Here is a 113,050-nt window from a genome sequence, read left to right as displayed (position 1 = left end):
TTATTTCTCAATATCCCAAAAGGGAAGCACTGATTACAAAAAGCCACCATGGCCTCATCAAGAACAACACATGCCAGACTAGCCTCATTTCCTTTTTTGAGGGGTTTAATAAATTAGTAAGATTAGAGGAATGTTATTGATATAGTTTGCCTGAATCTTAGCAGTCCTTTGAAAAATACACTCTCATATTCTTCAATTGGAGAAGTTGGAAAGAATTAGTAAAACAGACCAATAATCACCCAGTATCAGTGTGGCAAAAGGTCTGCTGTAGAGTATCCCAGGGATCTGTGCTCGCCCCAATCCTATGTAACATTTTATTAGTGCCTTGGATAAAGGTATGGATGGTATGCTCATAAAATTTGCAGATATCACAAAGCAGTGGATGAAGAAGGGTAGGGATCACACTGGATAACAAATTAGATGATAACATCTGAAAGAAATCTTGACAGGCAAGTTCTGTGGGCTAAATCTAATATAGCGAAATTCAGTAGGGATGATTGCCCCTGGTCTTTTAAAAAAAAAAAATTAACTCCACACATATAAGGTGGGGGAGGGGCATGGATAGACAGCTGTTGTTCTGAAAGGGATCTGGGGTTTTAATGGATTATAAGGTCAGTGTGAATCAGCAGTGTGATGTGGCAGCCATAAAGGTTAATTCAATCAGGAGCTGAATTAGTAGGAGCATAGTTTCCAGGAAAAGGGAGATGATAATCCCATTGTAGTCTGCACTTGTTAGATCTCATTTTGAATCCTGTGTTCGGTTCTGGCACCATAGTTTATTTATGAAGGACATTGATAAGCTGGAGAATGTTCAAAAGAGGGCAACTATCATAGTGAAAGGCCTTGAGCTCATAACATGAGAATCATTTGAAGGAAGTGGGCATGTCTAGACTTCAGGGAAAAGCAGAAAGGTTCAGAGAGCACTTGATAACTGGCTTTGGGTGTATGAAGAGCTGGCATGGGGAAAATGGATTAGACACATATGTTTGGCCTTAGAGGGGAGAACCAGGAACAGTGGGGAGAAGTTGCAAAGAAGTCAGTCTAGACTCAATACCAGGAAAAACTGCTAACAATGAGAGCTGTTCAAAAGTAGAATGATCCCCCTCCAGAAGCAGTAGGTTCCCTCTCTTGGAGGTTTCCAAGCAGAAGCTGGGCAGTTGCTTATTGGACACGTTGTTGCGATGGAGGTTCCTGTTGTATATCAGCTGGACTGGATAGTCAGTGAGGCTCCTTCCAACTCTCACTTTCTGTGCTTCTGGCCAGAAATCCACTCATAACCCCTTTAGAATGTTTAAAAAAAAAAAAATGAACAGTCCTTGGTGCTGTATATAGTAGCATCACCTTCAAGAACTTTGTCACCTTCATACGAAATGAGGTATCAGAGGCACACTCTGTAGAGACAGCTTGTGAGAAGATCACAGACTTAGAGATGGAAGAGAACTTAGATCTCATTCAACCCTTTAATTTGTAGATGAAGCTGAGAGAAGTTAATTAACTTACTCAAGGTCACACAGGCAGGAAGTAGTCAAGCTAGGATTCAAATTCAAGTCATCTGACTAAAACTCAGCACTTCTCATTAGACCACACACTGCCTTTCTCACCTTCCTTCCTAAAATATGGTGCCCAAATTTAAGATTAGATATTTATCAGAGAATATGAATATCAATTCAGAAATAATATAAAAGTAATCAAGAGTACTTATTGAAAAAAGCTATCCAGTATATATTGGGAGGTATCCAAAATTACTAATTTGGCAGGTATGCTGGGCTGAATCAAGAGAGTTCTGTTGCACTCTTGCCTCAGATGCCATTTTCCCATTTTTTCCATTCTTTCCTCAACCCCATTCCCATACTGAACCCCTCCTTTGAACAAAGAAAAAGCAGTCAAGAAGTATTTTATCTATAAAACTATCTCATCTGACCATAAATGCAATATTTCATTTCTACAATTCCCCACTTCTATAGCAAGGTCAGGTAAAGGTGCTTTCTGTATTCTCTGGAACCAATATCTTTTATTGTAATTAATGTTTGGCCACCCATTAGTGTTTTCATTTATATTACTGTAGTCACTGTATAATACTGTTTTCCTGGTATCCCTTACTTCATTCTACATTAGTTACATTCACTCTGCATCAATTCTGTGTCAAAATCGTGTGTGTGTGACAGACTGACAGACAGACATGAACTGTTGAGGAAGCTGTAATCTCTTCCCTTCCCAAGCAGGCTCTTACTAAACTCTAACTTTTCTAAGATTATAGATTTAGAGCTAGAAGTAGCCTGCCAAGCTCATTGTACTTGTTTAATTGTTTTTATTTGTTTTGTTGCATTTTTAGTCTGAGGGTGTTGTTGGTCACGTGATATGTGTTTCACACCTCTAGAAGAAAAACAACTTTAAACACTGCAGAACAGTTGTGCCATCAGAAGAATATAAAGCATTCCTCACACCCTTTAGCAAAAGTGGCAATGGACTAGAGGTACATAGTGAGGCATATGTTTTCAGACCTAGTCAATTTATTGATCTGTTTGAATTGACTATCCTTATCCTTAAGGGAGAGCTAGGAGAATGGGAATGGGGATGAGTTTGTGGGAGGGCAAAGGCAAAGAAAGGAAAGAAGGAAAGAAGAAGCATCAGTAAAATGTTAAAAATATATGTGGTAGAAAACAAAAAATTCATAAGGGACCCAAATAGGGCAATTTTGTTAGTGCTGTGTTAAATTTAATTTATACTTTTAAAAAAACTACATGTAATAGCAGTTGATAGTTTCCTATATTTCTCTTTTTTGTTCTTTGTATGTTGGAATGTTTATATTTCTTGAATGTAAAGTTGATGAAAAAAAAAAAGAAAAACATCTTTAGAAGGAAAAAAGAAAAGTAGTATAGCCAGATTGTGAAGTTTTATTTTCTGTAAGTTTTCATTGATGTGTGTTTTTCTACATCGTCTTCATTTCCGAATACATCCCTCCCCACCTCACCCGCGGCAGCATCAAGCTGGCCTTTGTAATAAAGAATAAAACAAGAAAGGAGTGGAAAGTAGTTGAGCAAATATAACCAACATATCGATAGTCTGCCCATCTATTCAGTGTTCCACATCCATAATCACCCACCTGCGTGAACCATAAAGGAAATATTCTCATCTCAAGGGCTGATTTCATTTTGCTGTGGTATTTGTTTTTCACACCATATATATGCAGTCATTGTGTCTTATCATTTTCCTGGTTCTGCTTATTTCATTCTGCATTTCTTCATGTAAGTCTTTTCCTGCTTTTCTGCATTCTTCATATTCATGGTTTCTTAAGGTACAGTAATATTGTACCACATTTTCGCATCTCAGTGTCTTTATACATTCTGCAGTGACAGTAGTTGCTTTGTTTCCAGTTTTTCAGTACCATAAAGAGAGCTGCTGTAAGTATTTTGGTGTCTTTAAGACCATTACATTTTAGGAATATATGCCTAGCAGTAAGACCTCTAGGTCAAAAGCTGTGAACATTCTTTGCATAATTCCAAATTGCTTTTCAGAATGTTTGAACTAATTCACAGCTTCACCAGTTGCACATTAATGTCCTGAGTTTGTATGGTCTCTCCTGTGTGGGCTATTTCCATATTTTGTCATCTTTAGCAGGGTGCTAGGTACCAGGAGAAAATGTTAGAGCTGTTTTGGATCATATTCCTTTGATTATTAGCAAACTGGAGCAGTCTTTAATATGGTTGTTAGTTTGCAATAGGTTTTATGAGAGCTACTTCCCAACCATTGGGAAATAACTTTTGATCTTGTCTATTTGTGTTGGTTCCCTACATATCTCGGATATCAGAACATGAACTTTAAATGCCAAAAGGTTTGTATTTGATCCTGGAGGCAAGCGAAAGCCATTGAAGCTTTATGAGCAGGGTATCCACCTAATCAGACAAGTATTTTAGGATTATCAATGAGAATAAGGAAAATGTTTGATTGCCACGGGGAGAAAAATTAGCGGAGTGGTACAATAGTTCAGGGAGGAAGTCATGAAGACCAGAACTCAAACAGTTGCTGTTTGAGCATAGAGAAAAGGGTGAATGTGAGAGAGACTATACAAGAATTGATAAGATTTGGCAGCTGGGTAAGTATAAAAAGTGCTCTAGCAAGATTAATCAGGTTGCGGTATATGACATGTATTAAAATATTAGCAAAAACCTGGCATTTGAAACCTACGGCCAAGAGATTTGGAATCTTTATTAAGAATTCCAGGAAGCTAAGGGCTCTGAGTAGCGTATGAGTCATAGGAATGAAATTTACCCAGTTGGTATTTTTTGTTGGGGGGAAGAGGACACTTTGGCTCTTTTACGTGATATGTCATTTTTCAGTAAATGAAAAAACCTGAGGGTTTTAACTGGCCTTAAGTTTAAAATAAGCCTACAGAGTTTCACCTACTAATAAAGATGTTTTTATCTTAGATTATTGCATTGTTCTTATTGTTGTTGTTCAGCAGTAATTTTCTGAACCAGCCAAAGTATCAAAAAGATCTTGTGCACATCTCCCTGAGACTCCTCTCTAAGACTGTAACTTGCTGAACAGTTCCTGATCAGCATGGACAGAGGGAATTTCCTCATCTGGAGTTCCTTGCAACAAAGAAATCACAGATGTGGATACCCAAAAGGTTATTATTATTGATATATCTCCTGTTGTTAACCTGCACAGAAGCCTTGCTTTGGGGCTGCAGTACGGCATAGAATTGCATTCTACAAGGCCAGATTCCACAACGCTGAAAAGGTTTCAGATATAGTCCCATTGACAGACTGTCTTTACTTACCAGAGACAAGCCTGACCAAGAATCGAGAGACTTCTTCCTCCCAAAGATCAGTCCCTTGTTGCTGACCCATTTTTTTATGCAATGGCAGTTAATGGCAGCCCCACTGTGTTTATGCAGTGCTTGTGATCATAGCAACAGAAAGGGAAGCAGAAAGGGTGCTAGGAATCACGTGGGACAGTCTGTCAATAACTCTTAGTGTATAGTTTTTATTCAAAGATCCAGAAATGGATACAGTACCGGAAGAACTGAATCACATTCATATTGACTCTCATTATAATTGAAACCAGAAGACATTAAAAGGTTGTGACCAAATGGAATGATGGTTCCTAGGTTCTCCTTGGAGAGGGGAATGAAGTGACATTGTAAAAATGTGTTTTAGGAAGGTCAGTTTGGCAGCAGTATGGAGTATGATTTGGCAGGGTCAGAAAATTAAAGCAGGGACTCCAGTTAGGATGCAACTGCACTAGTTGAGGTGAGAGCCCTAAATTAAGAGCAGAGGCTGCACAAGTAGAATAAAGGGCTGTTAGTCAAGAAACAATTCATGAAGTGCCTACTAAGTGCTAGGTACTTTGCTAAGCCTGAGGAGACAAAGAAAAACTCTCCTCTCATCCCCCCTAAGAAAAATACTCCTTGCTCTCAAGGAGATCATAGCCTAATGAGGGAGATAAAGTGCAAAAAACTAGGTTCAAACAAGATATGCACAGAATAAACTGGGGATAGTCTTGGAGGGAAGGCACTCGCATGTTGAGCTGAGAAAGATTTCTTGCAGAAGGTAGGTCTTTAGCTGAGACTTGAAGGAAGCCAAGAGACAAAGATAAAGAAGGAGAGAGTTCCAAATGTGAGGTAGAGCCAATGAAAATACCCAGTCAAAAGATGGAAATAGAGTGTAATGTGAGAAGAACATCAAGGACACCCATGTCACTGCATCTCAGACTGTGGGGAGTGGGAGCAAGGAACACGGTGAGGGGGATGTAAGAAGATTGGAAAGGGAGGACATGGCCAGGTCATAAAGGGCTTTGGAAATTCAAGAAGATTTTACAGTTGATGCTGGAGAATATAGGGAGCCAGTGGTATTTGGTGAGTAGGAGGGAGGGGAAGATAAGATGTAGTCAGACCTGTGTGTGCAGAAGGAAGATCAGTTTGAGAGCTAAATAGAAGATGGACTGTCGTGGAGAAAGACTGGAGTAAAGGCAACCAATCAGGAGACTATTACAAACGGTCCAGGTGTGGGTGGTGAAGGCCTGAACCATAGAGGACAGAAGGGGACATAGGAAGCAGATAAAGTGTTGGACTTACAGTTAAGAAGACATGTCCTACCGGCCCCTAGGAGCTGTGTGGTTACTCAGAACTTTTAGTTTCCTCTTCTATAAAATGAAGACATAAATACCTTTAATTCCTGTCTACAGAATTATTACAGTTAGGCTTATATGATATACATGTGTCTGTGTATACACACATATACATATATACACATACACATACATATATGAAACACTTTGTAACCCTAACTGACTACAAATGCTATTAATGATAGCGCTAGTAGTGATGGGGTTAGTAATAATAGTAGTTGTAGATGATATGGTTTCAAATGTAAACATATTGACCAAAGCCTACAGCTGAATTAGCTCATTGGAGAGGACCCAGAGTCTAATGTGTTCTCAAGTGATGCTGTCAAACTCAAAGAGGAATGGCTCCCTAAGATCCTGCCTATTAGCTTATGTTGTATCATATCTTTATTTACTTCATTAAACATTTCCCACTTACATATTAAAATAATTGGATGCCACTAGGGAATTTTGGCTAGTGGACCAGGAGTTTGACAGGTTTATTTTAGAATATTTTCAGGCTCTTGAATAAAAGCTTTTTGTACCTCAAGAGAACAGAAGGGCTTCTCTTACTGAGTAATGAACACAACTGAATGGAAATCTCAGCCAGGACTAATCCATTTTGTGTCCTCAGTAAGACTGGAAAATTCCCACAAACCTCTCCCATGTATGAGGAAAATTACACTTCTACGTGCCCCAGAAGTTCTGTACCTCCAGTATAACAGTAGTAATTTGATGTCACAGAATACATACCCATATAGAAAGTGGAATTTCCTGGCATTAAAAATAATGTTCTCTTGTTAAAAGTAATGCTGAATTTGCAGTTTTGATAAATTTTTTAGTACAAAATATCCAAGCCAACTGAAAATATGCTACTCTAATGTTAACTTACATAGAAACTGATGCTTAACAAACCCTATATTTGCAGAGAACCCAAGGGAAAGGGAAGCTGTATTAAAGGGGCTACTTTGTTCCAAACCAACAGCACCTAAGAAGGTATTGTATTTCTATATCTGTATTTCAACTTAATTGTATTAGATTGAAAGATTAAAAATTTGACATTTAAAAAAGTAATACTGACAAATATCCCTTGTTGCATACCTACCACCAGTCACACACAGGTAGAGTGTCCCCTAGAAAACCACCTGTATTCCCTATTTTTAATCCTGGCTTATTAAAATACAATAGTTGTTGAGAAAAATCCTTTGATAACAAAATAATATATTTTCTATTTCACTTAGAATTTGATGATCTAAGTGGATTTAAAAATGATTCAGCACTTGGATCTGAGTCTCCTTTCTATTTGGCCTCTAAAAATTCATATTTGTAGATGCACTTAGCAATATTACAGGGCCTTGTAGAATCAGTAATAGCGTAACTTTCATTAAGCATTGCCGGTTCTGGAGTCTGCAAGCTGATTTGGTAGAAATGCTGCCAAGAAATTCTGTTCTAGTCTTAAGTGAATTAGTATGAACATTGCTGTGGTAGGATTTATTAACATGCCTGATGCGGCAGGTTTAAATTTTGCCAAGCAAATTAATGCATGGCAAGTTATATTTGTACCTGCAACTTCAAGAGGATTAACATTTAATATTTGAAAGATTTTTTCTTTCACTTAAAACAATGTAGATTTATCTTCGTTTTGCTATTTTTTTAATGCTCTACAAAAGGTTTCACCAATAATGAGACACTGATGTCCTAAATAAATTTTGGTTGATGAATCTTAATTGATGAGATGCAGCAGCTGCCAAATTTTACTTACTCACCATTTCTCTTTGATTAGGCAATCATTGTGTGGCCAACCAGGGTTTGGGTTGAGGTAAGAATCATGAGCATACTAGATTACAAATCTTACCCTAGGAGCATGAGCCCATAGTCTACTTTGGAGCGATTTGGAATTGCTTTTCTGGGGGGCCCAGTCATGAGGTGGTGCCCCCATTTTCTGACCTTAGAACACCCCAGCCTGAGATATGTGGGTCCCTACATATACCCATATGATTTAGGAGTGGATGCCCCAAGAATCTTTCTGGCTCAGCATGTAAGTCAATAAATCAAATCAGTTTGAGCTAGAAAGGTTAAACAGTGTTTAGCAAGGTTGGAGTTCTCTTCAGGCATGGTCCACATTCTTGTCTTTAGTAGAAAACCTACGTCAGCATCCATGTCAGATTGCTTTGGTGCTGTACTTTGGCCAACTGAAAAGTCTTTCCTTTCACCTACACAAAAGATATGCAAAGTAAACATAAGGTAAAGTGAGGATCAAAAAGAATCAAGGAGCATGTGAAGGAGAGTAATGTGTAATAAGCCTGGAAAGGTGGTTTTGGAGGCATGGTGTCAAGGCTTTTAAATACCAAGCAGAGGAGTTTTTCTTTGAATCGTAGGCAAAAGGGGACCACTGGAGCTTACTGAACAGGGAAAGGAGAAGGGAATAAGCATTTATATTGCACTTATAGAAGTGAAGTGACCTACCCAGGGTCACATAGCTAGTAAGGAAATGAGGCTGGTTTTGAACTCAGAACTTCCCAACTCCAGACCACCAGTTGCCTCTGTGTCAGGAATCAGACTCTCTCTCTCTCTCTCTCTCTCTCTCTCTCTCTCTCTCTCTCTCTCTCTCTCTCTCTCTCTCTCTCTCTCTCTCTCTCTTTCCCTCTCTCCCTCTCCCTCTCCCTCCCTCCCTCCCTCCCTCCCTCCAGAATTCCATATCGTGCTCCCTTCCCTCCCTTTTGTAAGTAGGAATTGGAGGTGGCAAGAAAACCAACTAAGAGCCTATACCAGTAATCTAGGCTGAAGAGGATGAAGTTGTATCCAATATATTTATTTTTAAAGATGATCATGCCTTTTCATACAGCTTGATTCTAGATTGGTTTATCTTAAATACAGTCTCCAATTTATTAGGTCCCCAAGATACTTTAAAATTCTCTCTAGAAAATAATACACATACAATTTTGTGAGGAGAAAGGGCCTGTCTCTGTAGCTAGATGATTATAACAAAACTGAATTTAGGATTTTTGCCTAATGGTAACTAATAAATTGAAGACATTTTACTCTGTCAGGGGTAGGGGGCCTGGCTTCTTGCCCATGTGCACTTTTGAGTTTAGAATATCAAACAGAACCATGACACAGAATCCTACAGGAAAACCTGCTGAGCTCTCATTTTTTCTCTTCAGTCTTTTCCACTGGGAGGATGAGATCTGTTTTTCTCATTCAGCCTTGTAAAGGCACAAGATTTTTAAAAAGCAATATGGTCACTGAGCCATATTGAACTACCATATTCTACCATATTCTGGTAGTTCTGGGGCCAGAGTTAACAATATGGGATTTGGTTGGGTTGGGTTCACTAGCTGTTAATAGGCTTCAAACTTCATTCAAGTGCTAGTTTTGAGTGTTCAGGAAATGAGTACCAACAGGTATGAGATCGATGTGGCTCCTGGAAGCCTGTCTTTCACACCGACAAGGTTATAATATGAGTCAGGTTTGATGAGAAGGTTTGAATGGACTGTGGACCTGGGTTTGATTTCTGATTCTGCCACTTATTACCTGTGTGATCTTGAGCAATCATTTAATCTCTCAGCCTTAGTTTCTTCAAATGTAAAATGAAAAGGTTGAACTGCCAAAGTCCCTACCAGTCTATGACTTGATGATCCTAACTTTTTTTTTTGAGATGCAATCAGGGTTAAGTGACTTCCCCAGGGTCACACCATTAAGTGTCAAGTGTCTGAGGCCTCATTTGAATTCAAGTCCTCCTGACTCCAGTACTGGTGCTGTATCCACTGCACCATCTAGCTGGCCCCATCTTAACACTCTTAAAAGAAGCATACACATCAGTGGTACAAGTATGAATTTTGTCTGTTTGATTAAAGGATATTTTGATTTATAATAGAGGACTGACTCATTGTTCTGACCCATGCCTTTTCAAATTAGAATAGTAAGGATTTCAAAAATCTGTAAGAGCATTTCTTTGATGGCGTGGTCTTCTGCAAGGAAGGACAAACACAGTTCTGTGAGTAGATGCAGCCGGCTGAATGCTAGCTGGGTAACTCATCTCCTCCTCTCCTGTCTGTCTCCTCCTCCCCTTCCTTCTTCTCTCCAAAGGAAGATAAACTTGGATGGCCAAAAGATGCCCAGTTGACATGGGTTTTACTGGCTCCTTTTCTATTTCCCTTCCTCCCCTCTCCTCCCCTCCTGCACTCTGAAACTGGAACTCCATTGGGGCCCTGCCTGAGGACTCCTCTGGACCCTCCTAGCTTAACAGTGATTATCAATAGTAACTGTTGCTGGTTCCCACCCAGCCTGAAGTCTTTCTTTTTTCTTGACCTCATTAAAGGGGCCATGCCCTGGCTATTTCTTAAACAGGCCTAGAGTGCCTGCAAAGACCTTTGCCAAAAGGGTCCCAGGTCTCCCAGTGCATCCCGGGTCATCTCCAGTCATCCTGATGAATATCTGGTCACTGGATTCAGATGGCTCTGGAGGAGAAGTGAGGCTGGTGACCTGCACAGCCCTCCCTCACTCAAAACAAAGTACAGTGCAAGTCATGTCATCATTTCTCTGATGGTTTGGCCTTCTTCAACAATGAAGGACGGATGAACACAAAGAGCAAACAATATCTCCCTCTAGCGTTGGACTAAGTAATGACAAGTAGTGTTCTATGTGTTCTAATTGAAAACTAATTTAGCCGTTGAATTCTTTGCCACTTAAAACAGTTTACTCATGGACCAGATTGCTCTCATGGATACTCTCATGACCTTTTCCCCCCAATTCTTCACATGTTGTTGTATCTTGTTGTATCTTGTTGAAATAGTCCCTTAGGAAATTGCCCAGGGTTTCATTAGGCACTTACTCACTTGGTCTGTTGCAGTAGCCTCCTAATTGGATTCCTAGAGCTTAGTCATTCTCCCTATCCAGTCTTATAAACACTTCCTAAAACACACACCTAAAAAACATACCAAAAACACACATGTCACTCTTTGATCAAAAACTCCATGGACTCCTACTACCTTGAGATAAAATACAGGCTCCTTGGGTTGCCTTTGAAAGCTCTTCACAGTTTGTCTCTGCCTACCTTTCCAGGCTTATTTCCTATGTACTCAACATTAAGAACTTTGTTATATATACAACATTCCAGCCCAAGTGGCCTACCTGTTCCCCAGACTCTGTATTCCATGTCTTTTGAGCGTTGGTAGAGGCTAGCTCCCATATCTGGAATTCATTTGCTCCTCACTTCTGTCTTGTAGAATTCCTAGCTTCCTTCAAGGCTGAACTCATATGCCTCCTCCAGTGGGAATCTTTTCTAATTGTTAGTGCTCAAACGATGATGGGTGTTTATGTATAGACACATATATGTGTATGTATGTGTGTATATGTATGTATATCTGTTTACATATAATCTTATGTTGTTTTCCCTCAAGAAAATCATAAGATTTTTTTAGGGCAAGGGATATTTTTTACTTTATCTTTATATCTTGAATGCTGAGCATGGTGCCTTACACACAGTAGGCATTTAATAAATGCTTGTTAGGTTGGTTTGGATTGGAATAGGCAATAAGGTAGAGATTCAGGAGTTAAAACTTCATTGGGGTGACCTCACAACGTTGCACTAAAGTGGGAAGAGAAGCCAGCTGGCTTGGTAATAGGAACAGAAAAGCCATAAGGTTGGAATAGAGAGAGGGATGGAAATTAGCAAGGTAGTGAAAGAAAGATTCTGCATCACTGAAGTGATTGGATAGTCAAGGCTATAAATGAAGTGAAGTAGAAACAAAAGGTAAATGAGCAGGTTGAGGAGAACTAAGGACATGGGAGAAGTGGAAAGATTATGACTGGAGGATAATTTCAGATCTTGGAGGTGAAGCAATTTGGAGTATTTGTGAGGTCCGTTGTGTAATCACTACTATGGATGACCAGATATGGATGGAGGCAGGGGTTGTGAAATGGAAGAACTGGCAGACCAGCACATTGGTGTTGTTGGCAGTGGTGGTCCTTTGTTCTTGTAGGGGATCCATGACATCACGAGGGTGATGGCTTGATTTACTTGTGAATTGGATTTAGTGAGGCAGAGCTGCACAAAATCTTCAGCCTCTCTCTCTCCTCCAGAATCATTGAAGTCCAGTGGCAAGACAAAAGTCAAGGTGATTGGCAGTGTCCCAGGATGAGAGGTTCCAGCCCTGCTGAGAAAAGCACGAGCCCACCTGGGAGAATCCCTTTAGACTCAACCCTGCCATTCTTAGCTATTGAATGGGTGTTGCCTGAGACAAACTGAGACCCGAAAAAGATCATCAGTGTAAATATTGAAGTTACAGAGGATGATAGTAGGGATTGAGATGGAGAAGAAGACTTTTAAAAAGTCTTGAAGTCATTGAAAAAGATGGGAACATTTCCTAGAAGTTGCCAAATTATGGTGAAAAGGATCTGGATAGGATTTTATAATAGGATGGAGTGCAATTCAAATGAGATATGGATAAATAATGATGGCAGAGGGTGGTCTAGAAATTTCATTAGTGAGCCCAGGGGTTGGAGACTCTCTTGGCTCTAAGTTGCTGCAAGATGGAATAGGGCTGAAATGGATAGTAATAAAAATGTGAGATAGAGAGGGATTTCACATTTTAAAGGGGAAAACATTGTTAACTTTGAGGTTTTCAGGTAACATCGCTAGTCATAGTTTATAGAACAAAGTTTGGGACCTAAATAAAGTCAATGGCAGTAAACATTATTGTTTTTGATAGCCTTAGCTGGAAAATTAGGAACTTGAAGTTGCTTGCCTAAGAAGTTTTCTTTGGAGATAATCTGAAAAAAAATATATATGTATATGTACATGTACATACATACATACATACATATATATAAATATATATAGATTTGGTTTTTTGTTGTTAAAGGCAGCATAGTGTAGTGTAAAGCATATTAGACTAGGAGTCAGAAGACTTGATTATAAGTCCTGACAAGTATGCATGAAGCTGCTTTAGTTTTCTGAGTTCTTAATTTCCCCATTTGTAAATTGAGAATAGTAATCCTGGTACTACTTACTTCACCAGGTACTTCTATATGTATATGTTGTCTACCCCCAAAAGACTGTAATCTACTTGCAAGTAGGGACTGTTTCATTTTTGTCTTTGATGGAATGGACCATGTTATGTATGACCTTGTGAGTTTCAAAAAGTCAGGAGAGATAACACAGATTCCATAACAGATTTGGCCCAGAGTCATAGTAGCTCAGGCTTGAGGTGCTGTTAGCTTATCTGTTGGTGCCACACCTAGCATGGAAGGAATCTTTGTAGCAATCACTTCAAATTTCAGCCTGTTCTTCTCAGGCTGAAGTGGCAGGTGAGTATGTATTCCCAGGTTCAGAGTTTTCAACTTTGGTCAGGTTATGCCTTTTTAGTTTAATATCCCTTATAAAAGTTAAGTGATATTAAATGGTTGTCTATGATATTGAGGGGATATCAATGGACAAATTGAAATTAGGATGCTAATCAATAGAATCAAAGAAGGGGTGGGGAAGTGGGGCAGTGAATGGGGGCTTGTAAGCTATAGCATTAGAAATCTACTACCTCAGCTCTTTAGGGTACCCTAAGGTAAGCCATTTAGCCTTTCAGTACCTCTGAGATTAAGAGAGTAAAGTCAGAGTTTAACCTCTTTCTTTTTGTCTTTTTCTTTTTTACAGTTGTTTGTTCATTTATTCTGCAAATATTTATTTGTTTTAAATACATAATTTATTTTTCAGTTCTCAACATTCACTTCCGCAAGAATTTGAATTTCAAATTTTCTCCCCATCTCTCACCACCCCAGGATAGGATGCACCCCATCCACCCCTTCCTCCAGTCTGTCCTCCCTTCTATTAATCCCTCTTCTTCCATCCTATTTTCCGTGTAGGGCAAAATAGATTTCTATACACTATTGCTGTACATATTATTTTCCTGTTGGATGCTAAAACAGTTTTTAACATTCAGTATTAAAGCTTTGAGTTCCATATTCTCTCCCTCCCCACCCACCCTCATTGAGAAAACAAGTAATTCAATATAGGTCATACATGTATAGCCATGCAAAACACTTCTCTAATAGTTATGTTGTGAAAGACTAACCACATTTCCCTCTGTCCTAATCTGCCCTCTATTCCATTCTCTCTTTTGACCTGTCCTCACGCAATAACATTTGCTTCTGATTATCCCTTTCCCCAATTTGCTGTCCCTTCTATTATCTTCCCTCTCCTATTTCCTTCCCTGCTGCCTTATTGCAGTGTAAAATAGATTTCCATATCCAATTGAGTGTATGTTATTCGCTCCTTAAGCCAAATCCCATGAGAGTAAGGCTCACTTATTTTCTTTCATCTTCCCCCTCTTCCTCTCCATTGTAAAAGCTCTTTCTTGCCTTTTTTATGTGAGATGAATTGCTGTATTCTACCTCTCCCTTTCTCTTACTCCTAGTACATTCCACTCAAAAGTAAATTTTATTTTTTAGGTATTTTCCCTTCATATTCAGCTCACCCTGTGCCCTGTTTATGTATACATATACAGACATATATACACTCATGTACATATATATACCTATACATATATAATATACACATACATATATGCCCACACACACCTACATACGTGTGTGTGTGTGTGTGTGTGTGTAGGTATATATTCTCTCTAACTATCCTGATATTGAAAAAGGTCTTATGAGTTACAAATAACATCTTTCCGTGTAGGAATGTAAACATTTCAACTTTAATGAATTCCTTAAGGCTTTTCTTTTCTGTTTACCTTTTCATGTTTCTCTTGATTCTTGTATTTGAAAGTCAAATTTTCTATTCAGCTCTGGTCTTTACAACAAGAATGCTTGGAAGTCCTCTGTTTCATTGAAATTCAATTTTTTTCCTTCAAGTATTATACTCAGTTTTGCTGGGTAGGTGATTCTTGGTTTTAATTCTGTCTCCTTTGACTTCTGGAATATTATATTCCAAGTCCTTCAATCCCTTAGTGTAGATGCTGCTAAATCCTGTGTTATCGTGATTGTATTTCCACAATACTTGAATTGTTTCTTTCTGGCTATTCATAATATTTTCTCCTTGACCTAGGAACTCTGGAATTTGGCTACTATATTCCTAGGAGTTTTCCTTTTGGGATCTCTTTCAGGAGGTGATCAATGAATTCTTTTCATTTCTATTTTAGCCTGTGGTTCTAGCATATTAGGGCAGTTTTCCTTGATAATTTCTTGGAAGATAATGTCTAGGCTCTTTTTTTATCATAGTATTTCAGGTAAATCAATAATTTTTAAATTATCTCTCCTGGATCTATTTTCCAGGTCATTTGTTTTTCCAGTGAGATATTTCACATTGTCTTCTATTTTTTCATTCTTTTGGTTTTGTTTTATAATTTCTTGGTTTCTCATAAAGTCATTAGCTTCCATCTTCCATTCTAATTTTTAAAAATTTATTTGTTTCCAGTTTTCTACAGTCACTTCCATAACACTTAGATTTTCTCCCACTTCTTTCCCACCCCTTCCCTGAGACGACATGCAATCTTATATGGTTTCTATACATACATTCTTATTAGGCACATTTTCACATTAGTCATGTTACATAGAGGAATTAAAATGAATGGGGGAATCCATGAAAACAAAATATAACACAAGAGAAAATATTCTGCTTTATTTTGCATTCCAGTTCCATAGTTCTTTCTCTGGATGTGGATAGCATTTTGCCTCAATAGTCCTTTGGGAATGTTTAAGGTCCTTGTATTGCTGTATAGGGCTGTCTATCAGAAAAATCCTTCACACACTGTGGTTGTTACTGTGTACAATGTTCTCCTGGTTCTTCTCCTTTCACTCAGTATCAGTTCATGTAAGTTCTTCCAGGTCTCTCCGTAGTTGTCCTGTTCATCGTTTCTTAGAAGCACAATAGTGTTCCATTACATTCATATACCACAACTTGTTCAACCATTTCCCAATTGATGGCCATACCCTCAGTTTCCAGTTCTTGGCCACCACAAAGAGAGCTGCTATAAATATTTTTTGTACACGTGGGACCCTTTTCCATTTTTATGATCTCTTGGGGATACAGTCCTAGAAGCAATATTGCTGGGTCAAAGGTGCACATTTTTGTAGCCCTTTGGATATAGTTCCAAATTGCTCTCTAGAATAGTTGGATTAGTTCACAGCTCCACCAACAATAAATTAGTGTTCCCACTCTCCCACATCTTCTCCAACATTTATCATATTCCTGTTTTGTAATGTTAGCCAATCTGATAGGTGTGATGTGGTACCTCAGAGTTGTTTTGATTTGCATCTCTCTAATCAAGTGATTTAGAGCATTCATCTCTCTAATCAATAGTGATTTAGAGCATTTTTTCATATGACTATAGATAGCATTAATATCTTCCTTTGAAACCTGCCTGTTTATATCCTTTGACCATTTATCAATTGGAGAATGACCTGTATTCTTGTAAATTTGACTCATTTCTCTATATATTTTAGAAATGAGGCCTTTATCACAGACACAAGTTGCAAAAATTATTTCCCAGTTTTCTGCTTGCCTCCTAATCTTGGTTGCATTGGGTTTGTTTGTGCAAAAATTTTTCAATTTAATGTAATCAAAATTATTCATTTTGCACTTCGTACTGTTCTCTATCTCTTGTTTGGGCACAAGTTTCTCCAGTCTCCATAAATCTGACAAATACACTAGTTCTTGTTCCCCTAATTTGTTTATAGTATCAGCCTTTATACCTAGATGATGTATCCATTTGGACTTCATTCTTGTGTACAGTTTCAGGCATTGGTCTACACCCAGTTTCTGCCACATGGTTATCTAGTTTTCTCAGCAGTTTTTGTCAGACAATGAGTTCTTATCTCAGAAGCTGGGATCCTTGGGTTTATCAAACAGTAGACTGCTCTATTTATTGACTACTGTGTCTTGTATATCTAACCTATTCCACTGACTTCTCTGTTTCTTAGTCAGTACCAAATGGTTTTGATGATTACTTCTTTATAATACAATTTGAGATCCAGTAGGGCTAAGCCACCTTCTCCAGCATTTCTTTTCATTAGTTCCCTTGATATTCTGGACCTTTTGTTCTTCCAGATCAATTTTGATATTATTTTTTCTAGCTGTAGAAAATAATTTTCTGGTAGTTTGATTGGTATGGCACTGAATAAGTACATTAATTTAGGTAGAATTGTCATTTTTTATTATATTAGCTTGGCCTATTCATGAGCAACTAATGTTTTTCCACTTACTTAGATCTGACTTTATTTGTGCAAAATATTTTGTAATTGTATTCATATAGTCTCTGAGTTTGTTTTGTCAGGTCTACTCCCAGATATTTTATAGTGTCTACCGTAGCTTTAAATCTCTTGTTGTTGGGTTTTGTTAGTAATATATAAAAATGCAGATGATTTCTGTGGGTTCATTTTGTAACCTACAACTTTGCCAAAGCTGTTTATTATTTTAAGTAGTTTTTTACTTGATTTTCTAAGATTCTCTAAGTATATCATCATATCATCTGCAAAGAGTGATAACTTAGTTTCTTCTTTGCCTATTCTAATTCCTTCAATTTCTTTTTCTTCTCTTATTGCTAAAGCTAACATTTCTAGTACCATATTGAATAACAATGGTGATAATGGACATCCTTGTTTCGCCCCTGATCTTATTGGAAATAAGCATCTAGCTTATCCTGATTGCATATAATGCTTGCTGATGGCTTTAGGTAGATACTGCTTATTATTTAAGGAAAGCTCCATTTATTCCTATGCTCTCCAGTGTTTTCAGTAGTAATGAGTGTTGTATTTTGTCAAAAGCTTTTTCTGCATCTATTGAGATAAACATATGGTTTCTGTTAATTTTGTAGTTGATATGATCAATAACGCTAATAGTTTTCCTAATATTGAATTATCTCTGCATTCCTGGTATAAATCTTACCTAATCATAATGTAGTATTCTCATGATAAGTTGCTGTATCCTTTTTGCTAATATCTTATTTAAAATTTTTGCATCTATATTCATTAGAGAAGTTGGTTTATAATTTTATTTTTCTGTTTTGGCTCTTCCTGGTTTAGGTATTGAAACTATATTTGTATCATAAAAAGAATTTGGTCGAACTCCTTCTTCAGCAATTTTCCCAAATAATCTATATAGTATTAGAATTAACTGTTCTTTAAATGTTTGATAGAATTCACTTGTAAATCCATCTGGTCCTGGAGATTTTTTCCTAGGGAGTCCATTGATAGTTTGTTCAATTTGTTTTTCTGAGATGGGATTATTTAAGTATGTAACTTCCTCTTCTATTAATCTGGGCAATTTATATTTTTTAAAATATTCATCCATCTCACTTAGATTGTCATATTTATGGGCATACAGTTGGGTAAAGTAATTTCCAATTATAGTTTTAATTTCCTCCTTGTTGAGGGTGAGTTCACCCTTTTCATTTTTGATATTGGTAATTTGATTTTCTTTTTTTTAAATCAAATTAACCAAAGGTTTATCAATTGTATTGGTTTTTTCATAAAATCAGCTCTTAGTTTTATTTATTAATTCAATACTTTTCTTAATTTCAGTTTTGTTCATCTCTCCTTTGTTTTTCAGTATTTCTAATTTGGTATTTATTTGGGGATTTTCAATTTGTTCTTTTTCTAGTTTTTTCAGCTGTACGTCCTTCCTCCTTTTCATATCTCCTGATACAATGCCTTCTCATGGTTAAATCATATTTTTATCATCACATCATTTACTTTATACCCACTGCCTCTATCTATGTATATCCCTTTTATATTTCATAATAGGTATATTCTCAAGATTAACAAGTATCATCTTCTCTTACAGGGAGAGTCTCAAGATTAACATTTATCATCTTCTCTCCTAGGGAGGCAAACAGTTTGCTCCAATTGAGTAACAAGTTTTTCTTTTCCCCTGTTTACTTTTTTATACCTCTCTTGAGGTCTGCGTTTGAAGATTGAATTTTCTATTGCATTCTTTTTTGTCAGGAAGGTTTGGAAATCCCTTATTTCACTGAATATCCATCTCCCTGCCTGCAATGTTATGCTGAACTTTTTTTTATGTTTGCTGGATAATTGATCCTTAGTTGTAGTTCCCAGCTCCTTTGCCTTATTGAATACCATATTCCAATTACTTCGATTTTTTAATGTGGAAGCTGCAAGGTCCTGTGTGATCCTGACTGTAGCTTCTCAATATTTGAATGGTTTCTTTCTGGCTGCCTGTAGTATTTTCTCCTTCACTTGATAGTTCTGGAATTTGGCAGCAATATTTCTTGGTGTTTTTAGTTTGGGATCCCTTTCAGGAGGTGAATATTAGATTCTTTTGATGACTGTTTTGCCCTCTGGATCTAGGGCAGTTTTCCTTGATGATTTCTTGGAAGATATTGTCCAGGCTGCTTTTTCATCATGGCTTTCTGGTATACCAATAATTCTTAGATTTTCTCTGTTGGATCTATTTACCAGGGCAGTTGTTTTACCAATAAGATATTTTACATTTTCTTCTATTTTTTCATTCTTTAGGTTCTGTTTGACTGATTTTTGATGTCTCATAGAGTCATTAGCTTCTATTTGACCAATTCTAATTTTTAATAGATTATTTTCTTCAGTTAACTTTTACATCTCCTTTCCTATTTGTCTAATTGTTTCTTTTAAGGAATTATTTTCTCCAGTTAGGTTTTATACTTTTCCATTTGCCCAGTTTTCCTTTTAAATTCTTCCGTGAATTCTTTTTTCATATGTTTAAAATCATTGGCCATTTTTTCTTCTGCTTCTCTAATTTGACTTTTAAAATCCTTCTTGAGCTCTTACAAGAATGCTTTGGGCTCAAAACCAGTTTATATTCCCTTCTAAGGTTTCAGATGGGAGTACAGTTTCAATGTTGACATCTTCTGTATGCATGTTTTGATTTTTGTCCCCATAGTAAGATTATGGTCTTTTCCGGTTTGCTTCTTGCTCATGATGATTGCCTTTTCCCTGACTTTTAAAGTGAATCTCTGCCTATGGGGTGTAGCCATAAGGGGGATCTGTCCCATGGTTCTTGTGCTGAGAACTTGTGACTTTGTGTGTTGTGGCCTCTGGTTCTTTCAGCTAGAAGCTAGAATGTTGCAGCTTACCTGGTGTTGAGCTGGCTGGTGTGCCAAGGCAGAAGCCAGCTGAAGTCTTTCTGAGTTTCCCTGAAGTTACCCTGGAGTTTGCTGCTCGAGGTGTGAGGGAGGGGTGGTCTGGCCACAGGAGGTCTCCTCTCCTGAGCTAGAGCACAAGCAAGCTCAGCAGTTGGTGAACCCCCATCTGTGCTAGTGTCTTCCTGATTTCCCTGGCTGTAATCAGACACACCTGGCTTCCTGGTGCTGGAGCTTATGGACTCCAACTCCCTGGGGCTCAGGATCTCCTCCTGATTTGCTGAGATGGGGCTGTTTGGAACAGCTCCCATCTTGCACTGGTCCCCTTCAGCCACAGCAAGAGGGTCTCTCCTTAACAATTTTTCTGATCTCTCAAGCTAAGAGACTGTTTGGCTGATCTCTCTATTCCAGGATTTTTCCTGGGGAAATATTCTCTGAGTTTTTCAAGGTCAACAAGGGGAGGGGTAGAGTACTTACAGATCACTCCACCATCTTAGCTCCCAGAAGTTCAAGTAGGTGACTTACAGACATTTATTCTGCGGCCTGATTGTCTTGGGAGCAGCTACTGCTATTACCGGGGGTCCTATGTTTCTCTCTCCCTCAGTTCTGCTGTACTCCTGTCCTGGGTTGATATGTTTGAGAATCCACACTGCTGCTTCTGCTTCAGTATGCTTCAGCAGTTCCTGCTTGGCTCCGCTGTGGCAGGGTCTGTACTGGTGCTGCTTGTGCGCTCCCAGCCCCATGTAATAGATCTTTCCTGATGACCTTCTAGGCTGTCCTGGGCTGGAATTCTGCCACACTCTGTCTCTTAATAAATTCTGCCACTCTAAAATTTGTTCAGATTCTCTTTTTAGAGGTATCTGGAGGATTTTGTGGTAGAGTTTAGATGAGTTCGTTTCCTCACTCTGCCATCTTGGCTCACCTCTCCATTCTAATTTTTTAAGAACTATTTTCTTTAGTAAGCTTTTGAACCTCCTTTTCCATTTGCCCAGTTCTGCTTTTTAAAGCATTTTTCTCATTGGCTTTTTGAACCTCTTTTGCCATTTGGGTTAGTCTATTTTTAAAGATGTTATTTTCTTCAGCGTTTTTTGGGGGTCTCCTTCAGCAAGCTGTTGACTTGCTTTTCATGATTTTCTTGTATTGCTCTTATTTCTCTTCCCATTTTTTCCTCCACGTCTCTTACTTAGTTTTCAAAATACTTTTTGAGCTCTTCCATGGCCTGAGACTATTATATATTTTTTTGGAGGCTTTGGATATAGAAACCTTGACCTTGCTGTCTTCTCTGGTGGTATACTTTGTTCTTCCTCATCTGAAAGGATGGAAGAAAATACCTTTTCACCGAGAAAGTAACCTACTATAGTCTTATTTTTTCCCCCTCTCCAGGCATTTTCCCATCCTGTTACTTGACTTTTGAGTCTTTTATCAAGTGGAAGGTCTTCAGAGGTTTTGTAAACTATTCTCTGAGATATATCTCGAGACCTGTAAGTTCTCAGTTCCTCCAAGATAGCACAATCAAGGGAGAGGAATTTACTCCTCTCCTGGCCTTTTCTCTGGTCTGTGAGCAACCACATGCACTCTTTTCTGCCCTGGAACTGGGAGTAGGATTCCCTCTCCATAGCTACCACCAGCTCTACCACACCAGCACTCCTCCTCACCCCAGGACTGCCAGTCAGGACTGAGATCCAGATCAGCTGATTCTCCCAGGGTCTTTAGGCAGGGGCTCCAAAAGTGGATGCTGCTGCCACAGTGACTGCCACTGCCTTGGGGCCAGACTGTACTCCCTCTCATCCAGCTTTCTTACTGACCTTTGAAGCTGTCTTTGGCGTTTGTGGGTTGAGAAATCTGGAAACTGCAGCAGCTACCCATAATTCCACACCCTGAAGCCTGTTCCAGTGCTCTGCTCTGAGCTGGGTCCAATTGCTTTTCCTGTTGTCCTTTCAAGCTTTCTTGGGCTGGAACTTTGTTTCATTCTGTCATTTTGTGGCTTTTGCTCCTCTAGAATTTGTTTAGAGTCATTTTTTACAGGTATTTTAAGGGCTATGGGGGGAGAGCTAAAGCAAGTTTATCCTACTCTGCCATCTTGGCTCTACCTTAACCTCTTTTTTTTTTTAAAAATTATTATTATTAAATTTAAAATTTTTTTTCAGTGTTCTACAATCACCTCCATATATCTTAGATTTTTTCCCCTCCCTCCTTCTCTGTCTCCTCTCTCTCCCCACTCCCTTCCTGAGCATACAGTCTTATATAGGTTCCTCACATACATTCCTATTAAATACATTTTCACCTTAGTCATGTTGCATAGAAGAATTAAATTGAATGGGAGAAACCATAAAACAAAACAGAACATAATACAAAAGAAAATGGGCTGCTTCATTCTGCAATTCAATTCCATAGTTCTTTCTCTGGATGTGGAAGGCATTTTGCCTCAAGAGTCCACTGGGAATTTTTGAAGTCCTTGCCTTGCAATGGTTAAGTCTACCAGAAAAATTCCTCTCACACTGTGGTTGTTGCTGTGCATAAAGTTCTCCTGGTTCTGCTCCTTTCACTCAGCATCAGATCATGTAAGTCCTTCCAGGGCTCTCTGAAGTCTTCCTGTTCCATCATTTCTTACAGCACAATAGTATTCCATTACATTCATATACCACAATTTGTTCAGCTATTCCCCAATTGATGGGCATCCCCTTGTTTTCCAGTTTTTGGTCACCACAAAGAGAGCTGCTATAAATATTTTTGTATATGTGGGGCCCTTAACCTCTTTCTTAAAGCTAATTAAATCTGGGTTTTAATTGGCATTAACTGTCAATGATGGAAGAAACAGCCTTTCTCTGGGGACCATAGGAATTTGGGGAGGAAGTCTGTCAGTAAATAAGCATTTATTAAGAATATACTCTGGGTGGGGGGAGGGGAGAGATGGGGGAAAAATTTGGAACTCAAAAGTTTGGGGAAATGAATGTTGAAAACTAAAAATAAATAAATTTAAAAAAAAAGAATAACCCTTTTTCGGACATGGTGCTAAGTGCCAAGGATACAAAGAAATGCAGAAGACAGTCCTCTAGCATCTCACAATCTAAGGAGCTTGATCTAAAGAGGCAAATGATATGCAAACAACTATGTACAAACTTGATTGTAGGCGGGATAAATTTGATATAATCAAGAGAGGGAAAGCTGCTAGTATTAAGGATTGGGAAAGATTTCCTGTAGACAGTGGGATTTTAGCTGGAGCTGATGGAGTTCAGACCCTGGGAACTTCCTTGAGTTCCCCTTGAATCTCCCCACTTAATCTGGCCTTTCATGCTTAGATCTGTGGCCATTATCTGTTACCTTTTGATTGCCCCATCTGCTTCCTACCTAGGCACTCCATAGCCTGATGTCTCCTGATTGCATCCAGCTGTTTCCAGCCTTTGATCCTCCTTGGATTCCTCTTTGAACTTCTCCTCAGGACCCTCCCTACACCCCTCCTCCCATCACTGTAGACTACCAGACCACCCCCTCCCATCCCTCCTATAGTCTTTTCTGTATTTAGTCCCATCTCGCCTCCATGAAGGCGCTCAGATGCAATCCAGCTCAGACTCTGTCTAGCTGGGATTCTATCTGGCCCGCTTGTGAATGCAAGCGTTACAAATGCTTAGGCTCCTTAAGAGCCAACCCAATTTGGTGAATCTTTAATAAGCTTTGTTTTCTTGAGCTTTAAGAAGGCTTAAGTCGAATTCATTGGAGCACAACCCAGACTGTCGGTGTTTTGGGGTCCCCAGCACCCCTAAACCTCGTCAGGGCTTGAAAGTAGGTCAGGAAAATCATGAAGCAGAGATGAGGAGAAGGTGGGAGAGTATTCAAGGCATGTGGTAGATCCAGAGAAAATGCCTGGAGTCGAGACCATTGTCATTGAATTGTAGTGCAATTGGAATGGTAAAAGAAGATTGGAAAGGGGGCATAGGAATGGAAGGCTAACTAGGTTCTAGTTTTGGTTGTGTTTTGTTTTTTTTGGCTAGCTAGGCTTTGAAGGGCTTTGAAGTACAAAAAGGATTTTGTATTTGATCCTGGAAATGGTAGGCAGTTTAGTGAATAGGGGATTATATGGTCAGACTTTCACTTCAGGAAAATCATTTTGGCAGCTGAATAGAAAATTGATTAGCACAGGGAAAGAGTAGTGGCAGGCAGAGGCCATTGCAGTAATCCCGGCATGAGAAGATGAAGACTCGCATCAAGGTGGTGGCAATGTCAGAGGAGAAAAGGGGGGATATTTGAGAGGTGTCACAAAGGTGACATCAGGAATGAGAGTAAGGAATCATGGATAGTATCAAAGTTGTAAGGCTGGGGGACTGGGAGGATGTACCTTGAAAGAGGGGAGGATTTGAGAGGAAAGATAATGAGCTCAGTTTTGAACGTGCTGAGTTTGACTCGATTATTCTGTCTAGTTGGAGATATGAGACTGGAGGTGGGCAGAGATGTTAGAGCTGGATTAAATAGATTTGACAGTCATCAGCAAGAAACCCATAAAGAGCTAATGAGACCCACTGAGTGTAGTTGTGTAGAAAGAGAAGGGAAGATGGCCCAGGACAGAGCCCTGTGGGATACCCATGATTAGGGGGTGTGACTTCGACAAAGATCAAGAAAAGGAGACTGAGAAGGAACAGAGGTAAGTAGAACAACCAGGAGACAGTAGTGTCATAAAAACCTAGAGAAAAGAGAAAGATCCACAGGGTCAAAGGCTGCAGAGAGGTCAAGGAGAATGAGGACTGAGAAAAGGTCATTGGATTGGCAACTAAGAGAAGGCTGGTAACTCAGGAGAGAGCAGTTTCAGTTGAAGGATGCAGTCAGATTTTAGGATGTTAAGAAGAGAGAGAGAGGAGAGAAGTGGAGGCAACTTTTGTAGATGCCTTCTCAAGGAGTTTACCTACAAAGGGCAGGAGAGATTAGGGGCTTCATTAATCAGAAACTGAAGAATCAAAAGAGGGCTTTTGAGGATTAGGGAGATTGGAGCATGTGTGTAGGCAGCAGAGAAGTAGCCTCAGTAGACAGTGATTGCAGGTGAGAGAAGAGGGGTGACAAGAGGAGCAGTCTTTTGGAAGAGACAGGATGGAATGGAGTCACTTGAACAAGCAAAGCAGTTTGCCTGGACAAGGGACAGAGCCACCTCTTTGTGTAAGACAGAGATGAAGGAAGCGATCATCGCAGAAGGCATCTGGCTAATAAGATGAGGAGAAGAGGGAGCTCATAGCAAAGGACCTGATTTCTCAGTAAAATATGAGGCAAGATTCTCAGCTGAGAGGCTGGAGGATTGGGGAACCATGGAATGTTTGAGGATGGATGAAAAGTTTTGGAAGAGTTGCTACAGCAAATGGCATAGTAAGTTGTTGAGGGAAGTTTTAGAAGGATTGCCTAGCAGCAGTGAAGGCCCACTTGACATTATGTAACATAAATTTGTAATGGAGCCAGTTACATGATTTTCACACAACTTCATTCAGCAGCACGTGTGGAAGTGAAGACAGTGGAGGTCATTCAAGGCTGAGGCTCAGCTGGGCGCAAAAGGGGGCAAAGGAGCTTGAGAAGAGGACAGTGTAGAACTGAACTGGTTCACCAATGACTAGTGCAGAGCTGATGGCATGAGAAGTAAGAGGCTGGAGATCATGTTGTGGATAATGAGCAAGGTTTGGTATGAAAAGGCAGAGGAAGAAGTGGTATTTCAAGAGTTCTTGAAAGTGGAAGGTGGTGTGTTTTGCTAATGTCAGGATCAGTAGCCATGAGCAATCTTTGTGTGTGGCTGGGTGAAGGTAATGGGAAAGGGAAATAGGTTGAAAAACTGTGAGCTTAAGGTGTTTGAGGGAATATCAATGTATGTGTTGCAGTCACCTATGACAAAGGAAGGAGTTGGGGAGGAGAGAAAGATTGTGAGCCAAGTACCAAACTCATTGAGAAAAGGAAGGGGAGTTTGCTGGAGATCAGACAGGCAGCAGCTACCTAATCACACAGGATTGTGATTGTGTGGAAAATGTGGACTGTGTAGACCTCAAAGGAAGAGAAGTTGAGTGTTGGTGGTAGGGGGAGAACCTAGAAGTGGGCTGTAAGAGCAAGGGATATGTTCCACCTCTCTTGCCTCAACCAGTGGGTCTAAGGGAGTGAGTGAAAGTGCAGCCAGTGCTGAAAAGGGTGGCCAGAAAGACTACGTCATCAGGGGGAAGCCAGGTCTTAGTGACAGCCAGAAGACCAGAGGGGTAGGAGAGGAAAAGATCTGAGATGAAACCAAGTTTGCCGTCTCTGGGGCAAACATTTCAGAGAGTACAGAGGGAGGGATGAGTAGAGCTTGGTTGGGACTTTTGAGTGAGTGGATTGGGAAGGGGAGGGGGAGGAGACTGGATATAGACATATGTGTGTATCCACATCTTATTGTTTCCCCCTTGAGTATGTAAGCTCTTTGTCAACAGGAATTTTTTAATTCATTGTATCTTCATCTCCAATGCTTAGGATGATGCCCACCACAGAGCATGTGCTTAATAAATTCTTGGTGACTGACTAGATGACTTCCAGGAAGCATCTCACTCTAAATATTTGATCCTGTGTCCCCAGGGGAATGAGAACCACAAGTATTTTGTTCTTATTTTGCACATAAAGAAACTGAGGCTCATAGAGATCAAATAACTTGTCTATGTGACTAGTAAGTATTAGAGATAGAATCTGAACCCAGCTTTTCCTTAATCCCAGTCCAGCCCTCTATACCCAGTTAAAAACATTGGCTTCATAGGATCATCTCCCTAGGGCTGGAAAGGAAATTTGAGGCCATTTAGTTTCAACTCCTTTTACAAATTAGGAAACTGATGCCCAGAGAGTTTGTGACCTTTAGGAAGTACCAGTGGCAATCGTAAGTTGTCTTTCCCTTTTCCTAGACCCTCTTTTGGTCTAGAAAGGTCACGTGGCGTGCTTCTTCTATTGATTGCTAGGAAATCCAAGGTCTGTATTTTATTGTCTGGTATTTCACATGTTTTCTTTTGGGTTTATACCAGATAGATGAACACAAGCAGATGTGAAATGATCCAGTGTTTTAATTAAGGTGGAAAACAGGTTGGTGATAAATTAAAGCTTTCTCATTGCTATGAGACTGTATACTAGTAACCAGTAGATGGCAGCCCTGAGCTTAAAGGATGAGGGTGAAGAGATGTAAATTAATAAAACCCTATGAATTGGTTGCCTTCCAAATCACAAGTCCCCTTTCAAAAACTGGAGATAGGAGAAACCTACTATTGATCATGCCCACTAGGATCAGCCTTTCATCTCAAAACTGACCTCCAAGAAAATTTTCCTGTGCTGTGTGTGTATAGGAAAATAAGTAGGGGAGGATGTTGGCAGATGAAAGCACATAAAATAAAGAGGGCTATCAGATGTGAACAAACTCCACTGTTAATAGGGGGTAACTGTCTGCTCTTATCTACAAAGATATTTCCATAACACTCTGGAGCTTTGTTTTTGATTATGTTACTAATGTGGTTTAATGCAAGCTAAACAGAGAGGAGGATCTTTGCATTCTTGCAGCCTTATGATCAAAAACGAATTATGTACATGTTTAAAATATTTAAATTAATCGAAATTAAATAATATTTACATTGCAGCCAACTGACAGTTACCGTGATGAATGCTATCTACTTTTATCTGGTGGCTGATGGAAATTTTAATCTTAGACACATAGATACAGTGCTGGAAGGTACCTTGGAGGTCATCTGGTCCAGCCCCTTGTACAGGGGCAGAAATGGAGACACGGAAAAGGAAATGTCCCACCTAAGGTTACACACTTATCACTGCACGGTAGAGCTGAGTCAAATCCAGGTCACCTGACCTCAACATTAAGCACCTTTTCCACAATCTTAGGTCACATTACCAGAGCTTTATGGGATATCATTTCCCAAAGTGTGCTCAAAGATTCATCCAGTGAATTTCAGAACCAAATACAATGTACATAGTATGGGGATAATTGTTTCATCCACTCCACTGTTTATACCATAAAAAATTGATTATCTGTATGGGAAGCATTCTAAGATTTAATTTTATGTTAACCAAAGTATAGCATACATATGTACACATACATGTGTATATATGTGTATATGTAACATAAATCTTCCCTTTAGTTAGAAGTATAAATGCTCCTGGATGGCTCCTTTGAGAAAATGTTTGTAAAGTATTTAACATCACTCCTTTGGCTCCTATCCTAAATCAAGAATAAGCATTTCTCTTACTGGAGTTAAAAGCAGAATAGTCCAAGTTAAGAAGGTCCTCCTAAGTACATGTTTTGAGGATTCCCCTTCCCCCATAGTAATGTAATCTTATTGAGGAAATTTCCATTTGTTTCAGAATTTGTGTTTAGAGGTAACGGTAACAGGAAATTTATCACATGCCATGCCTTTGACCTTTTTTTTTTTTAATAGTTCCATTCAAACAATTATCACAAACTTCCTCTTGTGAAGAGCCCTGTGCTAGGCACTGAGGAAAGATCTTTGGAGCTTACAGCTTCAGTATAGCTATGACAATACAAATTACTCTAAATTGCAGTAAGAACATCAAGGTTGCCTTTCTACGCTGTGGATTAGTGTTCAGTGAGGAGATTCTTGAGAAATAGCCCCGTACAAGTCTACAGCTCATCTTTTTAAATAGCCTCTCACACAATTAGCAGTTCTCTCCATTAACAGACCATCTCACTTTAAAGACCCACTAGCAGACATTTCAGTCACTAGTCACCCAAGTACCTATAGGAAGTAGCCAGTCATTAAAATAATACTTTGAAATATAGGGCAGCCCTTGAAAAGGATGACTTCACTACAGATCTGCTGAATACTACTATAACCAGGCATTATATATTAGAGCTAGCCTATAAACTGTACTATTATTGGGAAATAGTTTCACTCTTTTCCACCCCCAGTTTGTCTGGTCACACTGGCAGTTAATAAGTAACTGATTTTAACAGTAGTACTAGTTTCCAGGGCCCCCAGATATCCCTACTTGGGCTTTCTGAATGACAAAAAAAATTTTGAGCTAGGATTCACTAGAACACGTCTGTGTCAACCACATTCAAATCCAATTATTTCACTCAGTACAGTGGCTTTATAAAATCTTTTCAGGCCTACCATGGTACCCCCTCTCTCCCTCTTTGTCTCCCATCATTCCCACATCTCACCTCCCCACACTCCCATCATTCCCCTGTCTCACCTCCCCACATTCTGTCCCTCCTATATGCCATGAAGGGCTGGCCTGCCTCAGTGGCCTATTTGTCTCTTCAGTCATCAATTAGCTTCTGATACATAGGAAAACCTTTACAGAGCTATGGCTTGCTTGGTTTACAGAAAATTTTTCTCCTCCAAAAACAGCAAATAGAACAAGGAATATAAATACTATAAATTTTAACATTTTAGTTGTTTATTATGCGAACACATTTTAAAAAAAGATGTAACACAGAACTGACTGATCACCTGGCTCTTTCTCTCCTCTCCTCCCACTTCGGAGCACTTACATCTATCTCTTCATGTCCAGCTGTGCCACTGAAAACCTTCCAGCCTCAGTATAACTGTCTTTGCTGTTCTGGCCTTTTAAAAAACAAAGTTTTGTTTCTTGTCAGTAGAGGCATTGACTGCTTCAAGTCAAAGCACCTTTGGGCCTGAGCACATCATAACAATAGCAGCTAACGTGTATGTAACTGTAAAGTTTGCACAACACTTTGCAAATACCACCTCATTTGTCCCCACAACAACCTCGGGAGTCAATCGTTGTTATTCCCATTTTACAGATGAGGAAACTGAAGAGTGGAGTTAATTGACTTGCTCAGGGTCACACAGCTCGTAAGGGCTGGAGGCTGGATTTGAATTAAGGTCTTCTTGACTCCAGGTCAAGTCTCATCCACTGCTCCTACACCATGCAGTGTGGTTCTGTGCACTATGGTGCTGACAGCCCTCTTGTTTACTGCTCTTTGATATATTTTACAAAGCAGTCGGTCACTTTATGTAACTTTAATTCACTCCAGTATGTCTGTCTTACCTCTGTATTTCTGGCAGTCATTTAAGGCATCAAGACTAGATCACCAAGATCCTTGAATGCAGTCATCAGTTCTAACCTTTCTTCCAAGCGTGAACACTTTGGAGTTGTCTTGCTTTCTTAGTCATTGGGAGTAATCTCTGTGTGGAGACTGAACGCTAAACATTCTCATGACGCCAGTGTCCATGGAATACAAAGGCAACCTTGACTCTTTTGATTGGTGACTTTCTTCTGTTTTCCTTTGGTTTTTTTACCTCTATCTGCACTTTAACTTATATTTTCATTTCCTAACCTTTTTTTTTGTATAATAGGATAAACATGGGTTTTATTTTTAAAGAGAAATTTTGTTCTTGCTTGCTTTTGAATCGCTTTAACCTGCACTAAGACTCGGGGCATCCTTTATAACAACTTTGTTTTATGTGTGATATTTAATCACTTGTGCTTTCATGATTTTCGTCTTCCTAAAGCTGGCCTTTGGTGGACTAATTCTGAGCGTAGCTTGTTACTTCACCATTGCAGTCCTCCCAAAGTAGAAATCATTCTCTTTTGCCATGCGTATCCTCTCTGGGACCCCAGCGGTGACTCAGGCTAATTGAGCTTCTGCTGTGTACAATGGCTCCGATCTTGATGCTACAGAAATTTGTTAGTAGGTGGAAAACAAAGGCTTTTGGGAAGTCTGATATCTCCATTATGTAGATCTTTACTAGAAGCAACTGAAAGAGATAACACTGAATTTCTTCTCCTCTTTAGTTTAATACAGATTAGCTGTTTTCCTTACACAGTTTAATACTTCTTTGCCCTCATCACCTGAGCAGTCATGAGGGTCAAAACTCTCAGAATCAGCTCTTTCACAAGAGGAAAGCTCCTGGGAGAGAAGCACCTTCAAGAGTCCCTGGCACATAGTAGGTGTTCAGTTATTACACCAAAGCCAGTTTTTACAGTGAGTCGCCCAGCATTTATCGTCTGCTTAATAAATAAAAGGCAGCGAGGTGGGGCAGTAGATAAAGGGTTGGGTCTGGAACCAGGAAGACCTGAGCTCAAAGCTGGACTCAGATGCTTATTATGAGCTTTGTGATTCTGGGCAAGTTACTGTCTTCGGTCTGCCTCAGTTTCCTCAAATGTAAAATGGGAATAATAATAGCACCAAACCTCCCATAGTTGATTAAATATTTGTAAAATAGTTAGCATGTAGGTGCTGAGTGTTTTTTTTCCTTGTGTTTTTTTTAAATCTATACTGTTTACAATGTTATTTGCTAGCGATTTAGAACCCTATTTGCTGCAAATACTTTTTCAAATTCAGGTAAAGCGATACCATTTTTGTAAAACAGCCATAAGAATGTCAGTATTTTATAGTTTCAGAGGAGAAATGAACCCCTCAAACCCTGACCAGTGCCTAAGAGTAGTTCCATCTGAACCAAGGCAGTTGATTGTTTAAGTATTAAAAGACTTTGGAAAAAGTTTTTGTTTCCTTGTTAAAAATGCATGTTGGTCTTATCAGGGAATCCTTGTCTTACTTTGCTTCTCTAATAAATAGTAATTAAGGTGCTCCTGCCCAGTGTTCTACAAAGTTGCAGATGTGATATGTAGAGTGAAATATTGCATTTCCTTTATTTAGAATGTCCTCAAGTAAACTCACACAATAAACTGAGAAACATTCATTCAGTTCCAGAAACATTTACTGAATCCCTGTAAGGTGTGAAGCTGGTTTAGAAGTCCAGATTAGGAACAGAAACTGATTTGGGTCTTACAGAGAACTCCCATGGAGGAAATTCCCTCTACAAAATGGGTTGGCGCCCCTTTCTAACTTGAGTGTTAGCTGCCTAGAACACTGATTTTCATTTTGCTTTTCTTTGTAGCCCAAGCTTGGAAGGCATTTAATACATGCGTGATGACTGAAAGGTTAAATGACTTGCCCAGGTCACCCAGACAGTACGATTTTAAAACAAGTCATTCTAGGTTGGAGGCCAGCTCTGTCCACAACTGACCTGCCTGTAAAATTGTCAACATTGTGAATTATGTGTTGTTTGATTTACATCCTTTTCTTGATCCTTTTCAAGCTTATCACGTTTATTGGAATGGATTTCCTCTGTTCTGGAAGTCCTTGTGCTTTGTCTGCTCCTACCTTGGATTACTTCTGCCTTCAGCCTTCTCTCCTGCCACTCGGAGCTATTCTGATTGGACACACTACAAATTTATGTTACCTGATCCTACCTGAGCCCTCACTGCTGCAAGGTGTTCTTGTACTTCCCCCCAGCTGATTCTGTGACACTTACGTTTCCTCTCCTCAGGCCTTGGGTTACATCACCTCTCTTCCTCTAAGCAAGATTCACCTCCTACTTTACTAATTGTGACCATTTGCTATCAATTCCTTTTTCCCTTACTCTACATTTCTTAACTCTGTGACATTTATCCTCTGTTCTCTTGTCCTTTACTCCAATCTCTCCAACGAAAGAGAATGTCAGACTTGTACCTTCAATCCATCCTCTCCCACATCTTCCAGCAGACTTTCCCCCCAAACCATCCCCTCTCTAATCTCAATTCCTTTTCTGTCTAAAGATTCATTCTTTTCTGTCTACAAACCATGCCCACATCTCCCCCAACTCAACTTTCTCTCCTGTCACCAGTGAGATCATAATTGCCAAATCAGAGGCTTAATCCTTCTTGCCCTATGTGCAGCATGACACTGCTGACTATACCCTCTGCTCCTGGGTTTCTGCTGCACTGCACACTCCTTCTGGCTCCCTAGCCCACCTCCTGTGGTTGTGCTCTAACATACTGTCCAGAGCTCTCTTCTCTCTGTGACCTCATAGGTCCCACATGCTCAGTTTTCATCTCTATACGAATGATGTATATATTATTATATACATACATCGTAGGTATATGATCATATCCAGCCTTAATATCTTCCCTCCCTCTGGCTCTAGTTACGCACTAAATGCTGCCTGGACATAATAACTAGATGCCCTGGAAGAGCACTTGTCTGTGGGGCCACTCATCATCAGTGGCCCACCACTCTTGCACACTTGCCGCTGGCACGCTTCCTGTCACCCAGGTACAAAGCCCTGTGTTATAAACCTCTCATTCTCACCTCACATGTACAGCTAGTAGCCAGTTTTACCTCTACAGCTCTTGCATCCTTTCTACTTACCATCCAGTCGATATCAGTAGCTTCGTAACTGGTCTCCCTGCCTCAAACATCTTTCTTCTTCAAAGCATCCTCCACTAAAGGACAAGTTTGTCCACGTCACTCCCTTACTCAGTAAACACATCTAGGATCAAAAATACAAAAATACTGCACAGACTTCTCTTTGGCACTGAAAATCCCTTGTAATGTGAGCTCAGCCTACTTGTGACTGTCAAAAGACATTCTCCCTTTTCTCTCTCGCCTCTTTTTCTCTCCTCCCCTGCTTTTGCGCTGGCTGGTCCTTGTGACTGGAATGCACCGTCCTCAAGAATCCCTCAGTTTCTTCAAAGGTACAATCAGGCACTATGTGGTCTTTCCTGATCACTCCACCTGCAAACCCCTCAAAATTACCCTTGACATCCTATCTAGATATACTCATGTTGTTTTCCACAGTAACTTAAGTGCAGGGACTTTCACTTAGATCCTCCGCACAGACACCAGCTCCTAGCTTAGTAATAAATTCTTACCTTTGGAGATCCTTCAACTGAGTTTTTATGTTACGGGTCTGGTCAGAGCCTCTTAATGGGCTGTGTTTTAGTGTGCTTATCACAAATTCGTATAAGTTCACATTTGCATCTCTTGAGACATCTGTTTTTTAAATGGCCTTTTCCATTTTTTTTTTTACACTTAATAGAAAAATACAATTGGCAGAAAAATGAATTTCACAGAATTGGACATAGATGGTCAATTAGTTTTGAGTCAGTTAAGTCTGACTGAACCTGAGAGCTTCAGTCTCTAACATCAAAAAGTTTTATATACAAAATGATTTTATAGTATGACCACACTCATTCATTTCATATGTATGACAAATGTATTTATAGTAGAAATATCAAGTCACAGCTTGCCCTTCTGGTAATTTTCCCCTGGACATAAATTAACAAACCATTCCCTCAAATATTGCTTGTATACCAATATTATTAAACCCCAGTTTAGGGATCCATCTTCAATGTTTCCTAAATTCCTTTGTGATGTGAACAGTATTCATCTTTGATAAGAACTCAGTGCTAACAATATTCGTTCCTCTGAATAGCATGTTGACAAAAATTACAGGCAGCATGTCACCTTCCTCAGTTCTATCACTTAAGTCCCATGAATATATTCCATACCTAAGTTTATGGCCTGCCTAGTTTGGGAAAACTGTCCTAAACCTAAGCACATGCTCTGAGTGAACCAGAAGATGCCAAGAAGTAAGTCAAAGCACCTTCCTGGACATTCAGTGGCATCTAGGCTTAACAGCTGCCTTCCAGGCACTGATATATTGATAGTAATGTTGAAAAGTTTACTGAGATTTTTAGAAATACATAATCATTTCTTCTAAGCATCATTTTAAAATAGCTTCCTCCTACAATGATAGAACGTTCTAAGCCAAACTGTGCCTTCGTGATGTCTCTCAAGATGTCCAAAAAAATCAATTCTGCTACCTCTGCCAGAATGTAGTAAAACTGTGGGGTTTGGGGGGTGGGGTGTTTGGGAGGGAGAGAAGTTGGAATTCAAAGTATTAGCAACAAATGTTGAGATTTTTATTGCATATAATCGGGAAATAAGAAATATAGGAAATGGGGTATGGACATTTATCTTGCCCTACAAGAAAAGAGAGAAGATGGGAATAGGAGAGGGGTGGGGTGTGATAGAAGGGAGAGTACATTGAGGGAAGGAGGAATCAGAATGCAAGGTATTAGGAAGCAGGGGGAGGGGAGTGATGGGGAGGAAAATTAGACATGTTACAAAGTGAGATAAAAGCAATTAGTATTAAAACAATTGACTGAATTACTGAGAATAAATCAATGACATCTTTGGTTTGGGGAAAAGAATTTCAGTCTAAATTTCCTAGAGGCAGGTAACCACAAGTAAAATTTGGCATTGATGGAAAAGTTAAGGTTTTAATGGTAAATTTGATTTTATGATTGCCATTCAGTCAGGAACTAGAACATGTATAGAAAAGCATGTAAGCCACTTAAGACTTGCCTCAAAAGATGTTCCTTAGCCAAAGTGAAAATGTAATCATATTTGAAACCTAGTTATTGGAACTTGCCATTTTTAGATGCTATGGGAGTATTAAGGGACTGTTCTTCTAAGTCTAACTAACTCCAGGTATGGGTAGTAAGAAAGGCGATCTGAGCCTCCAACCCATGATGTCAGTAAGCTGATGAGATGCTGGTATGAACTGTATGGGTGATCTCATGGGAAGGATGGGAGAGCGGCTGTTCTGCATGGGCTGAGGTGGGATTCTCCTGACTCAATTTCCCCACTGACACCTGGCAGACTTTAAGCCTAACTGAATGCAAGTGGATAATCTAATCCTGCCTGGAATTGACATGAAGTTGGGGAGATACTGTATCCCTGCAATGTCTCTACTCTTGGTGGCAATTTCCTATAGTCAAAAGCTTTGTACGCTTAATACCACCAGATCTATTAAATTATAGATTATTGGTAAGGGAACATCTGAGGTTGTCTAAAATTAAGCTATTAGGCATAGGACTTTAGACCAACAACAGTAAGTTAGGGTCCTTTAATTCTTAGTAATACTGTGGAGACAACTAGGTCAAGAGCTTGTGAAGTTAGCAACATAAATATTATTTGTATCTCAGTTGGTTAATGTTTAAAAAAAAATTCTTTTGTGGTTCCTATTGTAAATGCTTTAAAAAGAAGTATTACCTGACCAAAAGGTTTGAATTGTTTTATCTGTTATAAACTGTGTTAAAAATGAAAAATAAAATTTAAAAAAAAAGAACGTAGTAAAACTGAATGACATTTCTTGAATTTACACCTTTGTCAAGATACAGATAACATTAAAGCTAATTTGGTTTTCTAATTCATTGTTGCGTTTCCCCTGTTAGAAGTAAGTTTTCCTTTATGTATCATTTCATTTGATAAAATAAGGTTCCCAGCTGTTAAGCAACAAGTCAAATGACAAAAGGAAATCACACAGGAACAAGCCAGGCTGATAATCCACATGTGAAAGAGCTTCTCAAGGGATTTGAGAAGATCTAGTGCAGCCCTCTTATAGCTAAGAAAATCAGGCTCAGAGAAGGAATTTGCTGCTCCACAGTAAGCGAGGTCACCCAACAAACCCAGTGGTGTGGCTAGGACTAGACCCCAAGCCTTCAGACCTCCACTACAGTGTTCTTTCCCACTCTAGTGCATCACACCAGTTGTGATACAGAAAATGACTGATAAGATTATCTATGAAGCCTACAGATTAAAATGGAGATAACTTTGATTTGTGTTCAATTCAAAAAAAGTTATGGAATCTTACCTGCTTTAAGTACTGATGAAACACTTGCAAAAATGAGTATAAATTTAACAGTAAGCATTATGGTCAGGCTGTTTATTAAGGAGACAACCACATATACAAGTTAATCTATAGAAATGACTGCAAATCAAACTTCATGTGATCTAAAAGGACCATGCATAATGTCAAAAAATGGACACCTATACAGTTAATTGGATAAAAAGTTAATTTAAACATACATAGTCTAATATCATACTACAGATACACATATCCAGGGGCCACAGACATATCCAATTAGACTTTTTGAAAACTTTTGTTATAAAAGTGATAAAATCAGTTTCGAAACTGGCTGAGTTATTAACTTTAAAAATTATCTCTGTGACAATTATGAATGGTCCCCATTTTTTTTATTTTATTTTTTTACAAAATGTGATTCCAGGGTCTGAAAACTGAAGAAAAAGTCAACCCTTAAGAGTGTTTTATATTATACAAATAGGTTTTATAGAAAAATGATCCAGCAAATGCTTAAGAATTAAGAATATTTATATTTTCTAATTTTTACACTTTTTATTAACACACTTACAAAAAATAACATCCAAACACTGGAAAAATTAAATAACTTTGGAAGCAGAGCTCAAAGCTTTCTGCTTACATATAAGTGACAATTCAGAGCTGTTGGCACAAAAAAAAATCCACATTCATAAAACCCTACAATATATCAAACATAAGTTAAGTAAATCATAGGCACTAGTTTATCAAATCCACATTTCTTCCATAAGTCTAACCACAGAGAATCCTTAGATTTCCCCAAACAGAAAAATTGGCAGTGCACAAAGGCTTCCTAGTTTAAAAAAAAAAAAAATCAATTTTTCTCTTCAGGAAACCAGAAGCCAAATGTCTGTGGTAGTAGAACAGCAGGTAAAAAGGTTGCTTTACCAAATCCAAGTTCAGAATAACTTTTTAATAAGTGATGAAGCAGTTGAATTTTAAAAATATATATATTTTCAGATGCAGCCATTTAAAAACAAAGTTAAATAACCTGAATATTCCTTTTGAAACTCATTTCCAAACTGAAAGATTAATTTTTTTCATAATAGATCAATTAAAATTCCTATTAGACTGCAGCATATTTTTTGCAATGTTGCACTGAAAACAGGCCTGTTTTTATGGCAATAGCTAGTTCTTTCACTTATATGCTATATTTAAGTGACATCACCCATGTAGATGTTATGCTACAGCTGGCCTATGTTAACAAGGTGCTCAGAGGGAAAGTCATGTGGTCGTAGTACAAGGTTGTTGAGCTACAGAAAACCTTGCTGCCACTTGTCCTTGAGTATTCAATACTGAAAAATATCTTGTGGCTATGTTCTAGGAAAAGGTAGTCACATCTACCTAAGTATTAGAAATAATTAGTGGGATGTGCAGCAGGACAAGCCCCATGAAATCAATCTACAAGGTACGAGTATCACCTGAGCTGTAGTCTAGTACTTTCTAGTTTCCTTATCTTCCTATTTTCTTTGCCTCTGACACATAATATTTCATGGCTCCTCATCTTATGGTGTTCCCAGGTTACCATGGTACTCTACCATTATGGAATTCAGTACTTCACTGCAATTAAAAGGATTAATTCATTCTTGTTTTAAGTGACTGAAGATTCCCATTGGTATTTTAGGTGTCAGGTGATATTTTAAGTATTACAAAATGGGGATTGTTAGTATGTACTTTTACCTTTTTTAAATTCATAAAACTCAAGGCTCTGTCAGAAGTTTCCCTTGCCTACCAACCCTCCCACTCCTATCTCACTTACTTTGGCCAGTTCATTTCTTTGCTTAACAGACATTAGAACTTATGTTTGGTTATCTAAATCTTTTTTAGGCTACCAAAGTCCCAGTCTTCTAAATCTACTGGGAGGAAAATAAGCTTAAAAACAAACAGAAAAGTTTCCCATAAAGCAGAGTTCTGTCTGACAACCAGATGGGTGAAACCAATGAAAGTGTAGACAAAGGTAAATTGGATAGCCATTATATGGGAAGAATTTAACATTTTGTAAACATATGCAACAGGTTTCAAAATGTTAGCAATTATGCAAAAACAGATATAAGGCAGAATACATCTTCTAAGGGACAACATCTCCAAAAAATATATGAAACATAAAGGAACAGGATTTATTCAGCAAGCTATTTTCCATACCGTGAAACATAACTATATATGTCATTTGGTATCAACAGTACAACTACCATGTCCAGAGATTTTGTGTAAGTGCATAGATTTTCCTTCGCTGTTATTGTACACAGTTTTGTTCCAGGCTATAAGCACTGAGGTGTGATAATCAAGAAAGAATAGACAGTAGAACTTGCTCGTTTTCTATCAAGGAAACCTGCTAATACAACTACCAAAATTACCTCTCAATTCTGTAATAGTGAACAGTATGTTAACAAGCTGGCTTCGATAGCAAAGGTCATCTTTCCTGAGCCAGGAATTATGAAGTTTGGAAAGATTGTACAACTGATACTAAGCCCTTGTGGCAACAAAACCAAAATTCTGATATGTCAATGCAACATGCAGGATGCAGGCTATAATACTAACTCATGTTGATGATTTATATTAGCTACATCCACAACTTAGGATCAGATAATGCCATGTCTACTAGGGTTAAACCATTAATTTAGGAATCTCCAAATTAATTGCTACAAGAGTTCTTTCAAATATGTATATTTTTTTAAAAACCAAAATGTTTCTCAATTTGTCATTTTGATTACTAGGGAAAACACCACTTTAGACAATTGTAGTCAGAATATTAGTTCTCATTAAAACACATTTATTGGAGGGAAAAAATGTTATTTTTTATACAGCTAAAGTAGGCTGAATGTTTTAGATAGCTTGAATATACCATATTTCTTGTGCACAGAAGATGCACTCTTGGATGCAAATGGGCATTTCTCTTTGGCATCTATTAAGGTTTTTGCCCAGACACTGGCCTGTCAAATACTCAGAAATTAACTGGGTTTTCTAGTAAACAAAACCAAAAGTGATTCAATGGAGAATGATTGTATGATTACCAAACATAGCTGATGTTAAATGTCATTAAAGTGCTGCTTGATCATCTCTGTCAGTTTGTGCTAATTAAGACAGAGAGGGGCTGGGATTTTACAAATCCCAAAGTCACATCTGAAGAATCTGCATATAAAGTTGTCTTTTAGTCTGGTGAAGGGATGTCCATAAAGCCGTGGACCCTGTATTCTTCTCTGCTGGTCAATAACAGCCATCTTTCCAACTATCATCTTTCATGCTACCATATGTTTTAGGAGCTGGCAACGATCTGAAATAAAACAGTCACATTACTGAAAGCTGACAGGCTATGTATTAGGTCTTTATTAAGCTACTAGCAGTAGGACCCTCTCCAACCCCCAGAGTCTTCCACATTCATAAATGCCTCAGGTTAAGGCACTGGGCATCATTTTCCTGAGGGCAGTTCTCAGAAAAGTTTCAAAGTACAAGAGACCAGATCTGCTGTATTCTTAACGGCTGCTTGATGGTGGAAGTTCAGTGGATTCTCAACCACCTTTCACAATGAAACTTCCCCAGTCCATCTATAGTAATACCTCCTAGAGTCCTAGATCAAAGGAAGACTAAAATGAAAGGCTGTTTTCCATCAGCCTAGAGATTCTACCAAATTTATTAAAGAGAGGAATGATACAAGTTAAGACATAAAAATTAGAATCAGAGAATCACTAGGTGACAGGGGTAAATAAAACCAAGCAAAACATCATGACATACTGCAAGTAAAGAATAATTCTCGATAACAATAAATTACTTTGATCTTTTTATAAATAAGGTGAAATGACTGCAAAGCACTTACTATGTGCCAGGCACTGGGCTAAGTGCTAGGAATGGATACAAAGCCAAGAGAAAAGATCTCTACTTTCCATGCTAAGGGAAGAGGGGAAATGCATGTGGGATGGGGTGGGTACATACAAAATAGAAACAAGGTAAGTAAGCTTAGTTATAAGGCACTAACAGCTGAAGAGATCAGGAATAGTCTCCTACAGAAAGGGAAAATGAAGCTGAGTCTTGAAGAAAAACCAGGGACTTTAAGGAGTGGAGTGAGAGCATTATATGCAAGAGGAATAATAGCCAACACAAAAATAGGATGACGGAAGTGTATAGAGGGGAATAATATGTCAGAGGAGTGAAGTGGTAGAAGTACCCTGTGAAAAGGTTAAAATGCTGAACACTTATATTTGGCAGAGTTTGAGGAAGAGGAGTTTCAGGAGCAAACAGTGACACCATCAGATTTGTAGTTATGGAGCTTGACTTAATTAGAGAACAGACTTCAGGCAGAGATACCAAAGTGTAGGATAAAGGTCATGAGAGCCTGTGAGTGGAAAAATGAGGGAGTGGGAGTGGCAGGGTGAATGAGATATGGAGAGAAATCAAAAAAAACTTGGCAACTGATAAAGGAAGGTGTGTGTGTGTGTGTGTGTGTGTGTGTGTGTGTGTGTGTATGTGTGTGTGTTTTGCCTATGGAACATACAGCTATTGAAGTCCTACAGTTCAGAACATGGATCAGTGTGATACATATCTATAGGTCATCTGTATGGTGTAATTAAATCCATGACAGCTGATGAGATCATAAAGACCAGTTTGAATCAGGGAGGCAAAGAGAAAACCAAGACAGATCACCAGTGTTGTAAAAACCCAAAGGAGAAAACTTGCAGAGAGGGTGAGAATTAGTAGTAAATTATTATATAATAAGCACTTATATATAGCACTTGGCATATTATCTCATTTGAGCAAAAAGGCAATTAGAATTGGCAACTTAAAAGATCATTAGCAATGATAGGGCACAAAAATTTTTCAAATAAGCACTTAACTGGGGAGATATTCAATTGCAGTTCTTTAATTGAAACATCATAAACGAAATGAAAATATCATTTGTTCTAACTTTTCCAAAACAAACAGATGTGTAACAGCATCACTTTTTCCAGACTGATGATCCAACAATACTCGTCATCTGGAGCATTTTGACAATTTATTCTGAACCACACTGGTTAAATTAACTCTCAAAAATCCTTCCCAAAGCCTTTTTTAAAGCAACAAAAAAACTTTACTAGAGCTAGACCCAGACTCATATCTTTAAGATCTTTCTTGCCTGTGGCTCTGCATTCAGTCCCAACTCTATTTTGCGTGTCATTTGAACCACTTACCTGCGAACAGGCTGTGCAAGTTTGCTGCGAGGCACTGGTATTCCCCCAGCAGAAGGGGCACTAGGTCTGGGCAAGCCACTCCTCATCCCTGTGGTCCCTGCCGGTCTAGTGAGGGTAGTGCTATTGATGCTGCTGACAGGACTTGATGAAACCACATTCTGAATTACAGGTGGTCCAGGTGAAGAAATAGTCTGAGTGAGCTGTGCTACTTCTTGCCCACCACCAACAGGGCCGGAGCCGTGATTATTAAAAGCTTTCATTGGCTGTCGGAGGGCCAAAGGAGATGGTGCTGCCGGGGAGCGGAATTTACTTGGAGAAGGTACTATAGAAGAAGAAAAAAGAAAAGAATAATTTTCCATGGAATCATCCTAACTCAACATCTTAGAGAATTTTAAATTACTCCTTTTGCTAATAATGCTATGAAGCCTTTATTTTATATTATGTAAGTAAATTATTCATCATTACAATTTGTTCCCTGATAGTCTACAACATCAAGTGTAATGTAGGGAGAGGAAAAAAAGGCATCGCAAACATTAAGCAGTGCCTTAAAATAAATATATTTATTATGAGGTAGGTAACGTAGGAACATTATCCACACCGTACATATGGTCCCATGCTCTAACGAGGGTCACAGAGCTAAAGGAGGTAGAGGCAGGATTTGTGCCCACATCTTCCTGATTCCAAGTATGCATGACACACATACGTACACACCCCTCCTCACCACATACACAACTGGTTCTGGCAATGAATGTGTTCTCCACAGGTTAAAAAAAAAAAGGAATATCCATTCCTATTATCTGAATAGCTTTTGTAAGAAACTGTGTTCACCATACCAATTCATGATGCTAGGAAAGCATACCACTACTGCCAGCACCAGCATTAAGACTGGAATCTCCATCCCTAAGCCACAACAGCTACAGTGATAAGGGCCCATGGATCCCCCCCTCCCCCCCAATGCCCATCTCTCCAGCAGGTCTGTTCCTAATTCAGTTTTCTTCGCAGAGTCAGTATTGGGACCGCCTAGACTAATTCAACTCCTCTCCTTATCATGCTCATATAATTAATACTTAAATTAAGTCTTTAACAAATTAGCCTGATTTTCCTTATTTGTGATAAATACTCACTTCTCAATTGTAATTGAGCTTTTTCTATCAAGCCTCAGAAATCTCCCTATTCTGCAAGGTCATTTAATCCTGGAAACTCACACTTTGTCAGAACCCTGTGACCCCTCCCCCTTCTTCTTCTAGATGGAGGATGGACAGGTCCTCCCAGAAGTTTCATTTAAGGAGGGCACCCAAGCTGCTGCCACCCCACCCTTGTTCCCCCATTAGACTGTAAATTTCTTCAAGGTAGGGGTTGTCTGTTGCCTTCTTTGCCTACCACATAGTCAAATATATAAGTGGACCTGTGTCCTAATCATTTTGGGAGTTTACCTCCAAAACTTTCAAGGATCCAGTGAATTCTTGACCATGGCTTCCTATCCCTTAAGTTTGTAGCAGACAGGGAGGTGTCATCTATTCAATTCAGTTCCTCATTGCTCACCGTTTGTAATTTTTTGGAAGAGGGCTATCATCACTCAAAGAAGTATTTTATAGCCTATCCAGTCACAGAAGAAAGACCAAGTGCATGAAGAATGTCTATTACCCAGATTTCAAGATGCATCTCAGTGGACACCCTACAGAGTTTACCCAGAGTATGTACATCTGGGTGATACCACTCAGATGGACAATAAATTGGGCCCAGAGTTGAACAAGAGATGGAGTGTGGGTTGAATTGTTTTCAGAAAGTTAAAAACTCCTTTATTGACCCCAAACTTCCTATGAAAGGAAAGGTCCATCTTTTTTTTTTAATACTAACAACATGTTATAAATAAAAGAATATTATCATCACACACACCAAGGACCATGGTGGATGTGAACAGGCTGCAACAACATCATGTTCGGATATCTACATCTACATAAGAACAGGAAAATAACTAGCCAAGAGACTTGTCTGTAAGATAGACAAAAAAAATTAACTTTGATATAACTAATACCTATTATATGTATATGTAAACACACACACACAAACACATTCACTCCCCTTTAAATCAAGTTTTATCAGCCTATGGCACTTGACATGATTTGAGATGGTACAATTCTACCTCTGAATGGTTTCTAACCAGCACTACCAAAAATTCCTTTATCTTGGACAGAGTGCAAAGTGGGTAAACTGTTTGCGATGTATAATTAAATGCAGAAGATAACAAGAAAAGGGCGCTTGACATTTTTCAAATGAGGTCAGATAGCAAACTTGGACTAGAGGAGTCATTTTCCAAAGTTGCCAGAATTAGCTTGTCCAACCCACTGACCCCCAAAGTAAAACTTTGTCATCTCATATCCAGATTGGCCCAATAACAAAAAAGGAAATGGCAATCATTGGATGGGATGGGCACCGTTGGTACAGCTACAGATTAGTCCCCTCTAGAAAGCAATTTGGAACGATATTCAAAAGTCACTAACCACGACTTCAATCCTTTGACACTTTATATGTCCACTGATCCAGAAAAACAGTATTTGCTACATATTTATTCCCAAAGAAATTAAGAGAGAAAAAGGACCTATATGTAGTAAAGCATTCATAGCAACCCTTTCGTTGTGGCAAAGAATTGGAAAATAAGAGTGCCCATCAGTTGGGGAATGGCTAAACAAATGATCTAAGAATGTAACCCAAGAAGACTTATATATGAAGTTAATCAGTGAGGTGAGGGAAACCCAAGAACAATTTGCAGAATGACAACACTGTAACGAAAAATAACTTTCAAAGACTTAAGTGAACAATACAATGACTAACCACCAGCCCAGAGCACTGCATTCCTCCCATCTGTTAACAACAGAAAAGTGATGGAATAAAAAGGGTCCATACATTTTGGCCACAATGTAGATTTGTTTGGCTTGGCTATACTAACTTCACTCTCAGCTCAACTTCCTCTCTTCTCATCTCTCCTGTCCTCTCTCATTTTCTGCTTGTAAGAATGAATATTATAGTATCTTGTTTTGTTTCCACAAACGTTCTGGAGAAACTGACACTCCCAGGTTGATGGGAAGCTTGTGGTAAGATAAGCATACATAACCTATTTTGCAAGGATGATAGTGGAGCACATCTTGACTTCAGGGGGAAAATACAAGGGTGGGGACATGACAAACAGCTGGGACCCTAGAGGTCAAGTCTGGGTCACAAGCATCCTCACTACCACGCCAGTGTAATTTGCATGAGGAGAGAATGTAGGAAAAAAAAGACTAACCATGAGGAATTTGAACTAACCCTAACTCTAATAGGAAGGACTACGTAACCTCATTCCTGCTTCTGTATCAGTGTGGGTGTTCTCAGTGAGCATCATACTTGCTTCCTCTGGAGAAGTGTAATAAATGCCTTCCTCTGCCCACTTTGTTTCCGAGTTCATTCAGTGAGAATGGGTCAATAATGTGGGTCTTTCGGAGGGCACACTACGAGGGAAGCAACGAGCAGCAGCAGCACATCCCAGGCTAACTCCCTGACCTTGCCTGGGAAGTCCTGTGATTCCTACAACATGTTTCTCACAACCTGTTTTATCTTCCACATTATACTACCCTAATAACACTCTATCTATTGAACATCTACTCCCTGCGAGTAGGAACACTCATGTTTTCTTTTACTTGTATCTCCAGCACTTTGCAGACTGACAGGAACTAGTGATAGTTATGCACCCCCAAAAAGAAATAAGTAGTAAGTTTTCCTATTAATCTGGGTTACCAAGGAGGCAGAGACTAAGGATAGCTGCAGTACACTGAGCCAAGTGGATCTCTACACTAAGTTTGGCACCCACACTTTTGGGGGCAGGGAAGGGTTAAAGATGCATACCAGGCAGTTAAATGAAAGGAGAGAACACTTTTCTTCCTTTCCCACCCAAGTCCAAACAGTCCAGATTCAAATTACACCGCTCAACAATATCAGACCTATCCTACCCGAAAACCAAATCAAATCCCCAAGACCCCAACCAGCTCTATCTGGTTTTGACAACCAGAATGTAGGTCTTTATGTCAAAAAGGTAGGGCAAACTGGCTTTCTTTTGTCATGGATCCAGGTGCCTTCCAAAGTCAGCCTTTTAATTCCACCCAGACAAATCTACCTCTCCCAGTCACCACCAAGGTTTTTTTATCTTAGCTTTTCCATTCCTTGCTTAGATCCAGGCTAATTCCCACACTGGCCCTAGGCCGTTATTATTGTAGTTAATCCTTCCTACTAGAAGAGTACCAGGAATTCCTGATGGGAGTTCAAATTCAGCCACAAACATTTAATAGTTACATGACCCTGGGAAAGTCTCGTAACAGCTGTCTACCTCAGTTTCCTCAACTGTAAAATGCGGATAACAGCACAGTACCTGGTTCATGGTAGATGCTTAGTAAATACTTCTTCCCTTTCCTTTGTTCATTAAGATAGTATGAAATGGCATAAAGAATACGTTCTCACACATGGGTGCTAAGAAGAGGAATATCTTAGACTAAGGCATGATGCCTGACTTAACTAGACCAATCTAGCATATTGCAGTCAATTGCTATGGAGCGTAAGAAGCCTGGGTAGCTACGTTGTGCAATGGATAGAGTGGTGGGCCTAGAGTCAGAAAGACTGATCTTCGTGAGTTCAAATCTGGCCCCCATACCTAACTAGCTGTGCGATCCTGGGCAAGTCATTCCACCCTGTTTGCCTAAGTTTCCTCATCCGTAAAATGAGCTGGACAAGCAAATGGCAACCCACTATAGTACCTTTGCCAGGAAAACCTCAAATGGAGTTACAAAGAGTCATATATGACTGAAAAATGATTGAATAACAACAAAAGAAGCCAGATTCTCCACTTGAAATTTAGCAATTGTTTCAATTATTTAAAAACACTGAGACTATAGGCTTCACCAGAATGTCATGACAAAAAAGGTTAAAAAATATCCGAACTAAGGTCTCTCCTGACTTTAAATCTGTGATCTCTAAACTACAAAGAGATCTTGGTTGGATGCAAACAAAAATTTCTAATATATCTGCTACCAAAGGAGAATGGGCTTTTGTAATGTTAAGGAAATTTGAAAATCTTTCCTGCCCCTTAATAGGCCCATATGACCTGCTTTGAGCTCTGGCCCAGCCCACAGCTTGAGTAACATGGAGCCCATGGTGGGAGGAGCTTGCCAAAACGGTTAAGCAGGAAGTGGGAGTAAGGCAGAGCTAGGAGGGAGGCAGAGCAGCTAGCTTGAGTGAAAGAGGGAGGAATTTTGCTTAAGGGAGATAATTTGTGGGGAGGCCTAACAGAGGGGAAGGCTTGGAGGTGGTAGTGCTCCTTGGATTGGTGGTGTGTATGAACTTCTTTGTTAATATGGTGGATTTGGCTTTCTGGTATCTGAATAAATAACCTGGTTTCATCTTTGAGGAAGAATTTTATTTATATTTTGTGAATTTATCCTGGAAATACTCATGCAGATTCATAGTGGCTGCTATGGGTCGATCACATTGGTGTTACAGCTTCCTCAGGAAGTATCCCCATCATTACAAGTTTACAAACAAGACTAGATGGACTATTTGTTTGTGAGTTTGCAGGCAATTCCACTGAAGCCGAAAATCACAATGTACCTGGAAAATAACTTTTCCATGAAAAAACTATAGAGTCAGAAACATCCTTCTACCTGCCCCTACATTCCTCACACATGGTTGGGCATCCCACTGAAGAAAAAAAAAAAAAGGCACTGATGTTCCCAGCCACTGTAATCTTGGACCAAAGGCAGAAGTTCAAGCAGAGAAGAATAAGGAAAGAGCTTCAGAATATGATAGGGATGGTTATTATAGGAAAGGCAAGGAGAAGATCAAGAGCCAACTCCAAATTCTGAACATGCTCCCATAACCCTTTTTTCTAAAGCCTACCTATTATTCCTTTTAAATGCCATAATTTCCAAGGTTTGGAGGCTCAGAGAAGGGAAAGTAAAAGTAACCTTTAGACATAGCCTATTAAGTTTTTTATGGAACTTTATTTTACTGACAAAGGGGAACAAGACAAAGAATAAAAAGTTTCCTTCCTATACAACACCCATATTTGCTTTTTATTTCACAAGTTGACTGAAAGTTAAAAGCAGATGTTGAGCAATGTTTTGCTTAATGCTAAATGCTCCTGCACTAAAGGATCAAAAGTTGCAAAACCACCAGATAATCACTGTGACTTCTTATGAAGTCATATTCTAAATACATAAAATTATGTTCCAAATATAATTTTCCTGTGTAAGAAAAATTTTTTTTTACCATATGTATGCAAATTTGCAAATACAGTTTAATAAAAAGAAACATAATTGAAAGTTTAAAATTTCCTTGACAATAATTTGCTTTTTAGGAAACATGCTAAGACTTAGGACAGCATGAGAATGACTTTCATACTTTAAATAAACAATTCTTGAAGTGTGGGACCCCTGGAGTGGGGTGTATCATTATTATTTTTTTTTTTCAAAGAAACTTAGAAAATTTTGTTTATTTTTACTTTTAGGACTCAGACCTAATGGAACAATGCTTTTCTTTTTTTTGCATTATCTGATAGGTTTTTTTTTTTTATTTTTTAATGTTTAACAATCACTGCCATACAATTGAGATTTTATCCCCCCCCACCTACCCCCCATTACCCCCCTCCCTCCCCACGACTGCATACAATTCTGTATAGATTCTACATATACTTTCCTATTGAGTATATTTTCACTATAGTCATGCTATGTAGTCAGACTAGAATAAATGAAAGAAATCATATAACAAATCAAAACATGGTGTATCATTATTTTTAATGTAATATAATGTTTAATGTAATAAATAATTCCACATTTGTATCTTTCTTTGTCTCTTACATAATTTTGCATGTATATTACTTTTTGAGCAAGATTGCTTGGAAGGGTATCAATAGAGTGGAAATAAATGTGGTAAGGAAATTTATGGAAGTCAATGTTCTTATATAATAATTACCCAAGATTCTATTTAGGAACAAGATGGGTAGTTACTTGATCTGAGGGAATGAAAGGTAATCCAAACACATTGGAGGGGGGAAGACAGGAGCATCTAGAAAAAGGCATTTTCAAATATGCATTTACTAACGATCATATTAAAAATATGACTAACATCTGAGGAACAACAGGATGTCAACTTTTCAAAACAACAACAACAAAAAAAATACAGAATTTTGTGAGCATAGGACATAGGGTAAAAGGCAAAAAATTTCCTAGAAAATCAAGTGTCTTATGCCAAAGGTAGATGGAGAGAAAAACTGTTAATCCCATACCAAAAATGCATCTGTAGAACTGGCAAGGCCAAGGTGCTATCCTGGCTGGCCGTGCGGCTGCTTTTGAATGGTGCTGCCTGGGGGCCGCACCATGGGGACTGCGGAGGCGCTCTAGGCTGTCGGGGCCCAGCTGAGGAGGCGCCGCTGGACCATGAGCCGCCAGGATTTAAGAGATTATGGCATCTGAAGCCCACAATGATAGAAAACGGAACCTTTTGCACATTGAGGGCCATTCCACTGATCTTCCTGCAAAAAGGATCTCTCATTTCACTAATAAGAACATGAAAGAGGGTAAGAAATCTCCAAAACAGTTGGCTGCTTATACAAATAGAACAGTTGGATACACTGTGAAAAGTCCAGACAAACTGCACAAAGAAGTACATTACTGAAAGAAAGTTCATCATTATTTTCCAAATCCTTCTTATAGAAGAAAACATTTCCCTAGAAGCAGGGGTTGTAACATAGCAAATAAAGAAAATGAACTGGCTTGTGCAGGCCACCTGCCTGAAAAATTATACTGTGAAGGTCATACATTTTTACTTAACACCAGTGATGCTAGTTCTTCACAAACGGAAAGCCCATCATCAAAATATAGTGGATTTTTTACTGAGGTTTCTCAGGACCATGAGACAATGGCCCAAGTCCTTTTCAGTAGAAATCTGAGGTTGAATGTAGCTTTAACTTTTTGGAGAAAACGAAGTATAAGTGAACTGGTAGCCTATTTAGTGAGGATAGAAGACCTTGGAGTGGTGGTAGATTGCCTTCCTGTGCTCACCAGCAGATATGTGATAGTTGGTTTGAACTGGATTCAAGCAGTCATAAAAAGATGGTGGTCAGAACTATCTGCTAACACAGAAATTGTAAAAGATGGAAATGTTCATATTTTAAAACAACAATTAAGTGGATTGTGGAAACAAGAAAACCATCTTACATTGGTTCCAGGATACACTGGTAACATAGCTAAGGATGTAGATGCTTATTTATTACAACTACATTGACAAGCATCACCACTTGAAGAGGACTTCCCTGTTCAGAATACGCTTGGACTTTGTAAGCTTCCAGAAAGAGGTCTTTTCTGAGAACTATGAACCAAGGAGGGAAGTGGAATCTTCCAAAAATCCCATTTAATGAAACCACTAATGAAATCCTAACAATCTACTTCACATTGAAGTGGAAAAATATCCACAAGGAGCATCTTTGACTTCAATGAGGTGAAAGTGCACTATGACAATTGTACGCCTTTGCTGCGTTTGGGATTTGTATGGTTATTTGGGGGATAGTTGCTTAAGTGCATCTGTGTCTTATTGTAGTCCTTCACATTGCATAAAAATGTAATTTATACTGACATGAAAAGAAAAAATGGGCAAGACGTTTTGCTAGGAACCACAAAGACCAGTCACCATTAATATTTTTTTAAGATTGTGTTTTATAAAAAAAAACCACTAAATGTGTGCAGCTACTTTGTGATCATATTGAAAAGACTTTAAAGATGTTTAAAACAATGTAGCAAATAATGGATAATTTTTTCACAGAGATACTGTGTAAAGCAAGATGCCTTAATTATTAGTATGTTTGAAAAAGCCAATATATTATGTTACTTATATCTTTTAAAACAGCCATGCAGAGAGGCATGAGATCAGGGATTTTACAGTCATGTAGAATTTTGATTTCGGAACCAGTTTCACCCAGTTTGAAAAACTTGAGGATATTTTTCTCTGATTTTTGCCAGAATCTGTGTGTGTGTGTGTGTGTGTGTGTGTGTGTGTGTGTGTGTGTGTGTGTGTGTGTGTGTGTGTGTGTGTGTGTGTGTGTGTAAATATAAAAAACTGAATATTAATTGGATGAATGCTTAACTGGAAATGTCCTTGGAGTTAGCTAATTTATATTCACTTTTTACAAATTATATTATTTGTATATTTGTATATTATACTATTATTTTCAGTTCTGAATCATTTAAACTTTTATTTGAGTAAATATACTAAATGTTTCTCTCTTTTTTTGCTTTTAAAAATTCAAAAAAAAAAAAGAATTGGCAAGTTTGTATATAGAAAGCCTGTCATAAACCAACAAGCCTCATCATTGTCATCAACCTCAAAAACTTAGGTAAGTAGCCCCTAAACCTAGTTTCCAATATTAAACATTATAAATCCATGACTCTTATGAATCTCTTTACAATTTCCTTTTTTTAAACTCTATATGAAGTGGTCTTTTTAAAAAATTAAACTAAATTTCTCTGCAGTTTCACTTTTTCACTGAAACTCACTAAAATTGCTCACGACCTATATACATGTTCATGATTTTAGCCTCCCCCTGCCAGACTTAAATCTGAATCAGTTTTCCTTCAGCTTCACCTTTCATTTTAAATTTACTCATTCATTCAACAAGCACTTACTAAGTGGCTGCTACATGCAGTGCATTATATTGACACTGCTCCCAAATCATACTTTCCTCTCTATACCGCTAGAATATTGTTATACAGCATATTGCAGTAAGAGAATAATCTCATATCCAAATCTACTTTTCAACACCTACCCCAATGGTTTCCCATTCTGCCTCTATTACTTCTCCTTTGCCCTGAAGTCCTTTCTCAAGTGTCCTACTCTTTTCTGTGCTCCTCTCCCATTCAATCCCACTGTCTTCCACATACAGAGAGACAGAGACACACACACACACACACACACACACACACACACACACACACACACACACACACCAGGCAGTGGTGCATTTTTACCTTAACTGAAATATTTCTTTCTTAGCTGACCAATACATCTAACTTCCTCCTACCAGTCTGGAATGAAATTACTCGTCTGGAACTCTCATCAAAACTCAATGTTGTCAAAAAGTTTAGAATGAGGTTTTTCCAAAGATGACAATAGTTAATAATCAAGACACTGATTATGGCTTACTGTTTTCTACTCACTCACTCCTTAAACCCATTTTTGCTGGGGGTTTTTCTCCTCTAAATATAAGCCCAGTTAGTCCAGACTGGTTTTTTAATGTGGTATACCACATCATTCATTTTAAATTTTTTTGACGGCACATCCATGATCAAGTGAAAAATTAAGTTTTTTTCAATGGGAAGGAAAATGCCAAATCCCATGATGTTAAGTGCTACATGTCACAATGAGTGGCAGCAATACATACCTCTGTAGAAAAATCCTCCTTCCTCTGGATTTATCCAGTTAACTGATCTTGCAATACTCTTTTATTCGACAAAACGTTTGTAGTTTGTCATTGTATTTATTTCTGAACTTATACTCAGTATATAAAAAAGTGTAACATTTAATTACCAGTGTTGGAACTTTAACTTAGCAAGAGGCTGCAGTTACCTCTTTTTGCAGATGAAGTTTGAAGCAACTGTTTGGCTTTGAGGGAAGTACGAGGCAAATTTTTCAGCCTTTGGGAAGCTGTTGAAAAATAAGGAACTGTAATATTTGTCTGAAAGGACAAGATAAATGCATAGCTTCTGTAAACTTGAAAATTTAAAAATAAACTTGAAAATTTATCAAGAAACAGAAACTAGAATAAGCATTGTTAGAATTCTAGAAGCAAAGGGGTTTTTAATTGATGCTTGGTGAATTAGGATGCAAAGGAAAGAGGTTGAGAATCTTAGGTGCAAAATGCAGATTTTTAGCGACAGTTTCTTCCGGATCAGGAAAAAAAACAATATGCAAAACACCCATGGGAAATCAAATCACCAGCAGACATGCTGCAGAATGCAAAGATATAAACACAAGACTAAGTTAAAAAAAAAAGTGAGAGCATACAGACTTAATATAATGTGGCCCAAAACAAATGCTGTGCTTGTTCAATGCAAAAATAACAACAACAAAAATCCCTATCATTTGCAAAGCAATTATATAGATAAATTTCCCTAAGGAGAAAAAGAAAACAGGAATTTTTGTAGTTAAAAACAAAAACCTCTCACTCGGATGGCCTCAGTCACACGGGAAAGTCAAACATGACAAACATACAACCATATTTCACTCCACGCATTTGATTTACGCTGCAAGCACCCTGGTACCAGCACTCCTTGAATATCTGGACTTAATATGTCTTCCTAATTTTTTCCTTGCCCCAAGGCTTTCCCCCCTCTAATCCATCCTCAGCATAGCTACCAAAGTGACTTTGCCTCTTCTAAAGCACAATTTCCTTCCTCTATAGGTTCCACATGATCTCCAAGATAAAAAAAATCAGACTCCTCTGGCATCTAAAGCCCTTCACAATCTGGCTCTAACTTGCTTCTCTATTCTTATTGTACATTCTTTCTCATCATGAACCCTTTATCCAACAAAACTAACCATCTTCATACAACTTTCCATCTTACTGCCTTTGTTCAGCATGGCCACCATACCTGAAATCCATTGCCTACTCAAGGCTCTTAGAAACCCTGCATTCCCTTCAAAGTTCAGCTCAAATACTACTTCTATACATTAGACCCAAATCACCAGCTACCACTCACTACCTCTTCCCAAAACTTACCTTCCATTTATTGTGTATATTTATTTCACATATACTTATATGTGTACATGTTGTCTCCCCCAAAACAATGTAAACTCCTTGAGTGCAGGAACCATTTCATCTTTCCCCCATGCATAGTAAATGCTTTTAAATGCTTGCTGAAGAATCCAACAAGTCCACTGTCAAAAGCTGTCTGGTTACAGATTACTGCAAATTATGCTTTTAGCTATGCAGGCTAATCTTGCCTAGAGGTTCCAAACTTCTATATTAGGAAAGGTTGTCAGGTGAAGAGTTGAAAACTAAATCAGAGTTCTTCTGGAATATTCAGAACTAAGATACAAGAAAAATAATCTAGGGTCCTGACTAAAGGATGACTGCAATATATTAGAACTCTTCTCTCACCAGTGGGACCCACAAGGTTCTCATTCTCTCCACATTCTTAGGACATGTTGCAACCAATAGTCTGGTAAAGTAAATTGGAAGTTGTAACAATGTCCATTCAACAAGGGCATTGGTTCTAAATCTATCCTATTAAAAAAACAGCTCAGGACAATGAAAAGAATATAAGCTTTTACAATAAAGCAACCTAGGTTTAAATCCTACTTCATACACTTACTAAGCCATGTTGACTATGGGTAAGAGCACTTAACTACTTGAGGATGATGTTAAATGAGAGTGATACCTGCACTACTAATCTCACAGGATTGTTGTAAGGAAAGCACTTTGTAAAACTTAAAAGGAACATATGCATCTGTTGTTTTTATGCATTTCAGCAATCCAGTACATCACCTTGGGTACCAGGAAGCTTTCTATTGGCACTTATCAAAACAAAAAAAACAAAAACAAAAACACACACACACACACAAAATCGTGTATCTGTATATCTGCCACAAAAATCTAGCCAGGCAACATTAATCACCACAGATCTGGAATGAGGAAGAAACCAAAGCATGGCAACAAAAACTAGGATTTACATCCAGATGGAGTTCTGGTGTCATTTTAGACATACTACTTTACTTCAGTAATTTACCAAATTATAATTCTGCTGAGAAAATCAACCAAATACCAATTCTAAATGTTACAATTTAACATTTTTGGCAGACTAGACAAGCCTATGTATCTAATTTTAAATTTATTTAATGGCACTAAAAGCATTAAAGGCAGTGGGATGCTATGGAAAAGAAACTACTGGGCATAGAATCAGACCTGCCTCTGGCATTTACTATTTCACAGGAAAAATCACAGCTCTCTGACTTGGTCTCCTTATCTGCCAAATGGGGGAATAATATTTGAAGTATTCCCTTTGTGGGTGTAATTATGTAGATCAGATGAAATACTGTCTGTTACAGCCTTAAAGCTCTGTATAACTTTCAGATGATCTGGACCTGCTACACCACTGGTGTAGGGAAATCCATGGGTGGAAAGCATTACTGCTGAGTACATTTTAAGTTAACTGTTCCAAATGCTAGTCAAATTGATTTCAGTGTTAGTAAGTTAGTACATACTTCAACAATGCCACTGCTCCCTCCTGACTTCTACATAAGTTTCAGAATGTGCTGCCTTCTGACATATCAGTAAAACCACAGGTAATAGTATATAGCTCAAACAGAAAAGACAACACCCCTTAGAATAAATTCTGGGACAACTTATTTGAAAAGTGCAGCTTGGGCAGTTTAAATCTTTTCAAATGTGAATCAACTACCTGCATCAATTCTCTCATTTCAATAACTCTATAAAGGGTTCAACAATCAAAAAAATCAAGTGTCATTACACACAATGTTCATTTGTATATTCATTGCATTTGAAAAGTTTCTAAGTATTGAGGCAAAAGCTTTTTGTGACCAGCCACTTTAAAATTATCTTCAGTTTTATAGATAAAACCCTTTTCACTAATCTGGTTACTAAATTCTATATTGTAATGTTTTAAACAAATTTTGATCAATAATTTACAGTATCCTGTTCTGAGAAAAACAGCAAGGAAACCACTGAATTTGCGAGGTGAAAAAGACTGGCAAGGTGAGGTAACGGAAGATAGGTTTTGAAGGGCTTTGAACACTAAATGGGATTTTATGTTTGATCCTGGAGGTGACAGGGAGCCACTAAAGTTTACTGAGCAGGGAGGTAACTTAATTAGACCTGAGCTTTAGGAAAATCACTTTAGAAGCAAAATAGTGGGTAGCTAGAATGAGGAGACTTGTGGCAGACAGACACACCCAACAGGTTATCGCAATAGTCCAGGTGTAAGGAGATGAAGGCCTGGACCAAGGTGGTGGCAGTATCAGGGAGAAGGGGGGTATATTTAAGAGATTTTGCAAAGGTGACATCAACAAGTCTTGGGAACAAATTGGCTATGGGTAGTGAAGGGCTGAAGATGACACCAAGGTTATGAGCTTAAGGGACTGAAAGAATGTCCTCTATAGGAGTAGGGAAGGCAGGAGGTGGACAGAGTTTCAGGAGAAAGAGATGAGTTTGGTTTTGGACACGTTGAATTTAAGGTATCTACTGAATATTCAGTTAGAGCTGTGTGAAAAGCAGCTGAAATTGTGAGACTGGAGGTCAGCAGAAAGCTAGGGGTAAGGTAGGTAGATTTGAGAATGATCAGCACAGAAGGGGAACTGATTACCAAGATTACCACATGAAACAGTGTAAGAGGATTAGAGGGCCAAGTACAGGACCCTGGGGACACTTATGGTTAGAGTGACCTGGATGAGGATTCAGGAGATGGAGACTGGAGTCACAGAAGAGAACCAAGAGAGAGTAATATCCCAAAAACCTAGAGAAGAAAATACCAAGGAAGAAAGTTCGAACCACAGTAGCTGATAGAGGTCGAGGAGAATAAGGACTGAGAAAAGGGTTTAAAGAGGACCTGGGTTCAAATCCTACCTTTGGCATTACAACTTCTGTGATTTAACCTCTCTAGACCTCAGTGTCTTCATCTGTAAAATGAAGAAATTGGACCAAATGACATCTAAGGACACCTGCAAGCTCTCAGTCTAGAATTCTAAAATACTTTATTATGTGAGGAGAGTTAACCCTATTTGCCTGTTTTTCTTTTAATTATAAAATTCCCATTTCTTCAGCCGATTTTTTAAAGTGGTTCCAAATCACCTCACTATCCTGACATCCTTTGAGCTTCTGTCTTCTAAAATAGGGTACCCAGAACTTGGCACAATATTCCAGATGAGTTCTGACTAAATCAGAGTACGGTAGAGCTTACTGGTTCTACCATTTAGACAACTGTGCTTCTATTAATGAAACCCCAAGATTGAATTTCTTTTGGTTTCCATATCACACAGCTGACTCACTGAACTTGCATCTCACAAAAATGTCTATATGTCTTTTCCCTACGAACTACTTTCTGGCCATATCCCATTTTGCAATTGTGCGACTGAATTTAAATTTCTCTTTTGCCCATTCTTCTTGCCTACTGATTTTTGTTTTTTGTATCCTAACTCTATTATCCAAAATAAGTTATTGCTCCCAAATACAAATTTGATAAGCATGATATATGTCTAGTGTCCCAAAGGTATTAGTGCAATTTTAAGTTTTAATATAATCTTTAAGAGTTTAAGAGCTTAAGAGTACACTAAGACTTTTAGGAATATCCTATCCATATGCCCTCATTCAAATCTCTGATAGAATTATTGAATTAAACAGGACAAAAAAAGGACAAATCTCTAAAACAATCCACTAGAAATCATCCCTCCAGGTTAACATCATCAATTAATCAACAATTAGGCCAAACAGTTTGGATACATTTCTGCATCTTGTCCAGAGAAAAATAAGGCATGTGGTCCAACTCTTTGCTGAACTCCACAGCAGTTTTGTAATCTACTAATAACAGTTTAAGTTTATCTTTAATAGAATCTTGTATTTTTTTCCCAATTCAGGAAATCCCTTAAAAATCCTCAGGTTCACAGTTACGAAAAATAAAACATTTTGTCCACAAAGCTTCAGGGCTCATTTCTTCATACTGGTATATTAAGACAACTATAATCCAGTTTGGTATGATTTAGCTGATCAGACTGACTTCAAACAAAATAAAGCAATATCCCTAAATTTATCAGATATACATACTGTTGTAGTTTGTCCTTCATTCTCAAAGAGGACCATGACATTCAGATTGCTCTCTAACCCTAAGAAAGTGATGCGATGATTTGCAAGAGAAACAGATTTAAGCGAGGGAGGACTGTGCAAAGTCATCAGCCTCACTTTGTCCTTCAGAGCCATCTGGGTTCAGTAGTAAGATACAGATCAGGACTATTGGAGATGGCCCCCAGAAGCAGTGGAAGATCATGGCCTTTTTTAAGCTAAAGACTACAAGTAGAACATAAGTGAACAGTTTTTCACAAGTTATCTATAGTCATTTAAAGTATTTGTCCTTCACATTTGCTTAAATGACTCCTTTTAATTTGATATATTTTCCAAAAACATTAAAAAAAAACACAACAAAAACTAAAGTATCTGAATCAAAATACCCTATCTAATTTTCTTGAAACAAAGGCCTCAGTGGGGCAGATTTAATGGTTTTTTTTTTTCACTATGCTTCAGTTCTGCTTCTATTATTCATTGCTGGTGAATACCAAAAACCCACTGGAGGAGTGGGGGGGTGGGGAATAACAAGACAGTATGGTAGAAGTACTGGTGTTCTTACAGGAGTCAAAAAGAACTGTAACCTAATCTAGAATGACAGACCCCCATGAGTCTGGGATGGAGATGGAAAAGACTGACAGTACTAGCAGAGTAGAGACAGAAGATTTGGGAACATGGAACAATGAATTCAAAACAGCCAATGATTAACCAATGTCTTTAGGAGTGGGATTGGGGGTTATCCAAGATAAAGGTACTATATAAATTTAAGGTGATTGTGGGGAGGGGAAGCAGCTTTTTCTGGTGCTGCTATCTGATCACCATAGGTAACTCCCAGGATAGAAATTTCCTGCATTAATTTAAGTTAACAACTCATCTTAACAAAAAACAGGGCTGATTTAGGGTATTAAGAGATTAAATTAAAAAAAGAAAAAGAAAAAAAGGAGATTAAATGACTTGCCATGGTTACACAACTACCATGTATCAAAGACAAGACTTGAAACCCTAGATCTTTCTTGACTCCAAGAGAGTAAGAACAGGTAATAATGTCATTATCTATACCCCTTATCTACTTTTTAGGCTAAGCCTGAAACCCGGCTGTTATCTATTATCCCTCAGGAGCCTGGATGTGACCCACTGGTTCTTAAACTATATTCTGCAGGCCCTGGGGATTCAACACCATTTTGGGATCTTGACCATTTTCATAATAATACTAGGATGTTATCTGCCTAATCCTGATCTCTTCCATGAGATATTAAATCTATCCCTTAGTACAAAGTTTCCTATGAAATTTAGACAAAATCTTGAGTTCTTCGTATCGCCAAATATGAAGCTATGTAAGCCTGTTTTTCACCACAAAGATTTAAAGCTGGTTTGTCATAAGCAATAAAAACTAATTTAAAAATCTAGAAAATGCTGTAATTTTTTTTTTCTTAATGCATAACAGAGTAGGAGAGAAGTTGTCATATTACATAAGACAGAGAAAGTAAGAAATCTTGTTTGGAAGCAAAAGGTGAAGACAAACAGAAAGAAAGGGATGTTTCCCTGGGACCAACCAAACCAAACCAAACCACGCCAGTGACTAGGAAGCTAGAACAGGAATGCAGAGGGTCTGACCTCTCCTACTTACCATACCTTTACAGAATCTCAGAGGCCATCCAATCCTGTCCATATAAGAACTGTAACTGTAACACACCCAACAAATAATCATTCAGCCATTACTTAAAAGTATCCATCAAGGAGGAATCCGCTACAGTTCACTCCACTTGAGCACATAGGAATCTAAATAAATCTATCCTCTTCTATAAGACAGTATTTCATGATAGTTATATCCTTGTCCCTTTTAAGTCTAGTAATTTCCCAAGATAAAATCCATAATTCCTTAAGATGTTCTCCATACAGCGTAATCATTAAGACCTTCATAATCCTGCCATCTTTCATCTATTTGCTTCCCAGTTTTATCAGTCTCCCTACTAAACTGTGGTACCTAATGCCCCAGACATCATACCAGGGGAAAGGTACGGTGGACTTATCACCCTCACCCCAAATAAAATCTTTTTATTTATGCAGTCAAAGATCAAATCAGCTTTCAACTCTGCCATACCTGTTGATGAACATTTAGATCCTTTTTCAACCAAACTATGTAACAAACCCTCCACCTTGTACCTGGGCCACAAAATCAATTCTCTAAGTATATGTATAAACTTTTATATTCATCTCTATTAAATTTCATACTATTGGACTGAGTCCAATATTCCAGATAACCCATAGGGTTCTATTAGGATTTTGCCATCCAGTGTACTAGTTATTCCTCCTAGCTCTGTCATACAAGCATACCATCTTGAAAAGCATGGAAAACTTCACTGAATGCTTCACTAACACCTAAGTAGGCTGTTTTATCTGCAGCACACCCAAGTCTGCTTCTCTTGAAACATCATCAAAAGAGGAAATTCGTTTAGTCTGGCATGATCTTCCTTTTGGAATTATGTTAACTCTCTACCATCAGTACTATCTCCTTGATTTGTGGAGCTGTCTCTACTTCTAGGACCTCTTCACACTCCAGTTTATACAACATAAACTGAAGAAAATCTCAGTCTTTTCTGGGATCTAGGTCCAAGTTATAAATTCTCCTTAACCAAAACACTTCACAATAAATCAGGTTTAATAATAGTGTCCTTTGTACCTTACTTGCTCCTATGATCTTGCTGATTATTGAGAAATAAAACAGCCCACATACTACAGCTATATTATAAACTTTTGCTTAAGTATAATTTTGTTTAAATGAGAGAAATCTTCAATATTTCTGAGTTTTTGCAACATAAAAAATAATTTGTTAATTCCATTATTTTATGTTTTAGTGAAAACTCATCCATTATCCCTATTATCTGGGGATCCACTCACTAATTCACAAAGAATCAGAACAAGATTAGCCACCAGGTAATGCTTTTTGGCCACAGAAACTCACTAGCCTATCCACATTGATAAAATAGTATTTTCAAGTACATTTTTTAAAAATCAGGACTTAGAAGATAGAGTTGTTGAGTCACTACTTATTTCATTATTGGTCTGAAAACATATGAGATTCACCTAAGTGAGCCCAGCAGAACTTTAGAGATTTCTCTATATCTTTTATGTTCACCCTTTATCAGGTTAGTCTCCACAATGGGGTCTCTTGACCCAGCATTTTCTATGCTACAGAATCTGAAAGCTGACAATTTTCTCTATCTTATGAAAGATAGGAAAGCAAAGTTGCAAATAAATGGTGAAGTACTACACAGATAATTTCTTAAAACTCAGATACAATAGTTCACTAAATAATCCATTCATGGTTTATTTGATAGTTTGGCCCCATGATATAACTCCAATATAAAGTCTACTACATGTCCTGTTCATCAGGACATCTAGCCATATAGGATTGGGAATTTTACAAATAAACTTTTATCATTAAGTAAACAGCACACAAAATCTTTTGTTTAGCCCCTCATTATTTTACCTTTTTCTTCTTTAATTTCTTACTAGATAATTCCTACATATTTTCTGAAAAGTGAACATTCTCTAGCCCATTACTAGTAAGGATGTTTCATTCAAATCTGTCCTGCCACAGTGGCCAGGCTTTTCCCTTCTTTTGTGTGGAAAATTACAGCCTATTTCACAGTTAATAAGGAATCCCAATGTTCTTAGAAGCAAGACACTGGATTTACTACCCCTACTCAAAAACACCTTTCCTGAACAGGAAGAATTACGGAAAATTATACATATACTACACTATCGTATTCCATGCTCCTCTAACCTATTCTGCTTACTAAAGCTATTTACTTTTTCCAGTAGTATTTTCAAAGTATTAAAAAATGTCTAAGATTAATAGTTTCTAAAAATTAAATATCACATTAAAGCTTTTGTTCTGTTCAGATTTGAATGCCAACATCCACAAACTGCAGCCACAGCAAATTGAGCATATAAAATTAGTGGAATGGCATAGCATAGTAACAAGGCAAAGAAGTGGTTCCTTAGATAGAAATGACAGCATCCTTGCAAAATCAGGCTCATGCAGCCCAGAAGATAAGAGCCAAAGCTTTACCATTTAAGAGCCAAAAATAAAAATAATGGAAAACAAAAGCAGCATCTATTATGCTAGCGATTACAGCAGTTTATGCAAAAAAAAAAAAGTTAGCATTTGATGAAATAATTTGAATCAGCAGCAAACCTTGGATGCAACAACATTTAAGTCATATAACATCAAAATAGGAAAATCTATATCCAACAGTACCGTGATAATAAAAATATGCTAAGATAATATTTATTTATGTAAAATATAGACATGACAAAAATCTGAAATTCTGGGTGAAAAAACTCATTTTTCTCTAACATCAATATGCCAACTGAAAAAAAGGAACAATATGAACATTTAAACCAACTTAAAATGTTTATAAAGCATCAATTACTTTTCTAATTAACAAAATTTACTTTTAGTACCAGATTTCTTACTACTCAGACATGCTTTTCCCCAATTTGATTTCTTACTAAAAAATATAGTAGCTGAGTTTGTTTCCATGTTAGCATAAAGCTGTACTATGTAAACAAAAAAAAGTCCTACTGAAAACAGAAACAATGAACAAACCAGTTAAGTTCTTTCTCCTCTACCTCTATAAAAATATGAAAGTGAAATTAAATAAAAACTAAAGCGAATAATGTTTTCTCCTAAAATTGGAACTTCTTCCTTGTATTTTCTCTAGGAAAATCTTCTACATAAATCTAGATAGTAAGAAATTATGGTAAAATAGATAACACTGCCACCACAACAACTTATCAAGTAAAAGATCTGGCCAATATTTGGTATCATAATATAAAGAAGCTTTTATGCTCCTGAAATTTTAAAACTTATGAATCTCCAAACTGCTTACTTTTTTTTTTTTTGTCACTGGCTAGTTTTCATTTTTAGGAAGTGTGAAAATCACCAGGATAATGAAAAAAATCACTCAAAAGGCCAAAATTTTTTAAAAATTAGAAAAATACTGAAAAAAATATCAGTTATTCAGAAAAGCGGTCCATTTAGGTCAGTATTCAATTCCTGATGATGACCTCTTATCTGTCCCCAAAGCAGCACTAAAACATTTTAAATTAACTCCAATTTTAATGGATTATGAACTCCCAGATAAAAGTATGAAGTTCCAGGTATGTATAATTCAAACAACAGTTAAAATTCCTTCAATAAACAAATAAGATCACTTATGAAGTATCCTGACTTTGATTTGAGTTTAGCTTGTCTTACATACAACGGTCACTCAATAGATATTTAATGAATATCTATTAATTAATAATAGATAATTAATGGTATATCATTATGACTGCTTAAGTTAGAGCTAATCAAGAACTGACTGTAACATATGGAACCTCTTTTGTATTTTTCAGTTTTCTTTCCTGTTCAATAATGAATTAGGATACATGTTCAATAATAAATTGGGTTTTAACAGACCTTTCAAAAATACATAAATTATCAGGCATAAATTTGAAATTATGTTTGAAGTACCCTTTTTTGGTTACTGAACACAGGACTACAAATACATAAATGCAAACCCTCCTCCTTCCTTTAATTTAAAAATTTACATTAGCACATTCTTTTTTCTGTCCAAATTATTTTTAAATATTGTAATATCAATATTTATTACATGGTTTGCATTACACTATCATGCAAAAGAACAAAGCACTAATTTGGTGCCAGTTTGTTTTATTTCAGAGATTTAACTGAGCAAGTGAATTCAATAGAAATATCTGAATTTTTTGTTTTCTCTGAACTTGGGTGTTTTAAAAATATTAGCAAGACATTTGTGTCATGCCTATTGCTCAGACAATCTCAGACTAGTAAGAAATTTCAAATGCCACGAAAGAATATGCCCTATGATACACCTGATAAAGTAGTCATTAAGTCTGAGAAAAACCATTAACTCTGGAAATGGTCTCCTCTACTTTAATTTGGTTTCAAAGTACCAAAACCTATCACAGAAATCTATATGTAATTCCCTTCCTTCAATAATTACAAAATCTATACCCTTATTTTGCAGTCCAAATTTAGAATCAATATCTTTTCCAAACCAAAAACAACAATTTTGGTCTTTTCCTAAAGAATGACAGAATAAAACCTGAAGAGGAAAATATTTGAAAACAAACTGCAATATCAATGCATGGATTAAAAATACACTGAAACTCTTTGAAAACCAGGTACTAGAAAAATAAATAATGTAAGTGACTTTTGACAATTAGATCAGAGCCTCAGTAAAATAAAAAGGTTGAACATGACAATTTCAGATACCTTTCTGGTCCTAAGATTCTACAGTCCACTCCAGGATTCATTACAATGTGCCAAATAATCAAAAAATAAAGGATCAAGAAGTAATGAAACTTTAAAATACCTGCATAGCTAAAACTAGGCAAGAGTATGCCAGATTTTAAATTTTTTACTTACTTTGATTTTTTTCTAGAAAAACAAAACTATGAATTTTCATACCGGAATGGTGGAAGTGTGCATCTTGATTGCAGAACATTATAAAAATAAATGATGGCCACAAAAAAAAAAGCCTTTTGGAATATTCAAGTGGAAGACTACAGATGAAAATAAAGATCTTTACACCGAACTAAGTTTCTATAATGCGATTTCTGACTCCTTAATGAAAAAACTCCTTCTACTCACTAGCAAGAAGCTATATTTGCTTTTTTCCAGTCAAAATAATGCCTTTTAAAGGCACTCCTAAGCAAACTATAAAGTTTAAACATACTAAATACATTATTCTCTTAATCACTAAGTAAACATGTTAAATCAAAATAGCTTCTCTAATTTAAAACTTTTTTTTTAATTTAACATAAACCAATTAATATACACAATTTTAATTTTCTGATACTTACTGGCTGATGCTTGAGACTGAATCCGAGGTATTCCTCCATTTGGCACTTGAAAATTTGAGTCACTTCTGCTGCTTTTCACAGAGTCAACTTGAGTATTAGAGGTCCGGGACAGGTTTGGAAGACTACGTCTTAGTTTTTCTGTGTCAACAAATTAAAAATGAAAATATTCTCTCAGCTGCAGAAAGAATTAAAATACTGACATACTTGAAAACTCATGCTGTTTAAATTTAAAATGCATATAATAGGGGAACTCTGTAGCAAAGGAAATATTTCTTTTTTAGTTTCAAAAGGTTTTAATTTAACTCTAAAGTTCTACTGCATTTCCCTCAAATATGTCCTCCAAAAGCAAAAAAAAAGAAAAAAAGCATAACATTTGTGTTCAAATACTTTCAAACTGTCAAAAGCTTAATTTTTTAAAATAGTAACAGCAAAAAAAAAAAAAGTCTAAAAATATTGGTTAAGGAAAATGCTTTACCTTCATTTTTAACATTGTTTGTTTGTAAATCTGTAGGATGACCTTGAAGAGATAGACGAGGTTGCTGTAAGCGGCTAATCATAGGCTGTGGGGACACTCTACTGTACTCCATCCCCCGAGCAGGAGATCGTGAACGAGGAGAATTTCTAGGTGACTGTTTGGGTGAAGGCCGTGGTGAGTTGCGTGGTGATGGGGAAAACCTGTTAACAGCAGGGTATACCGCATGATGCATACTGTCATCTTCATCATCTAAACTTTGAGCATCAAGTTCCTGATCACTAAATGTACCCCGTCTTGTAGAATTACAAGATGACCCAGAACTGCGCCGAGATGTAGTGGCTGCGTATTCTTGCCGGAGACCTGGCAACAATGAAAATGTTATTTTCTACTTAATTTATAATAGAATAAATGTCTAACATGACTACCCACAAGAATAAATGCCCAAACTAACTGCCCACATTGAAGATCTTTCTAAAAATTAATGTAAGATTCATTTTCTAAGGTAGAATCATAAATTAAACCCCTCATTCCAAAAGGTAGTAGTCCCACAGTTTGGAATGATAGTACATTAAAAAAAAACTGATGGAAAAATCTTATGTTGTGCAAGGAGAAACTTAATGAACAAACATTTCACTTCAACACTTGGGCTTTTTCCTGATAAGACCCATATGAAGGGGTATATCAAAAGTTTTTCATCCCCACAACTTAAGGAAGTGAAGGTATATTTAAAACACTGGGTAGATTCTCAATGGAGGATTTATAAAAGATCATAGTTAAGAAGCCTACCAAATGAGAAAGCAAAAATGGATTATAATGTGTACTAGGGCAAAGGAACTTTTACATGGATTCAATCAAAGATGCACAGAAACATGCTCACAGACTCTTTCTGAACAGTAGTTAAGTCTATTGTGTGTAAGTTATATCCCACAGTGAACCTTGAAGAAACCAATTAATTTTTAATTATGGTAAAAGTTTGCTAAGTGTATGTTTTGCTTTAAGTCACATTTAGCCTGTCTAGGACCAATTTCCCATCTCCCTCTCAGATTCAGTATAAATTAAGTTTCTGAATTCGGTAGCAATTAGCAAATGAAAGGAACCAAGGAGAGAAATAATGCTCAGATCATGGTTCTTAAGGTGCATTTAGCTTTTTCATATGTAACCTGTGAAACTTCAAGTCATTACTATATTACACTACACTGAACAGGGGACAGTAGTCATTAAGTTTAATGAGAACTGGTTTTAAGACGACTTACAAATCTCAAGATATGATACTTCTTTAAAAAAAAAAGCACTGTATCAAGAGACACTTTCTAGGCATAGCGCTGTTAAACAGCTTTGTAACCTTGGATCAAGACACTCCACATCTTTATCCTGTCTCATCTGTAAAATTAGTAACAAATAAGTTTTAAGATCTTTTCTAGTTTTTTTCTATGACAATCAAGTAGAGAAGAAAAGGAAATAAGAAAATAAACTGTACCTTTCAAGGTAGTGTTACCTATATATTCCTTTACTCCTTATTCTCCAAGCATTACTAGATTTGCATTTATGGTTGTGATGGATGGTTCAGAAACTTATTTTGCTTTTGTAAGGTTTTTTAATGGGGTTTGAGGCAGGGAAAGGTCAATTGAAGGATAACTGCTGCTTCTTGGTTGTTGTGAAGTATTGTGAATCTCTCTATTTCTGGTACGTTACAGAAGTTTGGAATGCAGATAAAAATCTAGGTGCATAAAAAACAAAATGGATGAATCCACCCTAAAGTGAAAATCTATAGTAGCTAGCATTTATATAGTACTTAAAGGTTTCCAAAACCCTCTCTATATTATTAATCCTTACAAGAACTCTGTGAGGTAGTCGCCTTTATTATTCCCATTTTACAGATGAGAAAAATGAGTCAGAGAGATTAAGTGACTTGCACAACATGACAAAGCCAAAAAATGTGTCTGAGACTGGTCATCTATCTCCTAACCACTTTTGTCCATGTTACCTCTTATTTCTTTTATTTTTCTTAACTAGTAAGAAATGTGATACATCAACTAGTAATAAATTTCCTATAATCTGAAGAGTGCCTAAGGTAAGCCATGTTAAATTTCATTAAAGGTTAAGATATGGGAAATGGACTCATAAAAACCAGAACACAACATAGTCTTCTCATGTCTCCCTCATAACAATGCCCCACCCATCCCTTACCCCAGAAGCATGTACCATAAAAAACAGGCCAACAATGCCATGTGTAAATATTTGCTTTAAAAAAAAAAAAAAGTTGGTGAAAGTCAATTTAAAAACTCTCCTCTAAATGCTATTTTTCATGGTGCTTTTATCTATATTCAACACTCCCTACAAAATTATGACACTAAAAAAAAATATAAACTTTTTATTTTTATTTAATTTATTTAACTTCTAACATTCATTTTCACAAAATTTTGGGTTCCAAATTTTCTCCCCATTTGTCCCCTCCCCCCACCCCAAAACACCAAGCATTCTAATTGCCCCTATCACCAATCTGCCCTCTCTTCTATCATCCCTCCCTTCCCTTGTCCCCATCTTCTCTTTTGTCCTGTAGGGCCAGATAACTTTCTATACCCCTTTACCTGTATTTCTTCTTTCCTAGTAGCAAGAACAGTACTCGACAGTTGTTCCTAAAACTCTGAGTTCCAACTTCTCTTCATCCCTCCCTCCCCACCCATTCCCTTTGGAAGGCAAGCAATTCAATATAGGCCAAATCTGTGTAGTTTTGCAAGTGACTTCCATAATAGTCGTGTTGTATAAGACTAACTATATTTCCCTCCATCCTATCCTATCCCCCATTACTTCTATTCTCTCTTTTGATCCTGTCCCTCCCCATGAGTGTTGACCTCAAATTGCTCCCTCCTCCCCATGCTCTCCCTTCCATCATCCCCTCCCTCCCCCCCGCTTATCCCCTTATCCCCCACTTTCCTGTATTGTAAGATAGGTTTTCATACCAAAATGAGTGTGCATTTTATTCCTTCCTTTAGTGGAATGTGATGAGAGTAAACTTCATGTTTTTCTCTTACCTCCCCTCTTTTTCCCTCCACTAAAAAGTCTTATGCTTGCCTCTTTTATGAGAGAAAATTTGCCCCATTCCATTTCTCCCTTTCTCCTCCCAATATATTTCTCTCTCACCCCTTAATTTCATTTTTTTAAGATATGATCCCATCCTATTCAATTCACTCTGTCGTGTGTGTGTGTGTGTGTGTGTGTAATCCCACCCACTACCCAGATACTGAAAAATTTCAAGACTTACAAATATTGTCTTACCATGTAGGAATGTAAACAGTTCAACTTCAGTAAGTCCCTTATGACTTCTCTTTGCTGTTTACCTTTACATGCTTCTCTTCATTCTTGTGTTTGAAAGTCACATTTTCTTTTCAGCTCTGGTCTTTTCATCAAGAATGCTTGAAAGTCCCCAAGTTCATTGAAAGACCATTTTTTCCCCTGAAGTAGTATACTCAGTTTTGCTGGGTAGGTGATTCTTGGTTTTAGTCCTAGTTCCTTTGACTTCTGGAATATCCTATTCCATGCCCTTCGATCCTTTAATGTAGAAGCTGCTAGATCTTGTGTTATCCTGATTGTATTTCCACAATACTTGAATTGTTTCTTTCTAGCTGCTTGCAATATTTTCTCCTTGACCTGGGAACTCTGGAATTTGGCCACAATGTTCCTAGGAGTTTCTCTTTTTGGATCTCTTTCAGGTGGTGATTGGTGGATTCCTTGAATACTTATTTTGCCCTCTGGTTCTAGAATCTCAGGGCAGTTTTCCTTGATAATTTCATGAAAGAGGATGTCTAGGCTCTTTTTTTGATCATGGCTTTCAGGTAGTCCCATAATTTTTAAATTGTCTCTCCTGGATCTATTTTCCAGGTCAGTTGTTTTTCCAATGAGATATTTCACATTATCTTCCATTTTTTCATTCTTTTGGTTTTGCTTTGTGATTTCTTGGTTTCTCATAAAGTCATTAGCCTCCATCTGCTCCATTCTAATTTTGAAAGAACTATTTTCTTCAGTGAGCTTTTGAACCTCCTTTTCCATTTGGTTAATTCTGCTTTTGAAAGCCTTCTTCTCCTCTTTGGCTTTTTGAACCTCTTTTGCCAATTGAGTTAGCCTATTTTTCAAGGTGTTATTTTCTTCAGCATTTTTTTGGGTCTCCTTTAGCAAGGTGTTGACCTGCTTTTCATGCTTTTCTTTCATCTCTCTCATTTCTCTTTCCAGTTTTTCCTCCACCTCTCTTACCTGATTTTCAAAATCCTTTTTGAGCTCTTCCATGGCCTGAGCCCATGGTATGTTTATTTTGGATGTGTGGGATACAGAAGCCTTAACTTCTGTGTCTTTCCCTGATGGTAAGCATTGTTCTTCCTCATCAGAAAGGAAGGGAGGAGATATCTGTTCCCCAAGAAAGTAACCTTCTATGGTCTTATTTTTTTTCCCCTTTTCTGGGCATTTTCCCAGCCAATTACTTGACTTCTGAATTTTCTTTCCACACCCACTTCACCTCCAGATCCACCCAGCCAGCTCTTGGGGTCTGAGATTCAAATGTTGCTTCCCAGCTTCAGGGCTTTGGGCAGGGGCAGGGCTGCTATTCAATGTGAGATTAAGTTCAGGTGCTTGGGTTGGGGCTTAGTTCCCTCAGGGGGTTTATGTGGAGACCTTCAACAATGAATATGGGCTCCTGCCTGCTTTGGGAGCCCTGGACTGCTACCGCCTCCGCCGCTGCCTCCCGAGGGGGGCCTGAGTTATGGGGACACCCCACTCCCCTCTCGACCAGCCAAAGAGACCCTCTCACCGACCCTTGTCACCTGTGGGTAGAGGGACCTGCGTGGTCGCTGGAGATTCTGTCCCTGATGCCTGTTCGTATCTGCTCCTCTCGGTGCTGCATGGCCAAGGCAGGGCTGGGCTCTGGTCCGGGTCTGGTGTCCGAAGGACCTTTCGTGTCAGGTTATGAGGTCTCTCTGGAACAGAAGTCCACTCCGTTGTTCTGTGGCTTCCGCTGCTCCAGAATTTGTTGGGAGTTCTTCTTTACAGGTATTTTATGGGCTGTGGGTTGGGAGCTAGCATATGTGTGTCTTTCTACTCCGCTATCTTGGCTCCTCCCCCCCAAAAATATAAACTTTAAAAAAGGAAATACTTACTTTCTTCTTGCATCCGAGCTAGAATCTGCACATCTGTTACATCATTTAGCTTATAATTTGATCCAATTGAGTCTTCATCCAATTCTGAAGCACTTAGCTCACTATCAACAGAAGACTGAGGACTGAGTGGAGGATTTTTATCTGTAGAACATTTAAAATTACCTAAAAACAATTTTAAAAATTTAAATTAAAAAATTAAAATTTTGGGAAACAAAAATAAAAAATCCACATTATTACTTTTCCACTGGATCCATCTTTGATTTAGTTTATATTTACTCTGCTGATAAGGAAAGTTATTTTTTTTTGTCCCACATTTAAAAACTTTTCAAATTGACTTTATGAAATCAAAACAGAGGTATATACCTTTATAATTGCACAAAAAAAATGGCAATCCTGTAATTTCACAAACTAGACTGTCAGTCTTCTATTATATGACGACCAGAATAAGACAATCTTGCTTCTTTGTAGGCATGTGTGTGTGTACACACACATTTAGTACCCTCTTTAAAAAAAAAATAGGAATAATAATTATTATCAATTCCTAATAAGCAAGGATTCATTTTAAGGAAAAACTATTAATTTTTGAAATAAATTTTTATGTCTTTTTAGTTTTTGCCAGCACCTCTCCCTATTTCTCCCAGAGAACTATATCATATAACAAAAAGTATTTTTAAAAGCCTAAAAAAGAAAATGAAGGGGGAAAAAATCAGCACAATTGATCAATATATTGGAAAGGTTTGAACACACGCAATGTAATATGTAACATCTATGGAACTTCTATATCCACACAGGGGCTGCTTTGGGTGTGCCTTCTTATTTATATCTCTTCATTGAGTAGTGCGTGAGCTTTAGAGTAGAGTTTACATTTCCTTTAGATTTCTGTGCTGTATGTATGTGTGAGGCTGTTCTGTCCATTTGCATTGCTGTAGTTATTGTTGCAATATTATTTTCTTGGTTCTTGTAGATCTTCCCAAGTTTCTCTGTACTTATCACATTTATTTCTTACACTACAGTAATATTCTCTTATATTCACATACCACAATTTGTTTAGCTGCTCCCCAAATCAATGGGTATCTATTCTGTTTCCAATTCTTTGCTATCACAAAAAGTGCTATAACAGCTTTCTCCTGCGGTGGCAAAAAATGGGAAATTGAGGAGATATCCATCAATTGGGGAACGGCTGAACAACTTGTGGTATATGAATATAGCAGTATACTATTGTGCTGTAAGAAATGATGAGCAAAATGGCCTCAGAAAAACCTGGAAAGATTTACATGAAACCGATGCCAATGAGCAGAACCGAGAGAACACAGGACAACATTACTGTATGCTAATGAATGACTTAGCTCTTCTTAACAACACAATGATCCAAGACAATTCCAAAGGGCTCAGGATGGAAAATGCTATCCACATCCAGAAAAAAGAACTGACATAATCTGAATGTAAATGGAAACACATTATTTTCACTTTTTTTCATGGTTTTTCCTTTTGGTCTCTTTCTTCTTCCACAACATGACTATTAAGGAAATGATTTACATGACTGCAAATATATAACCTAAATCAAACTGTTTACCATTTTAGGGAGCAGGGAGTGGAGGGAGGAAAATTTGGAATTCAATTTTTTTTTTTAATGTTAAAAACGGTCTTTTACATGTAACTGGAAAAAATAAAATACTATCTTTTAAAAAGTGATGCTATAAATATTTTAATATTTTGTTTTATGTGGGCACTTTCTTTTAGCAATTACTTCCTTGGGGCATAAGCACTCTCTGAGCAAAAGGGAATGGACATTTGAGTCACTTTGTTTACATATCCACTAAAGGTACAAGTATCTGTAATCTAACAACCTTTCCAACAATCTCTATTGCTGTTTTTGTCATCTTTGCTGATTCGCAGTGTGTGAGTTGCTAAAATACTACAATTTAAAGACAAGTACTATGCTAAAGATTGAACATAACAAACAGAACCCAGAATTCCACTCCAGTATCCGCCACTCTGTAACCTGGTTACCAAATGCATTAGATTGTTTCCCCAGCTATATCATCACAGACAAAACTGTTACGTAGTCTATTCTTATTTATTTATCCTCAACTCTTATTTCATCTCCCCACTTCTCTGAGAGTAGATTCTAGCAAGGGGCTTTCCAGTTTTTTCTAATTCTACTGAGAATAGGATAGTCAAACAAGATTACAAAGAGCTTAGTGTAGGTCTCACTAATGATATATAGAAAGAAAATCAACAGCTCCTGAGGATGATCGCTCTTTCCCAAAAAACAATTTTATTGGAATAAAACACCTGTTGCAAGGCCAGCACATAGCACACATTCTCTAGGAAAACTGGGAATATGAGAAGAGATAAGAGAAAATATTGAAGATCTTTCTATCCTCAAATATCTCCCTACCTGTTTACTGAATATCTACAGAGAATAAAAGCTTAAAATTCAAATTAAGGCTGTGGAAACACTGAAACTTATTTGCTCAAAAACTAAAGAAGTCAAAATCAAGGAATTGAACAAAACCACAAATGAACTACCCATGCAAAAAAACCCAGAACCAAATGGATTTTACAAAATTAATTCTATCAACAATGCATGCTAATTTACATAAACACCTTGTAAAAAAAGTAAAAGGGGATTCTTCCAAACTCTATGCAAAGAATCAAGGAAAGAGAAAGCAAACCGTAGACCAATAGACTAATAAACATTACCACAAAGTTGATTTTTTTAACAAATAGCAAAGAGGCTACAACAACACATGAAAAAGATTATACACTAATACCAAGTAAAAAATACCAAGCATGTATGTATGGTTGGTTCTTATGACTAAAACTAATAACAAAAATAATAAAACCAATTATTATATCAATAAATAGTTTAAAAAAAAGTTTGACAAAATTCAAAACCCTTATTTTTTTTTTAAAGTGTAGCATTAAACGGCCCTTCCCTTCTATCTAAAACAAAGAAATATTATGTGTAATGGAGAAAAAGAATCTTCCAATAAGATTGGAGTAAAGTGAGGATGTTCATCATCACAATTATTATTTGATATAATTCTAAAAATAATAGCTATTAGCAATAAAATGTGAAAAAGAAATGGAAATAACTATAGGCAAAGAAGAAACAAAATGATTGCTTTTTGCAAAGATATGATAGTGTACTTAGAGAAACTTACAGAGTCCACTTCAAGTGAAGTAATTAACAACTTCAACTTGTTTTAGGACATGAAATAAATCCATCAGAATCCAACAGGAAAGGACAGAAATTTATTAAGAATATTGCTACAAAATATCACTTACATAAAGATTATAATGAGGATAGCATTAATATGGAACTTTAGGGTATTCAAAATGCTTTAGGCAGATTATCTATTTTGAATTCCACAACAACTCGAGAAGATAGGGGTTATTATCATCACCACTCTGAAGCAGACAGAGGTTAAATGACTTGCCCAGGGTCATGAAGCTAAGTGTCTAAGTCAGATCTTCCTGTCTCCAAGTCCACTGCTCTATGTACCATGCAACCTAGCTACTCCACAAATCAATAACATGATAATGATAATTAATAATTCCATTTGTCTCAGACCTCACTATCAATATCACCATGGCTGATAGAGAGCCTCTTTTCCTGATGTTAACTGTTATGCCAAAAGTGACACAACAAGCAGAGAATCAATCCGTACTTTGTTGCATTTAAGCCTCAGGCTGCAGTGAATGCGCAATCATCCTCTAAGCTTAGCACCAATACCTGATATAGTAGGTACTTAAATGCTTATCTAACTGAATAAATGAGATACAAGCAGTATTCATGAGTACAAAGTTCTAGACATACAGGGAACCTAATTCTATAGTTAAACCAACTATTCTAAGGGATAATGCTAAGTCCCTTACCAATACTCTGACAAAATAAAACCAACCATAATGTACTCTTAAGTATAATCCATAATTCAAAACACAAGTCTTCTTCTTACCTGAACTTCCAGGAAGTATAAGCTGTTTGACCACAGGAGGTTTCACTGGTGTTGAGGAAGGAGAATTGAAACCACTACTATAAGGGCTACTTGCATTTGGGCTGTATGAATTTGTGTAACTCACAGAGTTGAAAGAATTATTATACAAACTCTGCCTCTTGATGGCTGCATTAAGAAAAGATCACAGTAAAAGATTATGAAAATGCATTCGGTATCAAATTTTTGCAATTAAATGTTTAAGTCATACCTCAAAAAGAAAAAAAAATCTCAGGGTTATAGTAAAAATAAAAGTTCTAAAATTTTGAAAAATGCTATGCCTTTTTCCCAATACAATGAAAACACATATATACAATATTTTCTAGTCACTTCCAAAACAAATCTTTAGCAACAAAATACCTTAATTCTCATGTTGGTATAAAGCTGATACTCTTTATCAATTTATGGTAACATAAAAAAAACCCGTACATTTAAAAAAAAAAGTTTTTTGATACCTTGTTTCTAAATCCACATTTCCCAATTTAATTCTATACCCCTCCCTAAGTCATTCTTATAACCAAAAATTGGGGGCATGGCGGAGAAATATCATCAAAACTATATACATTAACCAAAAGTCTGATATAATACTCAACATTCCATACCCATAGTAACCTAACACTGCAAAGGAAGGGAGGTACATATCTTAAAAACAAAGTTTAATCATTACAACTTCCCAGCAGTCTATTTTTAAAAATTGTATGTTCAGCAGCATGCATGATTTACTTTCTAAAAGTTCTTATTGGTTTAAAAAAATTCAGGATAAAGTTAGAATATAAAATCATGTACTTAATTTTGGCTTTTTAATTTGGGAAATTGTTTTTCCTGCAGTGGTTAGTAATTTTCAAAAACTCTGTTTTTTCCTGAAAAGGTAAAAATAAGCATACAAAATGTAACTTCATACTAATGTAGAAGATTTTTAAATGCACATCACACACATACACTCAAGAAAGATGTTATTGGCAAATTCTTACCTGTACCCTCCTAGTTTTCATTATATGCACTGGGAATAGATAGCATCAACCTACAGTCTCATCCCATATATAACCCTGAAATTAGTTTCAAGATTATTGACAAAGAATTTAAAGATTTTCCAGGTCTATATCAGAAAGAAGGTTAACAGTATAGTAGCTATCTAAGAGTCAGTGGTGTATAAATTAAATACAGCTCACTCTTTTTTTAAAACTTACATTGCCTAGTTAATGTCATTGCAATTATCAACTATACTAACAAAAGGCAAAATTGTACAGTGGAAAAAACACAATGACGCCAGAGTCAAGCGTACCCAAGTTCAAATCCCTTCTTTAATCATTCTACCTATGTGACTTTGGACAAGTCACTTAATCTCTCTGGGCCTGTTTCCTCATTTGTGTTTTTTAAGGAAAAAAAGCGGGGGTGAGAGGGAGCTGGACTAGATTACCTCTGCATTTCTTCCTGCCCTAGATCCATGAACCTATGGTCCAGTGGAGTTCTCAGTTATTCACGGGGATAAGCTCCCCTGCTGCTCAGTAGATGACTCTTTTGTGCCCATTTTCCCTGTCTTTAGCAGTGACAATTACTTAAGAGTTGAGTTTACTGGGTTTTTTTCACCTGTGAAAAAAGCTAGGAGGAATTCTTCTCTCTCCCCAACTTTACCTGAATTCCAAAAGAGAGAAAAGAGATATACCTAATTTGTAAAAGGGACTGTATCAGTGAAGAAGATGTGGACTTGGCTAGCCTTAATCTGACAAATTATTTGATAGAATGAAGGTACAGCTTTGCTACCACAGCTGAATTGTGGTAGTAAAGCTGTTGTCGTGTCTGTAAATTTTCTTGGCAAAAATACTAGAGTGGTTTGCCACAGCCTTCTCCAGTGTGTCCTCAATTTACAGATGAGGAACTGAGGCAAAAGGAGTTAAGTGACTTGCCCAGGGTCACATAGCTAACAAGTATCTGAGACTGGATTTGAACTCAGGTCTGTCTCCAGGTCCAGTATTCCATGCACCACTTACTTCACCCATAGTAAAGCTATATCTTTCCACAGTTTCCACAGGGAAAGATTGTTCATGACATCAAGGGGAAGCTGTACTCCATTACCTAGAATGCTGCTGCTTCTTTTCTTTAGAAGTGTTATGAGCTTTGGTGATCACCACAGGCAATGAAAGGTTCAGGGGCCCAGAAGGCCCCTCATCTAAGCAACTTTTCCTGGGTATACACTGTGGCATTCATGAGACTACTTTTAATTCTATCATGAAAAGTGATGTTGATGATCATTTGAAAAGAGGTATGGAATGCCTAGAGACTCTCAGGATTTAAAGGGCTTTCAGAAGTTACCCATTCCAACTTGTACCTGAACAAGAATCCCCTACACAATATACCCAAAGTCATTCTGCCTTTGGCTGAAAACCTCTGGGGAGGTAGCTCCCACCATCTCTTAAAGCAGCCCAAGCCCAAGTCAACAAGTCATCTACAAGCATTTATTAAGCACTTGCAGTATTATATGACAAGCACTGGGCTAATTTGTGGAGATGAACAAAACTGGGAAGGATAACTTACATACTGGTTTACAGAATAGGTATTCAAAAATACCTCAACAAACTATAATGATGGATCCAAATATAATAAAATGAAATTTAAGAGAAGAGTTTTTCCATAATAGAGTTTGAAAAACTTCAAAAAGATAACAGGATGGTGAAGGGAAGGTAAGAAAACATTTCATATGAAAAAGATTTATGGAATTTACTTAACATACTGTATTCCTGACATGAGTTAAAACAGTATGTTGTCCAAAACAAAACAAACAAACAAATAAAAAAACTAAAGTTATTCTAGGCTAAATTAAGTGTTGCATCTTGTCCAAAAAGAGGAAGACTAAATATTAGTTTGAACAGTTTTCAGAAGAAGAAATCAAAGCTATCAAAAGTCATATTGAAAAATGCTCTAAATCACTACAGATCAGAGAAGTGCAAATTAAAACAACTGAGGTACCATGTCACATCTAACGTTAGATAATGTAACAGAAAAAGAACATTATGTTGGCAGAAACATGGGAAAACTGGGACACTAAAGCAGCATTGGTGGAGTTGTGAACTGGTCCAACAGTTTGGAACTATGTCCAAAGGGTTATAAAAGTGTGCATACTCTTTGACCCGGCAATGCCATTATTATGTCTGTATCTCGTAGAGATCAAAGAAAAAGGAAAAGAATCGACATGTACAAAAATATTTATATCAGCTGTTTTTGCAGTAGGAAAGAATTGGGAATTGAGGGGATACCCCATCAGTTAGGGATGGCTGAACCAATTGTGATATATGAATGTGATGGAATACTATTGTGCTATAAGAAAAACTTAGGAGGGCGGACTCAAGATGGCAGACTAGAAAGACAGACCTACTCTAGCTCTCCTCCCATAGCCCATAAAATACCTGTAAAAAATTACTCTAAACAAATTCTAGAGGAGCAAAACCACAAAATGACAGAGTGAAACAGATTTCCAGCCCAAGACAGCCTGGAAGGCCAAGAGAAAAGGTATAATACACCAGACTTGGTGCAGAGCACAGCCCAGTCTGGGCCACATAGAAGGGACAAGACTGGAGCAGGCTTCAGGGCGCCGAATCACAGGTAGCAGCTGTGGTTCCCAGATTTCTCAACCCACAAATGCTAAAGACAGCTTCAAAGGGCAGTGAGTAAGCTCTTTCCCTTGGGTGAGAGCAAAGCATGAAGCACGATCTGGCCCCGGCAGCAGCCACTGCAGCAGCAGCGTCCACTTTTGGAGCCCTTGACCTGAAGACCTTGGGGGAACTGAGCAGCTGATCTGCGTCACAGTCCTGAGTGATGGTCTTGGGGTGAGGAGGAGAACTGGCATGGTGGAGCTGGTGGAGTCTCTAGAGGGAACCTTACTTGCAGTTCTTGGGCAGAAAAGAGTGCCTGTGATTGCTCAAAGACCAGGGCACAGGCCAGGAGAGGTGCAAACTCCTTTCCCTTGATGGTGCCACCCTGGAGGAACTGAGAACTTATAGGTCCCTAGAATATACCCTCCACTTGACAAAGGACTCAAAAGTCAAGTAACTGGCTGAGAAAATGCCCCGCAAAAAGGGAAAAAAAATAAGACTATAGAAGGTTACTTTTCTTGGTGAAAAGGTATCTTCTACCATCCTTTCAGATGAGGAAGAACAAAGCATACCATCAGAGGAAGCCACAAAACTCAAGGTTTCTACCTCCAAAACCTCCAAAAAAAAGTGCAATGGTCTCAGACCATGGAAGAGCTCAAAAAACATTTTGAAAATCAAGTAAGAGAGGTGGAGGAAAAATTGGGAAGAGAAATGAGAGTGATACAAGAAAATTATGAAAAGTGAGTCAATAGCTTGCTACAGGAGACCCAAAAAAATGCTGAGGAAAATAATACCTTTAAAAACAGACTAACCCAAATGGCAAAAGAGGTCCAAAAAGCCAATGAGGAGAAGAATGCTTTAAAAAGCAGAATTGGCCAAATGAAAAAGGAGGTTCAAAAGCTCACTGAAGAAGACAGTTCTTTAAAAATTAGAATGGAGCAGATAGAAGCTAATGACTATGAGAAACCAAGAAATTATAAAACAAAACCAGAAGAATGAAAAAATAGAAGACAACATGAAACATCTCACTGGAAAAACAACTGACCTGGAAAATAGATCCAGGACAGATAATTTTAAAATTATTGGTCTACCTGAAAACCATGATCAAAAAAAGAGCCTAGACATCATCTCCAAGAAATTATCAAGGAAAACTGTCCTGATATTCTAGAACCAGAGGGCAAAAGAGAAATGGAAAGAATTCACTGATCACCTCCTGAAAGAGATCCCAAAAGGAAAACTCCTAGGAATATTGTAGTCAAATTTCAGAGTTTCCAGGTCAAGGAGAAATTGTTACAAGCGGTCAGAAACAAACAATTCAAGTATTATGGAAATACAATCAGGATAACACAGGATATAGCAGCTTCTACACTAAGGATCAAAGGGCTTGGAATAGGGTATTCCAAAGGTCAAAGGAGAGAGGATTAAAACCCAAGAATCACCTACCTAGTAAAACTGAGTATACTTCAGGGGAAAAAATGGAATTTCAATGGAATAGAGGACTTCCAAGCATTCCTGCTGAAAAGATCAGAGCTGAGTAGAAAATTTGACTTTCAAATACAAGAATCAAGAGAAATATGAAAAGGTAAACAGGAAATGAACTCATTAAAGTTGAACTGTTTATATTCCTATGTGGAAAGATAGTATTTGTAACTCATGAGACCTTTTTCAGTATTAGGGTAGTTAAGAGGGAATATCTATGTAGGTATGTATATGTACATGTGTATATCTGTATGTATACAGATATACACACATACACACACACACACACACACGTAGACAGAGGACACGGTGACCTGAATATGAAGGGAGAACACCTAAAAAAAATAAAATTTACTGTTGAATGAAATGCACTAGGAATAAGAGAAAGGGAGAGGCAGAATGTAGCAAATCATCCCACATAACAGAGGGAAGAAAGAGCTTCAACAATGGAGAGGAAGAAGGGGCAGAGGAAAGGAAATAATTGAGCCTTACTTGGCTTAAGGAAGGAATAACATACATTCAATTGGATATGGAAATCTATTTTGCCCTGCAGGAAGGCAAGGGGGAAGAGAATAGGAGAGGGAAGATAATAGAAGGGACAGCAAATTGGGGAAATGGATCATCAGAAGCAAACATTGTTGTGGGAGGACAGGTCAAGGGAGAGAATGGAATAAATGACGAGCAGGATAGGACAGAGGAGAAAGGGGAGGGAAGAAGGGTGGGTAATACAAGGGAGGACAGACTGGAGGAAGGGGTGGATGGGGTGCATGCTGCCCTGGGGTAGGGAGAGATAGAAGAAAATTTTGAATTCAAATACTTGTGGAAGTGAATGTTAAGAACTGAAAAAATAAATAAATTACATATTTTAAAAAAAAGAAAAACTTGGGAAATCTTATATGAACTGATCTAAAGTGAAGTCAGTAAAACCAGGAGATCATTCTATACAGAAATAGTAATATTGTAATGATGATCAACTGTGAAAGATTTAACTACTCTAATCCACACAATGATCCAAGACAATTCCAAGGGATTCATGATGACAAATGCTATCCATCTTCAGAAAGAAAACTGAAATTAGGGGTATTGATTGAAGCATACTTTTTCCACTTTATTTTGCTTGCTTTTTTTGGTTGCAACACAGCTAATACGGAAACATGTTTTACATGACTTCACATGTATAGTGGTGAGTATCATAATGCTTACCTTCTCAACGGGTGAGGGACGATTGGGAGGGAGGGAGAGAATTTGGAACTCAAAAAAATTTTTTCACGAAAGCTTAAAATAAATAAGTTGAAGGGGGAAAAAGTCTCAAAGACCATATCTGGTATGTGATGTCTAGTTGCAACACCTTAGGAAGCACAGTGACCAAACTGGTGAGAGAACTAGAAATATTGTAGCATATTGTAACTGACTGACACAACAGAGCATTTTTATCCCAGAAAAAGAGAAAGTGACTGAGAGAGGAAGAAGAATAGCTCTCTCTTTGACTATCTGAAGGCTGTGATATACAAGCATTATTAGAAATGTTCTGTGTGGCTCCAGTAGGATGTAAACTAAGAATAATGGATGGATAACAAATATGCCAGAAAAACTTCATAACAATTAGAACTGATCAAAGTAGAATGGACTGTTGGTGGGAATTCCCTACACAAAAGGTTTTCAAATAGATGCTGCATGACCAATAGTAGATACTATCAAAGGTTTTTTTGTCAGGTGAGACAAAACAGACTTTGAGGTTCTGAAATGGTGCAGCAGCAGCAGCAAAAAAGAACAAATGATGGTGATGATGGGATGAGGATTTCAATGGTACAAGGAACTTGTGAGGAAATTTCTGTAGCAATACAGATTAGCACTTTCTTTGTATAATATTAATATCTGAAAAGCACTTTATAAACATTATGTAATTTGAACCTAAGAATCACGTAGGTAGAAATGAAATTATCACTAATTTACAGATGAGGAAACTCAATAGAAGTAAAGTGATTTTGCATGCAGTCTCCCAAGTGGCAAATATGAAAAGCCCAGGTTTTTCCTGAAGTGTAATATGACAATTACACCTCAAGAAGGTCTTTCTTCATTTACATATTGGACTCATCTAGATTTGTAATCAAGTCCTAAGTATTATTTGCCTGTAAAACTTTGCTGAAATATAATAAAAAAAGAAAAACAATCTTATTTACTACCAAATACAAAATTTTCTTTGGTCTAGGCCAAAATATCTCCCCTAAGTTTCATTTCATACTATATTCAGAATAAATCCACACTCTGTCATGTGTATTCAAAGGCTTCCTCCACAATATGGATCCTACTTAATTTTTTCAGTCTTAAATCCAATTATTTCCTTAACACATACATTTTTCATCCAACAACTTACTACTTAATAAATAAATTATTTATTATAGCTTCACTATTGTTGCTCCCTCTGCTCTGTCTCTTCCCTTCCTCCTATACATTATTACCCATCAAAATCATACCCATATTTATATTATCACCCTCATGAAATTTTCTAAACTGATTGATCTCTACTCTGAACCATAATGCTTGGCTTATACTTCTTTTATTACACGTCACATCTTGCCTATTATTAAAGCTATTTGAATCATTATGTTATTTCTCCTCCAGACTTATAATGCCTAAATGTGTGATCTGAGGTAAGTCATGACACCTTTCTGGGTCCCCATCAGTAAAACGAAGATATGTCCTCTGTCCTCAATCACTTCCAGCTCTAAATCTAAGACTTTTAATTTTAATTGTACAAGAACTGCCTCTTTCACATTTTTGTATCTCTTTAGGTAATTTAGGTGAAAAATACACTTAATACTTGAACTGAACTAAAAAGGTCAATGTAAAAGAAACAATAGATCCTAAAGAGTACACAGATTCTAAATTACTCCAAAGACAAGGTAAACCTCCACAAAATTTTTTATGCAAATTATATTAGTACGCACAGAAAGTTGTAATATCACAGGATCATGATTTAGACCTAGAAAGCAACTCAACGAGGCTATCTAACCCAATCTTCTTATTTTACAGGAATAGACAACTAAGGCCCCAGAAGGTTAAGTGACTTGTCTAAAGTCATACATGTAGTAAGTAGCAGAGGTACAACATGAACCCAGTTCCTCTAACCCTAAATCCAACACTCTTCACCACTGAACTCTGCTTATCATAACTGAATTAAAAAAAACTGAAGACACGAAGGGAATATCTTTTGTGTGATCCAGTCTACATGGAAAAATCTGTGTTAAATGACAACAGAAACAGGAAAACAAATCAAAGTAATGGATTTAAAATGTCAGCCTTATGAAACTTCACTGAGCAATAAATTAAGCATTCATATAATTTAAACATAAATTTAAATGAGCTGAAAAAATAGCTTTTAAAATTGTTAAATGTTCATTTTTAAATTAAAGTTCACTTAATTTATACACTTACCTGTCATAGTTTGATCAAGTTTGTGGATCAGAGATTTTTTAGCACATTCAACATCAGGACTTGGGTAATCCAAAACCTGCCTGCACCAAACTAAGGGGCTAATTGCTTTCTGTGATGGAGTCAGTTTCTTCTTTGGTGATGAATACAGCCTAAAAGGGAAAAAAATATATATTAGATTTATAATTATTTATTAAGTACAGTATTCTAAAATAGAGATCTTGATTGTTTTTCCCTTGCAGACGAGGGTGCACCCCCCAAAAAAGTATTTTAAAATGAGTCACACTTATTTTAAATACTCAAATTATGTGACTGCAATACAATCTAAAATAGTATTTAGGAAATTAAAATCTCTACCCTTACGCAACCCTATAGGTCTGGCTACTACTTCTCTTACTATCTTTGCTTAAACTTGATGAAATACCTGACTTCACTACAGTTCAGTAATTTCAATTTACTAATAAACTCTCAGCTATGGGAAAAGGCAAGGATTGAGTTTTATCTAAACACTTTTATTTCTTCCAAGCACTATCACAGTGCTCTCTACGTTATAAACTCTTTTTTAAAATTTTTCCATCTATACTTTGTTTTACTCCCTAAAATAATTTCATCTATCCATCCATCCATTCACGCACAGAACATTATTTAGTAGTAGTAGTAGTAACAGAAGTAGTATTAGTGGCAATGAATATTAAGAGTACAGTGCCATATTAATACTAATATAACAATACAAAATACAGATCTCTAATTTCTTGGAGTTTACAAACTAGTAGAGAGAAATATACAAACATATTTCATGATAAGCACATTAGAGAGCAACAAAATGAAACTGTTTTGTAAGACTATTACTTATGTAGGAATAAAGGAAAGTTTCCTGGAAAAGGTGGCATTTCAAGTGGATTTCAAAGCATGAATAGAAATTCAGCAGGAAAATAGGAACAGTATTCAGATACAGAAAAGTGAGTGAATAAAGGTAAGGAGGTGGGAGAGCTTATTACAACAAAAATTAAGCCAGATGGGAATTACACAGAACAAAGTAAAATGAGATAAAGCCATAAAGGTAAACAGGTTTAAGTAGGAAAGGAAGAAAAGGCCTCAAATTTGCACTAACCTGTGCTTACTTGTTTTTAAATGCAAATAGTACTGAGAATTTTTTTAAAATACCTAACACTTCTTGGTTGATGAGCTTACCAGCCTTCTCTTCTCTCAAAGGGAAAACAAGAATGGCTCAATGAGAAGGAAAGAAATGATAAAAGAACTATAGAAATTATCTACACTTCATGATTTTCACAGAACTGACCTGATTTTTATATAAGGTCCTTAGCACCACTAGTCACCTGAAAGACATTTCAAAGTTTTAAAAACAAAAGAAAAATTTTTTTTTTTTTACCTTTTCTTTTCCCCCCAGTTATCAAGAAAATCAAAATCCATCAATGATCCTGAGAGTTGCTGTGGGCACTCTCCCACAATGAGATTACAATCCTTCTACAATTTGGTAGAAAATTCGAGTTTCTGAGTCCCTAAAATTCATCAATCACTTCTGAAAAACCTAGGGAAACCCTTCCAAAACTCAGAAAAGTGGGTCCTTGGGCAAGAGACATTACAGTTCACCACTGGGCATGTACAAGCCTTTACTACAGCTTAATAACATCTTGTACACACTCTGACATTGTCTTTCAATCTACAGTCAATGATAAAATGTTAGAGTACGATTTTGATATTTCATGTTAGGACAACAAATTTTAATCCATATCTAGAAGTGTGATTCTACACTTTCCACAGTCCAGGGTTAGAAAATCTATATCTTCTTGCTTAGAATTCTACCAGCACTCTGAAAACTATGTATATGCCTTAGGCTTGTCAACCTCTGACACTCAATTTAATCGAAAACAAGTAAGGTGGAGTTTGAGCTCTCCCCAAAACCTCTCCAAATACCTGTAAAAAAATTAGTCTAAACAAATTCTAAAGCAGCAGAACTCACAAAAAGCCAGAGTGAAACAAATTTTCAGCCCAAGATAACCAGGAAGGTCAACAGGAAAGGTCTATTGCACCAGGCTGGGAGGAGTGCAGGCCAATGCAGGCCACACTAGCAAAGACCAGGCCCGGCACATCCAAAAAGCAGGCCTCAGGGGATTGAATCAGTTGTGGAAGTTTCCAAACTTCTCAAACCACAAATGTTAAAGACAACTTAGAAGGTCAGTAGGGAAAGGTCTGTTGGACCTGGGAGACAGAGCAGCACAGCCCAGTCTCAGCCCCAGCATAGTCCCAGGGCAGAGGTGGCAGTAGAAATTGTTTCCAGAGCTCTCAGCCCACAGATGGTAAGAGGAAGGAACAACAGATCAGAATGAGATTTACAGCGGTCTCTTCACTGGCATTTAGGCAGGAAACTGTTCCTTTGCCCATATTTGCATCTCAGTCACAGTCCTGGGCTTGTGGCAGCAGTGGAGAGAGAACCCTCCTCAGTTCCAAAGCAGAAAAAGAGTGCTTGTGGTTCATCACTGACCACAGCACAGGCCAGGAGAGGAGTAAACACTTCTCCTTAGATCATAACACCCTGGAAGAACAGAAAACTTATAGGTCCCTAGAAGTATCTCTGAAAACAGTTGCACAAAACCCCTGAAGCTTGGGACAGTACAACTTCCACACTAGAAGCAGAGCCTTTCCTTAACAAAGAGTTAAAAAGTCAAATAACTGTCTGGGAAAATGACCAAGCAATGGAAAAAACAAACAAACCTCAAACTATCGAATCTTCCTTTGTCGACAAGGATGATCAAAACATACACTCAGAAGAAGACAACAAATTCAAAGCTCCTACATCCAAAGCCTCCAAGAGAAATATGAATTGGTCTCAGGCCATGGAAGAGCTCAAAAAGGATTTTGAAAATCAAGTAAGAGAAGTAGAGGAAAAACTGGGAAGAGAAATGAGAGTGATGCAAGAAAATCATGAAGAATGAGTCAACAGCTTGCTAAAGAAGACCCCAAAAAATACTGAAGAAAATAACATCTTAAAAACAGACTAGACCAAATGGCAAAAGAGTTCCAAAAAGCCAATGAGAAGAATGCCTTAGAAAACAGAACTAGACAAATGGAAAAGGAGGTCCAAAAACTCACTAAAGAAAATAATTCCTTAAAAATTAGAATGAAGCGAATAGAAGCTAAGGACTCTAGGAGAGATCAAAAAATTATAAAAAACCAAAAAGAATGGAAAAATAGAAGACAACATGAAACATCTCATTGGAAAAACAACTGACCTGGAAAATAAATCCGGAAGGATAATTTAAAAATTACTGGACTACCTGAAGACCATGACCAAAAAAAGAGCCTAGATATCATCTTTCTAGAAATTATCAAGGAAAACTGTCCTGATATTCTAGAACCAGAGGGTAAAATAGAAATGTAAAGAATCCACTGATCACTTCTTGAAAGAGATCCCAAAAGGAAAACTCCCAGAAATATTGCAGCCAAATTCCAGAGTTCCCAGGTCAAGGAGAAAATACTGCAAGCAGCCAAAAAGAAACAATTCAAGTAATGTGGAAATATATTCAGGATAATACAAGATGTAGCAGCTTCAACATTAAGAAATTGGAGGGCTTAGAGTATAATATCTAGGAGGTCAAAGTAGCTAGCATTAAAACCAAGAATCACCTATCCAACAAAACTGAATGTAATCGATGAGGGGGAAAAACTGACATTCAATGAGATAGAAGAATTTAATAAATTCTTGGGAAAAAAAGAAGTAAATAGAAAAACTGATTTTCAAATATAAGACTCAAGAGAAGCATGAAAAGGTAAATAGGAAAGAGAAATCATAAAGGACTGATTAAAACTGAACTGTTTACATTCCTATGTGGAAAAATAACTCATGAGACTTTTCTTATTATTAGGGTAGCTGGAAGGAATAGACAGGGCACAAGGTGAGTTGAATATGAAGGGATGATATCTAAAAAATAAAATTAAGGGGTAAGAGAGAGAAATGTCCTGGGAAAAGGAGAAAGGGAGAGGTAGAATGGGGTAAATTATCTCACATAAAAGAGGCAAGAAAAAGCTTTTACAGTGGAGAGGAAGGGGGTGGTGTGTGAAAGGGAATGAGTGAACCTTACTCTCATCAGACTTGGCTTAAGAAGGGAATAACATACACATTCAATTGGGTATGGAAATCTATCTTACCCTATAGGCAAGTAAGGGGGTAAGGGAAGGGATAGAAGAGAGGCCAGATTGGGGGAAAGGGTGATCAAAAGCAAACACTTTTGAGGAGGGACATGGTTAATGGCGAGAATAGAATAAAAGGGGGATAGGATAGAATAGAGGGAAATATAGTTAGTCCTTCACAACATGACTATTATGGAAGTGTTTTGCATAATTACACATGTATAACCTATATCAAATTACTTGCCTTCTCAATGAGGGTAGGTGGGAAAGGCAAGCAAGGGAATTTGGAACTCAGAATTTTCAGAATGAATGCTAAAAATTGTTTTTACATGCAAATGATCTTCCATCTTATCCTGCAGGAAAGTAGAAGTGGAAGGGGATAGGAAAAGGAGGTGGGGGAGACACAAGGGAGGGCAGAATGGGGAAAGGAGTAATCAGAATGCATGCCATCCTGGGGTGGGAGGAGGGGAGAGATGGGGAGAAAATGTGGAACTCAAAATCTTGTGGAAGTGAATGTTGAAAACTAAAAATATGCAAATCTAGAAAGAAAAAAGAAAAGAAGAAGGCTAAAAGAACTGTTGATGCATGCTCTCAACCAGTGGTTCTCAAAATATGGTCCCAGAATTTCCTGAGATGCTTTCAGAGTGCCTAAAAGATCAAAACCATTTTAAAAATTACATTAAAATGTTTCAATTCTTAATACAGTAAATGTTGATAGATAACACATGAAAAAAACTCAGAAGGACCCTTGAAAATTTTTAATATTGTAAAGGGCTTCTGAGATTTTAAAAAACTTTTTTGAGAACTGCTGCTTTACATAATACTGTCTTAGCACTCATCTCTTAATTGCCAAATCTAATATAATAGCCTTTTCTCAGTCCTCATCATCTCTACAGTGTCTGTCATCTTCTCCTGGATATTCTCTCTTCTCTGGGTTTCTCCTCCTTTCTGGTTTCAGTGCTCAATTTTCAGCCCATGACAAACTTACTAAGTATTCTCTAAGACTCTCTATACTTCCTCACTGATTACTTCAGCTCCCATGGTTCAACAATCTCTATTTTAGAGGATTACCAGATCTACACATCTAGTCATAATCTGTCTCCTAAACTCCAATCCCTTCATCACAGAACTCCTTACCCTTAAAGCCAAATGCAACTTTTTTCCCTATTACTGTCAAGGTCATCACTATTTGTCTAGACAGCCAAGCTTGCAATATCTGTCTCCTCACCCACATATTCAATTAGTTGTCAAATACTGTCATTTCTTTCTCCACAATATCATTCAGATTATCCCTTTGGTCTGCTTACACAGTCTCCACTGTAATTCAGTCTCTCCACACCTTTTAACCAGGACTATTGCAATAGCTTTCCAATCTCCCTCAAGTTTCTCCCCACTCCGAGCCTTCCTTCAGAGCTACCAAAATGAGTTCCTAAAACATATAGATCTGACCACATTACCTTCCACTCAAAATCCAAAGGCCGTTATCTCTAGGATCAATTTTTTTGTTTGCATTTAAAGCTGTTCACAATTGGGTCTGAATCATACTAGCCTACTTGCTGTTCCTCACACACAAAACTCCACTTCCAATCCCCATGCCTTTGTAATAGGTGTCTTTATAGTCTTCTTCCTCATCTTCACCTCTTAGAGTCCTCTGGTTTAAAAAATTTTATATCCAAACATAAGACTCAAGAAAAGCATAAACAGGTTAACAAGAAAGAAATCATAAGAAATTTATTATGGTTATAAACTGCTTACACTTCAGTGTGGGAAGATGATACTTTTAACTCCTAAGAACTTTGTAATTATTAAGGCAGTTTGGAGGAGTTTGCAAAAATAAGGGGTATGAGTGTAAAGGGATTATGTGTACTAATAATAGCTTTTTGCTTACTGTTAATATAATTTTGCTTCTTAATGGAAAGATCTTCCCCATCCATCAATGGGCCTGCCCTTTAAGGGGAGTTTGATTAGGGAAGATTTGTAGGAGGATCCAGACCTTTTGTTAATTTTCTAATGAGGCACAGGGTCACCAAGGGTCATGCCTTCTGGGTCTGAAAAGAGTATATATACTCTGAGAGGAGGTTTTGTTTTTGGGGCTTAGTTTCAGAAGAAGGTTCATGTGTTTGATGAGACTCTGGGAAGCCACTAAGCAGTACCCCCCCCACACACACACACTGAAAACTCAAATGCTGGTGGTGCTTCCCCTCTGCTAACTATGTACGTATGTAATGGTCAGACAATTGTGGCCTTTATTTCTTTTCTTGTATTTTTCTCTACTAGTAAATGATATATGTACTTGATCAAAGGAGATTGTTAACCTCTCAAAAGTTGCCTTTCCTTTTGAAAAACAGATCAAAGAATGTGTGATAGCAGGTCCCCTTGTGTATGGTGGGGTGCTTACTGTTGTATTATGATAAGATGATTTTAAAAAACCCAAAAAACTAAGAGGTGAATAAGAGGGATACACTGAGAGAAGGGGGAAGGGGGAAAGAATGGGGGAAATTATCTTACATAAAAGAGGTGTGCAAGAAAGAGTTTTAACAAAGTAGAGAAGAAAAAGGGGAGTGGGGTCAGACAAAGGTTGAACTTCACTCTCAGTGGAATTGGTTCAAAAAGGAAATAACATACAGTCACTTAGGTATAGAAATCTATTTCATGCAACAGAGAAGTAGAAGGGGAAGGAGATAAGAGAAGTGCAGTGAGGTGACCAGAAGAGAGTACAGATTAAAGGAGGCAGTGGTCAGAAGCAAAACAGACTTTTGAGGAGGAATAGGGTAAAAAAAGGGAGAGAGAGAAAAGGGGGAAAAACAGGATAGAGGGGAGGAAAGAACACAGTAATTACAACTGTGAACGGGATGAATTCACCCATAAAACAAAAGCAGATAGCAGAATGGATTGGAAACTTGATTCCAAAAATATGCTGTTTACAAGAAACACACTTGAAACAGAAAGGAGAGAGAAGTAAATGGCAAAACATTCCAGTATCTTCACCAAGAAAACCCCAAATGGGGTCATGAAGAGTTGTACATAATTGAAACAACAATAACAAAATAATCATTATTATTAAAAACACTAGTAAGCATAGGAATAAATGGAGCTTTCCTTAAAATGATTAACTACTATCTAAAAACCATCAGCAAGCATTATCAGTAATGGCGATAAGCTAGAAGTCTTCCCAATAAGATGGGGGTGAAGAATGATCACTACTATTCTTCAAAAGTGTACTAAAAATGCTAGCTATAGCAATAAGACAACCAAAAGAATTGAAGAAATTAGAATAGGCAGTAAGAAAACAAAACTATCACTTTGTAGATGATATGATATATTTACAGAGTCCAAGAAAATAATTTAAAAATTAGCTAAAACAATGAACAGCTTTAGTAATACCACACGAGATAAAATAAATCCACATAAATCATCAGCATTCCTATATATCACCAACAAAGTCCAGTAGGAAGAAACAGGAAATAGAAATGCCATTCAAAATAATTGCAGACAATAGATAAAATACTTGAGTCTACCTGTCAAGATGAAACCAGGAACTACATGAACACAATTTTAAAAAATTCTTCACCAAAGACAGATCTGAATAAAAGAAGAAATATTCATTATCATGGGTAGGCTGAGACAATATAATAAAAATGAAAATTCTAATTTACTTATTCAGTGCCATAACAATTAAACTATCAAAAAATTTTGTGGAGCTTAAAAAAAATCATAACAAAATTCATTTGGAAGAAAAAAAGATAAAAAATATCAAGGGAATCAAGTAAAAAATATATGAAGGAAAGCAGTCTATCAGTACCAGATTTCAAACTATACTACAAAGTGGTAGTCAACAAAACAACCTAGTACTGGCTAAAAAACATAGTGGAACAGTGGAATAGATTAAGTACACAATATACAACTGCTGTTGTTTGTCCTTTTTCCATTTTCAAAGACAACCAATAACATTATGGGGTGATTGTCTTGACTCCTGCATGATACAGATTTAAGTGAGGAAAAACCAAGACAAAAGTCAAGACTCTGGCAATGTCCTGGGATGCACTGGATGTTACCTTGTTTTTAATGTCTAAGCAAGCTCTAAGAGCCTGCTTCAGTCACTTTCAAAGCCACTAGAACTGTTCTCACCTGCCCATTCTACAGGGGAAAGTCTTCACATATTCTCCTAATTCACCAAAAGGTTACCCTCAATCTGGTTGAGCCCATCTGCTGAGATAGTTTACCATGGTGTAACCAGCAAACAAGCTACAGCTTCTTGGATCCACAAGTGAAAGTTGGGTAAAGGTGAATGAGAAGTTCTAAAAAGGGTTAGGTAAGCCTTCACACCGGAAATGCACTAGCATCACTCCCTGAACACCTGATATATCCCATACAATACACAGTAGTAAACAGGAGAATGGCTGAATAAATCATGGTATATGCTTGAGATGGAATAGTACTGCACTGAATAAAAGGATGACCAGGTTGATTTTAGAAGAACATGGAAAGACTTCCATGAAATAATGAAATGTGAAGTGAAGAGACAAGAGAATGTGGTATAAAGTAACTGCAATATCTGTTTGAAGACTAGCTGTGAATGACTAAGTTTTGAGTATTATAAATATTCAAATCAACTATATAGGACCTAAGGAAGATGCGATCAGTCCCCAGAGAAAGAATATATGGAATATGTTATATACACACACATGCCTGTGTATCAAATGGTGGCCTTTTCAAGTGTGGCATGGGGAGGGGAAGAGACAGTTCAGAATTTAAAATGTAACAAAAAAAGAAATAAGAATTTTTTAAAAAGAAATAAAATTAGAAAGCAATTTAGCAGAAACTGGGTACAGACCAACATTCATGTTGTACACAAAGGTAAGGTCAAATGGCTACATGACTTAGACGTAAAGGGTGATATCACAAGCAAATTAGGGGAGCATGGAAAATGTTACCTGTCAGATCTATAAATAAGGAAGGATTCACAACTAAACAAGAGAAAGAGAACACTATCAGATGTAAAATGAATAATCTTGATTATACTGAATTAAAAAGGTTTTACACAAACAAAACTAATGAAGCCAAGATTAGAAGGAAAGTAGGCAACTGTGAAATTTTTATAGCAAGTTTCTCTGATCATTTCTCAAACATATAGAGAACTGAGTAAAATTTATAAGAATACTATTCATTCCCCAATTGACAAATGGCCAAAAGGTATCGACAGTTTTCAGAAGATCAAAGCTACCTATAGTCACATTAAAAAAAAAAAGTTTAAATCACTAGTGATCAGAAAAACGCAAATTAGAACTCTGAGGTACCACATTACACCTATCAGATTAAATACTATGATAGAAAATGTTGGAGGCGGTGTAGAAAAATTGTTACACTAATGTACTTATTAGTGGAGTTGTGAACTGATCCAACCATTCTGGAGAGCAATATGGAACTAAGCCCAAAGTCTATAAAACTACATACCCTTTGGCCCAGCAATATCACTATTAGGTCTATATCCCAAAAAGATCATTAAGAAAATAGATTTCCTAAAAAAGGGGAAAGGACCCACATGCACAAAAACATTTACAGCAGTTTTTTGTGGTGGCAAAGAATTAGAAATTGAGGGGATGCCCATCAATTGGGGAATGGCCGAGCAAGATGTGGCATATGGTTGTGATGGAATACTATTATGCTAAAAGAAATGATGAGCAGGATGGTTTCAGAAAAACCTGGGAAGACTTATATGAACCATGAAAAGCAAAATGAGCAGAAGCAGGATATCACTGCACACAGTAACAATATTGTAGTGGTGATCAACTGTGAAAAATTTAATTACTCTGATTATTACAATGATCTAATTCTGAAGGACTTATGAAAATGCTATCCATCTCCAGAGAACTGAAATGATAAAAGTCTGAATGCAGACTAAAGCAAAATTTTTTCATTTTTTCTTGCTTTTGTTTTTGCAACATGGATAATATGGAAATGTTTTTCATGATTTCACATGTATAATTGATATAAATAACATTTCTTGTTTCTCAGTGAGTGAGGGCAGGGGTAAGAGCAAAGAAGAGAATTCAGAACTCAAATTTTTTAAAAATAACTGTCTCTAAGGGTTACAGAGTTAGTAAACAAACACAAAGACTAAATGTAATCTTGTTGGTTTTAAGAAAGGAAAGAAAATAAGGGAATACACTAGAGAAGAGAAGAGGAGGAAGACTAGTATTTTGCCTAATTAAGGTGCATGAGAAGAGATACAACTACGGAGAAAAGGAGTGTGTGAGTGTGTGTGTGTGTGTGGGGGGGGGAGGTTGGCATATAAGCCTCGCAAAGGAAGGTTGAACCCAAAAGTGCCAGCTCACAAATTTACTTCAGATGTGCATTAAAACTCCACAAGGAAATGAGATGAAAAAAACAGAGCAGAATCAGAGAGGGAAGTCAGAGACAAAATTTATGTCATGTGACGGTAGATCACAAAAGGAAAACTGCAAAGAGAAAGAAAGTGTAAAAACCAGAGATAGGTATCTGGCATTGAAGAGAGAACAAGAATCCCCACTCAGCAACCCCTCCCACCCAGAAACCAATATTTTTTCCCAATTTCCCTATTTTGATCAATAGTACCTAATTCTAGTCATTTAAAGTAGTTGCCTCTCAGGGCAAAAGCTCCATAGAAATCTACATTTCCCCATATTCTAATCTCCATCCAGTCCCCTTCAACCATTCCCCTGCTATCTTTTCTCCACTACTCTCCTTTAGAATGGTAACACTCTTTTACATTCTTAATCTCTTCCTTTCCATCATACCCTTTCCGTATTCTTACAATCACAGCACATGGGTTCCCTCTCCTTGCCCACTTTTCCAAAGTTGACTGGCTCCTTCACTCATGTTCTCCAGATATGCTGAATCAGGGCCAGATATCGAAAGATGACATACTCCTTGTTACCGCTTCCAGCCTCTCTTTCTGAAATTATTAACAAGCAACCTCTTTTTCTTTGCGATTCATTCCATTCAGATACCATGCAGTTCAGATTCGTATTGTTGCGAACAACCTACTAGTCTGTCTCCCTTCTTAAGAAATTCAATACAATGTTTACAATATCTCTCTCCATCCCATGCACTTTCACTCTACTTTAGCCAACAACAGGAAAGGTCATATGCTTGACCTTACCATCTCTTATAACATCCCACATAATATTATCCCTCTCATAACATTTTTTTAACTTTGAAATTTCCCCCTCTGATGATTCACTATCCTCAATCCTCCTAAATCTCTATTGTCTCCATTGCAACTCTGGTTCCCTCCAGCCTCAGTGTTCATCTTCTTGTGTTTGACCTTATCATTAACAAGGTCAAATACCTACCTTATATGATATGAGATAGAAGGCAACATTAAACAGCGGAAAAAGCAATGGTTCCGTTGTCAGAGGAACCTAAATTCAAAATTTTGTGATAGGCAAATCACTTAACCTCTCTATGTCTCTGTTTCCTCATCTTTAAAATGAAAGCCATGAGCCAGCTCACCTCTGAGATCTCTTCCAGCCTTAGATCTATTATCTTATGAGTAAGAAGTGAAATATAACAGACTAGGAAAACAATATAGAAAACTGCAACAATGTAAAGAACAACTGAAACACTAAATGCTGTAAAAATCTAATGAAGCTTGGTCCCCAAAAAAAATATTTGTGAGAAGGTACCCTGCTTCTTTGCAGAGGTACAGGCCTACAGATGCGGAATACTACATATGATGTTGAAGCTAGGTGCCTCCACTTCATACACTCTCGATTTCTTCAACCTTTTACAATCTGGCTTCCCAACTCAACTTCTTTCTACAGGTAAAAATGATCACTGCCTTACTGGGTATTACTGAGCACTCTTTTTTTATAGATATTCTCTCCTCTCTGGAATTTTATGACACTTCTATCTCCTGATTCTCCTCTCATATGTCTAATCATTCCTCTGCTTCCTTTTGATCATTGAGCTCATGCCCCTTAACTGTACGTGGGTACAGTACAAGGCTCTGTACTGAGCCTCCTATCTCTTTAGGAACCACAATCTACATAAAACTTTTCCAAAATTCCTCAAAGCTAGTGCTCTCCCTCCCAAATTACCTTGTATTTAATTACTTTGTTATTATTTGTATATACTCTTGATATTTATTCCACTGTTTTGCTGAACTGACTATTTCTCCTCCTTTTATTCTATTACACGAAGTTGTTCCCTGGGAAGGAGTAATATATTAGGAAATCTAAGTGATGTAACAACAAATGAATCTGTGACGTCTTCCACTGGAGAGCTCTTTCCAAGAATGCAAATCATAACCCATCCATGCCTGTCTTTCAGCCACAACCTCCCACAAAGTTCACCACCATGCTGCTAACTCAAGCCCTGATTAACACCACCTCTGTCAGCCTCCTCTTCAATCTGAATGGAGGGTAGAATAACAAACTCTTCCCAATGCCTTCCTTTTTTATAAAAGGCAGAAATTGAACTTTCAGCTCCTCACTCTCTTCTGCACCTGCCCAAGCAAGGTACATCTCCCCTTTCCCAACCCCTTCTTGCCTCCTTTTGTGTATGATCTCCATCCATTAGATTGTAAGCTCCTTGAAGGCAGACTGTCTTTTTATATATTGTATCTCTGGGGCTTTCCACAGCGTATATAGTAGGTGTTAAATAAATATTTAATGAATTGGACTGAATTGGGAGCTAAGGATCAGTACAAGTGCTTTGTTATTTCCCAAAAGTAGTCATCCTTTTCAACAATGGACTCAGAGATCAGTCCATCAGTACCGTCTGTTTCAGATGTACATACAGATGGACAAGCTCCGTAGAGTTTTGATTGAGATGCACATTGAAATCTCAGCTACTCTTCATTTATTTGAACTTTCCTGGGTGAATCAACAGAACAAATGCCTTCGAGTGATTACAGAGCTCCTCCTCCTCCTGGAGGCTCTACGATGTTAGTAGTTAGATTCAAGTATACAACATCATCTATAGACAGAAGCATAATGCACAGAAATACCTCCTCCACTTGGAATACATGCTAAATCTGTTCCATCATAGTGGCAAATACTTTTGGTCAGCATATGATTCCTTGCCTGATATTTATTATCAGAAGATTACTGAACCCCTGCTATTTCTCTTTCTGCATGTTCCAAGAAATCTTCAATGGAAGGTAACCTTTTACAAAAATAGACTACATAAGGCAGTCTTTCATCCTACTCAGTCAAATGCTTTATTCATAATAAAAAAAAATTAAGCACAATGGGATCTTTTTTTTATAGCCTTCTGTCAATTGTGAGATGGTAAAGATGTGGCCCATTGCTGAATACAGTTCAGTAAGCCTACTTGTACATTAATACTCTTTATGTACAATGTATACTCTTATATACGTTACAATGTACATAGATTATCTTCATAAAGAATTTGTATAAACACAGATTGGCACAGTAGTTGCTGATATCCTGTCAATCACCTTTTTTTGATATTAATAAGATCCAAGATTTTTTCAACCCTTTTCGTATCCTCTTATCCTCTTGATGTCTTGTAAATCAGTTACTCAATGACCTCAGAACTGGCTCTCCTCTAGAACACATCTCCTCTCTTTATATATCTGATCCAAACTTGTAGCTTTTGTTCTCTTTAGTGCCATCTCTACTTCTGTAAGTGCCTCAGGGACCATGATATTATTATTGTTCATATTCATCCACCATTCTTCATAATATTTTAGAGACATGTCTATATTTTATTCCAGAGTTGCTTTTGGAAGCCATCTCTCTCCATTTGGCAAGTAAATCAAATATTTACTATGGCACTTTCTGAACTCTTTTAGTCTCCTTGTTGTACCTATTAATTACACTGGTTTAACCTCTTGATGAAATTATATTACAGTCGGTGTTGATGTCATTTCTGTTTCCCAATACCCATTTTGATTTTTAATAGTTTGTTTAAATAACTCAGGGCTAAGTCTTCTTAATTGTACACCATTTATTTTTCTCATTACTATTTCTTGTATATTATAAATTCTTACCTAAATTCTGTGGAGTCAGTGGCATGAATGTGCACAGACAGTTTATTCAAGAAAAACTTCCACATCCATAATATGGTAATCCAATGCACTACTTGCAATGTTTTTTAATATTCACGATGTCAAGAATCTACCAGATTTAGTTTTTTTTAAACAAAGGGTTCATGACAGTTATGAGACTTTGTATAATCAACAAGTCACTAGGTTGTCTCATTTCTTTCTCTTGACTCTTTTACTTCTCATCTTCACCTATTCTAAACTTTCCACCAGAAGTCATAAAGAATCAGAGCACATGCTGATTTGATATAGAAGGTCTTATCCAGTTCTAACAGAATTTCTCTACAACTTCATACTTTGCAACCAATATTTGTATTTAAACTACATCATTTGCATGGTGTTCTTTGCACAAAAGCTTATCAAAAGCTGGTTAGCTGTTGTCCTTTGTTCTGGGAGAGACTGAAACGACATCGCTATGATAAAGTCAAGTTTCAACAAGTCTGATTGTGGCTTATCAGACCAATACGAGCTCAGAATGCCCTACCACAGATCAGGCACAAATAATCCATGTGAATATTTGGGGTGGATTCTCTAAATTTGCACATCCTGTGTTTCCTTTGAGTAGTTTCAATTTTGCTTTGCTTGTAGACCACAGCACCTTCTCTAAAGTGGGTACTCCATTCTAAGCAGTCCTGTACCAGTGCCTCCCATGTCACAATCAATTTCAAAGTTCTTCAGAAAGACCTTGAGAGTGTCCTTGTATCACCTCTTCTGATCACCATGTGATCACCTGCCCTGTGTTAGTTCTCCATAAAATAGTCTCTTTGGCAAGTGCGTGTTTTGCAAGTGTATGTGCTTTCTGAAGCACAGTTTAAATGCTTGGCAGTTTAGTTCAAGTAAGGACTTCAGTGTCTGGTACCTTATCCTGCCAGGTGATCTTTAGAATCTTCCTAAGACAAATTCAAATGGAAACAATTCAGTTTCCTGGCAAGGCACTGGTAAACTGTCTTGGTTTCACAATCACAGAGCAATGAAGTCAGTACAATGGCTCTGTAGACCTTCAGTTTGGTAGTCAATCTAATACTTCTCTCCCATACTTTCCTTCGGAGCCTCCCAAACATTGAGCTAACTCTGGCAATGTATGTGTCAACCTCATTATCAAAGTGTACATCCCTGGAAAATTCTCCTTAACAGGCTGATCCTTCACCTGGGAGATGGTCATATATCTGAGAGTCAGTGTGGCTTCAGAAAGGGTCAAGCAACAAAAGATACGGTGTTTGTTCCCCAAAAACTCCAGGAGAAATGCCAGGAGCAGAATAGAGGTCTGTACACAACGTTTGTAGATCTGATCAAGGACTCTGATGCTGTTAGTCATGACAGCTTATGGAAAATTATGTCAAAATCTGGTTGCCTGGAGAAGTTCATCAGGATTGTATATCAATTTCATGACAGCATGCTTGCCTGGATTCTAGATAATGGACTGTGAGTGCTCTTGTGCCTTTCCAGTCACCAATGGAGTGAAACAAGGCTGTGTGCTTGCTCCCATGCTTTTTATAGTATGTTTTCGACCATGCTGTCAAATGTTTTCAATAAGGATGAACACAGCATCAAGGTCAGCTACCACGCTGATGGTAAACCTTTCAACTTGAAAAGGTTACATACAAGTCATGACCAAAGTTGAGGGAGTGTTGATGCATGATTTTCTGTTTGCAGATGATTGTGCACTCAATGTAGCCTCTGAAGCTGCATTGTATGCAACAACGTATGGATAGATTCTCAACTGACTGTGCTCATTTTGGTCTAACAATTAACACCAAGAAAATAGAGGTGCTCCATCAGCCACCACTACACCATTGGTTACAGCAAATGGAGAAGTTTTGAATGCTTTGGACAAGTTTACTTATCTTGGTAGTATACTTTCCAGAGATGTACATATTATCAAAAGTACTATAGTATCTGACAACCAATAATATTTCTTGTATCTGGGACAGAGAAGAAAAACCACACTGCCAACACCTTTCTTTGCCTCTAAGATGTTAGGGTTATTCTTCCATTCATAGCTGCAACTTCCAATTTTCTTCAGGTTTTATTGATTGATATGACTTCAGCTCTTCCAGCAATATAGCCAATTTTTTGGTCACTGGACAAGAATCTAACATTTAGAGGACCAAGAGTCAAATAAAAGTTTGTTAAAAACAGATTCTTAGCATTTCCTGCCTTCTTTCCCACCACCACCACTGCAGAAGCAGAAGGGGATGCCACAGGAATGCAAGTCATTTTTGTTTTTTTCTTTGTTTCATAGGTTGCCATGGCTAAAAGTTTTCATCACTAGGTGGCCAGACGATTAAGAGAATCTGCCAGAGATTGTAATCTACTAACACAGCCTTCTAGAACTAGAATTGCCTCTATCCCTGAATGAGGTATCAGAATAGACTTTTACTAAAGATATCAATTTTTTTAATCTGAAAGAGGTCTGAGATGACAGACATATATAGAATTTAACATAAAATACAATAAGACTAAAAGTGATTCCCCCAAAAAAAGAGATTCAAAGGTGATAAACAATCCTTAGAAGAACTGCAAACTTAATACCAACCAAATAAAACATGGCTATAAATCTTCTGAGAAATACAAATTTTAAAACTTGAAATTTCATCTCACAACCCAACAACCAGTTGGCAAATGCAATAAAGGATTTAAAAAATAGAAAGGGATACTATATACCCTGCTGGTGACACACTGTGAAATGGTATAAGTATACTGGAAAATAACCTTTAATTATATTATATTTAGAAAGTGATTAAAGTGAAAACAACTTTTAAAGATTTTAAAACTGATCACAGTGACTGGTACAACTACAAAAGACTGATAAAGCATATTGATGAACTATAAATACAGAGTGAGACCTATTTTCAGATACAAAAAATGTGTGAATTTGTTCTGCTCCACCATACTTGTTACAATGAGAGGTGATTTCAGAAAGAGATGGGGGTAGTGATGATGCTGCCCAAAAAGTATCAAGGCAAAAATACAGTTATCTCTTCCACACTGCAATTTTTCCCATCCTGGTTTGGATATATCACAGGTCAGCATAAGAAATTAAATGGGCATTTTGGGGGAGTTTTGTGGGAGCCATCCATGACATGCAAAGGCCAGGAGATGACAGAGGGTCTATGACCAAATACTTAATCCAAATTTCACAAAAAGGTACTATAAACACCCCAAAAAGGAAAAAAAAATTCTGACTTCTTCTCTGGTATAAAGAGAGAGCCAAAAAATTTAAGGCAGATGCAGGGGTGCAGCACCCCTAACCCCTGCAATATGGAAGAGATAACTGTATTTATAAAGTAGTCAGAACAGGACAGAGACAAGCAAGGCAGTGTAGGTACTACCATGCTGTAACCTAAATGATTTACTGCCTAGAGATTTACAATTTCATACAGAAGAATCTTTTTCTGTTCTTTACATTTGTTGATGTTGTTTTTTTTAATTACCCCAAGAAGGTGTAATGTTAATTAGAGAGTTAAAGATCTTTCCCATCCATGGATGGGCCTACCTATTAAGGGAAACGATTAGGGGAAGCCCACATTTTTTGTTAATTTCTAATGAGGCACTGGTTCTCAAGGGTTGTGATGCCCTGTGGCTATGAAAAGTGTATAAATACTCTGAAGTGAGGTTTTACTTTGGGGCTTACTTATCTGAGGGGTTTGTTTGGTCAGACTAGACTCTGGTAAGCCGCTAAGGAGCCCTCCTGGTTTTAAAAACACAGATGCTGGTGCTTCTCCCTGATAACTACATATGTATAGTTAGACAGTAGGATCTGTTGATCTTTGTTTCTCTGTATTTTCTCTGAAGTTCAGAGTGCTGATTTTTTCCCCTGAACTAAGTGCTTGATTAAAGTAGATTGTTGACTCCTCAAAAGTTGCTTTCCTTTTAGAAAAGCAGATCTAAGAACCTGTACAGCAGGTCCTCCTATGTATATTGGGGTCCTTGCTGTTATAGAAGACAGAAAGAAAAATTATGTTATAAATGTGTGTTAGTAGTATATTTGAGGTGGCAATTAACTAAGAACAACATGGGTACCCTCATGTCCGTTAGATTAACAAGATGACAAAAAATTAAAATGTTAGATTTTGGGAGTTCTGAGAAGGCACACCAATATACTGTTACTAGAGATGTAAATTCGTCCAAACATTCTGAAAATAATTTGGAATTACAGTCATTAAACTGTACATATTCTTTGATCCAGTGATTCTATTATCCAGAGAAGTCAAAGATAGAGGGAAAGGTCAATATACGCAAAAATATTAATATTTTATTGTTAGTGTTTATTTATAAACTCTAATAGCTAGTGTTTATATAGTGCCTACTATGTGCTAGACATTGTGCTAAATGCTTTACAAATATTATCTCATTTGACCCTTACAACAACTCTGCAAGGTAGGTACTATTATTATACTCATTACACAGTTGAGGAAACTGAGGTAAAACATCTGACTTGCCCAAAGTCACATATCTAGCAAGTGTATGAACTCAGATTCTGAGCTCTATACTCTGAAGCACCTAACTGCCTGTACTTCTTGTATTTATGAAAGATCTAGAAGGAAATGTCCATCAATTGGGAAATGGCTAACCAAACTGTGGTACATGAATGTATTGGAATATTGTGCATTGGAGGTAAAACAAATATAAAGAACAAAAGGTTTTTATGTATTGATGCAAAATGAAGTAAACAAAACCAGAACACTCAAAGGCTTCGGAACTCTTATCAATTAATATGGTGAATAATTACAACTTCAGAGGTTCAATGGTGAAGTATGCTGGCAACTTTTCAAATGAAAGGTGATGGATAGTAGAGAATTAGGAATATATTTTCAGGCATGGCCATTGTGCTAATTTGTTGTGACTAATTTTACTTCTTTGTTACAAGACAAAATTCTACTGAAGGTGAAAGGCAGTAAAGGGTAGTAATTGGAAAGACACAGCAATGTAAAAAAAAAAGCATAAATAAAATATTGAAAAGTAACAACTTTAAAATAATAAATTATTTATAAAGGAAACAAAACCTATATCCTTACTCTCACTCCCAAAAAGGAGTCATAATTAGAAGAAGTTGGTTTATTTTTTTTATTTTTGGTATAAGTAACAGTTTTTTTAAGCCAATTAAAGCTAAAAATTTAATTATTGATAAAATGCTAATGATTTCAGTTCTTTCTCCAACTCTATCAAATTCCTTTATCTCCTCTGAACCTAAGTCTCTCCTTCTGTAAAAAGTAATCTTACAAGATTTCACCATAACCATTCATTAGTTATAAAAACCTCTTTTTTCTGAATGGTACAATTCATCAAAAGGCACTGCGCCACAGTAAAAACTAATAAAAAGTAATATGATATTTAAAACAAATATCCTGGAGCCAAACAAGTACTGTCCTTTTAAAAGTAGTTACCTTATGAAGCTATTCCTTCTTTCCCAGATGCTGCCTGTTAATTTTCTAAAAAATTTCTCTTCTATAAGATCTAGTTTGAATCACTGAAAAAAAGTAATCTCACCTGAATTTTTACCCAAAGTATTCTGCAAACAATAAACATTCCAAACATGTCTGGTGAATTCACTTATTCAGCTTTAACAATTCTTCTTATTCACTAGACTTGGCTCCAAATGATTTCTATTTATTTCGAAAAAATCTAATTCATGTTTAAAGGACAAAGGTTTGCCACAACCACAGATGTCATTAAAACAACATATAGGATCTACAGAAGGTCTTCCACCAAATTTTCTCTCTTCTCAATTGCTATAGCACTTTGAATCTCTCAACATTTATCACAATACTATATATGAATACAAGCTCTCTGAATAGATACCAAGACTCAGGCTGAAATGGACTTTTAAGGATTATAAAATCCAGCTTACTACACAAAGTAGAATCATCATCATTATCGTCATCATATTAACTGGAAGGAACCTTTAATGCTATTTAGTGCAACCCTTTCCTTTTACAGTTAGAGAAACTGAGGCACTGAGAGGGAAAGTAAAGATACTTGTATAAGATCATACAGGCAGTAAGTGGGGGAGATGGGATTTAAACTGGGGTAAGCTGACTCCAAATACCCCTTTTACTAAAATACTGCTCAAACAACATTTCTTGTGACCAGACTTTAAACACTTTATGAAGGAGCCCATTAGATTTTCTGACAACTAAGAAGCCCCACAGACAAACCTGCTAAATTTAGGAAGTGCTTCTATAACACACCTACAGAAACTGCTTGAAAATTTTCCATACCACTACATCACAGAAAAGTCTGTTCCACATCTGTAAGGGTTATGTTCTTCTTTATACTAAGGTTCCATTTACTGGTTCTAGTTCTTTCATCAAATTACACAAAAGTCTAACACTTTCTCCACAAAGACAAGTATTTGAGGAGCAACTATGATCCAAAAGTTATTCCCTCTAAAATCTTCTGTTTGCCAAGCTAAACATATCTAATTCTTCAGTCAGTCAACACTTATTATGTGCTAGGCACTGGAGATCCCAAAAGAGGCAAAAGACAGTCCCCGTCCTCAAAGAGTTCACATGTAATGGGACAAGTATTTATTAATAATAAATGTGTCAGGCATTGTGCTATGTCCTGGAGATACAAACAAACAAACAAAAGCTAACATTTCCTACCCTCAAGAAGTTTAAGTTCTTTGAAAAAGGCAAATACATATATTCAAAATAAATAAATCAGAAAAAAACCTTCATTAAGAAGGTGGTGTTTGAGTTGAGTTTTGAAGAAAGCGAGTGATTGATTCTGAGATGTAGAGGAGACAGTGCATTCCAGACATGAAGACAGCACTTGCAAAAGAACAATTTTTTAAATAGCTCCATGTTGCCTATAGAATCAGTCACAAATTACTACCTGGTTTTGAAAGCTCTTTATAATATGGCACCAGGCTTAGATGTAAAATCTCCCCTTCATTTAATCTTTAGTCCTCCCAAACTGACCTTCTGGCTCTTCCTCACATAAGATTCCATCTCTTTACTCTGTTCTACTTCTGCTACATTCTCTTCTCCTTCTCTGTACTCACATAACCACCACCCTAGCTAAGAATCAATCACCTCTTGATTGGATTATTAGTTAAAAAAGGAAAGAAAAAAAAGCTTATAGGGCAACACCAACAAACACATCACATCAATTCTATGATAGCATATCCAATAGTCCGCTCCATCACCATTCCAACTTCCAAGCCAAGTCTGGTTATCATATTTACAGCATTCTTAGTCCTTTTACACTATTGTCATCAATACATATAATCTACCTGATAATGCTTATTTCACTGTTTCAAGACATCTAAATCTATCCATGTTTCTTTGAATTTTTCATTTCTTATAGTAGAAAAATATTCTATCACATTCATGTTCCATAATTGCAACCCCCCAACTTTATAGATGGCTAAGAGAATCAAGACACAAAAAGATCCCAACATGAGGGAGGGATGGGTCAAAATTAAAGAGGTGAAATTTAAGAGGACTAGCTAGGACTTAAAGTTTACCAAAGAAAGGAAAAGACACACCTTGACAACAGTACAAATTTTTAAAAAAAAGATCTAAGTTAACTATAAGCTAAATAAACCAAAAGTGTGACGTATATTCTAAGGAAAAAAACTTAATCTTAGACTCAAATAAGTCAAGTATAACAAGAGTAGCCTGGTCAAGAGAAATAATAATAGTCCCAATGGTATTCTCTTAGACTATACCTGCAATTTTTGTTGCAGTGCACCATGCACTTTAAGGTCACTGAACACTCTGTGTCTGTCCAGTGAACAGGATGGTAAGAAGTATTTAGAAACTGGGCGGGGTGGGGGTGGGGTGGGGAGAGGGGGAGCAGAGAGGAGAAAGGGGGAACAGCTGAAGAACTGAAGATGTTAATCTTGGTAAAAAACAACTCTGGGCAATGTAGGATAGTATTTACAAATATCTGAAGTGCTGTCGTGTACAAGAGAGTTTAAATTTGTTTTATGTTGCTGTACAGCACAGAACTAGAACCAATCCTGGATCTTTAAGTTTACAGTAAGGCAAATTTTGTCCAATATGACAGAATAAAGAAAGGTGCAGTGTGGCATAATGAATAAAGGGACCTAGAAGACCTGGGTTCAAATTCTGCTTCACTCATATTCTAGGTGTGTAATGATGGGTAAATTTCTTAACTTCTCAGTACTCTAGGCACCTAACACCAGAAATTACAAATTGCCAATGAACTCCAGAGAAGTGAATTTCCACACTGGGAGTTGCCTGAATGTTGCAGAAAGGATTCCTGCACTGAATGAACAGAAGGTTTGACCACAAGATTTCTAGGATCCCTTCTATTTAAGATTCTGTGATTTCACAATGTATTATGAATCAAATTTCTCCAAATCCCACTTCTCAATACAAAGAAAACATAACTTACAAAAAACTTTAAAGTACAAGTTACAGATTTACAGTTCCCAGGAAATGGCAAGGACTAAAATATGTCCATGCTAATGTATGACTGAAGCATGTTAGAGGTCGGTGGTCACAGTAATTGAGGAGGCAGGTAACTGTGTGGTCATATTAGAGGGTCATTAACATGAAAAGTGAGCCCCCCTGAAATGATGGTAAGAGATGAGGGTAGAGAAGACTTTAAAGTAGGTGGACAAAGCAGAAAGTCGGGAGAATGACCTGGAAATCAACAGATAGACAGATCGCACTACACTGAAAAAAACTTTTGAATTATTTATGCCTGTACAATAACCCTAGTAGTAAACTGGGTACCACATGACCAAAAGAACTTTCAGACATGCTATCTAAATAAATGTCATACTAAATAACTAAGTCCAATGCAGCCAAAGTCTGACACTCAGTCAACAAACATCAAGTGTTTACTTTGTACCAGGCATTGTATTAAGCTGGTGATGCAAAGAAAGGAAAAAGCCAAACCAAACCAAACCATGGTTTCTGACCTAAAAGAGCCCACATTTTAATGGGAAGATAACATGCAAATAAAGGCCCTTACTGAGTCACTGCATAATACCATAATATCAAATAGTATCTTTTCATATATACATGGGAAAGTAAAGTCATCAAGCCACAGAGCTTTGCACACTGAAGGAACCACAAATATTCTGCCAATGACTTCTGTGTCTAATTTTATTGTACTTTATACTCCTCTCATGTGTTTATCATACTATAATTTGTATTAGTTTTGTTTTCCCTACTGAGACTGTAGACTAAATTCTTTAGGGGCAAGGTCTGTCATTTTTCATCTTTGCATCACCAGCACCTTGCATACAACAGGTGTTTAATTTTTTAAACTGAAATCTCAGAGTACTTGATAAAAATTTGTTACGTTATATGTGTATTCGATATACATATGTATAATATATAATTGTATATTTAAAAACCGAGTTCTTTCAAAGTTCAATATACACTCAGTTATATATACACCGGTACTTCCTTAGACAGCCATGGTTTTAACATTAGACCAAAAAAACCCCCAGTATTTGCTGATAGTATACTGTCATTAGAAATGTCAATCCCAATAACATTTGGTAACATCCAGTGATAAATAAAGACTTGACATTACATATTGAAATGTATTTCTGACATTTAAGTCTTTCTCAATTAGGAGTTCTAGATAGCTCAGTCTTTATTCATGCCTGACCTGAGATACCCTTCCCACTCTTCTTCAGGAGCCCATAGTCCACTAATTCCTGCCTCCTAAACAAAGTTATGTTCTACTGAGCTCACACCAATCTCTCCCCACTATGAAGTATTCTAGATCAGGGTTTCTTAACCTTTTTTTTGTGTCACTGACTCCTCCTTTGGTAGTTTGGTGAAATTTATCTCAAAGCCCTTCTCAGAATAATGTTTTTAAATGCATAAAACAAAATATATCATCATCATAACTAGCTAGCATTTATATAGCATCTATCATGTGCTAAGCACTTTACAAATTATTATTTTATTTAATCTTCACAATAACCTTGGGAAGTAGGTACCAGTATTACCCATTTAAAATTGAAGGAACTGAGGCAAACAGAGATTAAGTGACTTGCCCAACATCACAGGGCTAGTGTCCAAGGCTGGATCTGCTCTCAAGTCTTCCAGGCCTGGCACTCTACACTCTGTCAGTTAACTGCTTTCCAGCTAGGAGACCAAAAGTTTATGAAAACAAATATGTAATTTCTTCCCCATCTAAGTTCAGAGAACTCCCTGAAATTTACCCATGTGCCTTGGGGTTTGTGAATCCTGGAGCTCCTACCTGTAGTGTTTATTATATGTGCTATGCATTGTTTTTTCAATTCAGTTCAACATTTATATTCAGCATGGCATGATGAACAGTGCTGGCCTCAAAACCAGAAAGACTTGGGTTCAAGTTCTGCCTCTATCCTTGTGTCCAGCTGTAAGAGTCTGAACATGTCACTTAGCCTCTCAGAATTTTAAAGAGCTCTCTAGGACCATTAAGTTGCATAGTAGGTGCTGGACTGCAGTCTAATTCCTAACTTGTGTGCATGGGCACTGGGAAAGATAAAGGATACAAATACAAAAAGAGAGGGGTGGGTGTCCTGTTTTTAAGGCCCTTAAAAATCTATTTGAGGAAGTGTGTTAGTGTGCTGTATTCAGCAGAAAGAAAGCTAGAGTTACTACACATAAGATTTTGGGCAAGTCCTTCCCTTCTTCACCTGAGTGTTCCTTATCTGTAAAATAAAGATAGCAGTAGTACTTGTACTACCTACCTCACAGAATTATTTTATTGTGGACAAATTGTTCTTCACCACTTACTAACTGTACAATAAACTTGGAGCAAGACACCATACCTCTCTGGGGCAAGTTTCCTAACATGAAAAAGAGGATGGGGGTGTTGGGCTAAGTGACCTCTAATATTCCTTCCAACTTTAACTCCTTTAATCCTAAATCTTAAGGAACTCTTATCATTTAAGCTATTGAGACTTTTCAGTATTATTTTACGGGGCTTGTTTCTTTTACTCAACAGGAATAAAAGTTGGGGCGATGTCTAACGCTTCTCTTTTACCCCACACAGGAGAAGGTAGCATGCTGTGGAGGACAGGGAACAGATTTGGAAGTCAGGTAGACTTAGGCTCAATTTTGCCTTAGACCCTTACTTCGCTGTATAACTGCAGAAGTCATTTTACTTCTGTCCTCTTCAGTTTGCTCATCGGTAAAAAAAAGGCGCTGGATTCCAAGGTTCCTTCCAGCTCTAAATCTATGACCTAGCTCAGTAAATAGATGCTCAATACCGAAATCTGCCAACAGACGCTGCCTAATTCTGTCAAAGATTGCACTAATTCTGAAACCTCTATTTTAACCAAAAAGGAGAAAACATTTCAATGTTAAAAAGAGTAAGTCCTGAAATGATGAATTCATGAATAAAAGTTCCCCTAACGCCCAGAAGAGATTCTTTCAAGCGTTTACGAGGGATGGAAGTGATTTTTAAGGTGTGGGTCATTGCTTTCCTCGAGGGACAGGAAGCTTCAACAAGCCTCTCTTACCTGCCCTAGAATAATATGAAAGTGACGAGTAAAGGTGGTAACTCTTCACAACCTTGAGAACTACCCCAATTCTTGAATAAACACGGAAGGAGCAAACAAATGAGTAGCCAAAAGATACGAGGGAGGCCCGTCTTTGGTTCTCTGCACAAAGCAGCCCCGTCCTCTGCCCCCATCACATAAAGCGAAGCGAAGCTCGGGGTCCCCAAAGGGGGGTCCAGTTTCACACCATCTTCCTCCCTTTCTGGCCACCCACACCAGTCATGCCAAAGTCTCACGCTTTCCACGCGGACTCGGACCCTTTCGCACCAAAAGGAGAGAGGGTCCAGCTTGTCCCCAAGAGCCAAGTTCAGTGACTTCTCATCGAGCACGCCCCTCCCCAAGTTCCTTCGCCGACACCCTAATTCCCAGGCCGCCCTCCTCGAGCCACACAAAGCGGGGACCCTGCCTACTCTGCCCCCGTTGCAGCACCGCCAGTGCTAGTGCCAACAACTCAGTCCAGGTCTCCACCCGCGCCCCTCCCAGCAGACGTGTGCTTTTCTTCTCATCTTTTGGCTCAGGCGACCCTTGCCCCCAGGCCAGTCTCCAGAAAAGAAAAGCGAGGGAGGTCTCCCGAGACAAAGCCCGGCCTGGGCCCGGGGGCAGTCGGTTGCACAGCCCCCGCCCCGCCCCACGAGCGCCCCGGCTCACCAGCTCTCCTCCTCCTCCCAGCCCAAGAGGCGCTCCAGCTCGTCAGGCCGCAGCGGCTCCACCTCGTCCAGCACGCTGCCCTCGCCGGCCGCCAGCAGGGACGCGCTCCCGTCCCGCAGCTCCTCGCTGCTCGTCCGCCTCAGGCCCGGCCCGGCCCCGGTCGCCGCCGCCGCCGCCTTGGAGCTCAGGCCCAGCGGGAAGCCTCGGGGAGACGCGGTCCCGGAGGCGGCGGCGGAGCCGCGGCCGGGGCTGCCCTGCGCGGCGGGGGCGGCTGCCTGCGCGGCCCCCGAGCGGCTCCTCAGCTGCTCGTTCTGCTTCTCCAGCTTCTTCACCAGCTCCTGCAGCTTCCGCACCTCCTGGTCCGCGTTCACGTTGGAGTTAACGTCCTCCATGCCGGCCCCGCGGCCCCCGCCGCCGCCGCCCTCCTCAGACACCAGCCGCCGACGGGAGGAAGGAGCAGGAGGCCTGCCGCGTCGCCGTCCCGGCCCCGGCCCCGCCGCCGCTCTTCCGCGCTCTACCCGAGGCGCCGGCACATAGCAGGGGCGGGCACCGCCGCCAGGGTCGCCCCAGCTCGGGTTCCGAAGCGCCGCTGGCCCCGACCGAGCCGCCTCATCTGCGCCGGCTCAGGACTTGGGGGAGGCGGCGCCAACATCCGGCCCCCGCAGCCATCTTCCATCCGTTCCTCCGCCCCCTCGGCCCCGTCGGTGACTTCAGCACGCTCTCGGACGTGGCCGCCGGCCGCCCTCAGCAGTTGCCCAAATGCAGCTCAGCCAGGGCTGAGGGCGGGGCTGCCAGGCCCGTCGACCCGGATGGGGCGACGCGCACGCACGCACCGAGTTCTCTCTCACCCGCCCAGCTGGGGGGAGGGGCCGACAGGGGCGGGGGGCGGGGCCTGGACCCGAAGGGAGGCGGGGCCACGCTGCAGGGGCTGGGGGTGGGGTCCTGGCCAATCCAGTGTAGGTGGATCTGGCCGGCGCCGCGCTGCGTGGAGTCACCTGGCAGATGCGCCCCACCAGGTGCGAAATCGCTGGAAGAACCGCCTCAACTCGATCTGCCAGACCTCTGGGGGCGGAGCCGAGGCAAGAGGGCACCTCCCATTGTGACTGAGCTGGCGTGGTGGCCTGCCAAGACCCCCGACTCCAAAGGGTGACCTCAGTTTCCCTTCTATGAAAAAGAGCGGGATGTGATTGAAGGAAGCCTTGAAACATCTGTATGTAGAACCAGAACGATCGTGCAACAACCACGTTATAAAGACAAACAACTTTGAAAGACTTAGACACTGATCGGGGCAATGACCAACCAAGATTCCAAAGCGGTGATAGGGGAGCATGCTCCCCACCTCCTGATAGGGACGTGTCGGACTCGGGGTGCAGAAAAGCGCACACTTTATACTGGACTTGTATTGGAATTTGTTTTGCTTGCCTATGCACATTTGTGATACGGGTTTTTTTTTCCTTAACTCAGGGGAGAAAAAAATAGATTTCTAAGTGAGAAAAAAGAATTTTTAATTCAAAAAAACATTTACAAGTTTTAAAAACGATCATGTAGAATCATTGGCCCATCCATTCCCAAAATTCTTATCTAATGTGATCCCTGGAAAGTCTCGAGCTTAGGAAATGAGGAAATGATCAAAGAAAATCCCCTTCAAACCCTCTTTTATTTTTTCTAGCTATTTGTTGAAATAAGGTCCTTTTTGAAAGAACCTATTCTTATAGGCTGGATTCCACGCCCAAACACTGTACCCAGTGGACAAACTCTCCCGTTGCAATAACGTCCCCACCCTCAGCTTTGTTGCTTCAATGCCTGGCACCACCCGACCCACGTTTGCCCTACTTATTATATTGCGGGTCATGTTCACTTTCCCTTTCTCTAACATAGAAGTCCCTGTTGTTTGTACCATTGCTTAGGCTGCACTTACATATAAAATATATATATATATCTTTATGAAAATTAAACGTCAATATGATACACAAGTTGTTACTAAACTGATGAAAAGTATTTTGGAAGTTAAGAGTCTCATTTCTAAACTGCACTGTAGTTAAGGATACTTTGTTATTTATCCACTATGCAAATTTGTTACTAGCCTAGACTTGTATTAGAGACAGCTGGGATTTTCTTAAACTTTTTTAGTGTTTTGATTCTGTCATTCCAATTGGAGATGAAATCTAAGCTGCCTAACAGTGGGTGTTTCCTGGCAATTGAATCAGCTACTCCACTATCCTCACCCACTTAACAAACTATGATCAAATCCTATTTCAAATGGGTTTGGATTTTCCAGGCAGGTAAATATACTTTTTTTCTGCAGCGAAGCCTTTGCATGTTAATTCCTCTGTGTCCTTAACTTTTCCATTTGAAACTCTGCTGAAATAACTCCACTAACCTCTAGTGCCTTTACTTATTCTAGTATACTCTGCAGCCCACAAGGCCCCTTCTCACAAAGGACATAGATCAGGATTTGTCCGAGATCTCTGCCCCTGACCTCATGCTGACTGTGGAGAAATATCTTAAGGCAAAGGTAGGTAGTAATGAGTGTGTCACCTCCTTAGTTCATGCACAATGAACTTCCTGATTTCCATTCCAACACAAGGAAACATACCTAATGGGAAAAAAAGAACCTTCACCCTCTTTCCCATCCCAGCATCACAATGATGAAAAATCTTTTAATTGATTCCTGAACCAGAACTGAATGTGCAAAAAAAAAAAAAAAGTTTGAGCTGATGACCTGTACCTCTCTTCCCTGGCATCTTTGAATGTGGAGGACTTCCAAGATCAAGGAGAAGTAGCATGCCCTCCCTCCTAATCTATCCCTGAATTCTTGACATGGACCTTCTGTTTCTCCTTTCCTAATCTTAGGGAAATGAAAGATAAACAGAATTGAATAGATGACACCCTTGTGAGCTTTGAAAGGTTGGAAGGACTATCCCAGATCACCCTCAGCAGCCAGAATAGATAGCAAAAAAAACCCCTGAGGCTAGTCACAGCAGCTGAGCCCAGGGAAGCAGCCAATCTCAGCACCAAGGGTAAGTACAGCTGCTGCCCCATCCCAAGCAGATTTGGTGGGGACTCCTTATAGAGAGAAAAGGACTCCCAGGGCTAGAAGTCTTGAGATGCTTCTTGATCCTACATGTTCTTTACACGTGTCTGTGAGGAAAATATAGATTATTATTTATTAATTTTGTTTGAACCTAGCTTTATGTGGCTAGAAAATTGTGTAATCCAAAATTACTGTAGAGGTCAGAGCCCCTCCAAGGAAGATGGATGGCTGAAGGGAATGCTTAGATCCCACCCAAGTCTTGTTTGGGTCCACTAAACTTGTTTTGAATTTTCCAGATTTGAATGTTTATACTTACCTGCTGATATATATATCTCAAGCTACTTAGTTCTGACAATTGCATTATCTAGTGTGGCCAGTCAGTCTAGTCTGAACTCTCAGTAAAGTCGCAAAGAAATGAGGAAGGAGCCACACCTTTTCCCAGCCCTCTCCTTTTCTAAATGACCTAATAAAATCCAAAACCTATTTCAGGTTTTGGGGTTTATTCTCTACTGAGATTTGCTAACATGCCGCACTAACATAATTATTTAAAGTTTGAGCCCACTCTCCCCAGGAACCAGTATGTGCAGAGGGGAGAGAGTTTGTCTCCTGTTTAAAGGGGATATTTTATAACTTGTGTTCTACTATCCTTTCTTAATAAATTCCCTTTTGTAAAAGTTAATTGATGAATTTATTTATTCAGTGCCATACCAAACTACCAAAAAGCATTTTATAGAGATACACAAAATAATAACAAAATTCATCTGGAAAAACAAGGTCAAGAATATCAAGAGAATCAATGAATAAAAATGTGAAGGAAGTACCTAGCAGTACCAGATCTCAAGCTGTATTACAAAGCAGTAATTATCAAAACAGTCTGGTACTAGCTAAGAAACAGAGGGGTAGATGAGTGGAATAGGTTAGGTATATAAGACATAACAGTCAATGACTATGGTAATCTACTGTTTGTTAAACCCAGTTTCTGGGAT

The 113,050-nt window shown here is 37.9% G+C and overlaps 1 protein-coding gene and 1 pseudogene across 6 annotated transcripts; one reads left to right on the top strand and one right to left on the bottom strand.

Annotated features, from left to right (window-relative positions):
* Positions 1-36,688: 36,688 nt before the first annotated feature.
* Positions 36,689-109,810, bottom strand: SLAIN2 (SLAIN motif family member 2). 6 transcript variants are annotated; one of them, XM_072620706.1, is made up of 10 exons: positions 109,031-109,810; positions 82,692-82,840; positions 74,155-74,319; positions 70,190-70,351; positions 69,848-70,009; positions 65,046-65,405; positions 64,571-64,708; positions 52,453-52,530; positions 41,815-42,136; positions 36,689-39,926 (listed from the first exon to the last, which is right to left on the bottom strand). In XM_072620706.1, exons 1-10 carry the CDS (start codon positions 109,420-109,422, stop codon positions 39,860-39,862), a joined length of 1,995 nt encoding a protein of 664 aa, XP_072476807.1. In that variant the 5' UTR covers positions 109,423-109,810; the 3' UTR covers positions 36,689-39,859. The 6 variants fall into 6 exon arrangements, with proteins under 6 accessions (XP_072476807.1, XP_072476808.1, XP_072476809.1 ...); XM_072620707.1 differs by having other exon boundaries at positions 69,857-70,009; positions 109,031-109,808; XM_072620708.1 differs by lacking the exon at positions 52,453-52,530 and having other exon boundaries at positions 109,031-109,806.
* LOC140511572 (KATNB1-like protein 1 pseudogene) lies at positions 49,219-50,136 on the top strand (annotated as a pseudogene).
* Positions 109,811-113,050: the final 3,240 nt, after the last annotated feature.

The sequence above is a fragment of the Notamacropus eugenii genome, chromosome 6 (genome assembly GCF_028372415.1).
Source record: "Notamacropus eugenii isolate mMacEug1 chromosome 6, mMacEug1.pri_v2, whole genome shotgun sequence".
Classification (NCBI taxonomy): Eukaryota; Metazoa; Chordata; class Mammalia; order Diprotodontia; family Macropodidae; genus Notamacropus; species Notamacropus eugenii.
Note: the sequence above shows the minus strand (reverse complement) of the source record. Positions and strands in the feature narration are given on the sequence as shown.

Excerpts from the sequence above, each read along its gene's own strand:
- SLAIN2 (XM_072620706.1), bottom strand. The coding sequence starts at position 109,422 with ATGGAGGACGTTAACTCCAACGTGAACGCGGACCAGGAGGTGCGGAAG. Across the intron at positions 42,137-52,452 it reads AACTTCATCTGCAAAAAGAG|TACCTTCTCCAAGTAAATTC; the intron begins GTAACTGCAGCC and ends CTTCTTCTATAG. Across the intron at positions 39,927-41,814 it reads CTTGCACAGCCTGTTCGCAG|ATCGTTGCCAGCTCCTAAAA; the intron begins GTAAGTGGTTCA and ends GTTTTATTTCAG.